Source organism: Ambystoma mexicanum, chromosome 4p, assembly GCF_040938575.1.
Source record: "Ambystoma mexicanum isolate Mex_15411 chromosome 4p, UKY_AmexF1_1, whole genome shotgun sequence".
Taxonomy (NCBI): domain Eukaryota; kingdom Metazoa; phylum Chordata; class Amphibia; order Caudata; family Ambystomatidae; genus Ambystoma; species Ambystoma mexicanum.
In genome coordinates, this window is record NC_090927.1 from 284601564 (window position 1) to 284745742 (window position 144179).

The following is a 144179-nucleotide window of genomic DNA, read 5'->3' on the forward strand; positions in this document are numbered from 1 at the left end:
GCCCAACATCAGGGAAATTCTTTAAAAGAAAATACACATTTTGAAAGTGGATAACTCTAATTTGCTCTATGGGGATTTAATATGAATAGCTGCAATTGTACTGCACTTTCTCAGTTCTTTTCTTGTTCTTGTATTGTATTTTGGATGTATTTTGGATGTCATTAATATATATTGAAACATTGAATGATTTTAAGGGTTTTGTATTACTTACAGGGTAATTCATAGAAAATCGCACAAAAGTGGCGCACGCGACTGGCGCACAGCATGCCCGTGCGAATGTCTGCGCCAGCCGCGTGCACTAAAATCGATTTCCGCGCACAGCGTATTCATGGATTTTCGCATCCAAAACCAGCCGTGGTGCAGCGTGGCGCAGCGACCCTGCAGCAGCGCCAGTTACGCCCCCAAGAACGCCCTCGCGCAAGGAAAAGCCTTCAAAATCCCCAAATAATCGCAAAGGGCTGCGCTAACCCTGGACCAGTTCACAGGGCTGCCAAACAGCAAACGCCAAGCGGGGAACGTGTATAACAGGGGTTCGTGGGAAGTATCACACGCAAATCCAGCAGGGTACGTGTATTTCAGGGGTGCGCGGGAAGTTCCACACGCGATTTCAGCAGGGTATGTGTATTTCAGGGGTGTGCGGGAAGTTCCACACGCGATTGGCCCCGTGCGAGCAGGGTACGTGTATTCCAGGGGTGTGCGGGAAGTTCCACACGCGATTTCAGCAGGGCATGTGTATTTCATGGGTGCGCGGGAAGTTCCACACGCGATTCGCCCCGTGCAAGCAGGGTACGTGTATTCCAGGGGTGCGTGGGAAGTTCCACACGCGATTACAGCAGGGTACGTGTATTTCAGGGGAGCGAGGGAAGTTCCACACGCGATTGGCCCCGTGCGAGCAGGGTACGTGTATTTCAGGGGTGTGCGGGAAGTTCCACACGCAATTTTTCCCGTGCGAGCAGGGTACGTGTATTTCAGGGGTGCGCGGGAAGTTCCACACGCGATTTCAGCAGGGTACGTGTATTTCAGGGGTTCTGGGGAGTACTACACGTGAATTGGCCGTGTGGGTCCTTACAGGTGTTCGCTCTACAACCTCCACGGCCCCTGCAGGCAGCCCACACCACGGGGGACTACCCTGCACCCCTGCTCATGTCCCGCACGCAGCCCATCCACCATGGGCATGCCCCCCAGCCAACCCACATGTCACCTTGCACTACTGATCAACAATGCATGTCTCCCACCACCCCACCCCCCAGCAGTGCAGGGGCAGCCACCACCAGGGCCCCACCCATGTCTACCACCACCCCCAACCCCCGGCAGTGCAGGGGCAGCCTCCACCAGGCCCCCACCCATGTCTACCACCACCCCCACCCCCCAGCTACCAGGGGCAGATTCCACCAGGCCCCCAATCATGTCTACCACCACCCACACTGCCCAGCCACCAGGGGCAGCCTCCACCAGGCCCCCACTCATGTCTCCCACCACCCCCACCCCCCAGCCCCCAGGGCCAGCCTCCACCAGGCCCCCACTCATGTCTCCCACCACCCCCACCCCCCAGCAGTGCAGGGGCAGGGTACGTGCCTCCACCAGGCCCCCACTCATGTCCCCCTGCACCCCCAGCCACCAGGGGCAGCCTCCACCAGGCCCCCACCCATGTCCCCCACCCATGTCTACCACCACCCCCACCCCCCAGCAGTGCAGGGGCAGCCTCCACCAGGTCCCCACCCATGTCTACCACCACCCCCAACCCCCAGCCACCAGGTGCAGCCTCCACCAGGCCCCCACTCATGTCTCCCACCACCCCCACCCCAAAGCAGTGCAGGGGCAGCCTCCCCCAGACCCCCACTCATGTCCCCCTGCACCCCCACCCCCCAGCCACCAGGGGCAGATACCATCAGGCCCCCACTCATGTCTCCCACCACCCCCACCCCCCGGCAGTGCAGGGGCAGCCTCCACCAGGCCCACACCCATGTCTACCACCACCCCCACCCCACAGCCACCAGGGGCAGATACCATCAGGCCCCCACTCATGTCTCCCACCACCCCCACCCCCCAGCAGTGCAGGGGCAGCCTCCACCAGGCCCCCACCCATGTCTACCACCACCCCCACCCCCAGCCACCAGGGGCAGCCTCCACCAGGCCCCCACTCATGTCTCCCACCACCCCCACCCCCCAGCAGTGCAGGGGAAGCCTCCACCAGGCCCCCACCCATGTCTACCACCACCCCCACCCCCCAGCCACCAGGGGCAGCCTCTACCAGGCCCCCACCCATGTCTCCCACCAGCCCCACCCCCCAGCAGTGCAGGTGCAGCCTCCAAAAGGCCCCCACTCATGTCCCCCTGCACCCCCACCCCCCAGCCACCAGGGGCAGCCTCCACCAGGCCCCCACTCATGTCCCCCTGCACCCCCACCCCCAGCAGTGCAGGGGCAGCCTCCACCAGGCCCCCACCCATGTCCCCCTGCACCCCCATCCCCCAGCCACCAGGGGGAGCCTCCACCAGGCCCCCACTCATGTCCCCCTGCACCCCACCCCCCAGCCACCAGGGGCAGCCTCCACCAGGCCCCCACTCATGTCCCCCTGCACCCCCACCCCCCAGCAGTGCAGGGGAAGACTCCACTAGGCCCCCACCCATGTCTACCACCACCCCCACCCCCCAGCCACCAGGGGCAGCCTCCACCAGGCCCCCACCCATGTCTACCACCACCCCCACCCCCCAGCCACCAGGGGCAGATACCATCAGGCCCCCACTCATGTCTCCCACCACCCCCACCCCCCGGCAGTGCAGGGGCAGCCTCCACCAGGCCCCCACCCATGTCTACCACCACCACCACCCCCCAGCCACAAGGGGTAGATACCATCAGGCCCCCACACATGTCTCCCACCACCCCCACCCCCCAGCAGTGCAGGGGCAGCCTCCACCAGGCCCCCACCCATGTCTACCACCACCCCCACCCCCCAGCCACCAGGGGCAGCCTCCACCAGGCCCCCACTCATGTCTCCCACCACCCCCACCCCCCAGCAGTGCAGGGGCAGCCTCCACCAGGCCCCCACCCATGTCTACCACCACCCCCACCCCCCAGCCACCAGGGGCAGCCTCTACCAGGCCCCCACCCATGTCTCCCACCACCCCCACCCCCCAGCAGTGCAGGTGCAGCCTCCAAAAGGCACCCACTCATGTCCCCCTGCACCCCCACCGCCCAGCCACCAGGGGCAGCCTCCACCAGGCCCCCACCCATGTCCCCCTGCACCCCCACCCCCCAGCAGTGCAGGGGCAGCCTCCACCAGGCCCCCACCCATGTCCCCCTGCACCCCCACCCCCCAGCCACCAGGGGCAGCCTCCACCAGGCCCCCACTCATGTCCCCCTGCACCCCACCCCCCAGCCACCAGGGGCAGCCTCCACCAGGCCCCCACTCATGTCCCCCTGCACCCCCACCCCCCAGCAGTGCAGGGGCAGACTCCACCAGGCCCCACCCATGTCTACCACCACCCCCACCCCCCAGCCACCAGGGGCAGCCTCCACCAGGCCCCCACCCATGTCTCTCACCACCCCTACCCCCCAGCAGTGCAGGGGCAGCCTCCACCAGGCCCCCACCCATGTCCACCTGCACCCCCACCCCCCAGCCACCAGGGGCAGCCTCCACCAGGCCCCCACTCATGTCCCCCTGCACCCCCTCCCCCCAGCCACCAGGGGCAGCCTCCACCAGGCCCCCACCCATGTCTACCACCACCCCCACCCCCCAGCAGTGCAGGGGCAGCCTCCACCAGGCCCCCACCCATGTCTACCACCACCCCCCCCAGCCACCAGGGGCAGCCACCACCAGGCCCCCACCCATGTCTCCCACCACCCCCACCCCCCAGCAGTGCAGGGGCAGCCCCCACCAGGCCCCCGCCCATGTCCCCCTGCACCCCACCCCCCAGCAGCAGTGCAGGGGCAGCCTCCACCAGGCCCCCACTCATGTCTACCACCACCCCCACCCGCCAGCCACCAGGGGCAGCCTCCACCAGGCCCCCACTCATGTCTCCCACCACCCCCACCCCCCAGCAGTGCAGGGGCAGCCTCCACCAGGCCCCCACCCATGTCTACCACCACCCCCACCCCCCAGCCACAAGCTGCAGCCTCCACCAGGCCCCCACTCATGTCTCCCACCACCCCCACCCCCCAGCAGTGCAGGGGCAGCCTCCACCAGGCCCCCACCCATGTCTACCACCACCCCCACCCCCCAGCCACCAGGGGCAGCCTCCACCAGGCCCCTGCCCATGTCTACCACCACCCCCACCCCCCAGCAGTGCAGGGGCAGCCTCCACCAGGCCCCCACCCATGTCTACCACCACCCCCACCCCCCAGCCACCAGGGGCAGCCTCCACCAGGCCCCCACTCTGGTCTCCCACCACCCCTACCCCCCAGCAGTGCAGGGGCAGCCTCCACCAGGACCCCATTCATGTCCCCCTGCTCCCCCACCCCCAGCCACCAGGGGCAGCCTCCACCAGGCCCCCACGCATGTCCCCCTGCACCCCCACCCCCCAGCCACCAGGGGCAGCCTCCACCAGGCCCCCACTCATGTCTCCCACCACCCCCACCCCCCAGCAGTGCAGGGGAAGCCTCCACCAGGCCCCCACTCATGTCCCCCTGCACCGCCACCCCTCAGCCACCAGGGCAGCCTCCACCAGGCCCCCACCCATGTCTAACACCACCCCACCCCCCAGCAGTGCAGGGGCAGCCTCCACCAGGCCCCCACCCATGTCTACCACCACCCCCCAGCCACCAGGGGCAGCCTCCACCAGGCCCCCACTCATGTCTCCCACCACCCCCACCCCCCAGCAGTGCAGGGGCAGCCTCCACCAGGCCCCCACTCATGTCTCCCTGCACCCCACCCCCCAGCCACCAGGGGCAGCCTCCACCAGGCCCCCACTCATGTCCCCCTGCACCCCCACCCCCCAGCAGTGCAGGGGCAGACTCCACGAGGCCCCCACCCATGTCTACCACCACCCCCACCCCCCAGCCACCAGGGGCTGCCTCCACCAGGCCCCCACCCATGTCTCTCACCACCCCTACCCCCCAGCAGTGCAGGGGCAGCCTCCACCAGGCCCCCACCCATGTCCACCTGCACCCCCACCCCCCAGCCACCAGGGGGAGCCTCCACCAGGCCCCCACTCATGTCCCCCTGCACCCCCACCCCCCAGCCACCAGGGGCAGCCTCCACCAGGCCCCCACCCATGTCTACCACCACCCCCACCCCCCAGCAGTGCAGGGGCAGCCTCCACCAGGCCCCCACCCATGTCTACCACCACCCCCCCAGCCACCAGGGGCAGCCACCACCAGGCCCCCACCCATGTCCCCCTGCACCCCCACCCCTCAGCAGTGCAGGGGAAGCCTCCACCAGGCCCCCACTCATGTCCCCCTGCACCCCCACCCCTCAGCCACCAGGGCAGCCTCCACCAGGCCCCCACCCATGTCTAACACCACCCCACCCCCCAGCAGTGCAGGGGCAGCCTCCACCAGGCCCCCACCCATGTGTACCACCACCCCCCAGCCACCAGGGGCAGCCTCCACCAGGCCCCCACTCATGTCTCCCACCACCCCCACCCCCCAGCCACCAGGGGCAGCCTCCACCAGGCCCCCACTCTGGTCTCCCACCACCCCTACCCCCCAGCAGTGCAGGGGCAGCCTCCACCAGGACCCCATTCATGTCCCCCTGCTCCCCCACCCCCCAGCCACCAGGGGCAGCCTCCACCAGGCCCCCACGCATGTCCCCCTGCACCCCCACCCCCCAGCCACCAGGGGCAGCCTCCACCAGGCCCCCACTCATGTCTCCCACCACCCCCACCCCCCAGCAGTGCAGGGGAAGCCTCCACCAGGCCCCCACTCATGTCCCCCTGCACCCCCACCCCTCAGCCACCAGGGCAGCCTCCACCAGGCCCCCACCCATGTCTAACACCACCCCACCCCCCAGCAGTGCAGGGGCAGCCTCCACCAGGCCCCCACCCATGTCTACCACCACCCCCCAGCCACCAGGGGCAGCCTCCACCAGGCCCCCACTCATGTCTCCCACCACCCCCACCCCCCAGCAGTGCAGGGGCAGCCTCCACCAGGCCCCCACTCATGTCTCCCTGCACCCCACCCCCCAGCCACCAGGGGCAGCCTCCACCAGGCCCCCACTCATGTCCCCCTGCACCCCCACCCCCCAGCAGTGCAGGGGCAGACTCCACGAGGCCCCCACCCATGTCTACCACCACCCCCACCCCCCAGCCACCAGGGGCTGCCTCCACCAGGCCCCCACCCATGTCTCTCACCACCCCTACCCCCCAGCAGTGCAGGGGCAGCCTCCACCAGGCCCCCACCCATGTCCACCTGCACCCCCACCCCCCAGCCACCAGGGGGAGCCTCCACCAGGCCCCCACTCATGTCCCCCTGCACCCCCACCCCCCAGCCACCAGGGGCAGCCTCCACCAGGCCCCCACCCATGTCTACCACCACCCCCACCCCCCAGCAGTGCAGGGGCAGCCTCCACCAGGCCCCCACCCATGTCTACCACCACCCCCCCAGCCACCAGGGGCAGCCACCACCAGGCCCCCACCCATGTCTCCCACCACCCCCACCCCCCAGCAGTGCAGGGGCAGCCCCCACCAGGCCCCCGCCCATGTCCCCCTGCACCCCCACCCCCCAGCAGTGCAGGGGCAGCCTCCACCAGGCCCCCACTCATGTCTACCACCACCCCCACCCGCCAGCCACCAGGGGCAGCCTCCACCAGGCCCCCACTCATGTCTCCCACCACCCCCACCCCCCAGCAGTGCAGGGGCAGCCTCCACCAGGCCCCCACCCATGTCTACCACCACCCCCACCCCCCAGCCACAAGCTGCAGCCTCCACCAGGCCCCCACTCATGTCTCCCACCACCCCCACCCCCCAGCAGTGCAGGGGCAGCCTCCACCAGGCCCCCACCCATGTCTACCACCACCCCCACCCCCCAGCCACCAGGGGCAGCCTCCACCAGGCCCCTGCCCATGTCTACCACCACCCCCACCCCCCAGCAGTGCAGGGGCAGCCTCCACCAGGCCCCCACCCATGTCTACCACCACCCCCACCCCCCAGCCACCAGGGGCAGCCTCCACCAGGCCCCCACTCATGTCTCCCACCACCCCTACCCCCCAGCAGTGCAGGGGCAGCCTCCACCAGGACCCCATTCATGTCCCCCTGCTCCCCCACCCCCCAGCCACCAGGGGCAGCCTCCACCAGGCCCCCACGCATGTCCCCCTGCACCCCCACCCCCCAGCCACCAGGGGCAGCCTCCACCAGGCCCCCACTCATGTCTCCCACCACCCCCACCCCCCAGCAGTGCAGGGGAAGCCTCCACCAGGCCCCCTCTCATGTCCCCCTGCACCCCCACCCCTCAGCCACCAGGGCAGCCTCCACCAGGCCCCCACCCATGTCTAACACCACCCCCACCCCCCAGCAGTGCAGGGGCAGCCTCCACCAGGCCCCCACCCATGTCTACCACCACCCCCCAGCCACCAGGGGCAGCCTCCACCAGGCCCCCACTCATGTCTCCCACCACCCCACCCCCCAGCAGTGCAGGGGCAGCCTCCACCAGGCCCCCACTCATGTCTCCCACCACCCCCACCCCCCAGCAGTGCAGGGGCAGCCTCCACCAGGCCCCCACTCATATCTACCACCACCCCCACCCCCCAGCCACCAGGGGCAGATTCCACCAGGCCCCCACTCATGTCTCCCACCACCCCCACCCCCCAGCAGTGCAGGGGCAGCCTCCACCAGGCCCCCACTCATGTCTACCACCACCCCCACCCCCCAGCCACCAGGGGCAGCCTCCACCAGGCCCCCACTCATGTCTATCACCACCCCCACCCCCCAGCAGTGCAGGGGCAGCCTCCACCAGGCCCCCACCCATGTCTACCACCACCCCCACCCCCCAGCCACCAGGGGCAGATTCCACCAGGCCCCCACTCATGTCTACCACCACCCCCACCCCCCAGCCACCAGGGGCAGATTCCACCAGGCCCCCACTCATGTCTACCACCACCCTCACCCCCCAACCACCAGGGGCAGCCTCCACCAGGCCCCCACTCATGTCTCCCACCACCCCCACCCTCCAGCAGTGCAGGGGCAGTCTCCACCAGGCCTCCACTCATGTCTACCACCACCCCCACCCCGCAGCCACCAGGGGCAGCCTCCACCAGGCCCCCACTCATGTCTCCCACCACCCCCACCCCCCAGCAGTGCAGGGGCAGCCTCCGCCAGGCCCCCACCCATGTCTACCACCACCCCCACCCCCCAGCCACCAGGGGCAGATTCCACCAGGCCCCCACTCATGTCTACCACCACCCCCACCCCCCAGCAGTGCAGGGGCAGCCTCCACCAGGCCCCCACCCATGTCTACCACCACCCCACCCCCCAGCCACCAGGGGCAGATTCCACCAGGCCCCCACTCATGTCTACCACCACCCCCACCCCCCAGCCACCAGGGGCAGATTCCACCAGGCCCCCACTCGTGTCTACCACCACCCCCACCCCCCAGCCACCAGGGGCAGCCTCCACCAGGCCCCCACTCATGTCTCCCACCACCCCCACCCCCCAGCAGTGCAGGGGCAGCCTCCACCAGGCCCCCACTCATGTCCCCTATTACCCCCACCCCCCAGCAGTGCAGGGGCAGCCTCCAACAGGCCCCCACTCATGTCCCCTATTACCCCCACCCCCCAGCAGTGCAGGGGCAGCCTCCAACAGGCCCCCACTCATGTCCCCTATTACCCCCACCCCCCAGCAGTGCAGGGGCAGCCTCCAACAGGCCCCCACTCATGCCCCCTATTACCCCCAACCCCCAGCAGTGCAGGGGCATCCTCCAACAGGCCCCCACTCATGTTCCCCTGCACCCCCACCCCCCAGCACCGTGGGGCACCTGCCAGCAGGCCCCCACTCATGTCCAACTCATGTTCCCCTGCACCCCCACCCCCCAGCACCGTGGGGCACCTGCCAGCAGGCCCCCACTCATGTCCAACTCATGTTCCCCTGCACCCCCACCCCCCAGCACCGTGGGGCACCTGCCAGCAGGCCCCCACTCATGTCCAACTCATGTACCCCAGCCCACATGTCATCACAATCTAGATCCCCGGTCCCCATGGACAGCCTCCAAATGCAAAACACCCTCCCGAGTATTGCATCCACCCACTCAGAAATGGACATAACATGATAGAACTGCAATTGCAAGTTTGGAAACGAACACATGTCCCTCACATACACCCAATGGGTGTCAGTGAATCTCCAAACCCGTATCATGATATGCATGAAACCAATGAGATGATACTACACATTGAAGTTTGATCTAAAAATATGTATTAAAGAAAACAAGAATTGAATAAAAAATAAACTAACAGAAATGGGAATTTAAAAAAAGTAAAAAGAAGCTTGTCCATGAAAAAATGCTAAGCCAAAAATCAGAATCCAAAGGAATGGTGTCCAAAGTCACAGTCCGGAAAAGAAAATCCAATGTGAAATTATAATAGAAAGCCATTGCTCCATGGGTAAATGGTAAAAAGAAACGAAAATCCAACAGATAACTATGTACAGGTGAACAAGCCGGGGTCCATGATCCCAACAAAAGAAATTAAACCTATCTAACAACACTACCTAATAAAAAATAACTATATGCAAAAATGTGGCCCATTGTCCAAAAGGTCCAAAGAAAAAGCAAAAACAAAGGAAACCTAACACTAACTACATAACTATTTACATGGGCAGCGGGCTAGTCCAACGGCTCACTGGATGTTGTCATGGGCCAGGGCATCATCGAACTCCTGTTCAATGGCTTGGAGGCGGGCATGTTCCCTGGCCCCGAGGTCTCGCAGGGATAAAGCAGTGTCCAGCTCCAACTCCCTGCGAAGACCCTCGAGGCACTCAGCCCGCCTCAGCGCCCTCCGCATGGAGTTCTCCGCCCTGACCATTGTGAGCCGTTCCTCCTCTGCCCGCTGCTGCTCCGCACCTATCCGCTGGCCCAACCGCTCCCACATGGAAGCCACTCCCATTCCAGGGTTCTCCTGCCCTCCGGCCGATGCCTGCACCCCTGATGTTGATGGCCCCGAGCCATGATGCCTCCCACGTCGAGCCTGCCGCTGCCTCCGACGCAACTGCCTGTGCCAGCACGACGGCATCCAGGCTGATGGTATCCACCGACGCCGTCGTGCACGTGCCCGGCCCGATGATGCCGTCACATCCTCCATCTGCTGGGGTCCAGTTGCTGGTGTGGCCACCTCTGCTGGACCTCCGACTCCCGACTGTGGCAGGGATGGAATCCCCACCGAGCCGGCTGCATTGGTCGGGGCAGGTCCACAAGGGGCCCCGGTGGCATCTGGGCCGGAAGACGGCATGGAGAACGACTGGTGCATAGTCTCCACAGAGGAGGAGAGGGTCGCCAGATTGGCCGACACATGTAGGAAACCCCCGACCATGGCCGTTCCCAACTGGGCCACGTCAGCACGGTACTCTCCGTGATGACGTGCATGCTCCTCCCGGGAAGCACGCACCTCATCACAAATTGCACCTGTGCGCAACGCGACACCAATCAGGACCTTCTCCATACGGCCAGGGGTCCCCTCGTACGCAGGTGGAGGGGAGTCAGATGACATGGACATCCCCCCTACCTGCGGACGGGCCTGGGATGGGGCATCCCTGCTGGTGCATGGTGGTGCAGTCACAGTGTCAGGGACAGTGACATGCACAGGCCCCTCCACGGCGACCTGTGCTGCCTCCTGCCCCTGGACTGCAACACTTGCACCAGCAGGGATGCCCCCACCAGGCCCCATGTGCGCCTCAGTAGCGGCCTCCTCCTCCTCTGTGGAAACTACCAACCTGGATGGCTCCACCCTGTCTTCCGCCATTGCAAGCCCCTGTGGGGGCTCACCCACCCCTTCCGCTGCAGCCGTGGGGGCATCCCCGCCGCTTTGCTCCACAGAGCCGTCTCCGCCCTCTTCTTCACGTGGTGTTGTGTAGAGGGAGACATAGAACACAAGCATCAGGGTACTGTACAATGGTCCCCTAGACAGGAAGCAATAGCAGATGAGTGGCACTGTCAAAGATCACTTCCATCATGTCCCTCCACAACGCATGGCTTAGTGTAGGTAAAACACATGCGGTAACAGGCATGGTGCATGTTATGGACATTAGCATACATGTCCAAGTTATTCTTTAAACATACACTGTTGTTTTGGTACTCACATGCATCATGTGCCATGCCTATCACATGCACACACTTCACCCTAGTTTCATCCATCTGGCCTCGTACACCACAGACACAGTGGATACAAGGATGACTAGGCTGCATCAGTGAACCGGAACATTGCCACAGACATGTGTCATGCATCCCAGGCATTCACAAGTCACAGACACGCTGGTCAGACACACAGACATGGGCAGCATATATGTACATGGCATCAGCACCCATCCCTCACCCATGTCCAGGAACAGGGACTGGCATGCTTTCATGTGGCCATTCCGCATAGGGCAGCCCATGTTGCATTTGAACACATGCACCAACTGTGTGGTTCACACATTACTGGTCTCACATGCATGACGTCCCTGCACACACAAATGCATACATGGGCTATGTCACACATACAGGCAGGTATCAGACAACCAGCACACTGCGACATGCCCTGTCTCACACAGCAATGCTTGGCCACTTACCGCTCAACTCCAGACGGGTCTGCCTCTCAAGGATCTGGCTGTGGAGCGCTGGGCCTACGCGTTCCAGGACCCTCATCTGGATGGTACTCATGCGGCCCCGTCGTCACGCGCATGGCCGTAGAGAATGGCGCGTGTAAAAATGAAGAGATACACGTCGGAGTGTCAAAGCGCGTAATTGGTGGAAATGGCCTCATCGCGTATGCGCGTCTGTGACGTGTGTATAAAAGGTACGTGTAGGATGCCATTTCCTTGTACGTGCTTTTCGTGGAGAGCGAGTGGGTGAAATCTGTACTTTTTGTCGGTTCACATGCGATTTACTTCACGGCATTTCCAGTTCGTACTTCCTGTTACCTCTGACAGTTTTTTCTCTGTTCCTCTTTTCCCTGGGCCTGTTTCCTCAAACAGCTCCCCTACTACTGTTGTCCTGTCTCCTCAGACAGCGTACAATTCTTCTTTTGGCGGGGTTTTGCCAACGCGCACACGTGCATATTTTCACGCTTTTGTTCCTGGCAGACGGTGAGTCGCGCACGTATCTAACATCTGTGCTTGCCCCGTGTGTCGCGTACCCCTTCAGAGGTCATTCTAGGCTGCGTGTGACACGCATACGTTCATTCTTGTGTTCCTGGGTGCCACAGCATAGTGCAGGTTTTTTTTTCCACGCACGTGGTCTAGGAGGGGTTGCGTGCACCTTACTTCCCTTTTTTGGCTGCCTGTGCATTGCGTGACCCGTCATCTTTCCCCAGGGGTGACATACAGCCTTGCTAGAGCACTAGGGTACGATTACCATCTGGTATCCAAGCCCTTTGACCCCCAATTGCCCAGGACAATAGTTCACATCAACTCCCATACGCACAATAACATCAGTGCCATGGCTGGGAGGCGAACAAGCCGTAAGGGTGGCAAAGGTGGCCGAGCCCCAAGTGGTGGCCGTGGTGGATCCGGTAGGGGACGTGGCCGTGACTTACAGGGTGCCCCTAGCCCCCCATGTGTGGAGGAGCAGTCAGGGACACCCATGTCCCCCCCCCTGGTTGAGGTTACCGTGGCTGACGCTATCCATGCTCAGCCCTTGTTGGACCAGCCCACTGTGGAACCAGACCTGGCACAGGCTGACTCCATGGCTGACTTCCAGGACAGCAGATCTAGGCCACGTGCGCCGATGAACGTTGGTGTCATCAGGCCACGTGGATCAGGGGCAGCTAGGTCATCTGCTGCCCCGCGTAGGCAGGCTGGGGAGGCTGAAGGGGCAGCTGCGGCTTCATCCACCCCACCTCTCACACACCAAGCCAGGACAGTGTCGGTCCAAGTCCATCATGCTGACATTCCCCCTGACACCATCACACTTGAGATAATGCCTGCACCAACTCCCATACTGAGTGTGCAATCCCACGCTCTTGCCCCTAGTGTCCAGAGCGGCGCAGGACACTCCGGATCCCCACCACCTTCCAAGTGGAAGAGGAAGAGTGCTCGTCCAGTAGAGGCTGATGCCCCAGACACGGCTACACAGTCCGGCCCGTCAAGGAGGCCCAGCTTCAATGAGGCCGAACTGAATGCACTTGTAGAGTATGTGTCCGCACATGACCGCGAAATGGTGATTGTTGCAGGATCCAAGACCACACCTGCACAACGTCAGGCACACTGGCAGACCATTGCGGACATCATAAGTGCCCTTGGAATCGTGAGGCGCACAGCTAATGATTGCTACAAGCGCTGGAATGACCTGAAGCGCAGGGCAAAGAATAAGCTGGCCTCAAGTCATGCCGCAACTCTAGTGACTGGAGGTGGGTCTCCAGCAGACGACATAGAACTCACTCCACATGAGCAGGTTGCTGGGACCTACGTCACGGAGGAACAGATCCAAGGCGTGGGAGTAGTGGCAGATTACGAGGCATTGTCCGGTGAGTGCACATGCATGGGTGTGTCATCCATGTGCATGTTGTGTGTGGGAGGGCTTCTGTTTGGGTGCCAGGGGAGGGTGTGTGTGCCTGAGTGGTTTGGCTCACCCATGTGCCTCTTCCAAAACATTCTTTGCACCAGCATTTGGGTATAGCAGCATCCCTTCGGCCAACATTAGACATCCAGCCCAACACCACGCCAGTTGCCCTTGGAGTGTCATCTTGCCACTACACTGTTGCTTATTTACCTCTGCTTATTCAGGCAGATTGTTTGCATACCACCACTTTTACTCGGGATTTCTCAGTCCTATTGTCACATGTCTGACATGGCTATGGTACAGTGGACTGGCTCAGTTTCGTGGACATGATTAGTTTGGACATGTCCCTGTGCCATAGGACCATTTTTGACTGGCAGCTGCATGTTAAACATTAGAACCATTACAATGAAAATGATCAATCATATGAACAAAGTGGACTGAATGAACAATTGGTGACCTCCTCTCTCTCTTCACTTCATGGCTAGGGTACATGCCATCTGTGTGATGGCATGTGTATTTGACCTGCCAATCACTGGCCAATGTGTGATGGCACTGCTAGGCAGCATGCAGCAAATGTGTTCATCTTCCATCTTGGTGTCATCAATGTGTGGCATCTGCCTCCCCATCACACGCAGTGACGGTGCATGCATGGGAGTCTTTTAGTCATGTGGGACATGTGTCAATCAAGTACTGTTTCTGTAGCCTCTCAGCCCTCATTGTGTGCCATGGTGCTAATGCCTGTTTCCATTTGTTTTCTTTTATGTCAGGGGAAGACGCAACTGATACTGCTGGGGTTGTGGAGATGGTGCAGACCCAGGGGGGTCTGAGGGCCGACCGACCACCAGTGAGGGACGTGGTGTGGTGGTGGGTGAGAACCCACAACTGCTGCAGGTCGTGCTCTCAAGGGGTGTCTCTGGCTGCACCTCCCCCGAGCTGTACTCAGGTGTTGATTCGGATGATGAGACCTACGTGCCGTCGCAGGTGAGTGTTCCTGGGAGGGATTTTGTTCTGTCCGACCCACCTGCACCAGGGTTAGAACCCTCAATGGGGATGTCAGTGTTGGCAGGTACGCCTTTGGTGGTTACGGTTGCAAGGTCACACTCCGCGACATCTGATCCTGTTCCTGGGCTAGCAGATCAGAGGGGGAATGCAGTCCTGCAGCCTCAGGCAGTGCCGGCACAGGAAGGTGCAGTTCGCCTTGCCCCAGACAGGTGTGGTGCCTGCCGACGTGGTGGCTGTACGCCACCTGGCAATACCGCATGGGAGCAATCCATTTACGGTATGGCAACCCAATAGGCAGCATCATCAGAGATGATGGCTCAGGCCATGGATAGGGTGGCCACTTCCATTGTCCCCCCCGAGAGGCTGATGGAGCGACTACAGCAGGCAACTGACTCCATCTGCCAGTCACACAGGGAGGACATGTTGGCGTCCAACAGGGACAGGCGGGCGGCACTGGCGACTCTGCAGGAAGCCATCTCCATAGAGTCCCAGGGCCACAGGGAAGCCCTGAGGCTGGAACTCCTTCACCTCAGGACGACTCTTGTTGAGCTTGAGGCTTCAACAGACCAAAGGACAGAACAGCAGCTGGAGCGTCTCACCCGTACGTTCTCAGCTGAGATGCAGGCAACTAGGGAGGAGGTCCGGGTATCCCGTGAGTTGTTGCATGGGGACCTCCGCACACTCCTCCAGAACAAGACCTACCACACCTGCATGCTTGCAGCCATGGATTAACAGACTAGGGCCTTGCGTGGGCTGCCTCCCATAGTGCCACCACCTCCGGATGCAGCTGCAAAGGGTGAGAATAGCGACAGCAGTGATACTCCCACAATAGGGTAGCCGTGTGGGCCATGAGCCCATGGAGGTGTTTTTTTTTTCGCAAGATCCACACAGGTGGGTTTTGGTGTGCACCCTGTCCTCGGACCTCCTGGGTGGCCTCCCCAACCCCCCGGGTCCATTAATGGCCTTTTTCTTTTTTTTTTAATTTTTATTATTTGGGACAGTGTGTTGCCTTGTGTGGCTCCCGTGGGCATACGCTGCATTGTGGCTGGGCACATGCAGGCTTGTCATGGATTTGGTTCAGATGCTTGGGTTTTTGTCACACACACCCTTCCTGCTTCCCGTTTCCATGGGCTTGCAAAGGGTGTGCCCAAGTGACATTGACGTACATGGTGACATTGGACTCCCATGAGCTGTGTGGGCAGTCTGTAGTCAATACTGTGTATACATTCATAGTGCATATTGTTGTTGTATTGTACACTGCGTGGTGTATTCATATGTGCCTCTGCATCCATCTCATCCTCCATATTTGCAGGTCCATTCCTCATGTCTTCACAATGCGGTCCACCTTGGAACTGGAGTCCATGTTGTAAGCAGTGCACCTACACTCTTGCGTGGCGCCAACACTGTATACTTGCAAGTGTTCGGAGGGCTGTCATCATCAGGTGGTGAGGCTAGCTAATTTCTAAGTCTGTAATGTCATGTTTAAGGTGGGTTGGAGGTTGTGTAGGTGATTGGTATTATTGGTAAGTATTTGGTAATGTGGGCTGTAGGTCCTGCATTACTGTGAGCATTTCATGTGTGGACAGGTTTCCATTAGGCACACTGTAGCTGCTGAAACTTAGGGCATGTTGTGGGGATTCATTTCTTTCCTCTCACATTGCATGACATGCCATGGTGTGTTGTGTGGCCGTGCCGTGGAGGGGGTGGGTGACATGGCACTGTTTTCATGTAGTATTTTGCAAGTGGGCATACATTTATGCAGCATGGAAGTGTATTTTCATGACACTGCATTGGTGGTGTTTGTGTAGGTAGGGATGCACACATTGTGACACTTCCACATCAACAAACTCAGGCTGCTATGGTTCTGACAGTTGACAGTCCCTTTGTTCGTCTTAATTGTCAGGCCGAGTCATCATTGCTAATCAGATGGTATGTGCCAGGCCTGTGTGCACTCCACTGGGGTGTGATTTCTATGTGAAGGAATAAGCCACCAGCTGCATACGGGCTGCCTCACCCCGTGCCCTCTCCCCTCCCATGCGCAGCGGGCGTGCATGTGGTTGGGGATGTGGGGGCACCACCATGTCCACGGCCAGGCCCCGGCGTGTTGCAACATTGTGCAGGACACATGCTGCCACTATGATCCTGCACACTATTGGGGGCGCATATAACAGCTGCCCACCAGACCGGTCAAGGGAGTGAAAGCGTGCCTTGAGCACTCCGAATGTGCGCTCCACTATGCCCCGGGATGCTATATGGGCTGTGTTGTATCTTACCTCTGGAGGCGTGATGGGGTTCCGAATTGGCGTCATCATGTGGGTGCTCAGAGGGTAGGCACTGTCCCCTGGTGAGGAGGTGATGGGTATCATTAGTGGGGTAGTGACATTACTCTGCATCTGACATGCATGCATGTGCAGTGGCATTCATACTCACCAAGCAGCCATGTATCACCATGCCGCCCAGCTTCGAGGTCCCGGCTTAGGGTAGTCATTCGGTAAATGAAGCTGTCGTGGGTGGACCCTGGATAGTTTGCATATACTGAGGTGATGATTCCCTTAGCATTACATACTACCTGCACGTTGATGGAATGCCAGTGCTTGCGGTTCCTATAGATGTGCTCAGATGCCCTGGGGGGACGTAGTGCCACATGGGTGCAGTCAATGGCACCTAGCACTTTTGGAAATTGTGCCACACCGTAGAAATCGAGGGTGGCAGCCTACCTTTCTGCAGGTGTCCTGGGCAGGTATATGTGCCTACGGACTGATGGGCGTGCAGTGATGATGTTCAAGACCTGGTGTAGGCAGCGTGACTGCGTGGCCTGTGACACCCCACCCACTATGGCACTTGTCCGCTGAAATGATCCTGTGGCCAAGAAGTGCAGTACATTGAGGACCTTCTCCAGGGGGCTGAGTGCTTGGGAGCACAGGGTGGGTGATGTGAGGTCATCCTCCCACTCACTGACCAGGTCAAGTATCATGTGTGGGGGAAACCTGTACCTCCCATACACCTGGTCATCAGGCATCCCAAAAAGGCTGGTTCTGGGAGTGAAATTTCGGGCCCTCACTATCCTCCTCCGCCTCCTTTGGTAACCCACGGCCACTGCTGCTAGGAATGGTATATTCATCCTGGCGTATGAGCTTGTTTGTGGTTTTCACACACTTTTATGCTGCGCGGGTCGACGTACGCCTGCTTCATGCTGGCGTACGTGTGTCAGGATTGGACACTTTTTTGGCACGTCGTAGGCGAACGTGTGAATCTTCCCGCCCACACCAGGAATACACGTAGCACGCTCTCACAGGCTCAGTCGCGGGTAAATATTCCCGCCCACCCCTGGAATACATGTGACCCACTCTCACAGGCCCAATCGCGTGTGGAAGTTCACGCGCACCCACAGTAATACACGTACCCAGGCAAATCGCGTGTGGAAGTTCACGCGCACCCACAGTAATACACGTACCCAGGCAAATTGCGTATGGAAGTTCACGCGCACCCCGAAGTACACGTACAATCGCGTGTGGAACTTCACGCGCACCACGAAGTACATGTACCCAGGCAAATTGCACGGCTGGGGGGTGGGGGTGGTGGGAGACATGAGTGGGGGCCTGGTGGAGGCTGCCCCTGGTGGCTGGGGGGTGGGGGTGGTGGTAGACATGGGTGGGGGACTGGTGGAGGCTGCACCTACACTGCTGGGGGGTGGGAGTGCAGGGGGACATGAGTGGGGGCCTGGTGGAGGCTGCCCCTGCACTGCTGGGGGGTGGGGGTGGTGGGAGACATGAGTGGGGGCCTGGTGGAGGCTGCCCCTGGTGGCTGGGGGGTGGGGTGGTGGTAGACATGGTTGGGGGCCTGGTGGAGGCTGCCCCTGCACTGGTGGGGGTGGGGGTGGTGGTAGACATGGGTGGGGGCCTGGTGGAGGCTGCCCCTGGTGGCTGGGGGGTGGGGGTGGTGGTAGACATGGGTGGGGGCCTGGTGGAGGCTGCCCCTGCACTGCTGGGGGGTGGGGGTGATGGTAGACATGGGTGGGGGCCTGGTGGAGGCTGCCCCCGGTGGCTGGGGGGTGGGGGTGCAGGGGGACATGAGTGGGGGCCTGGTGGAGGCTGCCCCTGGTGGCTGGGGGGTGGGGGTGCAGGGGGACATGAGTGGGGGCCTGGTGGAGGCTGCCCCTGCACTGCTGGGGGGTGGGGGTGGTGGGAGACATGAGTGGGGGGCCTGGTGGAGGCTGACCCTGGTGGCTGGGGGGTGGGGGTGGTGGGGGTGGTGGTAGACATGGGTGGGGGGCTGGTGGAGGCTGCCCCTGCACTGCTGGGGGGTGGGGGTGGTGGTAGACATGGGTGGGGGCCTGGTGGAGGCTGCCCCTGGTGGCTGGGGGGTGGGGGTGGTGGTAGACATGGGTGGGGGACTGGTGGAGGCTGCCCCTACACTGCTGGGGGGTGGGAGTGCAGGGGGACATGAGTGGGGGCCTGGTGGAGGCTGCCCCTGCACTGCTAGGGGGTGGGGGTGGTGGGAGACATGAGTGGGGGCCTGGTGGAGGCTGCCCCTGGTGGCTGGGGGGTGGGGGTGGTGGTAGACCTGGGTGGGGGCATGGTGGAGGCTGCCCCTGCACTGCTGGGAGGTGGGGGTGGTGGTAGATATGGGTGGGGGCCTGGTGGAGGCTGGCCCTGCACTGCTGGGGGGTGGGGGTGGTGGTAGACAAGGGTGGGGCCCTGGTGGAGGCTGTCCCTGGTGGCTGGGGGTGGGGGTGGTGGTAGACATGGGTGGGGGCCTGGTGGAGGCTGCCCCTGCACTGCTGGGGGGTGGGGGTGGTGGGAGACATGAGTGGGGGCCTGGTGGAGGCTGCCCCTGGTGGCTGGGGGGTGGGGGTGGTGGTAGACATGGGTGGGGGCCTGGTGGAGGCTGCCCCTGCACTGCTGGGTGGTGGGGGTGGTGGGAGACATGAGTGGGGGCCTGGTGGAGGCTGCCCCTGGTGGCTGGGGGGTGGGGGTGGTGGTAGACATGGGTGGGGGCCTGGTGGAGGCTGCCCCTGCACTGCTGGGGGGTGTGGGTGGTGGTAGACATGGGTGGGAGCCTGGTGGGGGCTGCCCCCGGTGGCTGGGGGTGGGGGTGAAGGGGGACATGAGTGGGGGCCTGGTGGAGGCTGCCCCTGCACTGCTGGTGGGTGGGGGGTGGTGGGAGACATGGGTGGGGGCCTGGTGGAGGCTGCCCCTGGTGGCTGGGGGGTAGGGGTGGTGGTAGACATGGGTGGGGGCCTGGTGGAGGCTGCCCCTGCACTGCTGGGGGGTGGGGGTGGCTTTAGACATGAGTGGGGGCCTGGTGGAGGCTGCCCCTGCACTGCTGGGGGGTGGGGGTGGGGTAGACATGGGTGGGGGCCTGGTAGAGGCTGCCCCTGGTGGCTGGGGGGTGGGGGTGGTGGTAGACATGGGTGGGGGCCTGGTGGAGGCTGCCCCCGGTGGCTGGGAGGTGTGGGTGCAGGGGGACATGAGTGGGGGCCTGGTGGAGGCTGCCCCTGCACTGCTGGGGGGTGGAAGTGGTGGGAGACATGAGTGGGGGCCTGGTGGAGGCTGCCCCTGGTGGCTGGGGGGTGGGGGTGCAGGGGGACATGAGTGGGGGCCTGGTGGAGGCTGCCCCTGGTGGCTGGGGGGTGGGGGTGCAGGGGGACATGAGTGGGGGCCTGGTGGAGTCTGCCCCTGCACTGCTGGGGGGTGGGGGTGGTGGGAGACATGAGTGGGGGCCTGGTGGAGGCTGCCCCTGGTGGCTGGGGGGTGGGTGTGGTGGGAGACATGGGTGGGGGCCTGGTGGAGGCTGCCCCTGCACTGCTGGGGGTGGGGTGGTGGTAGACATGGGTGGGGGCCTGGTAGAGGCTGCCCCTGGTGGCTGGGGGGTGGGGGTGGTGGTAGACATGGGTGGGGGCCTGGTGGAGGCTGCCCCTGCACTGCTGGGGGGGTGGGGGTGGTGGGAGACATGAGTGGGGGCCTGGTGGAGGCTGCCCCTGGTGGCTGGGGGGTGGGGGTGGTGGTAGACATGGGTGGGGGCCTGGCGGAGGCTGCCCCTGCACTGCTGGGGGGTGGGGGTGGTGGGAGACATGTGTGGGGGCCTGGTGGAGGCTGCCCCTGGTGGCTGGGGGTGGGGGTGGTGGTAGTCATGAGTGGGGGCCTGGTGGAGGCTGCCCCTGCACTGCTGGGGGGTGGGGGTGCAGGGGGACATGAGTGGGGGCCTGGTGGAGGCTGCCCCTGGTGGCTGGGGGGTGGGGGTGCAGGGGGACATGGGTGGGGGCCTGGTGGAGGCTGCCCCTGCACTGCTGGGGGGTGGGGGTGCAGGGGGACATGAGTGGGGCCTGGTGGAGGCTGCCCCTGGTGGCTGGGGGGTGGGGGTGCAGGGGGACATGGGTGGGGGCCTGGTGGAGGCTGCCCCTGGTGGCTGGGGGGTGGGGGTGCAGGGGGACATGGGTGGGGGCCTGGTGGAGGCTGCCCCTGCACTGCTGGGGGGTGGGGGTGCAGGGGGACATGAGTGGGGGCCTGGTGGAGGCTGCCCCTGGTGGCTGGGGGGTGGAGGTGCAGGGGGACATGAGTGGGGGCCTGGTGGAGGCTGCACCTGCACTGCTGGGGGGTGGGGGTGGTGGGAGACATGGGTGGGGGCCTGGTGGAGGCTGCCCCTGGTGGCTGGGGGATGGGGGTGGTGGTAGACTTGGGTGGGGGCCTGGTGGAGGCTGCTCCTGCACTGCTGGGGGGTGGGGGTGGTGGGAGACATGGGTGGGGGCCTGGTGGAGGCTGCCCCTGGTGGCTGGGGGGTGGGGGTGGTGGTAGACATGTGTGGGGGCCTGGTGGAGGCTGCCCCTGCACTGCTGGGGGGTGGTGGTGGTGGTAGACATGGGTGGGGGCCTGGTGGAGGCTGCCCCTGCACTGCTGGGGGGTGGGGGTGGTGGTAGACATGGGTGGGGGCCTAGTGGAGGCTGCCCCTGGTGGCTGGGGGGTGGGGGTGGTGGTAGACATGGGTGGGGGCCTGGTGGAGGCCGCCCCTGCACTGCTGGGGGGTGGGGGTAGTGGGAGACATGAGTGGGGGCCTGGTGGAGGCTGCCCCTGGTGGCTGGGGGGTGGGGGTGATGGTAGACATGGGTAGGGGCCTGGTGGAGGCTGCCCCTGCACTGCTGGGGGGTGGGGGTGGTGGGAGACATTAGTGGGGGCCTGGTGGAAGCTGACCCTGGTGGCTGGGGGGTGGGGGTGGTGGTAGACATGGGTGGGGGCCTGGTGGAGGCTGCCCCCGGTGGCTGGGGGGTGGGGGTGCAGGGGGACATGAGTGGGGGCCTGGTGGAGGCTGCCCCTGCACTGCTGGGGGGTGGGGGTGGTGGGAGACATGAGTGGGGGCCTGGTGGAGGCTGCCCCTGGTGGCTGGGGGGTGGGGGTGGTGGTAGACATGGGTGGGGGCCTGGTGGAGGCTGCCCCTGCACTGCTGGGGGGTGGGGGCGGTGGGAGACATGAGTGGGGGCCTGGTGGAGGCTGCCCCTGGTGGCTGGGGGGAGGGGGTGGTGGTAGACATGGGTGGGGGCCTGATGGTATCTGCCCCTGGTGGCTGGGGGTGGGGGTGGTGGGAGACATGAGTGGGGGCCTGGTGGAGGCTGCCCCTGGTGGCTGGGGGGTGGGGGTCGTGGGAGACATGAGTGGGTGCCTGGTGGAGGGTGCCCCTGCACTGCGGGGGGGTGGGGTTAATAGGGGACATGAGTGGGTGCCTGGTGGAGGCTGCCCCTGGTGGATGGGGAGGTGGGGGTGGTGGGAGACATGTGTTGGTGATCAGTGGTGCAAGGTGACATCTGGGTAGGCTGGTGGGCATGGCCATGGTGGATGGGTTGCCTGTGGGACATGAGCAGGGGTGCAGGGTAGTACCCTGTGGTGTGGGCTGGCTGCAGGGGCCGTGGAGGGTGTAGAGGGAACACCTGGGGGGACCCACATGGCCATATCACGTGTAGCATTCCCCTGCAACACCGAAATACACGTACCCAGCCAAATCGCATTTGAAACTTCCCGTGCACCCCTGGAATCCACGTACCCAGCCAAATCGCGTGTTGAACTTCCCACGCACCCCTGAAATCCACGTACCCGGCCAAATCGCGTGTGAACTTCGCGCGCACCATTGAAATCCACGTACCCAGCCAAATCACGTGTTTAACTTCCTGCGCACCCCTGAAATCCACGTACCCGGCCAAATCGCGTGTAGAACTTCCCGCGCACCCCTGAAATCCACTTACCCAGCCAAATCGCGTGTTTAACTTCCCGCGCACCCCTGAAATAAACGTACCCGGCTAAATTGCGTGTGGAACTTCCCGCGCACCCCTGAAATCCACGTACACAGCCAAATCGCGTGTTGGACTTCACGCGCACCCCTGAAATCCACCTACCCGGGCAAATCATGTGTGGAACTTCCCGCGCACCCCTGTAATCCACGTACCCAGCCATATCGCGTGTGGAACTTCCCGCGCACCCCTGGAATCCACGTACCCAGCCAATTTGCGTGTGAAACTTACCCCACACCCGGAAATACACGCACACGTTATTTTTCAGTCAGCGGGTGTCCGTGTTTGTGGGTACCCCTGTGCACGTCATTTGTCCTGGAGGGCCACAGTATTGGACAATCATCATAGCTGTATATAGGTGCTATTTGTTGGCGCACCTTTTGGCACACATTTTTTACAGGTGCAGGGACGCTACCGCCTGCTTTCTTGTGGCGGTCGTGTTTGTGCCTGTGCGCTGGTTTGACCGTGTGCTGTTTTGCCCTATTCGATTCCATGAATACGTGTTGTAGGCGAGCGTGTGGGCGTTCCGTGCACTTGCACCCTGTACTTCCCCCGTGACGCCCACATTTTGTCAAGTTGTTCCCCATTCCGAGTGTTACGCCCCGTGTTCCGCCTACTTTTGTAGCGTGCGCCGCGCTATGTGCGATTTTCGCTGTGGCCTGTGCGATTTTCGCTGTGACCTGGCGCACGCCGTTAGATGGCCTGTGCGCCAACGTGAGCCGCGCAATTTTTTTCGTGCGATTTTCGCAATTGCACTGCGATTTTCGCAATTCCACTGCGATTCGCACGTTTTTGCCCACTTGCGCCGCGCTATTTATTCCATGAATCGGCCTGATAGTATGTTTGATGGACATGAATAGTGTAAAAAGTCATGCAAATTGACTAAAAAGCACTGCAAGTAAAATGCAAATGTATTTATTTAGGTGTTTAGTACAGTGCCAACATGCACAGTAGGAAATGCGGAAGGTAAAGGGGAAAGGGGGGAAGTAGGAGGATGGGAAGACACCACTTTCATTGCGAGCCTGGAGGCAGTCCTATAGGCCCAGGTGCAGAAGGGAGAAGCAGGCAGGGGAGAGGAGTGCTTGGGGTTTCACATTCACCGGTGTATATTTGAACTGAGGCAGAGCCACTCAAGTGCGCCATAGCTCCCAGGGGGTGCTCCTCTGCCTGCTTATACAAGTGGAGGCACTGTGTGAACAAAGTCAGAACTAATAATAAAAGGTGAGCCGGGATGCCAAACACACTCCAGAATTGCTCAACGAGGACGTTCTTAAACCTAACCCCTAAATGGCAGTGCTAAGAAGTGGGTTGCCAGTCGACTGTGGTGGGGCAAGAGAGGATGGAAAAGTGGGTAGAGCAACACCACTTGCATTGTAGGCCTGGGGGGAAAGTCCAATAGATCTAGGCGTGAAAATCAGAAGGGAGAGCCAGGCATGGGAGGAGAGTGTGTCTGGTGCTGCACATTCAGGGCCGGTGCTATCGCTAGGCAAGGTTAGGCACTTTTCTATAATGGGCAAATCTTAGAGCGGCAAAACCTATACTACAGTAGATATCAATTATATTCTCTCTCTCGTCTTCTCTCAGGCTGCTTTCACCCTGTCTGCAGGCTGAATACTCCTGCAGTCGCACAGGCCAGCCAGCCAGGCACCGTGAAGGTGGTTGGGGTCAGGTCAGGTTCACCAGTGGGGGTGGGCATGGCAACGCTCGCCTCACACGTGTCGCACCTGCGCATTGTGGGGTACATTTACCAGCCCAGCAGGAATTCCCTGCATCACAAAACTGCGTTTTAGCAGTTACAAAAATAATGGCTGCGCTGCATCTGCATTCTTAGCAGGACTGCTATGTTTGGGGACAGTACTTGAATTTCTTAACAGAGCTGCTGTTAAGAAAGCATGAACATGTGTTGGCATTTTCTGCAGCGAGCTAAACTACAGAGCAAGAACAGTGTCTGAGCTCTTCCCACAAAGTTTCAACAGTGTGAGAAGATGGCATTGCTGTCATATAGTTCAATCCCTTCTACTCGGTCTTGCGCTATTCAAAACCTCTGCTTCTCCCATGTCCGATTACCGAGTGCTACTGCCAAAAATCTAGCACGTTTTAAAACCTCATTATGAATTTCCTGACTAATGTAGGATAGTCCAAACAGGCTTGGAGCTTTTGGCAAGCCATTTATGTCAGGTAAGCCTCACATGGAACTGCCAGTGCCCTAATCCTATGTGCCTTTCAGTGTCAACAGCCCGTTGGGAAAGGCAGCTTATTGGGTCAATAATCCTGCTGCACAAATTATTGTGTAACCTGTTAGTTCAAATCCTGTTAATAATTGAGGTAAAGAGTCTGCATCAGAGATATGCATTTGAGGTGCAGGTAACATTCAATTGTAACATAGATGACTTAACTTTCGACTTATCAAAAGGACTACTAAATGTTCAGTGATTCAGAACACACATACTTCCTGCTCTACTTGTAATGGCTCATAACTCACAACTCATCAGGGCTGCTATTCCTGTGATTGCTCAGAACACAACTCTTCAGGGCTGCTATGCTTGTAATGGCTCAGAACACTCACCTCATCAGGGCTGCTATACCTGTGATGGCTCAGAACACACAGCTCTTCAGGGCCGCTGTGCTTGTAATGGCTCAGAACACTCACCTCATCAGGGCTGCTATACCTGTGATGGCTCAGAACACACAGCTCTTCAGGGCCGCTGTGCTTGTAGTGGCTCAGAACACACACCTCATCGGGCTGCTATACCTGTGATGGCTCAGAACAGACACATCTCATTTGGGATACTATTGCTCAGAAGAGGACATCCCATAAGGACTGCTATATGTGTAATGGCTTAGAACACAATCCTCATCAGGGCTGCTATACCTGTTGTGTTTCAGAACACACACCTCTTCACGGCTCCTATACCTGCGATGGCTCAGAAGTAGAACACGCACATCCCATGAGGACCACTATACTTTTAATGGCTCAGAACAGACATCTCATTTGGGCTGCTATACTTGTAATTGCCCAGAAGAAGCACATCCCATGGAGACTGCTATTCCTGTTATGGCTCAGAACAGACACACCTCATCAGGGCTGCTATACCTGTGAAGGCACAGAACACACACCTCATCGAGGCTGCTCTGCCTGTAATGGCTCAGGACACACATCTCATATGGGATCTTGAACTTGTAATGGCATACAGTGTGGGTAAAGCATCGTCATTCAAGCAAGTTCTGCATCTGGTCAGACAAACCTCTAACCCTATAATTCCCAGCCTAATGGCCAAAAGAAGGTTTGCACACATCTAAAATGGAGTCCCCAATGGTAACACTATACTAGGTTTTTAAATAGAAAATGCATTTTCAGCTTTTTGGATATTTATTGGTGCTATGTTATAAGACAAACAGAAAAACGGGACAGGAAGAGCAACTCTGAACCTAAGCAACACAGAAGAACAAAGGTGTGGTGGGGGGGTGGGGCACAAAGGGACAGAGAACATAGTAGACAATCCAAAAGAGGAATTCGAGCAACAGGAAGAGAGAGCAATGAGCTACATGATAGGGCAACAAAGAAAGTGAGAAGGGAAACAGACTTAATAGGACAAACACACAATAGGACTGAGGGATAGAAGCAGAGCACACACGACATTTGGAGACATTAAAATAAAACACAGATCAACAGCAGGTTGTGAGAGATGGAAATACAAAAGTAAGACAAGAGAAGGTCAGGCCAATAACATAAGAGACAGTGCAAGAAAGATAATCAAGAGGAGCAGCAACCACAACTGAGAAAATGTAAAAACAGATATAGCCAGAGCAATGCCATGAGAGAGGAAGAGGAGTTATATCAACCGATACAGCAAAATATGGGAGGGAAAAAGCAACAATAGAATGCAGAGATGGGAGAGGCAGAGTGGCAGAGAAACAGACTGCAAAATGTGGCATCGCAACACTTAAGGGTGATAGGTAGAGTGTCAGAAAGTGAGAGACAGGGAAAACAAAGTAGCAAAGGGAATGAGAGATGGAGCAAAAACATTGAGTGGCTGTCAAGCAGGTAGTACCAGGCAGCAACAGTAGGCCCGAGAGGCAGAGATTTATGAATCACCCGATGTAACTAGCTGGCATCTGTAGTAACTCTTAACAGAGTTTGAGCCCAAGTATCGTGACGATGAAGCTGGGTAGTATGCATCTACAAGATTCTTGTGTGGGAAAATGTTTTCCACAGGTGCAATACCTTTAGAACCACTTTGAAATACAGCTGTTTTGTCACTTATTTTTTCAAACACTGTTTTCATTTTACGCACAAATTGGACAGTTGACAGACACATTTTAGGAGGAGGACAATCATTTTTACTCTCTTGAAATTGGATTTACTCTTTAATTCTAAAAATTTGACCTAAAATACTCTCACTCCAAAACCCTATCTGGAGCACTGCCTGCGGGCATTTTCTGGCATTTGCCACCTGCTTTCAGGTGGTTTGGCCACCTATGGTTTGCCTGTATTACCAGCATTTTTTTGCCGGTAATATAGAAAGGTACTGGCTCAGGATGTGCTGTTGTTTCCATTATGCAGTTGTTAACTGTTGTTAATACCGGCAGTTAATACCGGCACTAGTTTCAAGGATCGTCCAGTATTTATGGCGCCGGATTCAACAGCAGCTGGAATTACGGATACATTGGTGCCGGTGTATCCGGCAACTGTGGTCCGGCACACCCTTAGTTGGCCGGTCTGGTAGAAGTGCCAGTATACATTGTTACCGTGTACAGGAGGGCATAGTGACCTCTGACGGCCCATGGGATCAGAGATCACTCTCGAGTACTTGAAGATGAGATAGCTGCACCTTGAGGTGGATGGGGTGCAGCATTCTCTTACTCCAAAACCAATCAATAAGGACAACTCAATGGTTTGGCAAAGGGGAGTCCGTTTAATGACAAGTCCAAAAAACGGGGAAACATGGAGATCAACAATGATGCGAAGCCCGTCTCGCTTCAACTCCCGACAATCTTCATTCAAACAGCAATAGTTATAGTAAAAATTAGTCATCATTGACGTGTAAGACTCATAAGTTTGTCATACAATTCTATTGGTTGGAAAAGGTAACTTAAGCATAGGTGCTATATCTGTTTATGGTAACGGAGTGTGAGGATTGGATAACTCTTATCGGGTGGGCGTCTACGCCCTTCCCTCTACATCACTCATAACGTCACTAAAAGTGCAACGTCTCATTGGTTCTACTATCTATAGGACCTTAGATTATTTGGTCCCACTGTTATCGGGCTGGCTACAACCCTAAGCATAAGTCTCCACTTTAATTTGCAGCATGCAGAATGGTCACCCAGATGCAGTATGCCCCACAATTCACCCTGCCTCCCTTCCATCAATCAGTACTTTAGGGCTATGTGTCAATTAGTTGGCTGAGGTTGGCCTCGAAACTGTAGCTTCTTGTCAGGAAAAGTTATGGTATCTTCTGCTTTTGGGTGACATCAGACGCTGGTACCTCTTCTCGCTCGGCTGGTCACGTGTTAGTACACCGTGAATCTGCTTCTTTTTCCTTCTATTTGTGCCTTTAATTCTCCTTTAGGCCCGCCACCTGCATGGGCCTCCTTATCTCGACCTTCGCGGGGCAGGTTGCTCTGTTCTTAAGTTTTGATTCTCCAAAGTTACTGTCTGCCTCCCTCTCTTGGTTTGACCTCTACTTCCCAGGCACGAGCAGCTTCTTGCTGAGTTTCGATTCAGGCCTCCCGTCTTGCCTTTGGCTGGAACATGAATCCTGGCCTGCTTTGATCCTTAGTAACCTGGGTTAATTCTGCTATTGTATAAAGTGGACTCGCACTTATATAATGTGCTTCGTTGAGGTAGATACATAGTTGGCGCCTGCCGCTCTATTCTTCTACTAAGCATAGCAAGCCGCACTGTTTTCTTAGCTTCTTGCGTTCCAAGCCTATTTACAGGCGTTAGCTAGTTGCTTATTTTCATCCTGCTTTATAGTTACGTTTCCTTATATTTCAACATTGTCTCTTCTTCTATGTCCATTACGTCATTTTCATAACATTTCATCTTTGTGTGTCACCTTTTTGGTTGTCGTTTCTTTCATCTGGGAGTCTGTCCGGGCCCTTGTGTCGTCACCATTTGCCTTCAATTAAGGCCCTTTGGGTCTCTTCTGGGACAGTTTGTAAGTAGTCTTCATTTCGTGTCATTTGCTGGTACAATTGTCTGAATGGATACCTTACTGCTCATGGTTGTCTGGTTATTGGCACTTCAAAAGGTGTGGCTCTTCTGATGGGCACTGAGCAGAGCCCCAGTGCGGCTCTCTGCTGGTTTATTTGCTCATCATACGTCACATATCTTGGTGTGTACGCTCCTGGTACTTCAAAATGGGTGACTGGAGTGCAGGCCATATCTGGGACCTTCTCTACACTCAGCACTTTTACTGTGTACCGGCCAACTTGTAATGAGGCCCATTGCCTTTTTGGCAATTGGAGTGAATTTCCCAAAAAATCACCAAAATACTTATTTTATTTTGAAAAGCTTTTACACTGTCCAAATCACTGCCCTTGTGGATTCAGAGCAGCAAAGCTTGTCTGAGGGTCTCCAGACCATAGTCGGAAGTGGAAAAGGGGTTCAAGTAAAGGGGTAAGAGAAAGAGAGTAAGGATAACATAAACAGGGATTCAAGCAGAAGCAAGGCAGCATGAAGGGAAGTATGATGTTTGTGATAGTTTGGGTGCATGTTGATCCAGCCAGTATGTGTCCTGCGTTCCATGTGCAGAAAAACTAGAGGTTAAATTCGAAGATGCATGCCCTAGGTGAGGAAGAGTACATTATCGGGCATATAGTCCAGTAGACCCATGTGTAGACAGTGGCAAAGTACATTCTGGAACATGTGGTGCTTAGGGTGGTACTGAGTGAATTCCACTGTACATGTAGGAACCTGTAGTGCTGTGGGGACTTCCATACTGAGGGAGGCAGAGGGTAATTACGGATATAAAGTCATGTAAGTCCACAGTATTGAGTGGGAAAGTATGCATTATGGTATGTTCTGTGGGTGTATGGGCATTGCATCCCAAAAGCTACCATGTGATGGAAGTATGCAGGCATTTGATGTTCTCCATAACCTTTAATTCTGCATCCAGCATATGAGTTATATTTGAACTTATTATGATATACCTAGCTCATTGAAGGAACCTGGGAATGTATTGCCTGCAGTGACAGCATCTGGCATGTGCTTTCAGAACTTGGATTTTGAATATGTTAGCAATAACAGGCTGGGCATAGCATTTGGTGGAAATATCTGGGCATGTAAGGCTAAACGTGCCATTCAATACAGCCAGACCAATTCTCTTTTCCAATTCTTCTTGCCTCTCCCATTACAAGAGGAGAAATTGGGCATGCATTGCTGGAATTTTCAAAGGGTTGCTTGGGACCCAGAAGCACGCTAAAACCAAAGGTTGAAGTTCAATCTTTCATTCAGGGACATGTTTACAAGTTAGACCAACTTAAAAAAATGTGTCTAGATGGTTTGTTTCTTTGGTTTTAAATTGTGCCTCTTCATCTCTGAGAGGTACGAAAATGTGCTCCCTAGTCACCCTGCTACTCTCAGGCTTTCCCAGCCTCTTCTCAATTTCAAGTGGATTCCCTCACCGCTTTTCAGGTCCATGGTTGTTGTGGACTCTAGGGTTTCTCAAATGCATCTGCAGGTGACTGGCTAGCTCTGGGCTTTCCCGGGCCCGTACCCCAAGAATAACTTTATCATGCAGTCCTGCTAGCAGATGAGCCAGCAGGAGTAGCACACAAGGAGAGGTGGAGGGGTAGCCCTTTCAGCCTTTCCTGTCCAGGGCCACTCCTGGTTGATCCCATCCCAGCCTTCTGATCTTACCCTTTAGTTCCTGTCTCACGTTGTTCCTCCTCACACCTTTCAATCCTTCCTAGGGATGATCTGGATTGCTAGAACCTCCCTGCTCTGCTCTTAACCTGTCTTTCGTCACATCCTGATGTTATCACCTACTTTATTCCATCACTTTCGCCTCCTGTTATCATCCCTCCTCCTTTCATCATTTTACTGCATCCCCCTATCAGCCACCTTTGTCCATCTAGTGTTATCAACACCTCTGGCCTCCCACCTTCCCTTCTTGATGTTTCCACCTCCTCCTACTCTCCTGTTGTTTCGTCCTCCTCCTTCCCTTGTGATGCTGCCCACCCTCCTTCATGTCATACCAGTGCCCCCATTCCACAACTGACAACCCCCCCTGGTGTCGCCGACTCTTTTTGTTATCTGGTTATTTCCACCTCCTCCTGTTCTCCACTGCTGCCACTTCTCTCAAACCCCCTCCTTCTGTTCAGACTCGGTCTACTCCAACTAGGTCCAATCTCCAACCACCTCCAATCTCAAGCATCCTGCTCCTCCTACCCATGTTGAGTAACTGGGCTTTATATATGACTTTGTACCAGCCCCCTTGGTTGGACTCTCCATCAATGTCTTCACCACTGTTCTATAAATATGACTAGGCTGGGGTTGACCCTCTTCTCCCAGTTCACCTGTACGTACTTTCAGCTGAAGGAGCCAGACTAAGACTTTATCTGGTTAAGTGGCCATCTTGGGATTTAGTTCACTCTTCTTGTTACTGCGCTGCACTTCTTTGGAAGTATCAAGGCTTCCTGCCTCCTACCATGCAAATTCACAGCTAAAAAAGCTATTCATAAACCTATTAGTACCTCTGAATGTGTATAGCATGTGTGTTTGAGGTTGATTCCTGATTTTGCAATATCGGTGAGTGAACACTCTACTGGACAACAATGGACAGGTAGGCTTGTATGGTTGTATCACTGCCCATGCTTCTCTCCTGATAACCCTCTCTAGCCTCGGAATCCAGGGCTCTGCTGTCACCTGGATTGACACCTACCTTTCTGACTGCTTCTTCCCTATTACTTGGAACAAAGGAACTTCTGAACCTACACCTCTCCCAGTAGTAGTTTGGCAAGTGTCGGTCCAGAGGAACTTGCAGGATGCTTACCACAAAAGTTGAAGTAAGCGTCAGGGGGCGGTCAGTGCTTAGCATTATTCAGGCTTCTGCTTCTCACCACAGATAACTTCGCTTAGCCCATACAGGTTGTTTAGGGCGGAGTCCTTTAGTCACTTCTTGAAAGATATCTCCAGCCCGATGGAAGGGCCCTTTGAACTGGATCAGTTCCAATGAAATTCAACAGTGGGATGGTACACCAATACATATGCAGCACAATTCCAGCAAGGGATTGGTGTATTTCAAAACCTTTTTCCAGGCAGCCAATCACAGCCAATCTAACAAAGCAATTCCTCTCTTTTCCATGTGGCGAAATTCCATGCTGGGTGATGGAATTGCGATGGCCTTGGGGGCAGGGCACCACCCTGATGGTACACATGGGATCCTCATAGCTCCCAGCCCATCACCACATGCCACCTGAAGGTTTGAACCATTCACAGACACCTTAGCTACCTCCAATCATCGGGTTGGTCCATCCTGAGACGATAGAAAAGCAGGAGGATGCGCCCCCAAAAGATAACTTTCCCAGATCTCATGAGATTGGGTTCAAAGGGGTCAAGCTACCTAGAAGAAGTTGCATGTCTTTCTCAATAGGTAGCCCCAGCAAAATGTGTTGCTCTCCCACAGCGACAAAACCCAGCCCATTTGTTCCCCTCACCAGCCCATTAACATGAAAGCACCTTATGCAAGTCATGGAGGATTTACTGTTCATTGAATCCAAGTTGATCTCAATCTTGACTAAGTGAATTTTCTAGGAGTAATGCAGCTAATTTAATGCATAACAAATTTTCTATTTATACCGTCACCTACAACAATGGTAGCAAACAACAGATAAGTGATTTCCCCTTGGGCTTGGAACACTGATATGGAGGATGTGTGCCAAAAGAGGCATTTAACAGCAATCAATAATTCCACACACCTGCATGAACCCATAACTGACAGTGATCGCGAGAGCCTGCGCAAGAAAAGCAATCCCTGGCATACCCACCACAAAGAGTGGGGAGTTTCAGAACTTGCAGTGTCTTCAACTGCAGCTCTGATGAATGTGAAGCCAAGATGGTGGCCCACATAGAAGTTAGCAGGGCCCACATAGTTGGGTATCGATCTGCCTGCTAAACGGCAACAAATGCAGAATTTGTAGTCCCCTGTCAGGTGAGCCAATCAGAGGACTCAATCCAAGCACATGCCCAGCTAAAGTGGTTCAAGCAACTGGGAGAACAGTGGGTGATTCTGCTAGTATATAAACAGGATTGTGAAATTAGAGTGTGTGTGAGTTAGGGGTTTGCAGCATGAGGTGAAGAACAGTACACCTCAGAGCGGCGAGGATGAAAGCTTCAAAGAAGCGTAAAAGCAGGTGCAAAGGAGCATAAGGTATGAAGCGGGGAGAACATCACATACAGAGATAGGAGTGGATTTGAAGGAGTTCAAGAGGCGCAATAAGGGAGAGGAGGTGAAAACATCAGAATGCGAGAGCAGAGCAGAAGGAGGGGTGGCGGAACAGCACAACGAGGAGGTGGAGAGGCGTCAAAAAGAAAGTCGAGAAGCAGCAAAGAGGAAAGGCGAAAAAGTGGAACACCAACAGGGAGGAAAAGACAAGAGCAGGAAAGAGACAATAGGAGAAGGAGTAGATTAGAGCATGACAAAACGTCAAAGGGGAGAGAGAAACAGAATGGGAAGAGGGAGGTGAAAGCAGAGTGGAGGAAAGGGTCATTAATGAAGAAGAGGAGATGGTCAACGAGAGAGAGAGACCACAAAAGAGAGCAATTTTCATGACCCAGAGTCCTGAAGAGAGTTCTAGCTCAGTGGAAGAATAGTACACATGGAGGTCACCAACAGCTCATGAAGGGGGTTAAGCCAGATAACCGCAGGGCCCAACTCAATGTAGCAATAAGTCTTAAAGTGTCTGATTCCAGGACTATGCTTCGATGAACCATAGCAGGTGGTGGCACCAGTTCTGCCTCAAAAAAGTGAAACATCCTGAAAACATCTACAAAAGCCAAGCAAACAGAGAAGTGCAGGGCACTTAAACCCCCCAAAAACAATGGGTAACGTTTTACCTGCCTATCAGGACTATTTTTTAAAATGCCTACCGTACAGACGGCATTCAGAAAATGCTCCTTTCATACGTTTAGCCAACGAGTGGAGTGAAAACTAGATTAAACTATTTATCTGACAGTAAATTCTAGACTGGTAATAACTTGAAGTGCTGTAATATAACTGTTTCCAGGCTGCAATTTTGCAACCAGGTATACAAGTCCTTGGAAAACCATTGTGAGTAAACACGAAAAACTGCTTTTCATTTTTTCAGCGACACATTTTCCCAAAAAAGAAAATAGGAAATTTGTCTTAACATTATTTCTGTGCATACTGCAGACAATTCGTTTGAAGGCAAGATTCTTTGGGCTGCCAGGCATGTACCATTCACTTCTAGCAGGTATGTCAAACAAAAACAGTATGTCAATGTAAGTTAGCATAACATGGCTGCACTTTTAAAATAACCCCATTATGCCGAAGCAGGGTTTGGGGCTTAGTAGTCAACTAACGAAGATCTATAAATAATACACTTTCCCTGCATAGGGGTGTCAATTGACAACTGTATTGTTTAAGGGTGAAGAAGTAAGGCTCGGACACAATGGTAGCATGTTTTTGGGTATACACTTTTATTTATTAATAAAAGAGTGGAAACATTTCTCTCTCTCCCTAAACCTAAGAGGGGTTTCCCTACCTCAAAGAAAACGAGTGAAATTGTCAGAAGGTCCAAAACTAAAAAGTCTGTCATTGTTGTGTCTCAAACCTACCTCTGTCCCCAACACTAGTAATCTAAAGTAACTGTGCAAGGATGATCTCTTCCCAAAATAAGGGCTCTTTGTCTTTTCAACCAACAGAAAAGTTCCCAGTCTCTCTAGTAGTAAAGTGATGAAAAATAATGTTTCAAAATATACGATTCCAATGCAATGTTTAGGCTCCTTTCCCCTAGACCTCTTGTCTTATGCTCATTCCTTTTTGGGCTCCTGTGCCCTGTTTCTTTTAGATAAAATGTCACTGTGCAATTCACAAGGTAATCCGTCTTGTGTTTTCTGTTTCTTTATCCTAGCCACTTGGTACAGTTCGCTATCAAGCGTAGGATTCCTTCTGTCCATTTCAGGGTTCTTTACCCTCTTGCTTTCAACCTCATGTGGGTGCAAGTACCAGATTAGCAATTGTGTGTTCATATCTGCTTGGTTCACTCTCCTGCTTTTCTTTACTAGTATTCAGGGTCTCAGACCCTCTTATTCTCGTCCTCTTGTTTGGGTGTGGGTCCCAGACTTCCATTGTACATGCTTGGTTCACTCTCCTGCCAAGTGTACAAGTCACTCGGGGCCCTAGATCCTCTGCTATTTGTTCTCTTATTTGGGTGCAGATCCCAGACTCGCACTGCTTCCTTGAATACTGTCACAGCTCCAAGGTGCAGGAGTGCACGAACCAACCAACCACCCCACTGTAGTCTTGGCGCCTGCACGTTTAGGCTTACACAGACCTCCTCAACCGCAGCAGGGAAGGAGGGTTAGAGAATCACTGGTTGGATAGGTACGGGTGTTGAGGGTAACTGGGAAGAGGGTTAGGAAGGGATAGTAGATGGGTTGGGGAAAATAGGGTAAGTTTAAAAACAATGCAACATCATCCTACACCATACCCATGCCCCCACATGCATACATTCCCCAAAATGTTACAACAAGCACAAATCACTGGTCTGCACCAGTAAGGGCACTTAACTCTGGTTGTGAGTGCTGGCTGTTGGAGTGTTCTTGTTGACTCCTGCCTGTGTGCTCTCAGGTCCGGAAAACAGGAGCAGTTCAAATGCTGCAAAGAGAGCTTACATTAGTTTGCAGGGGTTATGCCACACGTGGCTCACACGAGTTTCATGCAGCGATCTCTGGTCAATAGCCTGGGAAGGGCGTTCATGCAACGTGGGAGCAGTGTGTGGCTTTTGGTATGCAAGCGTAGGTCTCTGGGGGGCCTGAGTGGCTACAAACAGCGCAGCTTCATGGCCGCGTGTGGCTTTGAACATACAGGTGTTATGAGCTGACCGCACATGGCTTGGTGCATGCGGGACGCACGTGGCTAATTTTGCATACAGTGCAATGCTTGGGGTGTCCGACAGCTAGTACACTGTCCAAGCAGTGAGCTGCTGTCTACTGGGGTTTTGCCGATGCGTGGTTAATTTCAGGGAGGGTTTGTAGCAAGCGTCTATCTGCGCGCAGCTCTTAGCTTTCTAGGAGACAGGGGGCTTTTCTGATCAGGGAATGCCCCCTGCCCGTGTTCTCCAGGTGCTCCTCTCCCCCTCTAGGCCTGCAGTACGTATGTGTAGTGAGCGATGGGCTGGAATGAAGATTCCTTGGGGCGTGGCCCCTCACAGAGATCCCTGTGGCTGAAGCTCTTCGGGATGCGACTTGCCAGGTCAGATTCTCAAGCACAAGCCCTGTGCGCTTTTCTTTGCACATGCGAGCGAATGTACCACTCCCAACGTGGCCTGCAAAATGTAGTTCCTTGCCCTGGGGCTGCTGGGAAATGTAGTCCGGAGTGCTTTTCTCCTGCAGTGAGGGCAGAGAAGCCTTTTATATGGCTTAAATATTTTCCTTTGCCTTTGCTTTGTGTTTCTTTTGTCTGCAGCTTTTAAATATGCTCCTTGAGGTCACTCCCACACCCACACCACATGCACTCACACCCTTAGCCCTGACACATACACTTGCGTCACTCTCCTGTACAAGTCTACAAGTCACTTAGGGTCCCAAACACTCTTGTTCCAGCTTTATATTGCTTCCCCGGACTTCCTCTACCTCCTGACACCCTGCATACCTATTTCCTTCCTTCTGACAGGTTTCCACAGTTCCCAGGCAGCTGCGTCACTCTGCGAGGCTCCGGCAGCATGCATACCCACGACACCTCCCTGCTGCATGTACTCTTTCTCCTGCACTTCGTCAGCGCTTGGGATGCCTCGAGGATTCTCTCCCTTTCCTCTCTGTACGGCTCCTCTTACTGCTCGTGATAGCTTCTTTCCTGCATGGCTCCCGCTGTTTCTCCTATGAGGAAAGCTCTCTCTCGTCGGCCCCAAAGCTGATTCATTTTCAGAACTCCTGCGTAGGATAGTTGTACTTCATCTGGCCAATCACCTGTGGTAAGAAGCTAGACCGCTCATTCTGCTTCTCTACGGTGATCCTCTGCCTTGCAGTGATCTTCTTCTTCACAGTACTAGTTTCCACATTATGTGTTAAACACTTTGTATCTTGTGGTCTCTCAGCCTTGTGATGTTTGTTGGTTTCTCAGATTTGCCAACAAAATATGCTAACCCTATCTAGAGAAGGGGAAGGAGAATTTAGGGTTGAGTGTATTGAGGGGTGTCATACTGTGTTCTCTGATAATGGTCGTCCCCAATCCCATAGAGGGATTCCTTCCTCATGTGATCCGTTCTCGGCGCACCCCCCACAAGAGGACTATTGTACTCTGGATGCACCGCCCTGGCCCCATGAGAAAGGTCTCCCCCTAGAGGAGAAAGGACGACATCTTCAGATTTGTCACATATGTTAGTATGTTATCCCAAAGCTAGTATGCATTTTAAAGGACAGTTACATTAAAGCTGTTTCACCCCTTTGTGTGCACATTTCTTCTATACCCCAACAACCTTTGACAAGCCAAATCACTAATGCACAGAAGAAACTATAGATAGATGGCTTAAATATGATGTTAGTGAAACAGCTATTCTACCTGTAAGCCAATATGCATAGAAACCACTAACATCACATTTGTTAGGCACAGAGCTCTTTATCTAAGCGAGGCTGTTTAACAGACCCAAGTTTCATACAAAACTTGAGCTCCTGAAATTGTGAAAAACACAATTGGTTTCTCTGGCATTTAGAGCTACATCACATTGGCACTTTTCTCTGATTTGTTCATCAGTGGCCAGTATGGATATGCGGTCTGGCCAACCACAGCCTATACTAGCAAAGCTTTAACTAAGATAAAAGGCCCTAGATTGCACAACACCACCAGTACCTACACATTCTCCTTAATAGCCTATGCACGCTGCTCCAGATCCACCCTGCCCTCATCAAAGATCTCCTCCCCTGTCCATCTGCAGCTATTTAGTCAACCTGCACATAAGTCTGGGATACTTTGCCGGATCCCCACTTTAGTAACTATAAATATGTTTTCCGCTCCTTACATAGGGTAACTTGATCTCTCTATTATTAAATGTAATCCACATCACTGCTATTTCCTCACTCTCTTGTTTCTCCAAGCAAGTCCCATTATAGTCTGCCTCTGCCAAACTCTGTGTAATTCTTTAGCTCTGCTCTCTATAAGGAAGAGAACCTCAGGATGTATGCCCATATAGCAGAATATGCTGTTACTAGGGATTCATAAAGGTCCCCTTTACATGCCCTGGTGGTATGTATCTGGAGTCAACACTGATGTACTGGACTGTATGAAGAATGTCATATAGGCCTGTGGGGTCAGTGGGGCCAATGATCCTGTCAGGAAGAGGTCGGATATCTACATCCCTTCCCCATGTCCTACCTGCCTCAGACTGTTGAGCCGATGTATGAGTGCCATTTCACTGCTAACAGGCACGGGTTTCCATACCTGTAGGCCATACTCCTTTCCTGTCTGTACATGTGTATGCGTGGGGTTGATGAGGTGACTAGTTTTAGTGGGGTTGGAGGGGCGGTCATACACATCATTCCATGGTAGCACAAACAGAAACGTGTTACGTACACATTTGTGATGCAGCTTTTACTTTGTGAACTGTTCAGCAGCAAACAGTAGGTATATGTGTAGAACTATGTGAACATTTGACAATGACACAGTCATGGCTGGATGCTCTGCCAGGCATGACGTCACGAGTAACGAGGAGAGGCACGGCTGCCCTCTACTTTTGGCCAATGAGAATGTCAAGGTTACAAACGGAGAACAAACATGAAACCACAGCTGGAGTGGAAGATGAAAGGAATGCGGTAGACAGGCATTTCCGCTGCCAAAGTGAACACATCGATTTTGTGGATGTTAAGCCGGAGGAAAGTAATTGAGTACTTTATGCTAGGAGGGAAGCCCAGCATATGAAATGACGTAAATGCACCTAAAACAGATGTACAGCTGTGAACTTCAAACACTGCGGATTTCATCTGTAAGGCGGAGTCCAAAGCAACAAAACGCCCTGAAAGACGGAATCAATGCCGTTTTTTAAGTGCCATTTGCAGTCCAGTTTATGCCCGGTGTGCTGTCGAAATGTTGATACCTCTTGATGTGCTCCCTGGTAATGCCACGTACGTTTTATTGTTCTCTTTAAGGTACTATATTCACCTACAGACATTGTCAAATATGAGTTAAAACAATTTAAAATACTGCTTGAAAATAAGAGGAAAGGGAAATGAGTATTCCCTTCTGTATCAAGATATTTGTCTCATTTGCAAGCAGAGAAATTATGTGGCTAATAGTCTCGTTTTGTTGATAAACTTCATCAATAGAGATGGCAGTAGCTATGCCCAGCTCCAGCGAGGGGGCGAGGGGTGGCAGAGGGGCCAGGCCCCCCAAAGAAACTGCTCCGGCCTCCCCTAGAAAGGAGGCCTCTGGTCTGACCAAGAGTTGTTGCTTGTTTACCATACCGTTTTCTTTTAGTTCTGTTAATGAACGTGAACGAAAAGAAAACGGCACATGCACACAGCGTGCGTGCACGGTGGTCAAGTATGGGGTTAAGGCATGCAGGCGTTCTATTATTAGATGCGGCCGCTTTAGAGGAGCAGGAAGTCACAGCGCAGGCATGCAGAGCATCACATACATACAGCAAGGTCTGCTGGTGCTGGGTCAGCACACAGGCTGCCATCCGCTGCCTTGACCCACGCCTGTGCATTGATTGAGCAGTGACATTCTCATTTCTGCACTTGCCCTCACAATGCGCAGTGGTGGGCCAAGCGGCAGTGGCCAAGCCTAAACACCCTTCCCTTGCTGGCACAATATCGTACTGCATGCCGTCACGGGCCATCTGCAGTGCGCCTACAATTTACGTTGGAATTTGGTAGTCGAGGTTGGACCCGGAGACGGAGTAGGAGTTGCAGGTAGGTGGAGGAGGCAGAGGCCAGTCGGCCCTAGCCCCGGGGTGGACACACTGCAAATAACCAGAAACTAGCAGACAGGGCAGAGGACTGACAGGTACATCAGAGAGAATGACTGCCTGCCCGTGTCCTTCTCACTGAAGCCGGTAGACTCTACCAGCTTCAGTGAGAACGATGCACAGACTGGCTTGGCAGGGACCAAGGTAGGAAAGCCTGATGCTCTCAATACCGGGCCCTGTAGCTCTGCTGCCCTTCTGTGCTTTTGTATTTGCAGCAGGAGGCAGGCAGAGAGAGGCACGGTAGTGGCTGATAGTTTGTTCATTGTTGCTTTCTTGGCTGTGCAGGGTTAGAAAGTGAAAGGTGCAGAGGGAGAGGTGCCTTGCTTCTTTGGGGGAGATACACCACATGTCAGAATGAGGTGCAGGGAGAGATATATTGCATGAGGGAGATAGCAATGTGTGGTGGGGTTGGGAGTGAGGAAGAAAAATGGGTGGAGGCAACGCGGTAGAGCGTGGTGCATTTGACTGTAGGGTGCATGGGACGGTTGTAGTCACAGAGGGAGAAGTGCACTGAGAATGAGCAGTTTAAGTGATAGTGAGGTTCAGAGAGCGTGGTCTATGAGAAATATAGCTAGCAGGCACTGGAGACAGGGTTTGCACAAGCGAGCTCAGCTGTTTGGGAGACAGCTGTGCACTGTAGAAGTGAGAGTGCGGTGGTATATAGGGAGCACCCGGTGTTGGTTGCCTAGGGGAAGAGAGGAATATGCAGTCGGTGAAAGTGCTAGTGTGAGAGGGGTACAGAGACAGGGAGTGGGGCAGGTGAAAGAGGAGGGCAGGTAGAGAGAGGTGAGGGATGGAAGGGGAGGCTGCAAGGAGAAGAATGAAGGGGGAGAGAGAAGCAGTGTGTGAGAAATGTGAAGGGAGGGCCTTATTGGGGTGAGAAGCACATGGGAGACGAACAAAGCAAGAAAGAGGTGTACGGTACGTATAAAGAGGGGTGCAGTGGGAATGATTGGTGCATGAGAGAGTAGCAGTGGCAGAGGGAGAACATGGGGATGTGCATACCAAAACCATATTGTAATCGGCATAATCCTTGCAAAGCATGTGTCACCATACTGACATGTTTTCTAGTATATATGACGTTTTCTAGTATATATGTGTAACTTTACAAACTAGAGGCATGTGATAACATGAGAAGATATGAGCCAGTGCCATGCATAACATGATGGCAGGACCTGAGATTTCAGGCTGCACTTGTCATATTATGGCAGCGCCTAGGCATGTGAAGCTGTACTTTGCATAACATGGTTACACCGCACTCATGTGGCCTTATCTGACATTAGAAGGCAGAGCCTATGTACAGGAAGGCGTACTTAGTGACACTGATTAATCCCTTGCTCACTGAGTGAGCCATGGAGGCCTCCATCTTGTTGCATGGGGTTTGAAGAAATCCCATACTGCATCCGACTGTATGTATGGTAGTGACTCATGCCCCAGGCTGATTATGTCAGCAGAGGTTGATTGACCCACTACTGGCACAGTTGGCAGCAGAGTCACCGCCCACAGCCCGAGCTCAGGAGCTGGCACCGTCTGCAACACTGGGAGTAGGATGTAGGCACTGTCTGCAACACTGGGGGGCGATGGCTGCCTCTCCTTTAGTTTCTTTTTTGCCTGGAAGCTATTTCCCTAAACTCTTCATACACTTAGCAACTGCAGCTTGTCTCGCCCTGCCCCACCCTACTCATCCCCACATGCACCCATGTTTGTGTCCACTTCCTGTTGCCTTACCAGCTCCTCTACACTGCTCTTCCTTCTTCCTACCCCTACTATCCCTGTGTTGTCTGGACTCTTGATCACCCTGTCATGTCATCCCTCTTGCCCCTTGCCTGTGCCATTTTCTCTCATTATTTGTGTAGATGGAGGGGGGGGGGGGGTGCATGCATATCCAGGGGTGGGGCTGGGGTCCCGGGGTCACACTAGCATCAGATGCGATGCACAATCAATGTCGGAGAAGAGGCATAAGGCCCTAAGATACGAGGGACGCAGAGGGGCATCCCTTCTATTATAGGAACACACTTGAGTGTGCCCCGAGCCCACTCCTGCCCTCAGCGCTCCTGCATTGTGGGGCATCAGGGCTGTCGCAGCCTATCTTCAAAGAGTCCGCCAAGAGAATGGGCAGGAAGGAGGCATGAGGGGGAGAGATGTGCGAGTACAAGGATGAGCCAGGCAATGGCGAGTACAAGGATGAGGAGGCAGAACGAGGGAGGGGCCACCATGAAGAGAAAGATGAATGGGGGCAGGAAGATAACAGAAGTAACAAGCAGCAATAGAGGGGTGGGGTAGAGTAGAGTGAATAGGCACTGAGGATGCGAAGGATGGAAGGAGCGGCACAGGCAGACAGAGAAAGCAGAAGGGATAGGTAGGACATGAGGTTTAGAGCTGAATTAAATGAATATGAAGGAAGAGAATGGGCAGTCAAAAAGCAGAAGGAACGGTCAGAAAGACAGGGACAGCGGGGAAGGGACAAGTAGGAAGCAACAGATGGTGCAGGAAAGGCAGGATGAAGGGGGCAGGGAGGGGCAGAACAGAGTAATCAGGCTGCAAGAGAAGGATGAAGGAGGCAGGAAGAAAGCAGAAGAGAGGCAGAGAACAGGGAGAGAACCAGACTAGTGTACTACTGGGTCGGGACATTTCATATGCCATGGATGCACAAAACATGCGTGCATCTACGTCCCTCGTACTCAGAGATGGCACGCGCCCAAACTCCTTTTTTTTCAGTGATCTCATGTAGTCACAAGCCCTATGTATTCACGGTTCCGATGTGCAGCCGTTTTTAGTTCCACATCCCCACACTGCCTACCCACGATGCCAAGTGCTAGAGCTATGTGATAAAATTCCCCATGCACTCAGAGATCCCATATACCAAGGCGCTCATCTACTTGCAGCTGGACTGGTCCCTTGAGGTTGCAGGTGTTGTACTTTCCGAGAGGGATGGTTCAGTGGACTTCAATACTGTCAGTTGGTGTGGGTCCTGTCATCAGTGGCACGATAGGTGCTTTTCCTCTTCTGGAAAATTGCATCTGTCTAAAAAAGAAATGTATTGTAGTGAACCCGAGGGGAGAAGATTATCTGAACTCCACAACAGTAACCAACAAGAAAGTGACAGGAAGTGCCCTAAAAGAAGGTCAGCGGGAGACAGGAGATCAAAACCAAAAGGACAAGAAGAAGAGACTAGGAAATGCGCAGCAAGAGGGCATCAAAATCATAAGTGTGAGCGTTGGATTACAAACGGATTGACGAACACAAGAGAGGAACCCCAAGGAGAATGGGGGTATCACGAACCAGAAGGAAATAATGAAACATGATGGTGTGAATTGTGCATGGACCGCAGATGGCCGAGAAATCCCTTTAGCGCCAATCTTCATGACAAATAAATGGCAAGTGAGATCCCAGGGAAGCGATACCACTGTTACAGCGAACCAAACAGGAAGGGAGAAGCTGAAAATCACACCTATTTTATTTTAAATGCCCTATAAAGAGATTGGGACAAGAGGAAGTGAGATTGGGCCAGGGGAAGCATTGTATGGTAGACACGAATTCGAATGGAGCAGGAAAATCAACAAATGTTGGAGGAACAATTGCGCTGCCTTCCATTGCAAGGAAGGAGTCAGGTCATGGTAGAACAAGAAAAGAGAAAGGAGGAAGAAAAATCCATCTTTGCAATGCCAAAAATCTTTCTCTCCACAAATTCAAACCACAAGAAAGTGAAATCACTCTGTAGAAGCGTAATTCTGTCAAGCTTAAAACAAGTACCAAACCTCTATCTGTTTGGCTCAACAGACATTGAATATGTACGATTTCCGGACAGCAAGAACCTTCATATGGTGGAGGTTCGCCTAACAACGTGAGAGGGCCAAGATGCTATACTGAGATCAACAAAAGAGCTAAAGGGGCTACGGTTGCTGGTTACTAGCTCACTCCCATTGGAAAATGAATGCCAAAAGCAATTAACATCATGGAGTAGCTCATGCAGGAGGATGCTGGGTGTGGGGGGAAATCTTAAACATCTCTGAGAAGGGTGGAGAACAGTGGAGAGAGTCCCCAAGGGAGGACCCTTTCACTTTTGCCTGAAATTCAGACTCCGGTCCTTCGGAACCTAGAGGTGGGCCCACAGTCCCTTTAGACAGGTGGAGTTAAATGTGATATGCTGGAACACGCGGGGTCAGAATAAATTCAACTCGAGAAAAATTAGGGAGTACCTCTTTTGTAAAGGAGACATTCTGATGGTGTAAGGAACGTAGCTGGTTAATCCAATTGCTATCGAAGGTTATACGTTTGTCTCCCAACCAGCACTGAAAAAGCCAAAGGAAGACTAGCAGGTGGCTTGCTGACAGCATTTAAAAACTCCACAATTAGAGATTCCACAGGTCTCTACAATAGAAAAATGGAATTGAAGTGTGCAATGCATCCGTAAAAAAACAGAGGTCTACAATTGAGTTGATAATTATAAATCTATATTGGAACCCCGCCTGGTCCAGCTTTAGGGTTTTTTCGAATGACCTGGCTGAGATCTTGGAGGGGATCAAGACAGATTTTGGAGGGATTCATATAATTATGGGGGGGGGATTTGAATTCTCAATGTACTCCACTGGCAAAGAGAGGGACCATTCAAAGATTGTGTAGAATATCAGAGAAAGGCAAGTCCTGGGTGGAGTTTGTGGAGGGTTGGGGCATGAAAGTTACAAACGGATCTCTGCCAGTGGATTCCCCAGCAAATCCAACCCATCACCAGGGATCCTCTGCCTCGATCATTGATTTCCTCTTTCTGTCAGAGGCCCTGTTTAAATATAATGTATCTCTGAACATCGAGCGGGAAGGGGGGAGTGACCACTCCCGGCTAGAATTGTCTTTCACTGATATTGTGTCCAGCATACAGGACAAACAGATGCAGCCTCCACCTACCAAAATATAAGGTGGAGTGAGAGCCTCTCAATAGCCATCTCTCAGAGGTGCCAGAGAACATCCTTCAGGACAATTGTAGACCCAATATCATTGTCAAATTCATCTGGTCTATATGTCCACCAAAGTGGGGATGTAGGGGGAAAACAGGTTCACCGCCATTCCTTTGATGAGGAAACTTTGCAAAGGAAAAAACAACTAAATCAGAAGCTGAGAAAACTGAAGAGGGGTAACATAAGTGGGGCTGAACTGAAAAGAGAGTCTAGAGCCCTCTTTCAGAATTACAAGCACAGATCGGTGGGAAGATCAATTTGCCTCCAACAAGATGGTGGACAGATGCTGAAGCTTCTGGGCAATAAGGATTCTAGGGGCTTCTGGTCTGTCATTAATCAGATGGAGCATAAATCAGGTAGTATGCTCTGTAACTTGGTGTTGGGAAAAAGGTGGACAGATTATCTGTCCGCGTCCTTTGAAAAACCTGAAGGGAGCACATTTTTCCCTGTGAGAGACTCTGAGTGTAGTCTCTCTTTCGATGAGTAGACTTTGGTGGACTTGAGCAGCTCATCCTCTAGGGCTGACGGACCAAACGGGTTAACCTATCAGGTTTTAAGATGTTATCACTATTTATGGGCAAAAGTCCTTTGTTGGCTGTTCAGAGAGATTCTAGAGAGTCAAACATGTCCACCCTCTTGTAAATCGGCAATTATTATTCCACTGCTCAAGGGGGGAGACCGGGCGATGCCAGTGAATTACCAACTGATCGCCCTCCTGGACATCGAGGGTAAACTTTTCATGAGAGTCCTTTTGGGTGAATTAGAAATCTGGGTGAAGAAAGCAAGGATCCTATAGAAGTAGCAGACAGGGTTCAGAAAGGGTCTCTCAACGGCTCCAAATGGAGTGGCATTAAACATCATGAGCAAAAACTCATGGAAAAAAGGGGGGATGGCACTCTTTGGGGCATGGGTGGACTTTTCAAAAGCGTTCGACCGGGTGGACAGAAACCTCTTTTGGACAAAGTTAAGGACATGGAGTATCCCAAAGGGGTTGCTGTCATTGCTGGTCGAGCTCCATAGGAACACCACAGTTAGAGTCCGCCTGGACGATGAGGGGTCCTTGTCGGTGTCCATTAATGTTAAAAGAGGGGTCCGGCAGGGTTGCCTAGGAGCACCCTTGTTCTTTAACCTATATCTAGCGGACGCAGGGGATTATTTGATATCATCAGCATTGGCTAGTCCGATGATTAATGGCTCGAAGGTGCATTGGCTAGCCTATGCCGATGATGTGGTCCTTTTGGATTGTACAGAGGTAGGGTTACAGCGGCTTCTAAACAAACTTGACTGCTATGCAAGAGAAAATGGTCGCGCCCTGAATCCTGTTAAATCTAGGATAATGGTCTTTAGGCATCGGCAAAAATAGGTCAACTATTCCAACTGGGAGATCAGAGGGAAGCGCATATCAAGGGTGGACGACCTAGTTTATCTGGGGTATAAAATATATGCCTCTCCAGCCAACTGTAAGGTGGTGCAAGATGTATTAATCAAGATCATGCAACTCATCCCCCAGATGAAGAAAGTTCTAGCAAAATATTGCACATTTTCGATCCTACCCTTAATCAAATTTTATCAAGCTAAGGTGATACCAGTATTGCTGTATGGGCTGGAAGCAATGGCACATCTGTGGTATGCAGACTGGCAAAGATGGGAGGGTCTCATGTGGAAGAAGGCACTTGGACTTCCTGCTAGCCTATCAGTCTCCTGTATCAATTTGAATTGCGCTTGCGGTCATTAAAGGTCCAGGCGGATTGGAAGTTAACATCTCTCTACCGGTTGATTATGACGGCCCAGGAAGGTTCAGTCTACGCGGACATCAGGGCCCACATGAAGAATAACAGATCCAGAATGCTATCAAATCTGGATACCTGGGTTGCGGAGGGATTAATTAAAGCAGACACGGACACCCAAACACTAATCCAGAATCCAGTGAAAGCTGAAAAGGCCATGGACAAAATGGACTGGATTTTCACAATAGAGAATGTGCGATCCAAGACTTATTAGGGTATATCACAAAATACCTTGTGAAGTTTCTGGATTGGAAAATAAGGAAAATGCTCCTCAGATTGCAGTTAAATATCGCTCAAACTGGGGAGGTGCTCTCAAAAAGAGGAATGAGGCAACTAACTAAACACTGCTGCAATGGGTGTAAAACTCCTGAGGAACAAACACTCAAGCATCTGTTAATGGATTGTGAGGGGACATGGCAGTTAAGGTCCATGTTATTTGCTATATTTGGAGTGAATTCAGAGGGTCATGTGCCGGACACGTTCTGGGATTGGTTAATCTCAGGGCAGAATCAGTCCCTCACAATCGCAGCAGTACAGGTGCTGGAGAGATTTAATATAGTATTCTGAAGGAGTCAAACCTCTGATAAGACTGAAAAGACACTTTCCGGTACTCCTCCAGGTGCTCGGAGAAATCTGTCCAGAGCCGACACCTTACCCTCTCTGGCCTGCTATTTTCCACCTTCCTTAATTTTCTCTCCCCTTATCTATTTTATGTTTAATTAGATGTTAGATTCAAGATATGAGTGTTGCTTTCTTATGAATGTTTATGTTTATTATTTACGTTTATTATAAATTGGAAAAATTGCCTTTGTAAAATGTTAAAGTCTTGTGGATATGTAAAAGGTTACATTTTAACCAAATACAATAATAAAAAAAGAAAAAAAAGAAATGTATTGTTTGTATCCCCATTGTGTTTCTCATTGAATCACTCAGAGGCCTGTGCGAGGAGTGTAGGAAGGAAGCCTTGTGCTTTGATTTTCTTTTTCATGTCTTACTACGCCTTTAAATACTTTGTTGTGCTTTTTATGCATTGTCAGCCTGTTTCATGCATTACTCTATCAAACTGTGCCATGCTTGAATGCTGCGTTAAGACTTGCATACGTTGTTATGCCATATTGGTACCTGTTATCAATGGTCGACGGGGGGGCTAGCATTTGGGAGCGGTGCTCCTCTACTTTTTTTTCTATGTTTTACTGTTCCTATACTTTAGGCAGTGCTTGCCATAAAAGGACAGGTCCTGTGGCCTGCAGACATTTCTAATCAGGTCACTCTGGAGTCCATCTTATTGTGCTTATTTCATAACTAATCATCTTTTTTGTTTTGTTTTGTATTCCAGTTTTTTACTGTAGCTCGAGCCGAGCATCATGGACAAATTCGTCATTAGAAAAGGTTCTGTAGAAGCCACCCACAGTACATCACAGTTTCCATCAAGTTCTCTGTCCGTACCACCATCGTTTTGTGCAAAAGAGATTAAACGACCTGATCAGCTAAGCACTACTGACCAAGCACAGCATCAATCGTGTGCTAACACAGACAATATTAATGATTTGAATAGGGAAAAACCATCCCAGCCTTTACTGCAGTCCTATCCAAAAAGTTAATTTGGTACCCGTAAAAGAGCATTCAGTTCAGAATGGTACAAAACCCGAAAATGGCTGGAGTATTCTGTAAGCAAGGATGCTTGCTTTTTTTTTCCTTGTTGTGTGTTTATCACTGGGCACAATGACAAGGACATTACGACCCTGCTGGTCCGGAAAGAACGGTGGTGGTAAATCCGCCACTACCGTTCTTTCCGGACCGGCTGATTGAGTCCTGCAGGCGGGAGGTGTCACTCTCGCCAGGTCTGACCTGGCGGGTTTAACACCACCCGACTGCAGGCGGACTTGGAAACACCGCCTCTGTCATAGACGGAGCCGGTGTTTCCATGGTCCCCATCCCCATGGAGTCCTCGGGACTCCATGGGAATGGGGATTTACCAATTTCCGCCTCCGGAATTACCGGGTCACCGGGGTTGTAATGCCCCGGTGATTCCGGCAATCACGGAGGCGGAATGGTAATACGAGTCCGGCGGTAACCTGCCGGAATTTCCACCACAGGTACCGCTGGATTTGTAATGAGGTCCATTGTCTTTACTTTAACTGGTTTTCGCAATTGGAAACATGCCTTGGAATCTGGCAAAGGTTTTGCAAAACATGTTTTAAGCCAAACTCACACCTATGCTGCTCTTGCTTTTGCAGAAAGTGCAAAAAGAATACAAAAAGGAGACACAATTTCCTTTTTATTAGATACAAAAGTAATTGAAAACAATAGGCATTACTTAAAGAGCATTGGAGAAGTGATTCAGTTTCTTGTTGTTAATGAACTTCCTCTTGGTGGTAACACAGAAAATGTGCTGGATTGCTCGGGTGGCTTACTTGTTTTAGCTGTTTCAATACGGTTTGAAAAAAGATTAAAAAGCTGGCTGATATTGCTCAATTCGTTCCCAAAAAGGCCATATATACCTCAAAAGATATTCAAAATTAAGTGATAGATACTTTAAAAAGCATGGTTCTCTCTAAAATTGAGCAACGGTATGACAACTGTGATTCAAAGAGTTTTTGTATCAAAAGTGATGGTACTCGTGACAAATGCAACATTGAAAATGTGTACATTTTGTAAGTAAAGCCAAGCCAGAAGAACATTTTATCGGCCTTTTACAGTTAGAACAGTTGGATTCAGAACACATTGCCACCTGATATTAACAGATATTAAGCCACCTGACAAAATGTAATTTTGGACCAGAGCACATTATAGCTCAGTGCTATGATGGAGCGTCAGTGATGAGTGGCTGTAATGGGGGAGTTCAGACTGTCATACAAAGGCGGTTAAATTGAAGTATACCCTATATTCACTGCTATAATCATCAGCTCCATCTTGTTGTTATACATGCAATTCAGAGTGAACCAAGTGCAAAACGTTTCTTTGATTTATGTAATCTTTTGCATACTTTCTTTCATTGCCATTACGTAAGCCAACGATATAATGGACCAGTTCTTAAGAGAATGCTTGAAATTAGATGGACTAGCTATTATGAGGTAACCAAATGTGTAGTTGAAAACATAGATAACATTTCTGATCTATCAGAAATATATAATGATGACAGTGCTGCATCTGAATTGCGTGCCGAGTCATGTGGCATATTGTCTCACACAAGAAGAGAAAATGTATATATTGTTGGTTCATTTTTATTACACTTGCTGTTAATCCTGAAACCAGCCAACTCTGCATTCTAAACAGCACAAACATATCTTTCATTTGTGTAGAGATTGTGCAATCTACACTCGAGGCTCTAAAAAGCATGCACGCTGATCCAATGTTTTATGGCAAATATTGCTCTCCTTCTACCGCTGAAAATATTTCAGGTGATGTCATGCAATTAGACAATGGACCAAAAAGATGACGAACCCTAAATTGCAGATTTGCAGATTCTGTGGTATGTACCACAGCTGGACAATCTGAAAATTACAATGATTCTTCAATTACAGAACAACAAATACTAAGGAAACCACTGCTGCACATGCTTGTCAAAGCAATTGCTGAAATGGAAACTAGATTCTCCCAGAAAAACACTATGCTAATAGATGCCATTGCTGCTCTGGTTCCCTCATCACAGCATTTTCTGGATGTCAGTGTATGTTCATCTCTTTTAGACCTAAAACAGGCAAGCAAATCCACTTTGGAGGCAGAACTGGTAGTGGCAAAACCATTGTCCTGACGCTTTTCCAGGACTGCATGAAATATATGTCTCTGCACTGGTCATAGGCATTTCAACTGAGTCCTGTGAGAACTCATTTTCTACTATGTCCCGTGTAGTCACAGCCTTTCGGTGCTCAATGCTTCATGATCTCAAAGAAAATCTTACCATTTTGGCACACAAGAAAGAACGGACGGAAAATCTTTGCAAGGATGACTTTGTAAGGGAGTTTTCAAAAATAAAGAGAAAATCACCCCTTTAAATCAGTTGCCAAAGGACTATTCTCATTTGTCAAGAATACAGCTTTTGGAGGCAGAACTGGTAGTGGCAAAACCATTGTCCTGACGCTTTTCCAGGACTGCAAGAAATATATGTCTCTGCACTGGTCATAGGCATTTCAACTGCGTCCTGTGAGAACTCATTTTCTACTATGTCCCGTGTAGTCACAGCCTTTCGGTGCTCAATGCTTCATGATCTCAAAGAAAATCTGACCATTTTGGCACACGAGAAAGAACGGACGGAAAATCTTTGCAAGGATGACTTTGTAAGGGAGTTTTCAAAAATAAAGAGAAAATCATCCCTTTAAATCAGTTGCCAAAGGACTATTCTCATTTGTCAAGAATACAGCTTTTTTGCATGGATGTCTTTGTAAGGGAGTTTTAAAAGTTAAAGAGAAAATTACTCCTTTAGTTTAAACCATTTGTCAAAGGACAATTCTCATTTGTCGAGAATACAGCTTTTTGGAGACATGATATGATATGATATGATAAGGCATTTGTAACGCGCCTATACACAAGTGTTTCAAGGCGCGACGAGGCAGGGGGGGGAACAAGGGGAGACAGACAACGATCTTACTAGGCCAGGTGTCATTCAGATCGCACGAGTGCAAGGGTAGAGGGGAAGGGAAAAGTGCATGGGGGAAAGGGAGAGGGGAAAGTGCAGTACAGGGTTATTAGCATACAGCATACAGGATAAATAACAAGGGCCAGCTGGTGGCAAGTGCGAGGTAAGTGCAGACAAGTGCTGGGAAGGGGGGCTGTATGGATACAGCCACAGTCCCGTAGTGCAGGGGTTGCCGTGGAGGCAGTGCAGGAGAGAGTGGCTGGGCCGAGAACGGTGAATGGCCCATTTGCAGATTCAGTGCAGTTTCAGTAATATTAGCAGGGGAGAGGGGGAGAGAAAGCGGAGGCAAAGAGGAAGGTTTTGAGGTGCTTCCGGAACCGGAGGTGGTTCTCCTCAAGTTTCAGGGAGGTAGGAAGGCTGTTCCAGAGGGAGGCCCCTGCAGTGGAAACAGATCTGCCCCCAACTCGTTGTTTGGCGAAGCGGCTGACCCTGAGGGAGTTGGAGGCGGATCTGTGAAGAGCTCGAGAAGGAAGATATTTAGGAAGAGAGAGTTGAAGGTATTTTGGCCCAAGGCCCCAGACGGCCTTGTGGACAATACAGAGGGTTTTGAACTTGATCCTCGCAGTCACTGGGAGCCAGTGTAGTGATTTCAGTCCTGGAGAGATACGGTCCCTGGGCTTGAGGCCAAGGACAAGTCTTGCAGTCCTGTTCTGGATGAGTTGCAAAGGGCGGAGAGTAGAGGCGGGCAGATTAAGATAGAGGCTGTTACAGTAGTCCAGCTTAGAGAGAACCAGGGCTCTAGAGACAGTGAGCTTCTGGGGGAAGGAGAGGAAAGGAAGGATACCTCTGAGGAGGTGTAGCTGGTAGTGTGACTTCTTAGATACGTCGGATATGTGAGGAGAGAAGGAGAGTGTGGAGTCGAAGATGACCCCAAGGTTTTTTGCCTTGCATGTAGGAGCAGGAAGAGGGCCCAGAGAGGCCGGCCAGAGAGCAGCAGGGAAGGAGGGAGTGGGAGTGCCGATGAGTAGTATCTCAGTCTTACTGGCATTAAGGCAGAGGTCGTTGGCGGCACACCATTCCTGGATAGCAGAAAGACAGTCAGAGATGAGGGAAGGAGAAGAGGAGGCCGAGGGTAGCCTGAAAATGAGTTGGGTATCATCCGCATAGCACTGAAAGTAGGGGCAGAGAGCGGCGATGTGGTGGGCGAGAGGTGCCAGATACTGGTTGAACAGCCAGGGAGAGAGGTTAGATCCCTGGGGGACACCACAGGTAGAGAAGAAGATGTCAGAGAGGAAAGACCCCAGTTGGACCTGGGAGGGTCGATTTGAGAGGAAAGAGGTCAGCCACGTCAGAGCCTGACCAGTGATACCGAGGTTATCACGGAGACGGTTGAGCAGGATGGTGTGGTTGACAGTATCAAAGGCAGAAGAGAGATCAAGCAAAATGAGAACACATGGAATGTTAGAGTCAAGGTTCGAGAGCAGGTCCTCACGGATGTTCAGGAGAGCAGTTTCCGTGCTTCTAGCAGCTCTGAAGCCAGACTGATGGTCATGAAGACAACCAACACATTCAGCATGGAGGTTAAGCTGGGAGATGGCCAGTTTCTCCAGGAGCTTGCCCAGGAAGGGAGTGATAGAGATTGGGCGATAGTTAGCTGGGCAGGAAGGGTCGGAAGAGGGTTTCTTAAGAAGGGGGTGCACAAGGGAGTGTTTGAGAGGGGATGGGAAGACTCCAGAGGCGAAGGAGTGATTGCAGAAGTCAACAAGGGCAGGAGCCAAGGAGTCAATGTGGTCCTTGATAGTTTTGGAGGAACAGGGGTGGACCTGCTTTGACGAGACTTTCATAGATCGGACTTGTCTTGAAACCTCGTCAGCAGAAAAAAGGGGAAAGGAAGAGAAGGAGAGAGGAGGGGTGGCTGCAGAAGAGCCAGAGGAAGGGCAGGGAATAGAGGGGGGGGGGGTTATAGGAGGAGAGTGAGGACAGGATGTCCTGAGTTTTTGAAATGAAGTGAGAGGCCAGTGCCGTGCAGAGGGCCTGGGAGGGGACAGGAGAGGTAGAGACTGCAGCAGGGTTGGCCAGTTCCTTGCAGATTTTAAAGAGTTCGGCCGAATTGTTAGATGCCGTAGAGATGCGGGCTTGGATAAGGGCTCTCTTCTTGGTGAGAACGGAGAGCCGGTATTGCCTTTGGAGCAGGCGACAGGCCAGTTTGTCAGAGGATGAACATGAAGCACGCCATTTCCTCTCTGCCACCCTGCACTTGCGTTTAAGGGTGACGAGATCCGAGTCATACCAGGAGTTACATTTGGCTTTGGGCTTCAGGCGGATTCTCATGACAGGGGCAAGGATATCAAGAGTATCAGATATAGCAGAGTGGAGAGTGGAGAGGGCTGTGTCAGGGTGGGAGTCAGCCGAAGGGGGAGGAGGGGGCAAGAAGGTGGCAGCGAAAGCCTCAACTGACACGCGCTTCATGGGTCGGATGACCGAGAAGGAAGGTGGCAGTGATGGGGGTGGCTTTGCCTGTGGGGTAGGGAGGGTGAGGTGGGAGGAGAGGAGAAAGTGATCACTCCAGGAGAGAGGAGTGGAGAGAGGGACAGAGAGGGGAAGGTCGGAGGAGATCAGGGCATCAAGAGTGTGCCCTGCAGAATGAGTCGGCCCAGACGGGAGAATAGAGAGTGAGAGAGAGTCGCAGAGGTTGCGAAAGAGTCCAGAAGGGGGACAGGAGGCATCCAGGTGGATGTTGAAGTCTCCAAGAAAGAGGAGTTGAGTGGTTGAGGACAGGAGTGAGGAGGAGAGGTCCGCCCACTCGGAGAGGAAGGAGGAAATTTGACCAGGTGGCCGATAGATAGTAGCCAGGGTAAGGGAATGGCTAGGAGAGAGAGAGAGTCGGCAGACAAGACATTCAAAAGAGGAGTAGGTCTGCATGGGAGTAACAGTGGCAGGAATCCACTCAGGGAAGATAAGGGCCACACCTCCCCCCGCACGGTTGGGCCTGGGCACAGAGAGGATCTTGTAACCGTCGGGTAGGAGTGTGTCAAAGCTGGTGACAGAGCTGGCCGTGAACCATGTCTCAGTGAGACCGAGTACGTCAAGGTCAAGTTCCTCAAGAAGGCGGCAGATATCAGAGGAATGTTTGACGGCAGAGCGAGAGTTAAGAGTGGCAATGTGGAGAAGTTTGCCATCTTTGAAGGATTTCCGGGGAGGGGTACAGATCATAGGTACGCCCTGCGGAGGTGAAGAAGGAGCACGAGAGGGGGTGTGGAGGGAGGGAAGAGGCAAGTTAGTCGAGGACAGAGGAGGGGGCACAGCAGGAGAGGAAAGGAAGTTGATGAGGCATGGGAAGCGTCTATCGAAGAGGTGAAGGTTGGCCTGAGGGCCTTGGACCAAGACGGTCCCATTAGCATAGACATTAATGATGGCCTTAGAGGAGTGGAAGGAAGCCAAGAGGACATCCCAACGGGTGCCACCATTAATGGGAGAAGAGGAGAAAGGAGAGAGCACAGAGACCATATGAAGGGTCCATAGGTCAGGAGAAGGCACGAAAAAGAGGATGTCAGTGAGAGTTTCCTTGGAGGAGGCACTAGTGTAGGTGTCAGCGATAGGGAGGCCTGGGTTGGAGACCAGGATGTCCTTTTTAAATTTTTTCCTACCAGATTTAGTGAGGAGAGCAGGATAGTCAATGGAGAAGCAGTTAGAAAAGATTGGTGAGATAGAGAGCACCATAGAATAGGAGGGAGTGGGTGGGGGAAGACAGGACAAGCGCAAGCGGACAGGAAGAGAGCGGCAGGCGTTAGTTTACCACAAATTCAGAACATAGTAAGCGTCTTGCTCCTTTTTTCCACTATTGTTTTTTTTCAAAGTATTTTTGTTTCCGGGGAATACACCTTAAGTCCAACCTTATTGATCATAAATATTTATGCAGTTTGAATTCTACAAATGAAAAAAAATGGAAAGAACACAGATAGGCTGCTTGGTTAAAAAGGCAAGGGCAAAACCAACGGTTTGCGCTTTTGGTTAGGTATGTGATAGGCATTTGGTAGGCACTGATATTACAGTGGTACTAAATGATGTGATTACCTAGACATTTGATAGCACTGCTTGGCAATTTTCAATGTAATACCAATACATACGCCACCTGGCTTTGTCAATGCTTGTTTTTAACAGGTCTTCAGTGCAAGGAACAGATAATAATCAAGTGGCTAATAGCACACTTTGTTAAGACATGTTTATTACACCATTAGCCATTTACTTTTGCAATAAACTCTCAGCAGACTGCTTATAAATAACTGCCAGCCAAAAGGGTGATATTTCAGATTGATAGAGTGAGCTCAAAGAGATCTCAGGGGGATGTGTTTTGGGTGGCTGGGGGCAGGTAGTGGGTGTGGCCCTGGTCAGTCCATGGGTGGGTAAATAACCAAACAGCTACAAGCTATGTGTCCTTTCTCACTTGCCAATTCCCACTTAGCTGTACTCGAATACAATAGTTTCTGATTAAAGGCGTCACTGAAGCGCCACCTAATAGCCCAAACTAAAAATACAATGGGCCTCATTACAGGTCGGGCGGTCCGGAATTAACAGTGGCGGTAAACCCGCCGCCACTGTTAATTCCAGACCGCCCGATCCCGAGTCCTGCAGGCGGTAGGTGATGTTCCCGCCATGTCAGACCTGGCGGGTTTAACACTGCCCGCCTGCAGTCGGACATGGAAACACCGGCACCATCACGAGATGGTGCCGGTGTTTCCACTTCCCCATTCCCATTGAGTCCTAAGGGACTCAATGGGAATGGGGATTTACCGAATTACGCCTCCGGAATTCCTGGGACACCAGGGTCGTAATGCCCTGGTATTTCCGGGAGTCACGGAGGCGGAATGGTAATTCGAGTCCGGCAGTAACCAGGCGGTTTTACCCCCTGGTTACCGCCAGACTCGTAATGAGGCCCAATGGTTAAAATGTGCAGGTATGGACTTTGAAGAGCCCTTAATTTTTACACAAACCACATGCAGAGTGCCAACCTAACAACAATGCTTGATGCCTGCCCTAATTGAAGATGACAAGAATGGGACTTTCAGAATGTCTCTTCTATACTTGGGTGTCAGGCAGCCTACCCTGCCTGAAAAGGTGTCACGACAAGAATAATGCCTTCGTTCCTCTTCGCTCTAAGGGTACCACTAATAATGAGTCCTACCTAATCAGAATGTATCCTTTGTAATTGGGCGGGTTTAGCAGCTTGCCCTGCCTGCCAGGGACCAGGGCAAGATGGTGAGTATGGGCAGCGTTTCAGTGCTTTCTGTCGTACGTACTTACTGGAGGGTTTCTGACCGAACAAGTGCAGAAGACTGCCTGGCCAGAGGATGTCATGGCTGGGACTGTTTATAAAGTACTGATCCTCATTAGCTCATGCAGTTTGGGTAACTGTCCATATTGTCTGTATGGAAACAGAATCTAACCTGTGTATAGTTTGTGCCAGAGGCTTGGAAGGTTATATAATGTAGCTCTGGGGTGGGTTAGGCTACTCTCACACCAACTGGAAATTGGGCCCCCCCAATAACACCTCTGGCCCACCTAGATGATACATTCTGGAGTCAGGCCTGGCAGTAGCAGAATATTAGACATTTACAGCAATTTTGTGTGGCTTTTCCACGCATCAGAAGGATCATCACCAAACCTTCTGTGTATTTCTCAGCAGTGTGGGAAGTGACTGCTGTCCCATAACAATTTCCAGTCCTCAAGCAGAATGCTACACCTCTACATTCAACTTGGATAACAGGGTCATGGCCAGTGCATCCTAGCACCATGTGAACGCCAGTCTCAACTATGGACACAAATGCCTCCGAAATATGTATGTGGAGCTCAGGTTATATCCAGTTGGCACGTATCAGCCAAATCATCTTATCCAAACAGCCCGCATCACCTACCAAACCTAGACCCCACACTCTCATAGTTCCTCAACACCACGAGCACCCGGTACCTTGCCTGGTCCCAGCCCGGCTACACAGATTATGTTCCAGTTTACAAAGCCCCCACTCCCAGTCCGAGACCAAATTCTTGACTACCTGCATCCCCCAGAGGAGCACCTGACACCCTCCATCCCCTAGAGGAGCACCTGGCACCCTTCCTAGGCTCGGCCCATCTTCACAGACTCTGCTCCAGACTGCAGAGCCCCCCTCACCTACAAGAGACCAAACACAACTGCTCTGAGAATTCCAAACCCCTGCACACCCCCTCCTCCCCCCGCAACTACCACATACCCCTCACCCCCAACACCCCCTACCCCCACTTCACCGAAATCCCTTGCTTGTGCACTGGTCAATGGTTGCTCAATCTGCGACCACACTTCTGACATCCACGATCTCCTACTAGCTAACAACCTGGACATATTATCTATATCAGAAACTTGGCTACATGAAGCAGCATGACCCCACTGATCACTGGCTCTACCCACTGTGTACTCCATCCTAGGTGCGGACCAACAAGACGGCCAAGGAGGAGGAGTCACAATTAGCTCATCTCCAAATCCACCCTCCCCATCAGAGCCTTCCCCTCCAGAATCTCCCAGGCTATGAACTCCTACTGGCCAAGATTGAATCCTCCCCCCCAAACTACCATCAATAAACTACTCCTTTACCGCCAACCCTCTCACACTGGCACACCTGACACCGACATTCCCCTACTCATCACCCCGCTCCTCAAGCCTAATACCAGGGGCATTGCTAGGGGGGGACTAAGGGGGCTATAGCCCCTGATCTTTTGGTTGTAGCCCCCGATAGAATCTCAGGAGCTACAGCGAAAAGAGTAGCTAGCCCCCAGTCCCAACAGTTCCAACATCAGCATAGCCCCAGGTCTTTTCCAGACCTAGCAACTCCCCTGCCTAATACCAAAAAGATACTTCAAAGATTTCAATTTAGGCTTCAAAAGGCCACCGCCCTCACAGCAACCCTCAAAGAGATGAACTTCACCCAATTGTTCCTATCTTCTACCCATGTAAAAGCAAGAATCGTTGATTGGATACTCTGCTGCAACACACTCCTCCAAGTTACATCCATTGACCCCCTTCCCTGGCCAGATCACTCACTAATCTACTTCACCGTAGCTACCTCCACCAAAACCACACCTACAATTGGAGTCTCCCCCCATATCACAGCCAGAGACACCCGCAAACTCACAGCGGAGCAACTAGCCCCTTCTATTCTAGCCTCCCTCAAATCAGCATCCGACAACGCCACCCCTGAAGGCATCCTAGCGACCTACAACACTGCACTGCTCACTGCACTCAACGAACATGCTCCTCTCAAAACTATCTCCTGCAAAAAAAGAAACCCCCAGAACTGGTACACTGACGAACTAGCCTCCCTCCACAAACAAAAACACACCCTTGAACATCTTTGGAGCAAAACACCCACCTCTATCAACAAAGCTGCTTTCCATCGCTCAGCCTGCACCTACAAAACAGCCATCATTGCCACCAAAGCCAATATCTACAACACTAGAATCACTGAAGCAAGCTCCAATGTTAAAGAGCTTTTCAAAATCCTTGCAGCGCTTCAGACCCCGCCCCCCCCGACCAACAGTTTCCCTATAAACAAAATATGGTGTTCGCTCATCCAATCCGCTCTTGTCACCAAAACTCTGAATCTTAGGGATAAAGCCATTCTCAAAAAGACCCACCTACCACCCGCACCGCTAATCCTCTGTGAAAGCACCACCCCTACCGCCACCAACTCTCCTCAGTTCCATTTCTCCGCCGTCACTCCATCCGAAGTCCTCACCACCATCCAGCACCTGAAAGCCTCTAACTGCTCTGGAGACATATGCCCACCTCACATTGTTAAAATGTGTGCAGAACCCTTGACTCTGACCATAGCCAGCTTTATTAACGCGTCATTCAAATTCAATTCCTAATTCCATCAAAGAAGCTTGGGTCACGCTACTTCTGAAGAAACCCACCCTAGATCCCACCATCCCCACTAACTACTGCCCAATCACTACAGTACCCTATCTCCTCAAAAGTCTGGACCGCACTGCCTACTCGCAATTCCAAATATACCTTGACAACCGTAACCTACTAGGCACCCGCCAATCAGGCTTCAGACCCAGACACAGCACTGAATGCGCCCTCCTGGATCTAAAGATCCAGCTTGACCACATCAGAGACAACGGGGAGCTTGCCATCCTTCTCTTATTGGATCTCTCAGCAGCCTTTGATTTGGTGGATCATTTTATCCTATGATAACACCTCACCGCAACCTTCAACCTCTCCCCCGGAGCAACCTTATGGATCAAATCCTTCCTATCTGGCCGATCCACTAGGGACTTTATGGGCACTGAAGCAGCTGACCCTATCCCCGTCTCCTACGTCATCTCCCAAGGCGCTTGCCTCTCCCTCTCCCTGTACAACATGTACACCAACCCCCTTTTTGACCACTTGGATAGCCTCAACATACAGTACACCAACTTCACTGATGATACGCAGGTCCTTCTCAAAATCAATGGGAACCATGAGTTAGACTCTACCAAAATGAACCGTATCTTCAGCATCATCCAGGCATGCATGGCCACCCACCATCTTTGCCTGAATTACGATAAAACAGAGCTCCTTATCGTTGGCTCTCGCACTGCCTCAAACACCTCAGCTTTCACTTCCTTCTGCATTGATGGGAACATTATCCCAATATCCGCCCACGTCAAAACGCTAGGAGCTTATCTCGACATAGAGCCAAACATGCAGAAATATGTCAAGGCAATCTCCTCCTCTGCTGCTTATTCCACTAAACTTATCAACATCTCCAGAAAATGTCTCACCCCTAGTAACTGCCTCCCCCTGGCTAGGGCCATCATAGGTAGTAAATTGGATTACTGCGAAGCCATTCTAGCAGGAACCTCAACCAAAAACATTAACAAACTCCCTCTGTTACAAAATAACACACTCAGAGTAGTCTGGGGCCTGAAACGCTCAGATCATATCCCACAAATCAGGCGGGAGGTAAACTGGCTCCCCATCAAAGCACGTATCGAGTTGAAACTCCTTACCATCACCTACCACTATCTGCACACCACAGCCCCCCTTACCTCACTAACCACATCTCAAAGAAACACACCACTCAGAATCTCCATTCCTCCTCCTCATCGGCCTTGTTCACCCCCCAAATTCGCCAGAAAGAGAGCTTGGGTGTCCAGCTTTACCACCTTTGCACCCGCCCCCTGGAATGCCCTCCCCCAGCATATCTAAGATGAACCGTCCTACTCGCTCTTCCGAAAGAAAGTAAAAACAACCCTGTTCAACAAATATGTGTAACTCATGCCAGAACTGTAACGTGCCTGTTTGAAATGCCTACTTTGTAGTGTTTTCTTAGCGCTGTGAATCCTCCGGGTCTTGGGCGCTACTTATAAATGCAATAAATTAATAAAAAAATAATTTAATCAACGCAGCAGCAAAACCTTCTTGCATTTTCTAACTAACCTTACCCACCCTGCTCTCTTTCAGACCCACGAGAGCGCCTTGAGGCCATGAAAATGGCAGCGGTGTAGTACAAATCCTACTAATATAACACGAAGAAATTCAGAAATGCTGCATTTCTATAATGACTGCACCACCATAGCAGCAGCGGGTAAAGTCATAATCAGCGGGAACATCTACAAATACTGCATGCAGCAACAGGATTTACTGCCTGAAGTATTCCTACAGGATGGCCCTATTGTCTCTGATGCTATACCTTCGAGGTTTCATCTACCTTTTCCTGATTTGCACTGCGGTATTGGGAATAAATTGAACTGAAAGGAGACAACGATTCACTAGTAAGGCAACCACAGTGGCTTAACCGAGAAAAACGCTCCTTGTCACCCCAGCTGGATCTTTTATTGATGGCAGGCATTTATTAACAATTAATAAAAGCATAACATGATATTGCTGCAGGTCTTCAAAGGGACGGTCCTGGGAGTGCATACTGATTTTACATTTACTCTACATCGCTACCATTTCTGATTCCTGTTTGTTGGAAAGGAGGTGTCTTTGTTTGCTCAGGGGCCTGTGAGGATTTCCCGTGCCTGGCTCTCAAACGGTTGGTGGCCATTAGGATTTGCTGCCACACCTGCAAATGCGATGTTGGGCACGTGGGCAGTGTGAGGAGGATCCCCCTGCACACCTCAACTGAATGCCAGGGGCTCATCACATTGGTCCACCAGATGCTCCTGACCCCTTTCAGGAATTTCCAAACATGAGAAGGTCAACTCTTATGGAACCCTGTGGTTCTATTGCTCCCACAATTGACAACTTGAAGCTGTCTCGGGACCCCCACCTACATCAGGTGAGACATTTCTGAACCAAATTCTATTAGACGCCGGCCTTACCTCGCTTCTCTGTTTCCAGCGAGATGTGAAGAGGCAAGGCCGACCCCTGTCAGTAGTCGCCTTGCCCTCTAATTTAGAGATCAATCAGGGGTGCAACGATACTGGCATAAATTCAACACAGAGGTTTGTGGGATTTGCCTAATTTTACCACAACTTCGTTTAGGGATTTTCTGAAAAGACTACCTATCACATGATGCATGGAGAAACAGCAAACACTTAATTGGGCTAGGAACACTGAAAACGTGTTCCATGGACAGAAGAAGGCATTAAATGAGACACCCACCTTGCGTCTCCAAAACCTTGAACTACAATTCATATCAGAAGCTCATGCTTGTAATGTGGCAACAAAGGTCATACTTTCACAAGGAAACAAGACCCGAGACTGATCAACTCCCTAGTACCCATTTTTTTAATCAAGAGTTCCCTGTAGCAGAAAGAAGGAACAAGTTACTTACCTGTAACTGTTGTTCTCCAGCATGGGTCTGGCATGGATTCACATGCTCATGAATATTCCCCGTCGTCAGGCTGGGAATCCTCGGTAAAGAAAAAACCAGTATCAGTTTCGTTTCTGATCTGTCTTTCGTAGTAACAACCAATCACTGGTCTCTGCGTCATACTGACCACAGCCAATGACTGCCCTCTACCTAAGCACCGCCTCTGACAGCCATCTTCAGATTTGGAAGCACGTGAAGTGGCAGTATGACCAAGTGAAGAGCCGCAGAGGGGTAGGCAGGAGGGTTCGCATGTGAATCCATGCCAGGCCCATGCTGGAGAACAACAGTTACAAGTAAGTAACTTGTTCCTTCTCCAGCATGGGGTCTGGCATGGATTCACATGCTCATGAATAAAGAATACATAGCAGTACACACATGCACAACCACGGGAGGTGGCAAAGGCTCAACATTAAGCATTGCATCAAACTCAACATTAAGCATCTTACCTCCTCACCAGGCTCACCTCAGGCGAACACGTTGCGCAGCACTGCTTGGCCGACCCTGGACTCCTCCCTGGAATCCCGATCGACGCAGTAGAACTTCGTGAAGGTGTGCGTCGACCTCCACGTAGCAGCCCTGCATATGTCCAGCAGGGGCACACCAGAAAGGAACGCCGTGGTAGCTGCGATCGCTCTGGTGGAATGGGCTCTCGGACGGCCGGGCAGCGGTCGGTTTGCCAACCGATGACAGTCCATGATACAGCCGGAGAGCCATCTGGAAATGGAAGCCTTCGAGAGAGCCTTCCCCTGATTGACAGGTCCAAAGTTCACAAAGAGTTGTGACGTCTTCCGAAAACACTTCGTGCGGTCCACGTAGAACTTCAGCGCTCTAGCCACATCCAGCGAGTGCAAAGTCCTCTCAGCCGGCGACGAAGGCGACGGGAAGAATACAGGCAACACCAAGGGTTCGTTGAGATGGAAGTCCGACGGTACCTTGGGCATGAAGGAGGGGTGCGTCCTGAGCACCACCCTCGTGTCGTGAAAAGTCAAGTACGGGGCCTTGCAGGAAAGGGCCTGGATCTCTCCCACCCGTCGTGCGGAGGTGATGGCCACAAGAAACTCTGTCTTCCACGACAGAAACTTCAACGGGGCCGAGTGCAGAGGCTCGAACGGAGGTCCCATGAGCTTGGTCAGCACCACGTTGAGCTCCCACGCCGGGGCCGGAGCCTTCACCGGCGGGAACGATCTGAACAGTCCCTTCATGAACTCTTTCACCAGACGATGAGACCACAAGGACGTCCGTCCCGTGGTCCTGGTGTATCGGGAGATCGCAGCCAGATGAATCTTGATGGACGCGTGTGCCAGTCCAGCTTTGGCCAGCGTCAGCAGGTACGGCAGAACTTGGGGAGCCGTAATCCGTAGAGGGTTAATCTTCTGTGCGTGGCACCAGACAGAGAACCTCTTCCATTTGTGTCCGTAGCATTTAAGAGTCGAGGACGCCCTGGCCTTTGCAAGAACCTCTCTGCAGTCGGCCGGTATGTCGTATCCTCCAAACTCTAGCGCTGCAGGAGCCAGGCCTGCAAGTTCAGCGATTTCGGGTCCTGGTGGAGGATGGCGCCTCCTTCCCTGGAGAGCAGATCTGCGTCCACCGGCAGCTTGATTGGCAGGGACGCTGACAAATCCAGAAGGTCCGGGAACCATATCTGCCTCGGCCACGCAGGTGCGACGAGGATCATCCTGCACCGTGACCTCTTGAGCTGGTTGACGAGCCGGATTAGCAGTGGCAAAGGAGGGAACGCGTAGAGGAACAGGCCCTCCCAGGGGAACGAGAAAGCATCGCCCATGCTCCTCGCCTGGGGAAACCTGCTGGCGAACCTCCGGCACTTGGAGTTCGTCGCCGTCGCGAACAGGTCGATCTGGGGAGTGCCCCACCGTCGGAAGAGGCGATCCACTAGATCCTGCCGTAGTTCCCACTCGTGGCACGAGCGCAGCTCCCTGCTGAGTGAGTCGGCGATGGTGTTTTTTATCCCTGCCAGATGAAACGGCACCAGAAACATCCCTCGGGCGACTGCCCAATGCCACAGGTCCTGCGCCTCCTTGGACAGTGCTGGGGACCTGGTTCCGCCCTGTTTTCTGATGTAAAACATGGTGGTGGTGTTGTCGGTGAAGATCCTCACCACCTTGCCCTTGAGGGACGGAAGGAAGGACCTGAGGGCCCAAAACACTGCACGGAGCTCCAGGACGTTGATATGTAAAGATTTCTCCGTCGGGAGCCAAAGGCCCCTTGCGTGTAGATTTTCGGTGTGCGCTCCCCACCCTTCCAGGGAGGCATCCGTGGTCACTGTCTCCTGGTGGGCTGGGGTCTGGAAGTCCATGCCCGCCGTCAGATGCGCGCGGGTGTCCCACCACCGGATCGCTCGTCGGAAACTCTCGTCGAGTGTGATCCTTTCCTCGAAGCTGCCCGTCGTTTGGATCCAGCGCGCGTCCAGGAACTCCTGCAACGGGCGCATCCGGAGCCTGCACATGGGAATGAGGTAGATGCAGGAAGACATCATTCCGAGGAGGGACTTGATGGACCTCACCTTGGCCGCGTCGGCCACCAACATCCGTTGCACCTTGCCCAGGATGGTCCTGGTCCTCTCCTCCGACGGGGAGGCCAGAAGGGACACTGTGTTGAGCCTCGCTCCCAGAAACAGAGCGTCTTGCGCGGGTACCAGGTGGGATTTGGCGTAGTTCACAGAGAATCCCAGGTCCGTGAGAAGTTGGACGGTCCTTGCCGTGTGAACCACGGCGAGCTCCCTCGTCTTGGCTCGGATGAGCCAGTCGTCCAGGTAGGGGTAGACGTGGATCCCCTCGCGGCGCAGCTGCGCCGCCACCGGTGCGAGGCACTTGGTGAACACCCTGGGTGCCGACCGTAGACCGAAGGGGAGGGCTTTGAACTGGTAATGACGCCCTTGGACCACAAACCTGAGGAATTTTCGGTGCCCCTTTAGGATGGGAATATGGAAGTAGGCATCCTCCAAATCCAACGACGACAGGAAGTCTCCTTCCTCCAGCTGACCCAGGACGTGCTGGAGGGTGACCATCCGAAACTTTTGCGCCTTGATGAACTTGTTCAGACGTCGCAGGTCCAGGATGGGGCGCCATCCCCCCGTCTTCTTCTTCACGAGGAAGTATCTCGAGTACACTCCGGAGCCCCGAAGCCTCTTTGGGACGAGTTCGATGGCGCCCTTCCTGAGCATCGCCTTTACCTCCAGGAGAAGTTGAGGGACGTGAAGTTCTTTCCTGGCCACGGGGGCGACGCGTGGACACCTTCTTTGAAACTCGAGCGCGTGGCCCCGGGCCAAGGCGTCCAGCACCCAACGGTCGGTGGAGATGGACTCCCACACGCTGACGAAGCTCGCCAGCCGGCCTCCCACCGGGGTGCTTCGGTGGGGGCCCGACCCCACGGTCGGTTCAATCCTGCTTGGACGAGGCTTTGCCGCCTCGACCTCCTTGGCGACGACGGCGGAGTCCGCCAGACTTGCCTCGTCCTCTGTAGGCCTCCTGAGACGACGAGCGGGCCGCTTGACGGTAGGTGGAGAAACCGCCGCCGGAACCTTTGGAGGCGCCCTTGCCTCCGCTGCTCCGAAAGGGCGTCCGTCGTTGCTGCAGAACTCCCAGGGCCCGGGCCGTCTCAGTGTCCGCTTTAATGGCCTGAAGGGAATCGTCCACTGTTTTGCCAAACAGGTTGTTCCCATCGAAGGGCATGTCCAGGACTCTGGTCTGAACGTCTTGACGGAAGTCCGTAGCCTTGAGCCATCCACGCCGCCTAAGGCAAACGCCGTTGCCCAACTGGCGGAACCCAGTGTCGGCTATGTCCGTCGCAACGGTAATGGCGTGGTCCGAAGCCACCTCACCTTCCTGCAGGATCTCCAGGGCCTCTGTCCTCTTGTCGTCCGGCAGGAAGTCCAGCAGGGGAGCCAGTTTGTACCAGAGCTCCCTGTCGTAGCGGGCCACGATAGCCAAGGCGTTGGCCGCTTTAATCGTCGTCGCTGCCGACGAGATGACTCTGCGTCCCATAGCGTCCAATTTCTTTCCCTCACCGTCCGGTGGGGAAGTCGATGTGGAGGCCGCACCCCACCCCCGCTTTCTTCCTGGCCACCGCGGAGACGACGGAGTCCGGGGTAGGCTGCGCCCAGAGGCACAGGGGGGCCGTGTCCGGGACCCGGTACTTCTTCTCGTACCGGTCTCTTCTAGCTGGTGTCGTGGAAGGGTTCTTGAGGAGGGTGAGGCCCTCATCCCAAATGTCGTCCAATAGAGGCACTGAGAGGACCGTCTTCCTCTTGGCCTCGCGCCGCTGAAAAAGGAAACCTTCCTTCTTCTTCTCCTCAGGGCAGAGTTGAAAAAGCTCGGATGCCCTGGAGATCATGGAGTGGAACGATCCAATCTCGTCGGGCGGAGAAGCCCTGGTGGGAGGCGACGACGGTACATCCTCGTCGTATACCTCGTCGTCCGTACCCGTCGCTGCCGTGTCAGTCCCTGTATCATCCCCTCGGGTGGACGGGGAGGAGGGCTGGAAGGGGCGCGACGGCTGAAAAGGAGGAGGAGGGTGGATCCTTCTTTTCTTGGTAGGGGGAACACCAGAAGGTCCCGGTTCTGGGTCCCCCGACGGGAGAGGTTCCGTCGGCAACGGTAGTCTCGTCCTTATCTCTGAGCATAAGGACTGTATAGCCAACAAAATGGCCGCCGAGTTGTCTCGCGGCGCTGGCAGAGGGGAATCCGATGGGCGATCAGGGACCCCGTCGGTACCCTCGACGATGTCGTCGTCACCTGCGTCGGGATCCATCCCGACGGGTCGGTCTTCTTCCACGCCGAGGCCGTGGCTTAAGACTTCGACCAGCTCCCCCTCCGAGGTTGAGGCCGAATCTACAACGACGCCCTGCCCCCCCTTTTTCTTCCCCACGGGGGATTTCACGGGGGTCCTATCGATGGGCACAAAAGATGACTCCCTCCGAGGTGGCAGGGAGACTCTGAGCCCCGAGGTCGCCACCACTGGTGTAGCCTGCACAGGCTGAGCCAGGGCCGCCGCGACAGTTTCGATAGAGGGCTTGGCCGGATGGATTAAGGCTTTCACCACCTTAGGTGCGCTCACCGCCTTATCCTTGAGGGGGGGGACACCGCCTCGCTCCCCCTCCGATGGGGCCTTCGAGCTCGACCGGGGCCTCTCCAGGAGCTTCGCCGGGTGCTCGGCCTTCCTCTTACCCGACCCAGAGCGTTGGCTCGTGGTTGATGGTGCCGGGGAGGGTGCGCCCTGCCTGGCGACCGTAGAGCCCAACCGTTCGGCGCTCCCGGTGCCAGCGGACTCGCGGTGCTTGGCCTTATGTTGGACCCCCGTCGCCGGGGCGTCCTCAAAGGACTTAGAAGACCGCTCAGATTTCTTCTTCTTCTTCTCGCCGGACGGGCTCTTCCCTTCTAGCCAGTTGGCGAGACGTTGATGGCGGTCCTTCATGGTCCGCTCCGACATGTTGCCGCAAAACGCACAGTCCTTCTCCACGTGCGTCATGTAGGCAGTAGAGACAAAAGGAGTGTTCGTCCTCCTTGAAGACGTTCTGCAGCTGGCATCCAGGGCAGACCCTGAACAGCTTTCCGGGCGTCGAGCTTCCCTTCTCCTGGGCCATGACCGGGCCTGAGAAACTTCTGGAGTCCTCCAAAAGCGTAGCTCGACGAATCTTCACCCTTGAGGGGCGCAGACGAATCCGACACGGGTCCCCGTTGATCGGATAGTGAGTCGGTGGAGCTTGAGGCTCTTTTGACCGAAAAAACGAAGTTTTTGAGAAAAAAACGTGAAAAAATAGCACTAACGCTCGAGAGCAATAGCACGAGGATCCCAACACATGAACGTGCGGTAAAAATCTGAAGATGGCTGCCAGAGGCGGTGCTTAGGTAGAGGGCAGTCATTGGCTGTGGTCAGTATGACGCAGAGACCAGTGATTGGTTGTTACTACGAAAGACAGATCAGAAACGAAACTGATACTGGTTTTTTCTTTACCGAGGATTCCCAGCCTGACGACGGGGAATATTCATGAGCATGTGAATCCATGCCAGACCCCATGCTGGAGAAATGGAATGACTTAGAATAGGAACTGGTGGTGATCAAAGAAATCCTTAGAGGAATGGAGTAAATTACTGGAAGGAACCTCCTGACTTATTCTAGATAACATAACATACAATCAGCACCAGAGGGGCATCTTGGCGCTATCGACAGATAACAGATGTTTATTGTTACCCAACTTATTGGTATTCATTTCATCAACCTCAGAAGGATGAAGTGCTGAGTGGACCTGTCGGGATTTGAAACTGAGACCATGAGGTCAAACACAGGCCCCTGTAGTGAATGCACTACTCACAAATGTGTTATCATGGATACGCACAGATCATAATAATCTTAAACACCAGAAGACCCTTCACTGCGGGAACTAGAGACCGACTGCGTGGCTCTCGTTTTTCCCACTTTCACCTCACAAATCATATAAAGGCACCACAGACCAATGCCTGCCATGGCAGATGTTTTCAGCACAGCAATTTCTATGAACAGTGAGCACCACCGAAATCCTGGAAGGAATCGAAGAACCCTACACCCAGACCAGCTGTGATCCAGAAAGACAGGATATCTGTGGTATGCAAAGGCTGCAAGGTGTTTGGTTTGAAGACCAGCATTTATTGGAATCGGCCCTAGAAGATCAAAGACACCTTTTGAAATAAAGTCACGAAATCTTGGCAACAGGACATAGAGGAATGAGGAAGAAACTTCACAATTGCAGAAATATTTATGGTTAGGGGACACAGTAAAACCATAAATTGACAAGTCTCTGGTATGTGGTAGGGTTCCTTTGAACCGTTAATAGGATAAGACGTGGTAGCACAAAAACAACGGTTTTATAGGAAAATATGTTTAATTCATCAGAGTTTCTAAAGCAAAGAACTGGGGGTTACAGATCCTCGAACTCAAGTGCAAGGGATGACAAGAGAGTGGCAAATCCATTTGGGTTGGTACATAGCTGTCCAGAACTGAGGATTAGATTCTGTAGCTGTGTGGTGGTGATACGACCTGGATTGGGTCAACTGTTCATATTCCGTTTCCTGTGTGGATATTTTAATTATTCCCGTGGGTCACAGAGAGTCAGAAATATTTGAGGTCCAACAATTGGAAATGCACAGACTAAAAAAGGCCAAGGGGCCAAGTGGTGAGGGGAAGCTCTTCTAAAAATTGCACACTCTGTCCATCTGGGTGTGCGCAGGAACGGTTGTTATCTCACAATATCTTTTTCCTTTAAGTGGAGATATTTGATGAAGGTCATGAGAGCCCGCATGACCTGTGGGGTCGACCGGTTTCAATGGCACTCATTATTAAGGCCATTTTCATCAGGACCGTCATTCCATAGGGGGGTTAATCCGAAAGTTTCAGAGTGTCTGAAACAGAGACAAGCTCCTCCTGAGGGACCACCTGTTTGAGTGACCATCTCGACCCCCCCAGGCTTCCCCTTTGGGTCCTGGTACCCTGGCCCCCCTGCTAGACCAAGTAATGATCCTGACCCCTTTGGGCTCCCCTCTCTCCTTTTCTTCCTTTTCCCCTCTCCTCCTTCCCCCCCTCAACCCCCTCCTCCTCTTTCTCTATATGGGCATATCCCCTTTTTTGGTGCGCCCGGTCTCCGAGTGCACAGCACAGCTTCTGTAACCATCAGCTGTTCTCACGTGTTTTCCGCACCTCTCTAGAGGCGCTTGGGCACGTCACACCTGTGCGGGCCTACACCGCTTATCACAAGACGTTGCCAAGACGCCCGCCGACATCATTCAGACGCTAGGCGGGCGCGCGCTGCATCCCTGTTTTTATAGGCGATTGGCCTTACTTCGGGATCGGGCTCATTTCGAGCGGTTCCACTGAACAAAGCAGACGCCTCCACCGGAGACGCTGATCAGGTACTGCTCACGCCGCCCCTGTCCTACATAGCAGCTTGCATACTTTTTAAGCCTGATAGTGACAGATTTACTTAACTCTTTTTTCCAGAGTGACCAGCCAGCCTGTGACAGACCTCCTTCAGCACACGCACTGTGCAAAGAGGTACCCACGGCTCCTTGTCTTTTCCTTTGCACATGAGCCACCCAGCACGCTCCCATTAGTGATTGGGTCCCTCCACCCCACCCCACCCCCCCTCTCCCCCCCTCTCTCCCTCCCACCCATTGATGAGGCATTATAGAGACCGGTGATCAAACACCAGTATTTTTTCTGTAATGTTCACCTCCATTGTATTGGGACTAGATTTATACCGATCCTCTTACTCCTTGGGTAAGGTTTAGTTCACTCTGCCCCCCTTTTATTTAAGGCCAGATTTGTTCAGCCCTTGCCCCCCATTGTATTTCTCACTGGTCTTTCCCCCTGTTTTGTCTTTCCCCCCCTCCTTCTGTACCCCTACAGGAGGAGCTTGTCTCTGTTTCAGACACTCTGAAACTTTCAGATTAACCCCCCTATGGAATGACGGTCCTGATGAAGATGGCCTTAATAATGAGTGCCATTGAAACCGGTCGACCCCACAGGTCATGAGGGCTCTCATGACCTTCATCAAATATCTCCACTTAAAGGAAAAAGATATTGTGAGATAACAACCGTTCTTGCGCACACCCAGATGGAAAGAGTGTGCAATTTTTAGAAGAGCTTCCCCTCACCACTTGGCCCCTTGGCCTTTTTTAGTCTGTGCATTTCCAATTGTTGGACCTCAAGTATTTCTGGCTCTCTGTGACCCACGGGAATAATTAAAATATCCACACAGGAAGCGGAATATGAACAGTTGACCTAATCCAGGTCGTATCACCACCACACAGCTACAGAATCTAATCCTCAGTTCTGGACAGCTATGTACCAACCCAAATGGATTTGCCACTCTCTTGTCACCCCTTGAACTTGAGTTCGAGGATCTGTAACCCCCAGTTCTTTGCTTTAGAAACTCTGATGAATTAAACATAGTGGAAATGGCCTACATCCCTTTGAGATGTGGGAAGTACGACATGAGCCACTTTCAGGTTTACTCTGTTTATTCACAGAAACTGAGCATGAGATTTCCTCTCTCCTTTTCCTCTTTCACTCCAACCCAGTCCTTTTAACTTCTCTCAGCTTCCTTCAGCTTGTCCCTTACTTCCATTCTTCAGTTACAGCTTCCCCTGGTCTTTCGCTTAGAGCTTGCTTGGTGGTAGGCAGTAAGGGTCTTGGATCCTGGCCTTCAATACGCCCTACTGTACCCTTTAGGTTCCTCCTCCAGCATGTCTCTTTCCTGCAAGCAGAAAAGGATAATCATCTCTCCTCTCATAGTTCCCACGGTCCTTTAAATTCCCCTCCCTTGACATGAATTGGCCGAGATATTTCCCATCTGACCGAGCCACCCTCTCTCATGGTGTCATTCAATCCCTGTTTCAGGTGGTGAGACGTGAGTGTCGAAGGAAGCCCTGCCCCTCTGTTTCTGCCATGCTCCTCTAACCCAGAACATCTCCCTGGCGTTCTCGTAGGCTGCTGCCCCGACCCGGGACTCTCCTGTGGCCGTCACAGCGCCCAACAGTGCCTGCTGAACTTGGCTAACAGAGTCCTGCGGCCATCCCGGGGCAGCCCCATGCTTCATGACATCACTGGGAGCCTCCCGGCACCAAGGACTGTGCGCCGGCCTCCTGCCCAGATCTCCCCATGGCATCCCTCCCATCATCTTGGGTTGCTACTGCCGTCCTGTGTCGCCCCACCACAATCCCTTATTAAATCTGCAGAGATACCACCAAACAGAATTACCATTACTGCCACTTGTTCCAGCGGTATTACCACCAGTTTACAATGGTGGTACTGGTGGTGTTAGTCCCCATTAATTTGAAGTCCATAGGACTCCATGGGGCATTTCGGCGGAATTACTGCGGCAGTAATTCTGCCTGCAGTAACTCTACCGAAATCGGGCAGAAAGTTGATGGATTTACCGCCAGCTCATAGTTGGAGGTGAATCCTCCAACTTTCCACCAAAATCATAGTTGGGCAGTGGGGTAATGCGGCAGTATACGGTAATATTGCCGAATTTAACCCGCACAGCCCTACCGTAATGTCAAATAACTTTGGTAAGAAAGAGAGGAAAGTGTATGAAAGACACCCTACCCTTTAAACTCAAAGGCAATACTATATTCTTTACAGAAAATATACAATGCTAAAAGACTGGGGAGGATTCCAAGATGGCGGCCAGATGGTGAGGGCGTGCAAGTAGTCGGCTCTGTCCCTGAAGAGGCCCAAACAATGAAGCAGGGCTTGGGAAGCAGTTTCCGCCGCTTCCACAGCAACTAAAAGCACTTTCACAGACATCCGAAAAAAGAAATGTTGGGAATCGCGGCACCAATCATCGAGCGAGGAAGTAACACACGACGGGTGCATGGAGACCCATAAACTGACCTCAGATATAGGAAGCAGTGGAACAGTGGCAGACAGCTCGGAGGGCAGACAAAAAGAAAAGAAAAGGCACAACCCACTGTGGAGCACTAAAACAGGCACACGGCTCATACCACTGTGCTACACGGGATGGCTCAGCAGGCCAAACAGGTCCCTGTCAGCACTAAACTACTCTTGCAGAAACAACGCAGCCCTCTCGGGCCAGACGAACCCCCCCCCCCCCCCGGGGCACCAAAGGGTCAATGAGGCCATCCGCATGCCCCAGCAGAACTGTGGGACCAGACAACCACTTGGCAGGTGAGCAACACGGGGGAAATCTAACACGGCAGCAGCCCCTGCCGAGAACCATGTTATAGGTGCACCACTCAATTGGGGAAGGGAGCGGCTGGCCCTGCTCAGAATCCGGAGCCCCCCAGAGAGGCAACAGACCCCAAGGCAACCTGAGAAAACCAACTGGGGCCATCTCAATCGACGTTCAGCCACGCGCAACTCCAAGGGCACAGCCAGCTACAGCAGCTGCCCGGAACAGAAAATATTCACGGCAAGTCCATGTGGACCCCGCTCAAGGTCCCACCCACCTCTCTCTCCATTAAGGGACTACAAACATCCCCCCGGCACCTTGGATTAGAAAGAGGTGCCGGGCAAGCAGCAAAGGGAGTGGGACCCTAATGGAGGAACTGGATCCTCCCAAGACCCATAGCTCCAGCACCCACAGCACCTCTCCGGAGCCCCGCGGAACCCCTGAAGTCTCCACGAGGGCTTGAGAATATCCCCTAAACAACACCCGTAGGGGCGACATCAAGTCAACAGGCGGCCCAGGAAGTAGGCTCACAGTGAGAACAACTCCATGCGCAGGTGATGCAGAGAGGGCCAAAAGGCCACCAACTAACCCACCTGTGTAGACCGCAAAGGCCCAAGCCCGGGGTGAGACAGTGCGCAAAAGCAGCTCGAGATACCCATAACAACGGACATACCCGATGCCGAGAACTAAAGGGAAAAACATACGCAGCAAAACAACCCAAGCTATTACGGGTTGAGAAAGCCCCATCCAACGCTGCTGGGCTAAAGAATCGAACCTCTGAGATCAACAAGGCAAAACACAGAAGCTCCCGAACAACCCCGAAAATGACCCCGGCACCCCCCCCCCCCAAAATGGCTGCCTCGAAAGCCGACATCTAGGCCTACTTTCTCGAATTTCAGGAGAAACTCACTGCAACTTTTCAAACACAATTTACTTCATTCATGGGGGTTATGAAACAATCCATCATGGATATAAAAAGAGACTTCACAGCCCTCGAGGAGAGGACAGAAACCACGAAAGGGCTCTACAAGAAGTAGCAGAGGATACCTGTAAAATGGACGTGGCCCTGGAAGGCCTAGCTAGGGTAACACAAAACATGGAACTACAATGCAGAAACCTAGAAAACCGGTCTTGCAGGTCAAATATATGCCTCTGGAACCTGCCTGAGGCGATAAGTGACGTTGGTCTGGAAACACACATTTTCTCGGACTACCTGGGGATGGAAGGCCCAGGGGAAATCCTAATTGACAGGATCCACAGGACAGGCCCAAGATGACAAGAACCAGTTGTGTTAGCGTGGGACAAAATGGTCGCCTTAGCAAGGTACCCCCAAAAAGAGGTCATCCTCCACGCAGCTCGACCAGCGGAACCAATTACCTTCAATGGAGCAGAAATTCACCTATACCAAGACCTGGCACAGTCGACCCTTCAGAAAAGAAAGGAAAAGAAATGGGGGCGGTGGTGAAATAACTCCATAGGGGGCGGTGGTGAGGTAACTTCTGGCCAAACAAATCAAATATAAATGAACATTCCACTTTGGGCTTCCCTTCCAGTGGCAAAGCTGTCAACACCGGATCACAACAAGGGAGGAAGGGGCACACGTGCTACGCATGGAGGAAGATGAGGACGGCAGGGCATCACGGACCGCTCTGCGAATACCCCACCACCCTAAACCATGGGAATGGACACCAGTAAGGAGAAGCCGCAGGAGACCACAGCTAAAGGGGGCCCACAGCATCTGGACCCTCAAAAAGACAAGGATGCCACTAGAAGGAAAATGACATCGGGAACCGATAGCATCAACACATAAACAAGACACCGAAGCTGCGCCTCAGGGGACGGAGGCAGCATAAGGCTGAAAGAACTTGGAATCATCATAGAGGTATTAGCACACCCCACAAGAAGGTCCTGGCAGGACTTGAGAGCACAAACCCCAGGCATTCAACCTGGGAGACAAATAGGTACTGTGACTTGCACCAGGGCAAAGGGGGGGGGGGGGACAGGCACAAGGGCAAGGTGGGGGGCAAGTTGGGAAAGACCCGGGAGCCCAAGTTGGGGCAGGGCTTCCACCTCTGGTTGGTTTAGTTGGGGGTTGTTGTTAACTTTTCCCAGGGCACCACTCCTAAAACACACGAGAAACATCACATAGAATGGTCAAAATCCTCACACATAACATAAGGGGGCTGAGCAACCCAGTGAAAAGGAATACATTGGAAAGGTTGCTAGATCATCACACACCAGACATAGTACACTCCAAGAAACACACATCAAGCATGCAGACAGACCCCGAATGAAGTTGAGGCGATACCCGCAGATATTCCAGGGCGAACGCCCAGAGCAAAGTAGCGGGGGTCCTAATCGCTACGAAGCAAGGACTGGCAGTGCAAACAATGGCCACAAAGGCAGACAAAGAAGACAGATACCTATTCATCACTCTCTGAATAGACAAAACGATTCTGACAATAGCGACAATATATGCCCCTAACTCCGGGCAAGACGGCTTCCTTAGGACGGTCTTAACAGAATTAGAAACCTTTAGTTAAGGGGAGATCCTGGTGATGGGAGACTTTAACTTAGCCTGAGACCCAAAGAAAGACAGGACCACAAAACATACACACAACCACACCCCACCGTCAATAGCCTTAAAGTCAAAAATGGAACACCACGCTCTCCATATTGTATGGACATCATTGAAGGGCTCAGAGGCAGGCTTTACATTCTACTCCCACGTACACCTCTACTTCTCCCGCATAGACTACATTTGGTCCTCAACCACGCTCCTGGGCAAGATCACACAGATAGACCTTCACAACATTGCACTCTCAGACCATGCCCCCATAACCATGACACTCAATCTCCACCAGCAAAAGCGTGGATTATGGACCTGGGGCGTCCCAAAGGAAGTACTCACAGATTCAGTAATGAGAAGGAAAGATCAAAGAATATTTTGATAACGGAGAAGCTGGGGTCCCAGAAGCAGTAGTTTTGGACGCCGTTAAGGCCACGCTCAGGGGGGAACAGATAGCCTTGCGGGCGCGTCGGCACAAGCAACTGAGATCATTGGAGACAGAGCTGGAAGATGACTTTCTGGACATCATGGGTAAAATGATCCAAGATCCCAGTAGAAAGTTGCGAAGGGAATACCAGAACACAAAAGGCAAGCTACATCTCCATCAGACTAGGCAGGCAGAAAGGAATATTTAAAGGTTAAAACAGAGATACTACGTACATGCCAACAAGGCAGCTAGGCTGCTAGCCAGACAATTAAAACAGAAAGCAGTATCCCAAATAATCCAGGGGATTGCTAATCCACAAGGTACTAAGGTGAGCACCACCCCCGAAATAACGGACCAATTTGTAAATGTTTACTCCACTCTTTATAAATCGGACAAACCCGGTGACACACAGGAAAATGCATACCTTAGCTAACTCACACTTCGCAAATTAGTTTTAAAGTGAGTGAGTAGAACCGACTACTAGTGCGCTCTAGTTCTGGCAGATAGGTAGGTGAGCTGCACAGCTGGAACCTTGAGGTTCTACTCCCAACCCCAAAGAAGTGTATGAGATATTGGTAGGTTGGTCCTAGTTGTTCGCGCTAGCCTTAAGGTTGTAAATGAATTAACCATATGCTAAATCAACACAAGAAAAGATGTATTCTTCAGTGCTTGATGAAACACTTCAGCCAACACGTGTTTCGACTCTTAGGTTTGTCAAGGCAAAACTGGCTTCTTGGATTGGCCCTAATGGTTTCTTGGAATATTCCAGTTGCTACACTGCTTAAATGCCGATAGGTAACGGTCCTGTTTGTGGAACCGTCAGTCCTGTGCACTTTGGCAGATTAGTAGTATAACTTGCCAATAATGGCTGGCTCTATAATAATGTCCTATTGGATGCGGGTTACTAGGAGAGAACAGTCCCACACATATTTCTCATGTTGGGCCGCCCTTGAAATATGCACATATCAGAAATCACAAAGCTGGTAAAGACCACCTGGGACTACTTAGCAAAATACAGGCAGATCACCACTGTCCCTTCCCCACCTATATACGGGAATCCCCAATTCACCCCGGGTCTGGAAAAGGGAGCCTTTAGATGCTGGAAGGAGCCAGGCTGCACTAAACTTAGAGACATGTTTCAGGACACAGACATTAAACCATTTACCCAATGCAAGGCAGAATTGAGGCTAACGGAGAAGGATAGGATGTCCTACTTGCAACTACAACATTAGCTAATGAATCCACACATACACAAGGTGACAACCCGCCCGCCCTCTTTACTTTACTTTATTGCATTTATATAGCGCACCATTGAACCAGGGGTGCAAGGGAGCATAACAGTACATACAACAAAAACAAAGATTACTGTAATCAACATATGAATACTATGTCAAAAGGCACCCCTAGAAAAAAAGGCGTGTACCGGGATGCACTTCAAGTTATCAAGTTACACACAGAAGAACTTCTAGGGAGATATTTGCATTTTCTTAAAAAGGCCGGTATGGAGCTGCATCCACAACCCACTAAGACGCAGTCACTGTCTGTTGTGTACACCAGTCATCCAAGCTCAGTCTACGCATGATCTTCAAAACCGACAGTCTGACTACGCCAGGACCTGTCCTCTGTCGAAATCAAGCAAGGACCTTAAAGCGTAATGCTTGTCTTGACTCTATAGTTTCAGCCTTCAGAATGTTGGTAATGACCAAGTTACTGTTATCCATAATGAAGTCCTGGAGACTATTGGCCTGAGTTATTGGCATTTGTGATTTCCTTAGATGTAGACTTCGCACAGCTACCCTTTTAAAGTTGACATTCACTGTAAGAGGTGTAACTGCTTTGTCATCAGCAGGAGTAGTCGAAAATGCGGGGGGGATTTTATTGTCTTAACCCTTTCATTTCAATGTTGGAAGTTTTCACCCTCTCCTTGACTGCCGATGTTAACCCCTTGGAATCCAGAGACTCCTCAATAAACTGGGCAATTTGTGTGACTTGGTCTCTCAGTTCCCTTTTTATGCTGACTTGACAAGATTTATCCAGCTTCAACACTTGTCGCCAAACAGCAAAAGTGCTATACCCATTAGTCTGTGAAACAGTATTCGAACTAGATTGACGTAGATCAGCTACCCAGTTGTTCAGTGAGTCAACCAGTAAGCCCAGGTCCAATGGGCTGGAACATAGTAACAGCTCATTAGCAATACTGGCCATAAGGATAGGCCATTGCGAGGAAGGGACACGCACTGACTGTGTGGACATAGCTGCCAGCGAGGTTCCATTTGCTGGCCTAAAAGTATCGGATTCAACCTTATTATCTGCGGGTAGCGGGCCCCGCACACCAATCTTCAATGATGGGCTACTCCCAGCCCCACCCTTCTCGGCTAGCCTTTGAGAAATCTCTTGCCACCGAACCTGGAGATAGACACCTCATCTCCAATCTATACAAAATAGGACTAGAAGCATTGCAAAACATAGACCTAAATTAGAAAACCAAATGGGCAGACACTCAGGGGTGGGAGGGAACCAATTCCTGAATTGGAATGGGAACTGTGGAGAGACATCCCCAAACTTACCGAGCCATCCAAATACAGTAGTTCTGGTACAAGACAATGACCTAATGGCACTACATCCCAGCGCGCCTGCAACAAATAAATCCCTCAACAACCCTGCAATGCTGGAGAGACTGCAGCAGAACGGGGGACTGGTTTCACATCTGGTGTGGTTGCCCAAAACGGGGAAGCTTTGGGAAAACTATTTACCACATGTGTGAGATATTTGGAGAACAGGGGCCTAGAACCCCAAAAGAAAGTTTATTTTCTATTGGTGGGCAACACACCTACTCATGGGGGCGAAACACAAAAGAAAAGGGTATGTCAGTCTGTCAAAAGCAGCCCTGTTGGTAATAGAGCAGAAATGGACAGCCAAGGACCCCCCAACAGAACAGCACTGGCTAGCCAAGGTATGGAACTTTGTCTTCCTGGAGTGGCTCACACACTCCCTCCAAGGGAATCAAGCCAAATTTACTACGGAATGGAAGGTATTTTTTTTTAAATTTTTATTGTAATATTTAGTTTATACAAACTTTTATCACATTTGTTACAACATTAAACATCACAGCACAAAGGAAAATAAAAAAAGAAGGAACAGAAACACAGTCATTTCGTTTCATTCCATTGTTGTCTGCCTTTTTATCTTAAGCGGATGAATTAATCACAATGCGGTTTTTAGAATGTAATCAAGATAGTCAATTATTGCACAAGTTAACTTTTGGTTGGTTCCGGTCAATATCAAACACCACCAGTTTTCCATGTTTCCACTAATTGGGGCAAATTTGCTCAGAAAACGAGTCCTTGGGATTTTTACATCGGGACATTCGATAACTGCCTTGCGCGCCAAATTTCATAATTCTCGTTTTTGTAACATTGACTTGGAGTTCGTTCCTTTCAAGGTAGGACTGGAGAGCATTTAATAGTCTTTGCATCCCAATTGGAGTTGAGTCTTTCAGCACCAGATCATCGGCATAAGTGACCCAGCTCATTTGTTCACCGTTGATTTTTGGTGGGAATGCATTTGCCTCACCAAGGTATTTTGGCAAGTCAGCAATGAATAGCTTAAAGAGCAGGGCCGCAAGGGGACAGCCCTGTTTAACTCTTTTTTCAGTCTTTATTTCATTGGTGATACGAACTCGAATTCTGGTATTTTGATGAAGGGAAGTTATCGGTTGCAATAGTTCTGGAGGACACGACCAAGACTGCAGCTTTTCCCATAAGAGGCATCTATTTATACTATCAAACGCCTGTCGAAGATCAACAAAGGTGAGGTAAAGTTGTTTTTTCTTTTGTATAGCCTCAAGCTTGTTTAACAGGGTTAGATTTAGCTCAACGCCTACTCCTTTCGTAAAGCCATTTTGGCGAAAGTCTGTGAACCCTGCATTGGATGCCCATAATGCTAGCTTTTTTTGGAGGAAGGTCGTAAGAATCTTACCTACAATGTCCAGTAGGGCAATCGGGCGATAGTTTGAAGGATCATCCCGATTGCCCTTGTTGTGGATAGGGACCACAATAGCCAAAGACCAGGAAACAGGTATTTTCCTTGCATTTGCAATTCTCTCAAAGAGCATCGCTATAAATTGCGACCATGATTTTTTATTTGCTTTTAGAATGGAATGTGTCAATCCATCTGGACCTGCAGCTCTGGAGTTGTTTAATTTTTGAATTGCGTCTGGGGGTTTGTCAAATACAGCAGAAAAATGTTCCTCCCATGCGCTGGAAGTAATGTTGTTTATTAGCATACTACTCTGATTTAATGAGCCTTTGTTTAGAATCGACCAGATCTGTTTAGACTTATGTTTTAGAATTAAGCGTTGAATCTCTTCACCTCGTTCCTGGTCTCGAATTGTGGAGAAAGACTTTAGCCAATTCCTATATGTTTGCCTCCTTTTCTTTATGGCCAATGCTGTATTCTCATTCTGAACTTTTTTTAAATGGCGGTTATCTTGGTGGAGTGTTCTTTTTGCTTCTTTCACCAATATGCTAAATACATGCTTGTTTGCACAGACAGTGATTTTATTTCCACATGATTTCAACTTGAATTGTGAAAGTAATGGTGCATAGTCTATCTCCGAATTCAGGAGGCTATCGGTCGGAAACAGGAGCTCTTTTAGCACATTAATTTGTTTATTATTTATCCTTAGTCTATTTGCTCCTTGATTGATTTGAATTTGTTAGAGACATGGGGCCTCATTACGACTTTGGAGGTAGCCATGGCGCTATTGGCGCCATGGCTGCCTCCAAAATCGGGACGGTTTCCCTGAATGGGGAATTACCGGGCCATTCTGAGTTTGGAGGGCCCGGTAATTCCTCCTACTGGGAACCCGGGCCCGGACCTTCCCCATTCCCATTTGAGCCCCTATAGGTCGAATACGACCGGCCCGTTGTTAGGTCCCTGGTCCCCTCGCGGGACCCGCTATCAGACGTCCACATCGGGTCCCGCGAGGGGACCTCGTAATATTGCGGAATGGTGTTAATAGGTCCACCTCCATTAGCGGCACCCGTTAACCCATTCCGCAATACTTATAATGAGGCCTATGATCTCACTATATAGCCTCCAATGTCAGTTTTAAGACATCATGATCGCTTTTAGAGGTTTTCTGAATTGATAAATCATCAATTTTACAAAGAAGGTTGTTAGAAGACCAAAAATAGTCTATCGTCGTAGAAAAGTTGTTTCGGTGCCATGTTGGTCTAGCAGGAATGTCTCCTCTGACATTTCCATTTAACATGGTACAATCTCTTCTTTTTTATTCAGCTAACCACTTTCGCCCTCTACCTGATGTCTGAGAGTTTATTGGGGGAGAGCAGCTCGTAGCAAAGGCTTTGTTTTCTAGGATAGTTATTAGACCAGAATATGGTCTCCCTTTGAGATTTTTACCGGCACGATTAAGTAAGATTACGTAGCCATCTCTGGACGGGGTTTCCCATAGCCTCGTTTCTTGTAGACATATCCCGAAGTTATTGGCAAGTGTAAATGGTAATTCATTAAATAGATGAGAGAAACCTCTAGTGTTCCAAGAGAAGAGCGAGGAGCTAGCTTCTCCAGAGGTACTCGCCAGCTACTGAGTGTTTAGTTGTCTTGTTGAATTAGTCTCAGAGCCGAGTCTTTGCGAAGGGCCTTGTCGTAGTGGAAACTTTGAAGAACGTGCTGCATTTTCTCTTGAGGAGGGTGATGATCGTATTACATATCTGGGGTTAGGGAGGCCATCTTCAAGATATTCATTTGTTACAACTTTGCTTCCTATGTCATCTTCTGTTAGTAATTCAAAACCAAAGAACTCGCTGCCAACAAAGTTTTCATAATTATATGTGATTTTGGGCCTCATTACACGGTAGGCTGTAAGGGTTTACCGTTACCGGTATTTTACCGGTACCGGTAAATCCTTACCGCCTTACTACGAGGTCCCTTTGCGGGTTGGGGAATTTAACGCCTGCTTTTTGCAGGCGTTAAAAACCAACCCGCAAAGGGACCAGTGGAGCTAATTACGGTACCGCAATTTGCGGTACCGTAATTAGCGCCTTCCCCATTCCCATAGGGCCCTATGGGGCAAAAATGGGAATGGGGAAGGGCAATGGTGGAAGGGGGAATTACCGCCCACCAACCTTGGAATGGGGCGGTAATTCCCCTTTCCACCAAGGCGGTGCCGGTATTTTACCGGCATGAACCATGGCGCTAATAGCGCCATGGTTCTCCGCCTACCGTGTAATGAGGCCCTTTATGTGTCAAATCACCAAATCCGAACGAGTTTCAGTAACATATTCAACGATCAGAATATCTTCAGATGAAATTGTTCGCAGAGAGGGAATGCAGTGAAACAATTTCATTACATTTCCTCGATTTAAGTTGACTTCATTCTTGATGGACAGTATATTTTCCAGTTGGAGTTTCCATCTTTTGGCTGCAGAGTTAGTTGAGTTTGTTGACTGAATCCAATTGTCGGTTCACGTTGGGTTTTTTTAAGCTGCGCAGTGGTCAGTTTGGGATTTAAGTTACACATTTTCACATGAATCTGATCAGACATCAGTTTGGACGTTTTGTTCTGTGATTGCTGATTTTTCGTTTGGGTGGCGTGATTCTGTTTTTGAGAGGCCCACGTAACAGTTCGATTGCCTATTACAGAATTGGCAGTTTGAGCCAATTCAACTGTTGGAATTGGCGCCGTCGCAGGAGAAGGGGAGACAGAACTTCCAGAAGCAATTGAAGAATCCCCGGCTTACCTCCCCTCAATAGAGTATGTTGATAGATCAGCCAGATCTAATGAAGCAGGTTTTGGGAGGACATTTTCAACTACATCTTCCACACGTGGTCATTTATTTGGGTCGGACGGACCCCCACCTTCATTTGTTTTGTCTGTCCTTTTATGGCTGTCAGAATTGTGCTTACGCGTAAAAAGACCAGTTTTTGGAGGGGTCGTCAAATTTCTTATGAGGTGTAGTGACCTTTTGGTCCATTGACTGCGTTTATTGTCTTCTTCAGCGCAACTTTAGACTGCTTTTTTGTAATGCTTTGGCTGCACCAGTAAAGATTCCAAATGAAGCAGTCTTTTGCGTCGGTGGCGACACTTTCGGCATCTGTTCAACTCCCATTGTGTTTAATTCTACAGAGGTGGTCGTTGGAATCACAATGGTATCACATGCGATACGGTCTTGATCAGACTCCGTTAGGGCCTTTGAATGCTCTGTATTTTTTGCGGACTCAGTTGGTTACATCGCATCTTGACTCGAGATCAGGGGTATGGCATCCTGCACTTGATAATTCGAAAGTACCACACTTTAATGGCAGGTGCAATCAGCTGGCAAGCTCTTCCAGCCTGGAGTGAACAGTGACAGTTTTTTTTTCCACGGGAGGTGGATGATAATTGGGGCGGCGTGATATTGTAACGCATCCACTTAGTGCACTCTAAAACGGCCTCCAATAAATCTGTTTTGTCGGCTAACTCATTTCTTGTTATGTCACTCAGTCGAGTTTGCCAGCTTGCAGATATTTCCACCTCTTTTTCTAAGCGTCGCTGGAGAAAAGAGTTAGTTGTCTCCAGATTCTGAATTTTGGAGAACATGTTGCCAAGCAGGGCGCTTTGTTCTTTTAGTGACTCATTCAATGACTCATATAATTTGGTGAAAGGTATGAGTGCAACAGAGGTAGTGGATAGAACATTATTATGTATCTGTATACTAGCAGCTATCGAGAGATTTTTTTTCAGACCACTTCCTTTTTCGAGGTCGGCCTGGCTCACAGGTTCCACATTGTTTGTTTTATTTGTGTCCGGTGAGCAGAAAGTTAGCCTATGGGCTTCTTGGTGTTCAACATAATTTGCAATGCCCGGGGAAGTTTGATTTTTCGAGCCAGCTTTGCAGGTATCAAACACAGGCCCTTTATTTTTAAGATTATTGTTTGTAGTGCCCACTCGAATGGTAGAACAGTCAATTGCCCGTGAGTTAGACAGAAAACGGGATTGGGACCCACTTGTCTTGTTAGAGTTTGACATCAGCGACAGCGGTGCCATGGGGTTAGCAAAGCTCTCATTCAATTTTTCCTTTATGGCCGCAAAGTCGGATTTCAAGCGCTCGGTTAGACGAGCTTCACGGGCAGCGTAGTCATAGTTATTTCCATTAAAGTGAGCTGTTGTATCAGAGAGCGCTGTTTCGGATGTTCGCCCAGCTTCCAAACTATTAGTGGAGTTTGGTGCACGTTTACCCCGTTTGCCAGAAAGTTGGACACCGCATGTACAGATGTGTCCTTCACTTGCAACATGGCTGTTAGCTTTTTGGAAGCTTTGCATGTTACAGAGCTTTCCGCCAACTCTGGCTTTTTTGCGTTTGTTATTGTTGCTGCGCAGCCAGTCGCATTAGGTGGCTGTGTTCCCTGATCACATGTGGCAAACAGAGAGACCTAATTTTGTTGATAAAGCGGCAACTGTTTTTTTTTTTTGCCGAAGGGCTACTGGCAGCCGCATTAGCACTGGCAGCATAAACAATGCTTGGAAGCCCCAAGTGACCATTAAACGTTGCAGCATTTTCACGATAAGCTTCACTTACTTCCCTTATAGATCGTACAGAGGAATTTTCGGGTGTGTGTAAAACCCGGAACGCGCCGGAACGGGCTGGAACGGTACCCTAACCTATAAAATGGCAGCAAAAATCACCTGAAAATGATGCAAACACACATGAAGAACATTTTGAAATGAGAAAGGTGCACCAATATGCTGTCATTAACCCATTACTGCCCAAAATCTACATTTTATCACGAAAAAGTACCCGCAACGGGCCGGAACGCTATCCTAATATATAAAACGGCAGCGAAACTCACCTGAAAATGATGCAAGCACACATGAAGAACATTTTGAAATGAGAAAGGTGGACGAATATGCTGTCATTAACCCATTACTGCCCAAAATCTACATTTTATCACGAAAAAGTACGCGGAACGAGCCGGAACGCTACCCTAAAATATAAAATAGCAGCGAAACTCACCTGAAAATGATGCAAACACACATGGAGAACATTTTGAAATGAGAAAGGTGCACCAATATGCTGTCATTAACCCATTACTGCCCAAAATCTACATTTTATCACAAAAATGTACCCGGAACGGGCCGGAACGCTACCCTAAAATATAAAATGGCAGTGAAACTCACCTGAAAATGATGCAAACACACATGAAGAACATTTTGAAATGAGAAAGGTGCACCAATATGCTGTCATTAACCCAATACTGCCCAAAATCTACATTTTATCACGAAAAGGTACCCGGAACGGGCCGGAACGCTGCCCTAAAATATAAAATGGCAGCGAAACTCACCTGAAAATGATGCAAACACACATGAAGAACATTGTGAAATGAGAAAGGTGGACGAATATGCTGTCATTAACCCATTACTGCCCAAAATCTACATTTTATCACGAAAAAGTACCCGGAACGGGCCGGAACGCTACCCTAAAATATAAAATGGCAGCGAAACTCACCTGAAAATGATGCAAACACACATGAAGAACATTTTGAAATGAGAAAGGTGCACCAATATGCTGTCATTAACCCATTACTGCCCAAAATCTACATTTTATCACGAAAAAGTACCCGGAACGGGCCGGAACGCTACCCTAATATATAAAACGGCAGCGAAACTCACCTGAAAAGGATGCAAGCACACATGAAGAACATTTTGAAATGAGAAAGGTGCACCAATATGCTGTCATTAACCCAATACTGCCCAAAATCTACATTTTATCACGAAAAAGTACCCGGAACGGGCCGGAACGCTGCCCTAAAATATAAAATTGCAGCGAAACTCACCTGAAAATGATGCAAACACACATGAAGAACATTTTGAAATGAGAAAGGTGGACGAATATGCTGTCATTAACCCATTACTGCCCAAAATCTACATTTTATCACGAAAAAGTACCCGGAACGGGCCGGAACGCTACCCTAAAATATAAAATGGCAGCGAAACTCACCTGAAAATGATGCAAACACACATGAAGAACATTTTGAAATGAGAAAGGTGCACCAATATGCTGTCATTAACCCATTACTGCCCAAAATCTACATTTTATCACGAAAAAGTACCCGCAACGGGCCGGAACGCTATCCTAATATATAAAACGGCAGCGAAACTCACCTGAAAATGATGCAAGCACACATGAAGAACATTTTGAAATGAGAAAGGTGGACGAATATGCTGTCATTAACCCATTACTGCCCAAAATCTACATTTTATCACGAAAAAGTACGCGGAACGAGCCGGAACGCTACCCTAAAATATAAAATAGCAGCGAAACTCACCTGAAAATGATGCAAACACACATGGAGAACATTTTGAAATGAGAAAGGTGCACTAATATGCTGTCATTAACCCATTACTGCCCAAAATCTACATTTTATCACAAAAATGTACCCGGAACGGGCCGGAACGCTACCCTAAAATATAAAATGGCAGTGAAACTCACCTGAAAATGATGCAAACACACATGAAGAACATTTTGAAATGAGAAAGGTGAACCAATATGCTGTCATTAACCCAATACTGCCCAAAATCTACATTTTATCACGAAAAGGTACCCGGAACGGGCCGGAACGCTGCCCTAAAATATAAAATGTCAGCGAAACTCACCTGAAAATGATGCAAACACACATGAAGAACATTGTGAAATGAGAAAGGTGGACGAATATGCTGTCATTAACCCATTACTGCCCAAAATCTACATTTTATCACGAAAAAGTACCCGGAACGGGCCGGAACGCTACCCTAAAATATAAAATGGCAGCGAAACTCACCTGAAAATGATGCAAACACACATGAAGAACATTTTGAAATGAGAAAGGTGCACCAATATGCTGTCATTAACCCATTACTGCCCAAAATCTACATTTTATCACGAAAAAGTACCCGGAACGGGCCGGAACGCTACCCTAATATATAAAACGGCAGCGAAACTCACCTGAAAAGGATGCAAGCACACATGAAGAACATTTTGAAATGAGAAAGGTGCACCAATATGCTGTCATTAACCCAATACTGCCCAAAATCTACATTTTATCACGAAAAAGTACCCGGAACGGGCCGGAACGCTGCCCTAAAATATAAAATTGCAGCGAAACTCACCTGAAAATGATGCAAACACACATGAAGAACATTTTGAAATGAGAAAGGTGGACGAATATGCTGTCATTAACCCATTACTGCCCAAAATCTACATTTTATCACGAAAAAGTACCCGGAACGGGCCGGAACGCTACCCTAAAATATAAAATGGCAGCGAAACTCACCTGAAAATGATGCAAACACACATGAAGAACATTTTGAAATGAGAAAGGTGCACCAATATGCTGTCATTAACCCATTACTGCCCAAAATCTACATTTTATCACGAAAAAGTACCCGGAATGGGCCGGAACGCTACCCTAATATATAAAACGGCAGCGAAACTCACCTGAAAAGGATACAAGCACACATGAAGAACATTTTGAAATGAGAAAGGTGCACCAATATGCTGTCATTAACCCAATACTGCCCAAAATCTACATTTTATCACGAAAAAGTACCCGGAACGGGCTGGAACGCTGCCCTAAAATATAAAATGGCAGCGAAACTCACCTGAAAATGATGCAAACACACATGAAGAACATTTTGAAATGAGAAAGGTGGACGAATATGCTGTCATTAACCCATTACTGCCCAAAATCTACATTTTATCATGAAAAAGTACCCGGAACGGGCAGGAACGCTACCCTAAAATATAAAATGGCAGCGAAACTCACCTGAAAATGATGCAAACACACATGAAGAACATTTTGAAATGAGAAAGGTGCACCAATATGCTGTCATTAACCCATTACTGCCCAAAATCTACATTTTATCACGAAAAAGTACACAGAACGGGCCGGAACGCTACCCTAATATATAAAACGGCAGCGAAACTCACCTGAAAAGGATGCAAGCACACATGAAGAACATTTTGAAATGAGAAAGGTGCACCAATATGCTGTCATTAACCCAATACTGCCCAAAATCTACATTTTATCACGAAAAAGTACCCGGAACGGGCCGGAACGCTGCCCTAAAATATAAAATGGCAGCGAAACTCACCTGAAAATGATGCAAACACACATGAAGAACATTTTGAAATGAGAAAGGTGGACGAATATGCTGTCATTAACCCATTACTGCCCAAAATCTACATTTTATCACGAAAAAGTACCCGGAACGGGCCGGAACGCTACCCTAAAATATAAAATGGCAGCGAAACTCACCTGAAAATGATGCAAACACACATGAAGAACATTTTGAAATGAGAAAGGTGCACCAATATGCTGTCATTAACCCATTACTGCCCAAAATTTACATTTTATCACAAAAAAGTACCCGGAACGGGCCGGAACGCTACCCTAATATATAAAACGGCAGCGAAACTCACCTGAAAAGGATGCAAGCACACATGAAGAACATTTTGAAATGAGAAAGGTGCACCAATATGCTGTCATTAACCCAATACTGCCCAAAATCTACATTTTATCACGAAAAAGTACCCGGAACGGGCCGGAACGCTGCCCTAAAATATAAAATGGCAGCGAAACTCACCTGAAAATGATGCAAACACACATGAAGAACATTTTGAAATGAGAAAGGTGGACGAATATGCTGTCATTAACCCATTACTGCCCAAAATCTACATTTTATCACGAAAAAGTACCCGGAACGGGCCGGAACGCTACCCTAAAATATAAAACGGCAGCGAAACTCACCTGAAAATGATGCAAACACACATGAAGAACATTTTGAAATGAGAAAGGTGCACCAATATGCTGTCATTAACCCATTACTGCCCAAAATCTACATTTTATCACGAAAAAGTACCCGGAACGGGCCGGAACGCTACCCTAATATACAAAACGGCAGCGAAACTCACCTGAAAAGGATGCAAGCACACATGAAGAACATTTTGAAATGAGAAAGGTGCACCAATATGCTGTCATTAACCCAATACTGCCCAAAATCTACATTTTATCACAAAAAAGTACCCGGAACGGGCCGGAACGCTACCCTAATATACAAAACCGCAGCGAAACTCACCTGAAAATGATGCAAACACACATGAAGAACATTTTGAAATGAGAAAGGTGGACGAATATGCTGTCATTAACCCATTACTGCCCAAAATCTACATTTTATCACGAAAAAGTACCCGGAACGGGCCGGAACGCTACCCTAAAATATAAAATGGCAGCGAAACTCACCTGAAAATGATGCAAACACACATGAAGAACATTTTGAAATGAGAAAGGTGCACCAATATGCTGTCATTAACCCATTACTGCCCAAAATCTACATTTTATCACGAAAAAGTACCCGGAACGGGCCGGAAGGCTACCCTAATATATAAAACGGCAGCGAAACTCACCTGAAAAGGATACAAGCACACATGAAGAACATTTTGAAATGAGAAAGGTGCACCAATATGCTGTCATTAACCCAATACTGCCCAAAATCTACATTTTATCACGAAAAAGTACCCGGAACGGGCTGGAACGCTGCCCTAAAATATAAAATGGCAGCGAAACTCACCTGAAAATGATGCAAACACACATGAAGAACATTTTGAAATGAGAAAGGTGGACGAATATGCTGTCATTAACCCATTACTGCCCAAAATCTACATTTTATCACGAAAAAGTACCCGGAACGGGCCGGAACGCTACCCTAAAATATAAAATGGCAGCGAAACTCACCTGAAAATGATGCAAACACACATGAAGAACATTTTGAAATGAGAAAGGTGCACCAATATGCTGTCATTAACCCATTACTGCCCAAAATCTACATTTTATCACGAAAAAGTACCCAGAACGGGCCGGAACGCTACCCTAATATATAAAACGGCAGCGAAACTCACCTGAAAAGGATGCAAGCACACATGAAGAACATTTTGAAATGAGAAAGGTGCACCAATATGCTGTCATTAACCCAATACTGCCCAAAATCTACATTTTATCACGAAAAAGTACCCGGAACGGGCCGGAACGCTGCCCTAAAATATAAAATGGCAGCGAAACTCACCTGAAAATGATGCAAACACACATGAAGAACATTTTGAAATGAGAAAGGTGGACGAATATGCTTTCATTAACCCATTACTGCCCAAAATCTACATTTTATCACGAAAAAGTACCCGGAACGGGCCGGAACGCTACCCTAAAATATAAAATGGCAGCGAAACTCACCTGAAAATGATGCAAACACACATGAAGAACATTTTGAAATGAGAAAGGTGCACCAATATGCTGTCATTAACCCATTACTGCCCAAAATCTACATTTTATCACAAAAAAGTACCCGGAACGGGCCGGAACGCTACCCTAATATATAAAACGGCAGCGAAACTCACCTGAAAAGGATGCAAGCACACATGAAGAACATTTTGAAATGAGAAAGGTGCACCAATATGCTGTCATTAACCCAATACTGCCCAAAATCTACATTTTATCACGAAAAAGTACCCGGAACGGGCCGGAACGCTGCCCTAAAATATAAAATGGCAGCGAAACTCACCTGAAAATGATGCAAACACACATGAAGAATATTTTGAAATGAGAAAGGTGGACGAATATGCTGTCATTAACCCATTACTGCCCAAAATCTACATTTTATCACGAAAAAGTACCCGGAACGGGCCGGAACGCTACCCTAAAATATAAAACGGCAGCGAAACTCACCTGAAAATGATGCAAACACACATGAAGAACATTTTGAAATGAGAAAGGTGCACCAATATGCTGTCATTAACCCATTACTGCCCAAAATCTACATTTTATCACGAAAAAGTACCCGGAACGGGCCGGAACACTACCCTAATATACAAAACGGCAGCGAAACTCACCTGAAAAGGATGCAAGCACACATGAAGAACATTTTGAAATGAGAAAGGTGCACCAATATGCTGTCATTAACCCAATACTGCCCAAAATCTACATTTTATCACGAAAAAGTACCCGGAACGGGCCGGAACGCTACCCTAAAATATAAAATAGCAGCAAAACTCACCTGAAAATGATGCAAACACACATGGAGAACATTTTGAAATGAGAAAGGTGCACCAATATGCTGTCATTAACCCATTACTGCCCAAAATCTACATTTTATCACGAAAAAGTACCCGGAACGGGCCGGAACGCTACCCTAAAATATAAAATGGCAGCAAAACTCACCTGAAAATGATGCAAACACACATGAAGAACATTTTGAAATGAGAAAGGTGCACCAATATGCTGTCATTAACCATTACTGCCCAAAATCTACATTTTATCACGAAAAAGTACCCGCAACGGGCCGGAACGCTACCCTAATATATAAAATGGCAGCGAAACTCACCTGAAAATGATGCAAACACACATGGAGAATATTTTGAAATGAGAAAGGTGCACCAATATGCTGTCATTAGCCCATTACTCACAAACATGGTCTATAGTGATTTGTCTGCCAGTACCTGGATATATGGAGTAGAACTTGTCAGTTAAAGGTATGAGGGTATGCTGTATGGTAGAAGAGCGCAGTCTTATCACAGAAGCATTAGCCGATGGCTGTTCAGGCAAGGCTGCCCTGGAGTTCTTCAGGATGAGGGACACGTGATTCGCTCATGGCCCAATCCAGGAGTTGCAGGCGGACCAGGGTGTGCAGGGGTGAAGGTCAGGGAGGGACTGGGAAAGGACCAAACAAGCAAAAAAACACTAAGACGAAATGTAAGTGGAGGGATGGGTGACAGTAAGAGGAAACACAAGAGCAGGGGAACTCACCAGCAGTGTCTGGTAGGGCTGCGCAAGTGGAATCAAGTGGGTGAGGGGAGCACATGCAAAGGAGAAGACTCTCCGCTCTTCGCTACCTGTTGGGACAAGTGACTCGCTCAGTATAACTTGGCTAGTGCTGTGGATATGCTTATGTTTATATACATTCCACTGCACAAGTGGAAGGCACAGGCAGAGGAGTGCAACTTTGTGTGACAAGTTTGTAAGATGGGGCATTGGGTATGACTGCAATGAATACCCAAATTCAGCAATGGCACTAAGTACAATTCACCAGTGTCACTTACCACCCTCAGTGTAATAAATCAGCAAAGGCGAGAGACATTAGTACTTGTATGTTAGCATAGATTTTATAACATTTAACCAAATGTAAATACATGAAATAACATTGTAAATGAGATACTATAACATGGTTTCAAGCTACCAATAAGACATGTATGGATGAGCTCTCTTTCACAATATATGCCATCCCTTTCTTCAAACTCTTGACCAAGCCACCTGAGAGCCTTGGGAGATCATCTCACTTGTAGGATGTCAGTAAAACCTGCCTTCTATTCCTGTTAATCTAGCACACGAGACAAGCAGATTGTGTTGCCTGAACCAGCTGCATCTGGCAAATGTTGTGCTAACAAGTCACATAAAACTTAACATAAAATGTCTTTCAAAGGTTGTCCATAAACTTTGATGCAGTGTGAGTGTCATATTTTATTGGTCTTTTGGAAGACATCTGTGTGTATTTGAAGAGATTTATTCTGTTTTTTCAAATACATAGTGCTTCCCTAAATGCACTTCGGACATTTGTACAGACCACTAGGGAAATGAGCTAAGTCAAGGCAAGACAAATGATACCAGTCCTGGCATAGTCCCTGGCAGAGTATCATTTTTGATTTTGTTGGTTTTTTACAGAGTTTACCCATGAAACAGAGGAACCAAGTTGCTGTGTAATAGTCATCTAATGCTGTAGATAAGAATTCAACAGTGGATGTTGCCTCTTTTGGAGGATTCCTTGAAAAAGGTGTATTAAAATCTTTCTTAATATTCTGCTTAATCTCTTTTTTTGCTCTGCAATATTTTTGTTTCTTCAACTGTAATTTTGGGAGAAAGGATTTTCCACTAATTAATTCCATAGCTATCCACTGCCGCACAGCAGTCATGTCTGCAGGGAATGTTACAAGTGACCCACTACACAATGTATGTGCAAATAAGCAGAGAAATAGTCCACAACTGGATGAATCATGCTGAGCTGGTACATCATGAGGAGCATGGATTGTCCACTTAGACCAGTCAATTGTGGCTGCCACCTGCATGTCCATGAATGTTTGTAGTATGTTTATGTACTTTGTGTAGAGGGTTTTATTGGAGTCTAAATATAGAATAATCTTCCACTTCATGAACACCAGCATAAGTACCCAGTGAGTATGTTGCACATTTGTGGGGATGATCCAGATGTCCTTTGCCATAATATCTGATTTGATGCCAAACTCGTGAACACTTGAAGAGTATCCACGTAAGTCAATGGAATGAATTATGAATGGACTGAAAACACTCACACGTACATCACATTCAGTGACATGTTTTAGAGAAGCTCTAGTAAGCAAGAAGCCTTCAATGACTGTGTCAACCAGCCAGTTATCACCTAAGAGAGATTTCATGTCTTCAACATTGATGTAAATATTTTGAACTAGGACACTCTGCATGCGTGGATAATCTGGTATTAAGTCCCATGGAAGGGGCACCGTTTTATTTGTTTGTTTAGGTGAGCTTGACCGCTGCGGTACACCCAGATCATACTCGTCTACCAGAAAAGAGGTAAAATGTTCTTTCTTGGGAACATTCTCATATGGGTTCAATTGTTTAGTATGTTTATTTTTTGCTTTAATGTCTTCCTGAGTGTCATCAAATTTAGTTTCACTCATCAGAATAGAATCCATTGTGGCTACAGTCTGCAGCTCATCTTTCTGTCTAATTCTTTTCCTTCCAGATTTGCCTTTTCTGACATTCATCCTGAGCTTTTTCAGAGAATACACTATTCTTTTCTTACTTGAACTCTTACCAATTGACTTCTGTGCAGCCAGAATGTGGTAGCATGTTCGTGAACTGTTGCAAGAGCATGTTTCAACTGGGAATAACTTTACCACATACTTTTTGTCTCGTAATCCGGTAACTATGAAACATCCAGACTGTGCCTGAAGAAATACTCGGTTTTGCTTAACTATCAAGTCTGCTAGGCCTTCCATTGCATTTGATTTGCGCTCATCACCTTTTGATATTGTTACAGGTTCTTCATCATAGTGACCCTTCTTTATAAAGTCCACTATCTTTTCCACAGGTATGTAATCAAATGGGAATTCAATATTACCAGAATTAAGTTTTTTGCCAGCATGCCTGTTTGACAGGTGATAATTCCCCATACCACACTGTCCTCTCAACACTTCCTTTAGATAAAATGTTTGCAAAAAGTAGATTGCCAATACCATTTCATCCATGTGAACCTCTTTGTGCTTAGTCAGTCTTTTCATCACTGCATTCATGCTTTCTGACACATTAGTCGTAACTCCACTGGTTTTCCTATAAATGCCAACTGTTTCCAAGACCCATCTGCCTGCCTTTGTCAAGATGTCTTTGCTCAGTTTTTCCTCAAAATATTTCACAAAAGAAGCACTCCATGTGGCCCTTAGTTTTTCCAACAATGTTAGAAAGTCTTCTTCAGTTTTGCAGTCTAAGAGCTGTAGAATATTATTGGTGTACACTTTTCTGTCTGCTTTTCCTCCTTCATGACCTGAAACCCAGAATTCCACGTCTTTCAGTATGTGGTTCCAACAAACCACATGCTTGCATCTTGGAATAATATTCTCTACAGATTTCACAATAGCAGCTTCTCTGTCTGTTACTATAGTAATGGAACTCTGGTTAATTTGAGGCATACGCTTTGCTACAAAAGAAAAAAATGTTTCATGGACAATCGTTGTGCGTTTATCATGAATCAGTACAAAGGCAGGGATTGCAGGATTTTCCTCAAACAATGAACATTGAAATATTAGTGGAGAGAGGTAAAAATCACCTAATTGAAATGTTGTGTCATATGAAATTAGGGTTCTTGAATTCAACTTCATCACTTCCTCAAAAATATTGATAATGTCTGGAAGAGCCAAAGTTACAATAAGTTCGGGAACCAGAGAGTAATGGCATACAAACCCTTCCAGTGCATAGTGAAGCTCGAAGATGTTATATAAATCATCATGACTGATACTAGATTTCTGTTTCCCATACTTAAGTTTATTTTTTATTTGCTCTGTATTTTTCGGCACTGTAACTCTCATGTGGGTAGGGGAAGCATCGCATTCTGCAATTATTTTCTGGTAAATTGAAGTTGGACCTAAATCTTTATTTTCAGCAATTTCTATCAGCACAGATGGCATTGTGCGAACATGAGCTCTTAAGGGGTATTTTCTCATATTTCCATGAGGCATGCATGGCTCAGGTGTTTTGTCTTCACCTAGATAATGGACAATCACTTTTTCAACACTTCCATCAAGAACTTCATAGCCATATCTGTAAAATGTAACTTCCTCTCTACCAATTAATCTTTGGAAGTAGGCCTTCCACACCAGAGGACTGGCCCTTGGCAGAGCATGCCTTCCTTTCTGAATCCATTTATACTGATCACATCTCCAATCATCTTTTCTATGCTTTTGTCCTTCATAACTGTATAGGAACACCTGACCATTTTCTGGATTAGTTGCTGGAAGTGTGGAAATATTGCCTTTTAGGTGATGCCTTAAAATGTTGAATACTTCTTGTGGTGAAAGTGGCGTTTGTTTGTTCATATAAACTATGCTGCACATTCTGGAGGATAAAGTAAAAATATGAATTAAATTAAAAATGAACACTGTTTCCCTCACACCCTAAGATCATTACAAATACGCAGGCAGTGGGTTTGTTACTCAAGAAGGGACACAGTGATAAGGGATGATGTCGGGACATAGTGATAAAGGAAGCATGTCTGGACTTAGTGGCCTATTCTGATGGAGGTGTAATTATGCTAGAGGTGTAATTCATGGGTGAATTCCCCATTCGGAATGTACACCTGTTTTTTACACCTGTTTCCTATCTTTATAATGGGCCTATTCTGCTAGAGGTGTAATATCCCCATGGGGTTGTTCCACCTCTAGCAGAATAGGTCCCATTATAAAGATAGAAAACTGGTGTAAAAAGCAAATGTACATTCCGAATCAGGAATTCACTCATGAATTACAACCCAGGCAGAATATAGCCCTAAGGGCCATGGATGTGTTACACCTCTAGCAGAATTGGGCCCTAAATTCCACACTATATCATAAAATGCTGATAACCAGTAACCTGTGTGTATCAATGGGGTAAACACCATGGGCCTCATTACGACCTAGGCGGAGGACCATGGTGCTATTAGCACCATGGTCCATGCCGGTGTCCGCCATGGCGGAATGGGAAATTACCACCCCATTCCGAGGTTGGTGGGGCGGTAATTCCCCATGCTGCCATGGCCCTTCCCCATTCCCATTTTTGACCCATAGGGCTCAATGGGAATGGGGAAGGCGCTAATTACAGTACCGCAAATTGCGGTACCGTAATTAGCACCAAGGTCCCTTTGCGGGTGCCTACTTTAACGGCTGGAAAAACCAGCCGTTAAGGTCGGGTCCCGCAAAGGGACCTCGTAATTAGGCGCTAAGTGTTTAACGGCGCCGCAGCCTTTTACGGCGCCGTTAAACACTTAGCGCCAGGGTCGTAATGAGGCCCAATATCTTCATCAGCCTCACTAGAAGCCCTTCACACTGATTCCTCTAACTTTCCCTACTCTTACTGATTATCCTAAAAGGATGGCAGAATGGGTAGCAGGATGGCAGGATGGGAGGTCTTATGATCAGTAAAGACACGCCATCCACCTCTCTCCCCAATTACTTAATCTCATTTTCTTTTGAGTATGTTTGTATTCAGCTCCTTGCTCCACCTCCTCTTGCATAATTCTCATCTATTGACCTCTTTGAGTCTTCAATCTCTCTTTTCCAATGACTTAGACCTCTTAATCAAATCTCTGACACTGAACACCTGTCAATTCAACCTGCCGTAAACATGACTACAGCCACTGTCTTCACCTTGACTCCTCATACTCTGACCATTTTCTGGTCACCCTCCACAATCAGTCGGCCCAATTTTTCTGAAACTCACTGGACTAAATAACTCCTCATCTGAATAAAGTCAGGCCCTTCCTTTAGGTGCTCTTTCCATCTGTTACCAACTCCAGTGAGAAGGCCTTCCCAGATTTTAACCTAGCACTAGTGCTCTCGTTGAGTACCATTATCCCTCTTGCCTGTGCATTGAACCTTGGATTTCCCCAACCATCCAGCATCTCAGAACCTATTGTGAGGGGTAAGAAATGTGAGGCCGACAACTTTGTAAAGAGTTTTCAACTTTAGCATTTTATTAAATAAAAAGGTAGGATAAACGCCACTCTATCCCTACCCTGACAAGGATTTTCCTGCCTAGAATAAACTAAAGAAAATACTCTTACAAAAGGATATCTGTCCCTCACACTTGTATACTCAATAAATCAATAAGGAAATGTATGGCAGTTTAATCCAACAATTATATATAACATAAAACCACATCACAATGTGGCCACTGCCTCTTCTCATAACCTGGGTTAATTCTCCTTCCCCAGGTTTGAGCAAGGATTTGCTCCACAGTTCAAAATAAATCAGGAAATTCTGTTTTGCCACAAAGTTCCAACACAGTTCTTTCGGATTCAAAACTTGATCATAAAAAGTTCAGTTGTATCAACAATGTACGAAAAGAAGTGATAGGTTCCAACTTCTCCTGAGTAAGAACAGGATTTAAATTCATCTCCTTCAAGTAAACAAACATTGGGCCTCATTCCGAGTATGGCGGTAAGGGATAGCGGCCACCGGTAACGAGACCGGTGGCGGTAATCCCTTACCGCCATACTCCGAGTTGCCTCTGCGCACTCGCCCTTAACGCCTGCTTTGAGCAGGTGTTAAAGTCGAGGGCGCAAAGGGGCCTCCAAGCCAATAACGGTGACCGTAATAAACAGTCACCGTTATTTGCATCTTCCCCATTCCCATTGAGCCCTATGGGAGCTCATTTGGGAATGGGGAAGAGCCTTGGTGAATGGGGAATTACCGCCCCGCCAACCTTGGAATGGGGCGGTGATTCCGCCATCCACCAAGGCGCTGCCGTTCCGGGTACGGCGTCAACCAAGGCGTTAATAGCGCCATTGGTTAGCGCCGTACTCGGAATGAGGCCCACTGTCTTTGTCAGGATGATATGCCATTGTGTCGGGAGGATAGCTCTGGGGCAACGTGCTCGCCTTGGTAGCAAGACGACGCGGAGCAACACAGGTTCGATGCCCGGGTCCGCGCTTAGAAATCTCTGGGTATTAAGCATGTTATAAATAAACAATTACAATTGTGGGTGACTTTAATCTTAAGGTCAATGAGGTGGAGAACTTTAAGATTCAAAGCTTTCTGTCCTCTATGAAAGAACTCTCCCTCCCCCAGCAGGTTCATGAACAGACCCATTCCTTAGGTAACACCTTGGACCTGATTTTCTCAGCAGATGCTGAGATCACTCTTTTTGTGGCCTTTCAAATCCTGTGGTCTGATCATTTCTTTGTTCCCTTCCCCTGGGGCATTAAGGGCCCGCCATCTGCTCCACCAGCCAAATTAGTCCAGCGGCGTGGATGGCGCTCAGTATCTAAATCTGATATGACCTCTTTGATACTTGCCCGACTTTCAGGGCTGTCCCCTGTGGACATAAATTCTTTAACTAGTACTCTGACCGCAGTTGCAGGCAGCCTTGCTCAGCTCAAGACATCTAGGCTATCTTCACGCCCCTCTCAGCAGTGGTTCATGGACAAGCTGCGTGCCCTTCGCCTACAATGCAGGCAGATGGAGCAAAAGTGGAGGCACTCTTATACCCCCAGGAAAAAGTTTGCCTTGTCTCTGGTCACCTCCCAGTATCACCTAGCCATTTCATGTGCCAAACGTGTCTACGTTGCATCTATTATTGAAACTTCTGTGAATCACCCCAGGGAGTTGTTCAAAGTGGTTTGTGATCTCTCTACTAGCTTACCGGTTCCTCTTCCCTCCTCTCAGGCCCTCTGTAATTCCTTGTCCACATGTTTTATGGATGAAATCATTTCTATTCAATCGAATATTGCTGTTACTCACCTTCCTTCTGAGGCTGATATTTACATGATATGATATTTTATTTGTATTGCGCCAATACACAATTGTTTCAGAGCGCAACGAGGCAAGGGAGGGGAAACAAGGGAGGACAGAACAACGATCTTACTAGGCCCAGTGACATTAAGAACGTGCGAGTGCAGGGGAGAGGGAAGGGGGAAGTGCGAGGGGCAGGGGAAGAGTGGAAAGTGCTGAACACGTGATAGAACAACAGGTAGTGTGCCCAGTAGGTGGTAAGTGCGAAAATAAGGTGTAAACAACGGGTGTATTATAAGTGCTCGAAGGGGACTGTAGGGTAGCAGATACAGACCCAAGTGCAAGGGTTGTCAGTAGGCAGTGCGGGTGTGTGGCTGGGAGGGCAGGGATCTGGGCCCGATATCAGAGGGTAACCAGGTGCCCGGTGCCAAAGCAGACAGTTTAGCAGGGGAGAGGAAGAGCGAAGGCAGAAGCAAAGAGGAAGGTCTTGAGGTGCTTCCGGAACCGGAGATGGTTCTCCTCAAGTTTCAGAGAGGCAGGGAGGCTGTTCCAGATGTATGCCCCAGCAGAGGAAAGGGATCTACCCCCAACTTGTTGCTTGGAGAAGCGACTGATCCTGAGGGAGTTGGAGGTGAAGGAGCGAAGAGCTCAAGTAGGAAGGTATTTACAGAGGGAGAGTTCAAGGTATTGCGGAACCAGGCACCAGAAAGCCTTGTGGACAATGCAAAGGGTCTTGAATTTAATCCTTGCAGACGCTGGGAGCCAATGAAGGGATTTCAGGGCTAGAGAGATACGATCGCAGGGCTTGAGGCCAAGGACAAGTCTCACAGTCCTGTTCTGGATGAGCTGCAGAGGGCGGAGAGTGGTTGCAGGCAGATTGACAAAGAGGCTGTTGCAATAGTCCAGCCTAGAGAGAACCAGAGCTCTGGAAACAGTGAGCTAATGGGGGAAGGAGAGGCAAAGAAGAATACCTCTGAGGAGGTGCAGTTGGTAGTTAGACTTTTTTTGAGACGTCAGAGATGTGTGGAGAAAAGGAAAGCGTGGAGTCGAAGATGACCCAGAGATTCTTAGCCTCGCAAGTGGGAGCAGGGAGAGGGCCAAGGGAGGCCGGCCAGAGAGTGACAGGAAAGGAAGGTGCAGGTGTGCCGATGAGGAGGATCTCTGTCTTACTGGCATTAAGGAAGAGGTTGTTGGCGGCGCACCACACCTGGATTGCAGACACACAGTCAGAGATGAGAGAGGGAGAAGAGGTGGCAGAGGGGAGCCTGAAAACAAGTTGGTTGTCATCCACATAGCACTGAAAGTTTCAGCAGAGAGCAGAAATGCAGTGGGCTAGCGGTGCCAGGTATTGGTTGAAAAGCCAAGGAGAGAGGTTAGACCCCTGGGGAACGCCACAGGTAGAAAGTGAGATAGAGGAAAGGAAGGACCCAAGTTGGACCTAGGAGGGTCGGTTGGAGAGAAAGGGTGTCAGCCAGGCCAGGGCCTGATCAGTGATACCAAGCTTATCACGGAGGCGATTGAGCAGGATGACATGGTTGACCATGTGAAAGGCAGAAGAAAGATCGAATAGGATGAAGACAGATGGGATATTAGAATGAAGGGTGGAGAGCAGGTCTTCACGGATGTTCAGGAGAGCACTTTCCATGCTTCTGGCAGCTCTGAAGCCAGACTGATGGTCATGGAGACAACCAACAGAATCGGAGTGAAGATTAAGCTGGGAGATGGCCAGCTTTTCCAGGAGTTTGCCCAGGAAAGGAGTGATAGAGATCGGGTGATAGTTAGCCGGGTAATAGGGGTCGGCTATGGGTTTCTTGAGAAGAGGGTGCACAAGAGAGTGCTTCAGAGGGGAGGGGAAGGCTACAGAGGCGAAGGAGTGGTTGCAGAAGTCGGCCAGAGCAGGAGCAAGGGTGTCGATGTGGTCCTTGATGGTTTTGGATGAACAGGAAATAACCTGTTTTGACGATACTTTCATAGATTGGACTTTCTGGAAATCTCTTCAAGGGAGAACAGAGGAAAAAATGAGAAAGAAGGAGGAGAGGCGGCTGCAGGGGGGCCAAAGGTAGCAGAGAGAGAAGCGGGAGGAGGAGGAGAGGACGAGAGGGTGGACAGGATGTCCTGGGTTTTGAGATGAAATGAAAGGCAAAGGCCATGCAGATGGCCTCGGAGGCGACAGGAGAGGTAAAGACTGCAGCATGGTTGGCCTGCTCCTTGCAGATTTTAAAGGGTACGGCCAAGTTGTTAGATGCCACAAAAATGCAGGCTTGGATGTGGGCTCCCTTCTTAGTGCGGACAAGGAGCTGGTATTGCCTTTGTAGCAGGCGCAGGCCAGTTTGTCAGAGGATGCACAAGAAGCCCGCCATTTCCTCTCAGCCACCCTACACTTGCGTTTAAGGGTAACTAGGTCAGAGTCATACCAATTGTTGCACTTGGTTTTGGGCTTCAAGCGGATGTTCATGACAGGGGCAAGAACATCAAGAGTATCAGAGATAGAAGAGTAGAGCATGGAAAGGGCTGTGTCAGGATGTGAGTCAGCCAGAGGAGGAGGAGGGGGAGAGAAAGTGGAAGTGGAAGCCTCAACTGGCACGCTTCATGGGTCGGATGACCGAGAAGGTACATGGCAGTGTTGGAGTTGGCTTGGCCTGATGGGTAGAGAGGGAGAGATGGGAGGAAATGAGAGAGTGATCACTCCAGGAGAGAGGAGTGGTCAGAGGGATAGAGAGGGGGAGGTCTGAAGAGATCAGAGCATCCAGAGTGGGCCCAGCAGAGTGAGTTGGGCCAGAGGGGAGGATAGAAAGAGAGAGAGAGTCACAGAGGTCGCGAAAGCATCCAGATGGATGTTGAAATCTCCAAGAACGAGGAGTTGAGTAGTTGAGGCCAGGAGGGAGGAAGTGAGGTCCGCCCACTCAGAGAGGAAGGAGGTGATTTGACCAGGTGGCTGATAGATAGTAGCCATGGTAAGTGAGTGGCAAGGAGAGAGAGAAAGCCTCAGACAAGGCATTTGAAAGAGGAGTAGGCCTGCATAGGAATGACAGAGGCAGGAATCCACTCTGGGAAGATCAAGGCTACACCCCCTCCAGAACGGTTGGATCTGGGCACGGAGAGGATCTTACAGTCATCGGGAGGAGAGTGTCAAAGCTTGTGACAATTGACAATGTGACAATTGTGACAAACCTGTGGTGCTCCATGTCGTCTTGCTTGTAAGGCGAGCACGTTGCCCCTGAGCTATCCTCCCGAAATCTTGAGCAATGGTTGTTATATTGGTATTGCCGGGTTTTTAAATACTCTTTTGCTTGGTATTGTTTGTATGCTTTTGTTTGGACTAAAGCTTCACCACAGGGATTTTGGCCCTTCCACCAACTCACATGCTTGCTTGCACAGTCACTTTGGTTTAATAAGTAAAACATTTGTTGGTTTTGTACGGTTCAGTATCCAGAATTGTAATCACTGCTTCTCTCACTCACACGCGAGTGAAACTGCCTGCCGTGGATAGTGTCAGAGCGATCCGGAGTCACTTGCAAGCTGTGAACTCACAAGGAAAGTCGCTCAATCTAGCTCCGCTTGGTGTTCGCAGGTCTTCTGTCATTCTGGCTCCTCGCGGTCAGGCAAACAGCCTCGTCTGGTCCACCTCCGCTCACGCCACTCGAAATTGGAGCTTCCTCCACTCGGCAGAGGCTCAGGTGCAACCCAGCCACCTAAAGCCTTTAACGAGGGTACACTTCCCTTGCTACTTCCTCTTCCTGCTGCGCAACCTCTGCACAACAAGCCTTCAATGGGCAAGCGTCCCGTTCTTACGCTTCCCACTGCGCAACCTCTGCAACAGGAATAGCTTGAGGCAAAGACCCTCACAGGACTTGACACCGCTCTTGGCTGCACAATGGTCCCGGCGTCTTCTCTCGTGCCAGCTTCACTTTCCTCTGCATCCTGCACTGCTTTCTCCTCTCCTGCTGCTCCTGCTGTTCATGTTCTCCCTCTTCCTGCACCTGAGGGGGCTTTTTATGCCTCTCAGTCTCCCTCAGGTGTAGGTCGTTTACACTAATTAGCTGATTGCTCCCACAGCAATATTCCTCTGCATCCCTTTTCCTCGTCCCAGTACTGAAGAATTATGGGACTTGAAGTCACTGCCAACCAAGTTAGTTTTCCTAACTTCTTCTACCTTACAATAAGCCATTCCAAGATTGGGGGTTCAGAGAAAATTAAACAAGGGAGTTTCTCCTTCCTCCTGGCCTGTTCCCACCCCATGTGATCCTCCCGCAGAACACCACCCCCAGGGTTGGGATCAGGAAGCATCTGCCTTCCCCTGGCCACACGAGAAGGGTCCCAGGTCAAGATTCTGGGGGGAATCACTACTGATTCATCATACTATATGGACATCCATCGCTGCTGTAAAATCCTTTCCCAGGTTCTTTTTGTCGCCTACAAGGAATCACTCCCCATACTCTGTTACATCCTGCACTCTGTCACATCACACTGCTACACCAACCTCATCTCTTCTCTCCATTTTTACCGTCACAAACTATCCAGGACCATCCGTTTTTACCCTTCTTCCTCCGACCTCTCTTCATTCTTTCGTCTCTCACTGCAATAGGCTTAAAAATCTGTGATCTCACTAGCCTCCTTTCCCTCCCACCCCTCAGTACCTTCTCTCCACTATCCCCCATTCACTCAGATTTTTTCTACACTTCCCATCCTCTGCTCTGCCAACCCTTCCTGTGCGCCCACAGACCCCTTCATACCCCAGACCTGGAGCCCCAATCAATGCCTGCGGGCCTTCGCCACCATATTTAAATAAATAAATAAACTTTAAATACATAAAATCCCCTCAACCGTCCTACCAATGAAATGCTAGAAAAACATCACAACTGAAAACACGTCACCATTCACACCGTTGACCAAACAGCAGGAATTCACACAAGGGACCGGCCTCAAACCCCACGGAACGACTGCTGACTACCCATCTCAACCAAACAAAACCACTTTATCACCTAACCAAACCAACACTGAGGCTGCTCGACAGACAAGCAACACTACACCACCGCAAATAGATGGCGCATGAAAATGCACCACCAGTGCCCCAACAAGGAGCACCACAACCACAAGAACAACACATAGGTTGAGACCACCACATTCAAGGTGTGGGAGCGACACCCCCACAAAGGGTACTGGGGTCCCCCCAACACACAATGGCAAAGCACACTTGACCAAATGGCAAAAAAACATGTGAGTGCGGGGTCCACCTCCACAGAAACAAACTAATGAGGTAAACTACACTCAACAACATTTCTCCAGCCACAACCATGAACGCAAATGGCACGGGCACATAATACCTCCCCAAAGTACTGTGGTGTACCATGTGCTGGCAGCTAGCAGCCCAGGTGGCTGGCACTACCCTGCCACACAAAACACAAACAAAACTGTCCAATCCCACAAGGTGGTTTGCCAGGCCACCCAGTGAGCACAACACACACCACATACACAAGTTACCCCCAGTAAGTCCATGCCCTATTCTCACGTCCATATTCTGACAGACCTGTGGAGGCAAAAGTTAAATCAACATGCAAGAACAAACCAAATTTCAACTTCCTTCAACTAACAGAGGACATGTCTTTACCAAAATACACCAGACACGTCCCAGATCCACCACAATCCACAACGTACCAATGGACAACTTACACCCAAACAGGCTTCACTTCATATAACACTGTTGATCAATATTCACGGTTCAGCATGGACAGCTCCCTGAAAAATGACAAAGCCCTGATCTAGCTTGTGGAAAACTGCCATATATTGACTTCTTGAATCACCCAGGTCAGCACCACAACCAAGGCAAAAACCCCAGAGCTCTTCCCAGCGAACAGTCAATTCCTGCTTCCCAGAGACGCAGTCAGGATACAGCATAGTTCCATCCACACCATACCCGGAGCAGCTGTCAAGCTGGTACCTGTGACCCCGACCCCAACACACGTTGGGCCCAACCTCCATCACTGCCAACTTGACTGTTTCAGGTACCAGCTGTTCACTGAGCTGACTGTGCCCACATGGGTCTCCAAACACAGCACCCAGCTGTTCACTTTGCTGACAGCACACACACGGCTCTCCTGAAACAACTCCCAGCTCCGGCTCGTATAGCATTCCATGCTGGGCGCCGCACTAGATGTTACCTGCCGCTTTTTCTTTTCAGCAGCATTACCATCAGGACACATCTCCTCCTCTGAGACTCAGTTCAAACCCTTAGAGGCGTGCAGTGGCAAACCGTTGTACAGTGTGTGATGCTGTCCATCCCCTTCAATGGCACATCATTCGACATCCTCAGCCATTAGCCACGTCACAACATCCTCTCTGATTGGCCGCTGAAGCCTCAATGCCATCATTCAAGCCCCAGCCTCCAAACTGCAAGGAGCTCTCAAACACTCTCTCAACATTCCAGAGGCAGGCATTCTACAAGCATTCCACAGCACCCAGGCTCACAACACAGGAACAGGGGAGAAAGCAAGACATAACACATTACACAGAGAAAACAATGAAACAGCTTTCTTCATGATGCACATCTAGGTTTCTCCTAGGAAGAGATGATGTGTCTGATTTTTAAGGGCCCCTTCTTAGGGATTCAAGCTTCCTTGTTTGCATGAAATGTGTTTATAAGCTGCTGAGCCACCTTGAAGACCTTTTATGATCCTTGCTGTGTCACATACGAGGCTGGGCCCTGTCCACTTGAAGACCTCTTTCCAACCAAGTAGTGAAAAGGCAGGGTGGTCCTACATTTGTCAAAGTTGCTGCAGCAGAGCTTTTCTATAAGAAATGATCTGGTCAGCATGAAGCAATCCATTGTTGCACTCTTATGCTCAAGGCTTGCAGAGAGAAAAAAAAACATAAATCTGACCTGTATCTAAACTCAAGGTGATCAGCACAGACAAGATGAAGCTGCAACATTTAAGTGAAGAAGAAACATGTGAAATGTTACCACTTCCTGAAACAAGGATATGGAAGTGATAAAGGAAAACCTGACTATGAACACAACTAAACAGTTACTGCTCCCTCTAGTGTCCAGTAAGGTGTAGTCACCCTCCAGTAATATTTTGAAATATATAATTTCCCTTCATGTCAATCAAATCAAAAGTGTTACAATTCTACCTTTATGTGACTAGAGTATATTTAGGTAGATGAGGATTTTCTAGTACAATATAGATGTCATCACAAAGCCCCTCTTTGAGTTTACTTATTAGCTGCCTTTTTACTGAATTTTGGGCAGTAATGGGTTAATGAAAGCACATTGTTCAACCTTCCCCATTTCCAAAATGTTCTTCACGTGTGTTTGCATAATTTTCAGGTGAGTTTTGCTGCCGTTTTATATATTAGGGTACCGTTCCGGCCCGTTCCGGGTACTTTTTCATGTGAAAATGTAGATTTTGGGCTGTAATGGGTTAATGACAGCATATTGGTGCACCGTTCTCATTTCAAAATGTTCTTCATGTGTGTTTGCATAATTTTCAGGTGATTTTTGCTGCCTTTTTATATGTTAGGGTACCGTTCCGGCCCGTTCTGGGTACTTTTTCGTGTGAAAATGTAGATTTTGGGCAGTAATGGGTTAATGACAGCACATTGTTCATCCTTTGCCATTTCAAAATGTTCTTCATGTGTGTTTGCATCATTTTCAGGTGAGTTTTGCTGCCGTTTTATATATTAGGGTACCGTTCCGGCCCGTTCCGGGTACTTTTTCATGTGAAAATGTAGATTTTGGGCTGTAATCGGTTAAACACAGCATATTTGTGCACCTTTCTCATTTCAAAATGTTCTTCATGTGTGTTTGCATAATTTTCAGGTGATTTTTGCTGCCTTTTTATATGTTAGGGTACCGTTCCGGCCCGTTCCGGGTTTTTTTTCGTGTGAAAATATAGATTTTGGGCAGTAATGGGTTAATGACAGCACATTGTTCATCCTTTGCCATTTTAAAATGTTCTTCATGTGTGTTTGCATCATTTTCATGTGAGTTTTGCTGCCGTTTTATATATTAGGGTACCGTTCCGGCCCGTTCCGGGTACTTTTTCGTGTGAAAATGTAGATTTTGGGCAGTAATGTGTTAATGACAGCATATTGGTGCACCTTTCTCATTTCAAAATGTACTTCATGTGTGTTTACATAATTTTCAGGTGATTTTTGCTGCCATTTTATATGTTAGGGTACCGTTCCGGCCCGTTCCGGGTTTTTTTTCGTGTGAAAATATAGATTTTGGGCAGTAATGGGTTAATGACAGCACATTGTTCATCCTTTGCCATTTTAAAATGTTCTTCATGTGTGTTTGCATCATTTTCATGTGAGTTTTGCTGCCGTTTTATATATTAGGGTACCGTTCCGGGCCGTTCCGGGTACTTTTTCGTCTGAAAATTTAGATTTTGGGCAGTAATGGGCTAATGACAGCACATTGTTCAACCTACCCCATTTCCAAAATGTTCTTCATGTGTGTTTGCATCATTTTCAGGTGAGTTTTGCTGCCATTTTATATATTAGGGTACCGTTCCGGCCCGTTCCGGGTACTTTTTCATGTGAAAATGTAGATTTTGGGCAGTAATGGGTTAATATTGGTGCACCTTTCTCATTTCAAATTTGTTCTTCATGTGTGTTTGCATTATTTTTAGGTGATTTTTGCTGCCTTTTTATATGTTAGGGTACCGTTCCGGCCCGTTCTGGGTACTTTTTAGTGTGAAAATGTAGATTTTGGGCAGTAATGGGTTAATGACAGCCTATTGGTGCACCTTTGTCATTTCAAAATGTTCTTCATGTGTGTTTGCATCATTTTCAGGTGATTTTGGCTGCCTTTTTCTATGTTAGGGTACCGTTCCGGCCCGTTCCGGGTACTTTTTCGTGATAAAATGTAGATTTTGGGCAGTAATGGGTTAATGACAACACATTGGTGCACCTTTCTCATTTCAAAATGTTCTTCATGTGTGTTTGCATAATTTTCAGGTGATTTTTGCTGCCTTTTTATATGTTAGGGTACCGTTCCGGCCCGTTCCGGGTACTTTTTCGTGTGAAAATGTAGATTTTGGGCAGTAATGGGTTAATGACAGCACATTGTTCATCCTTTGCCATTTCCAAAATGTTCTTCATGTGTGTTTGCATCATTTTCAGGTGCTTTTTGCTGCCATTTTATATGTTAGGGTACCGTTCCGGCCCGTTCCAGGTACTTTTTCGTGATAAAATGTAGATTTTGGGCAGTAATGGGTTAATGACAACATATTGGTGCACCTTTCTCATTTCAAAATGTTCTTCATATGTGTTTCCATCATTTTGAGGTGATTTTGGCTGCCTTTTTATATGTTAGGGTACCGTTCCGGCCCGTTCCGGGTACTTTTTCGTGATAAAATGTAGATTTTGGGCAGTAATGGGTTAATGACAACATATTGGTGCACCTTTCTCATTTAAAAATGTTCTTCACGTGTGTTTGCATAATTTTCAGGTGATTTTAGCTGCCTTTTTATATGTTAGGGTACCGTTCCGGCCCGTTCCGGGTACTTTTTCGTGTGAAAATGTAGATTTTGGGCAGTAATGGGTTAATGACAGCATATTGGTGCACCTTTCTCATTTCAAAATGTACTTCATGTGTGTTTGCATAATTTTCAGGTGATTTTTGCTGCCATTTTATATGTTAGGGTACCGTTCCGGCCCGTTCCGGGTACTTTTTCGTGATAAAATGTAAATTTTGGGCAATAATGGGTTAATGACAGCATATTGGTGCACCTTTCTCCTTTCAACATGTTCTTCATGTGTGTTTGCATCATTTTCAGGTGAGTTTTGCTGCCGTTTTATATATTAGGGTAGCGTTCCGGCCCGTTCCGGGTTTTTTTTCGTGTGAAAATATAGATTTTGGGCAGTAATGGGTTAATGACAGCACATTGGTCATCCTTTGCCATTTCAAAATGTTCTTCATGTGTGTTTGCATCATTTTCATGTGAGTTTCGCTGCCGTTTTATATATTAGGATACCGTTCCGGGCCGTTCCGGGTACTTTTTCGTCTGAAAATTTAGATTTTGGGCAGTAATGGGTTAATGACAGCACATTGTTCAACCTATCCCATTTCCAAAATGTTCTTCATGTGTGTTTGCATCATTTTCAGGTGAGTTTTGCTGCCATTTTATATATTAGGGTACCGTTCCGGCCCGTTCCGGGTACTTTTTCATGTGAAAATGTAGATTTTGGGCAGTAATGGGTTAATATTGGTGCACCTTTCTCATTTCAAAATGTTCTTCATGTGTGTTTGCATTATTTTCAGGTGATTTGTGCTGCCTTTTTATATGTTAGGGTACCGTTCCGTCCCGTTCTGGGTACTTTTTCGTGTGAAAATGTAGATTTTGGGCAGTAATGGGTTAATGACAGCATATTGGTGCACCTTTCTCATTTCAAAATGTTCTTCATGTGTGTTTGCATCATTTTCAGGTGATTTTGGCTGCCTTTTTCTATGTTAGGGTACCGTTCCGGCCCGTTCCGGGTACTTTTTCGTGATAAAATGTAGATTTTGGGCAGTAATGGGTTAATGACAACATATTGGTGCACCTTTCTCATTTCAAAATGTTCTTCATGTGTGTTTGCATAATTTTCAGGTGATTTTTGCTGCCATTTTATATGTTAGGGTACCGTTCCGGCCCGTTCCGGGTACTTTTTCGTGATAAAATGTAAATTTTGGGCAGTAATGGGTTAATGACAACATATTGGTGCACCTTTCTCATTTAAAAATGTTCTTCATGTGTGTTTGCATAATTTTCAGGTGATTTTAGCTGCCTTTTTATATGTTAGGGTACCGTTCCGGCCCATTCCGGGTACTTTTTCGTGTGAAAATGTAGATTTTGGGCAGTAATGGGTTAATGACAGCATATTGGTGCACCTTTCTCATTTCAAAATGTACTTCATGTGTGTTTGCATAATTTTCAGGTGATTTTTGCTGCCATTTTATATGTTAGGGTACCGTTCCGGCCCGTTCCGGGTACTTTTTCGTGATAAAATGTAAATTTTGGGCAATAATGGGTTAATGACAGCATATTGGTGCACCTTTCTCATTTCAACATGTTCTTCATGTGTGTTTGCATCATTTTCAGGTGAGTTTTGCTGCCGTTTTATATATTAGGGTAGCGTTCCGGCCCGTTCCGGGTACTTTTTCGTGTTAAAATGTAGATTTTGGGCAGTAATGGGTTAATGACAGGACATTGTTCATCCTTTGCCATTTCAAAATGTTCTTCATGTCTGTTTGCATCATTTTCAGGTGCTTTTTGCTGCCATTTTATATGTTAGGGTACCGTTCCGGCCCGTTCCGGGTTTTTTTTCGTCTGAAAATTTAGATTTTGGGCAGTAATGGGTTAATATTGGTGCACCTTTCTCATTTCAAAATGTTCTTCATGTGTGTTTGCATTATTTTCAGGTGATTTTTGCTGCCTTTTTATATGTTAGGGTACCGTTCCGGCCCGTTCCGGGTACTTTTTCGTGTGAAAATGTAGATTTTGGGCAGTAATGGGTTAATGACAACATATTGGTGCACCTTTCTCATTTCAAAATGTTCTTCATGTGTGTTTGCATAATTTTCAGGTTATTTTTGCTGCCTTTTTATATGTTAGGGTACCGTTCCGGCCCGTTCCGGGTACTTTTTCGTGATAAAATGTAGATTTTGGGCAGTAATGGGTTAATGACAACATATTGGTGCACCTTTCTCATTTACAAATGTTCTTCATGTGTGTTTGCATAATTTTCAGGTGATTTTTGCTGCCTTTTTATATGTTAGGTACCGTTCCGGCCCGTTCCGGGTACTTTTTCGTGTGAAAATGTAGATTTTGGGCAGTAATGGGTTAATGACAGGACATTGTTCATCCTTTGCCATTTCAAAATGTTCTTCATGTCTGTTTGCATCATTTTCAGGTGCTTTTTGCTGCCATTTTATATGTTAGGGTACCGTTCCGGCCCGTTCCGGGTTTTTTTTCGTCTGAAAATTTAGATTTTGGGCAGTAATGGGTTAATGACAGCACATTGTTCAACCTATCCCATTTCCAAAATGTTCTTCATGTGTGTTTGCATCATTTTCAGGTGAGTTTTGCTGCCATTTTATATATTAGGGTACCGTTCCGGCCCGTTCCGGGTACTTTTTCATGTGAAAATGTAGATTTTGGGCAGTAATGGGTTAATATTGGTGCACCTTTCTCATTTCAAAATGTTCTTCATGTGTGTTTGCATTATTTTCAGGTGATTTTTGCTGCCTTTTTATATGTTAGGGTACCGTTCCGGCCCGTTCCGGGTACTTTTTCGTGTGAAAATGTAGATTTTGGGCAGTAATGGGTTAATGACAACATATTGGTGCACCTTTCTCATTTCAAAATGTTCTTCATGTGTGTTTGCATAATTTTCAGGTTATTTTTGCTGCCTTTTTATATGTTAGGGTACCGTTCCGGCCCGTTCCGGGTACTTTTTCGTGATAAAATGTAGATTTTGGGCAGTAATGGGTTAATGACAACATATTGGTGCACCTTTCTCATTTACAAATGTTCTTCATGTGTGTTTGCATAATTTTCAGGTGATTTTTGCTGCCTTTTTATATGTTAGGTACCGTTCCGGCCCGTTCCGGGTACTTTTTCGTGTGAAAATGTAGATTTTGGGCAGTAATGTGTTAATGACAGCACACTGTTCATCCTTTGCCATTTCAAAATGTTCTTCATGTGTGTTTGCATTATTTTCAGGTGCTTTTTGCTGCCATTTTATATGTTAGGGTACCGTTCCGGCCCGTTCCGGGTACTTTTTCGTGTGAAAATGTAGATTTTGGGCAGTAATGTGTTAATGACAGCATATTGGTGCACCTTTCTCATTTCAAAATGTACTTCATGTGTGTTTGCATAATTTTCAGGTGATTTTTGCTGCCATTTTATATGTTAGGGTACCGTTCCGGCCCGTTCCGGGTTTTTTTTCGTGTGAAAATATAGATTTTGGGCAGTAATGGGTTAATGACAGCACATTGTTCATCCTTTGCCATTTTAAAATGTTCTTCATGTGTGTTTGCATCATTTTCATGTGAGTTTTGCTGCCGTTTTATATATTAGGGTACCGTTCCGGGCCGTTCCGGGTACTTTTTCGTCTGAAAATTTAGATTTTGGGCAGTAATGGGCTAATGACAGCACATTGTTCAACCTACCCCATTTCCAAAATGTTCTTCATGTGTGTTTGCATCATTTTCAGGTGAGTTTTGCTGCCATTTTATATATTAGGGTACCGTTCCGGCCCGTTCCGGGTACTTTTTCATGTGAAAATGTAGATTTTGGGCAGTAATGGGTTAATATTGGTGCACCTTTCTCATTTCAAATTTGTTCTTCATGTGTGTTTGCATTATTTTTAGGTGATTTTTGCTGCCTTTTTATATGTTAGGGTACCGTTCCGGCCCGTTCTGGGTACTTTTTAGTGTGAAAATGTAGATTTTGGGCAGTAATGGGTTAATGACAGCCTATTGGTGCACCTTTGTCATTTCAAAATGTTCTTCATGTGTGTTTGCATCATTTTCAGGTGATTTTGGCTGCCTTTTTCTATGTTAGGGTACCGTTCCGGCCCGTTCCGGGTACTTTTTCGTGATAAAATGTAGATTTTGGGCAGTAATGGGTTAATGACAACACATTGGTGCACCTTTCTCATTTCAAAATGTTCTTCATGTGTGTTTGCATAATTTTCAGGTGATTTTTGCTGCCTTTTTATATGTTAGGGTACCGTTCCGGCCCGTTCCGGGTACTTTTTCGTGTGAAAATGTAGATTTTGGGCAGTAATGGGTTAATGACAGCACATTGTTCATCCTTTGCCATTTCCAAAATGTTCTTCATGTGTGTTTGCATCATTTTCAGGTGCTTTTTGCTGCCATTTTATATGTTAGGGTACCGTTCCGGCCCGTTCCAGGTACTTTTTCGTGATAAAATGTAGATTTTGGGCAGTAATGGGTTAATGACAACATATTGGTGCACCTTTCTCATTTCAAAATGTTCTTCATATGTGTTTCCATCATTTTGAGGTGATTTTGGCTGCCTTTTTATATGTTAGGGTACCGTTCCGGCCCGTTCCGGGTACTTTTTCGTGATAAAATGTAGATTTTGGGCAGCAATGGGTTAATGACAACATATTGGTGCACCTTTCTCATTTAAAAATGTTCTTCACGTGTGTTTGCATAATTTTCAGGTGATTTTAGCTGCCTTTTTATATGTTAGGGTACCGTTCCGGCCCGTTCCGGGTACTTTTTCGTGTGAAAATGTAGATTTTGGGCAGTAATGGGTTAATGACAGCATATTGGTGCACCTTTCTCATTTCAAAATGTACTTCATGTGTGTTTGCATAATTTTCAGGTGATTTTTGCTGCCATTTTATATGTTAGGGTACCGTTCCGGCCCGTTCCGGGTACTTTTTCGTGATAAAATGTAAATTTTGGGCAATAATGGGTTAATGACAGCATATTGGTGCACCTTTCTCCTTTCAACATGTTCTTCATGTGTGTTTGCATCATTTTCAGGTGAGTTTTGCTGCCGTTTTATATATTAGGGTAGCGTTCCGGCCCGTTCCGGGTTTTTTTTCGTGTGAAAATATAGATTTTGGGCAGTAATGGGTTAATGACAGCACATTGGTCATCCTTTGCCATTTCAAAATGTTCTTCATGTGTGTTTGCATCATTTTCATGTGAGTTTCGCTGCCGTTTTATATATTAGGATACCGTTCCGGGCCGTTCCGGGTACTTTTTCGTCTGAAAATTTAGATTTTGGGCAGTAATGGGTTAATGACAGCACATTGTTCAACCTATCCCATTTCCAAAATGTTCTTCATGTGTGTTTGCATCATTTTCAGGTGAGTTTTGCTGCCATTTTATATATTAGGGTACCGTTCCGGCCCGTTCCGGGTACTTTTTCATGTGAAAATGTAGATTTTGGGCAGTAATGGGTTAATATTGGTGCACCTTTCTCATTTCAAAATGTTCTTCATGTGTGTTTGCATTATTTTCAGGTGATTTGTGCTGCCTTTTTATATGTTAGGGTACCGTTCCGTCCCGTTCTGGGTACTTTTTCGTGTGAAAATGTAGATTTTGGGCAGTAATGGGTTAATGACAGCATATTGGTGCACCTTTCTCATTTCAAAATGTTCTTCATGTGTGTTTGCATCATTTTCAGGTGATTTTGGCTGCCTTTTTCTATGTTAGGGTACCGTTCCGGCCCGTTCCGGGTACTTTTTCGTGATAAAATGTAGATTTTGGGCAGTAATGGGTTAATGACAACATATTGGTGCACCTTTCTCATTTCAAAATGTTCTTCATGTGTGTTTGCATAATTTTCAGGTGATTTTTGCTGCCATTTTATATGTTAGGGTACCGTTCCGGCCCGTTCCGGGTACTTTTTCGTGATAAAATGTAAATTTTGGGCAGTAATGGGTTAATGACAACATATTGGTGCACCTTTCTCATTTAAAAATGTTCTTCATGTGTGTTTGCATAATTTTCAGGTGATTTTAGCTGCCTTTTTATATGTTAGGGTACCGTTCCGGCCCATTCCGGGTACTTTTTCGTGTGAAAATGTAGATTTTGGGCAGTAATGGGTTAATGACAGCATATTGGTGCACCTTTCTCATTTCAAAATGTACTTCATGTGTGTTTGCATAATTTTCAGGTGATTTTTGCTGCCATTTTATATGTTAGGGTACCGTTCCGGCCCGTTCCGGGTACTTTTTCGTGATAAAATGTAAATTTTGGGCAATAATGGGTTAATGACAGCATATTGGTGCACCTTTCTCATTTCAACATGTTCTTCATGTGTGTTTGCATCATTTTCAGGTGAGTTTTGCTGCCGTTTTATATATTAGGGTAGCGTTCCGGCCCGTTCCGGGTACTTTTTCGTGTTAAAATGTAGATTTTGGGCAGTAATGGGTTAATGACAGGACATTGTTCATCCTTTGCCATTTCAAAATGTTCTTCATGTCTGTTTGCATCATTTTCAGGTGCTTTTTGCTGCCATTTTATATGTTAGGGTACCGTTCCGGCCCGTTCCGGGTTTTTTTTCGTCTGAAAATTTAGATTTTGGGCAGTAATGGGTTAATGACAGCACATTGTTCAACCTATCCCATTTCCAAAATGTTCTTCATGTGTGTTTGCATCATTTTCAGGTGAGTTTTGCTGCCATTTTATATATTAGGGTACCGTTCCGGCCCGTTCCGGGTACTTTTTCATGTGAAAATGTAGATTTTGGGCAGTAATGGGTTAATATTGGTGCACCTTTCTCATTTCAAAATGTTCTTCATGTGTGTTTGCATTATTTTCAGGTGATTTTTGCTGCCTTTTTATATGTTAGGGTACCGTTCCGGCCCGTTCCGGGTACTTTTTCGTGTGAAAATGTAGATTTTGGGCAGTAATGGGTTAATGACAACATATTGGTGCACCTTTCTCATTTCAAAATGTTCTTCATGTGTGTTTGCATAATTTTCAGGTTATTTTTGCTGCCTTTTTATATGTTAGGGTACCGTTCCGGCCCGTTCCGGGTACTTTTTCGTGATAAAATGTAGATTTTGGGCAGTAATGGGTTAATGACAACATATTGGTGCACCTTTCTCATTTACAAATGTTCTTCATGTGTGTTTGCATAATTTTCAGGTGATTTTTGCTGCCTTTTTATATGTTAGGTACCGTTCCGGCCCGTTCCGGGTACTTTTTCGTGTGAAAATGTAGATTTTGGGCAGTAATGTGTTAATGACAGCACACTGTTCATCCTTTGCCATTTCAAAATGTTCTTCATGTGTGTTTGCATTATTTTCAGGTGCTTTTTGCTGCCATTTTATATGTTAGGGTACCGTTCCGGCCCGTTCCGGGTACTTTTTCGTGTGAAAATGTAGATTTTGGGCAGTAATGGGTTAATGACAGCACATTGTTCATCCTTTGCCATTTTAAAATGTTCTTCATGTGTGTTTGCATCATTTTCATGTGAGTTTTGCTGCCGTTTTATATATTAGGGTACCGTTCCGGCCCGTTCCGGGTACTTTTTCGTGTGAAAATGTAGATTTTGGGCAGTAATGTGTTAATGACAGCATATTGGTGCACCTTTCTCATTTCAAAATGTACTTCATGTGTGTTTGCATAATTTTCAGGTGATTTTTGCTGCCATTTTATATGTTAGGGTACCGTTCCGGCCCGTTCCGGGTACTTTTTCGTGATAAAATGTAGATTTTGGGCAGTAATGGGTTAATGACAACATATTGGTGCACCTTTCTCATTTCAAAATGTTCTTCATGTGTGTTTGCATAATTTTCAGGTGATTTTTGCTGCCATTTTATATGTTAGGGTACCGTTCCGGCCCGTTCCGGGTACTTTTTCGTGATAAAATGTAAATTTTGGGCAGTAATGGGTTAATGACAACATATTGGTGCACCTTTCTCATTTAAAAATGTTCTTCATGTGTGTTTGCATAATTTTCAGGTGATTTTAGCTGCCTTTTTATATGTTAGGGTACCGTTCCGGCCCATTCCGGGTACTTTTTCGTGTGAAAATGTAGATTTTGGGCAGTAATGGGTTAATGACAGCATATTGGTGCACCTTTCTCATTTCAAAATGTACTTCATGTGTGTTTGCATAATTTTCAGGTGATTTTTGCTGCCATTTTATATGTTAGGGTACCGTTCCGGCCCGTTCCGGGTACTTTTTCGTGATAAAATGTAAATTTTGGGCAATAATGGGTTAATGACAGCATATTGGTGCACCTTTCTCATTTCAACATGTTCTTCATGTGTGTTTGCATCATTTTCAGGTGAGTTTTGCTGCCGTTTTATATATTAGGGTAGCGTTCCGGCCCGTTCCGGGTACTTTTTCGTGTTAAAATGTAGATTTTGGGCAGTAATGGGTTAATGACAGGACATTGTTCATCCTTTGCCATTTCAAAATGTTCTTCATGTCTGTTTGCATCATTTTCAGGTGCTTTTTGCTGCCATTTTATATGTTAGGGTACCGTTCCGGCCCGTTCCGGGTTTTTTTTCGTGTGAAAATATAGATTTCGGGCAGTAATGGGTTAATGACAGCACATTGGTCATCCTTTGCCATTTCAAAATGTTCTTCATGTGTGTTTGCATCATTTTCATGTGAGTTTCGCTGCCGTTTTATATATTAGGATACCGTTCCGGGCCGTTCCGGGTACTTTTTCGTCTGAAAATTTAGATTTTGGGCAGTAATGGGTTAATGACAGCACATTGTTCAACCTATCCCATTTCCAAAATGTTCTTCATGTGTGTTTGCATCATTTTCAGGTGAGTTTTGCTGCCATTTTATATATTAGGGTACCGTTCCGGCCCGTTCCGGGTACTTTTTCATGTGAAAATGTAGATTTTGGGCAGTAATGGGTTAATATTGGTGCACCTTTCTCATTTCAAAATGTTCTTCATGTGTGTTTGCATTATTTTCAGGTGATTTTTGCTGCCTTTTTATATGTTAGGGTACCGTTCCGGCCCGTTCCGGGTACTTTTTCGTGTGAAAATGTAGATTTTGGGCAGTAATGGGTTAATGACAACATATTGGTGCACCTTTCTCATTTCAAAATGTTCTTCATGTGTGTTTGCATAATTTTCAGGTTATTTTTGCTGCCTTTTTATATGTTAGGGTACCGTTCCGGCCCGTTCCGGGTACTTTTTCGTGATAAAATGTAGATTTTGGGCAGTAATGGGTTAATGACAACATATTGGTGCACCTTTCTCATTTACAAATGTTCTTCATGTGTGTTTGCATAATTTTCAGGTGATTTTTGCTGCCTTTTTATATGTTAGGTACCGTTCCGGCCCGTTCCGGGTACTTTTTCGTGTGAAAATGTAGATTTTGGGCAGTAATGGGTTAATGACAGCACACTGTTCATCCTTTGCCATTTCAAAATGTTCTTCATGTGTGTTTGCATTATTTTCAGGTGCTTTTTGCTGCCATTTTATATGTTAGGGTACCGTTCCGGCCCGTTCCGGGTACTTTTTCGTGTGAAAATGTAGATTTTGGGCAGTAATGTGTTAATGACAGCATATTGGTGCACCTTTCTCATTTCAAAATGTACTTCATGTGTGTTTGCATAATTTTCAGGTGATTTTTGCTGCCATTTTATATGTTAGGGTACCGTTCCGGCCCGTTCCGGGTTTTTTTTCGTGTGAAAATATAGATTTTGGGCAGTAATGGGTTAATGACAGCACATTGTTCATCCTTTGCCATTTTAAAATGTTCTTCATGTGTGTTTGCATCATTTTCATGTGAGTTTTGCTGCCGTTTTATATATTAGGGTACCGTTCCGGGCCGTTCCGGGTACTTTTTCGTCTGAAAATTTAGATTTTGGGCAGTAATGGGCTAATGACAGCACATTGTTCAACCTACCCCATTTCCAAAATGTTCTTCATGTGTGTTTGCATCATTTTCAGGTGAGTTTTGCTGCCATTTTATATATTAGGGTACCGTTCCGGCCCGTTCCGGGTACTTTTTCATGTGAAAATGTAGATTTTGGGCAGTAATGGGTTAATATTGGTGCACCTTTCTCATTTCAAATTTGTTCTTCATGTGTGTTTGCATTATTTTTAGGTGATTTTTGCTGCCTTTTTATACGTTAGGGTACCATTCCGGCCCGTTCTGGGTACTTTTTAGTGTGAAAATGTAGATTTTGGGCAGTAATGGGTTAATGACAGCCTATTGGTGCACCTTTGTCATTTCAAAATGTTCTTCATGTGTGTTTGCATCATTTTCAGGTGATTTTGGCTGCCTTTTTCTATGTTAGGGTACCGTTCCGGCCCGTTCCGGGTACTTTTTCGTGATAAAATGTAGATTTTGGGCAGTAATGGGTTAATGACAACACATTGGTGCACCTTTCTCATTTCAAAATGTTCTTCATGTGTGTTTGCATAATTTTCAGGTGATTTTTGCTGCCTTTTTATATGTTAGGGTACCGTTCCGGCCCGTTCCGGGTACTTTTTCGTGTGAAAATGTAGATTTTGGGCAGTAATGGGTTAATGACAGCACATTGTTCATCCTTTGCCATTTCCAAAATGTTCTTCATGTGTGTTTGCATCATTTTCAGGTGCTTTTTGCTGCCATTTTATATGTTAGGGTACCGTTCCGGCCCGTTCCAGGTACTTTTTCGTGATAAAATGTAGATTTTGGGCAGTAATGGGTTAATGACAACATATTGGTGCACCTTTCTCATTTCAAAATGTTCTTCATATGTGTTTCCATCATTTTGAGGTGATTTTGGCTGCCTTTTTATATGTTAGGGTACCGTTCCAGCCCGTTCCGGGTACTTTTTCGTGATAAAATGTAGATTTTGGGCAGTAATGGGTTAATGACAACATATTGGTGCACCTTTCTCATTTAAAAATGTTCTTCACGTGTGTTTGCATAATTTTCAGGTGATTTTAGCTGCCTTTTTATATGTTAGGGTACCGTTCCGGCCCGTTCCGGGTACTTTTTCGTGTGAAAATGTAGATTTTGGGCAGTAATGGGTTAATGACAGCATATTGGTGCACCTTTCTCATTTCAAAATGTACTTCATGTGTGTTTGCATAATTTTCAGGTGATTTTTGCTGCCATTTTATATGTTAGGGTACCGTTCCGGCCCGTTCCGGGTACTTTTTCGTGATAAAATGTAAATTTTGGGCAATAATGGGTTAATGACAGCATATTGGTGCACCTTTCTCATTTCAACATGTTCTTCATGTGTGTTTGCATCATTTTCAGGTGAGTTTTGCTGCCGTTTTATATATTAGGGTAGCGTTCCGGCCCGTTCCGGGTTTTTTTTCGTGTGAAAATATAGATTTTGGGCAGTAATGGGTTAATGACAGCACATTGGTCATCCTTTGCCATTTCAAAATGTTCTTCATGTGTGTTTGCATCATTTTCATGTGAGTTTCGCTGCCGTTTTATATATTAGGATACCGTTCCGGGCCGTTCCGGGTACTTTTTCGTCTGAAAATTTAGATTTTGGGCAGTAATGGGTTAATGACAGCACATTGTTCAACCTATCCCATTTCCAAAATGTTCTTCATGTGTGTTTGCATCATTTTCAGGTGAGTTTTGCTGCCATTTTATATATTAGGGTACCGTTCCGGCCCGTTCCGGGTACTTTTTCATGTGAAAATGTAGATTTTGGGCAGTAATGGGTTAATATTGGTGCACCTTTCTCATTTCAAAATGTTCTTCATGTGTGTTTGCATTATTTTCAGGTGATTTGTGCTGCCTTTTTATATGTTAGGGTACCGTTCCGTCCCGTTCTGGGTACTTTTTCGTGTGAAAATGTAGATTTTGGGCAGTAATGGGTTAATGACAGCATATTGGTGCACCTTTCTCATTTCAAAATGTTCTTCATGTGTGTTTGCATCATTTTCAGGTGATTTTGGCTGCCTTTTTCTATGTTAGGGTACCGTTCCGGCCCGTTCCGGGTACTTTTTCGTGATAAAATGTAGATTTTGGGCAGTAATGGGTTAATGACAACATATTGGTGCACCTTTCTCATTTCAAAATGTTCTTCATGTGTGTTTGCATAATTTTCAGGTGATTTTTGCTGCCATTTTATATGTTAGGGTACCGTTCCGGCCCGTTCCGGGTACTTTTTCGTGATAAAATGTAAATTTTGGGCAGTAATGGGTTAATGACAACATATTGGTGCACCTTTCTCATTTAAAAATGTTCTTCATGTGTGTTTGCATAATTTTCAGGTGATTTTAGCTGCCTTTTTATATGTTAGGGTACCGTTCCGGCCCATTCCGGGTACTTTTTCGTGTGAAAATGTAGATTTTGGGCAGTAATGGGTTAATGACAGCATATTGGTGCACCTTTCTCATTTCAAAATGTACTTCATGTGTGTTTGCATAATTTTCAGGTGATTTTTGCTGCCATTTTATATGTTAGGGTACCGTTCCGGCCCGTTCCGGGTACTTTTTCGTGATAAAATGTAAATTTTGGGCAATAATGGGTTAATGACAGCATATTGGTGCACCTTTCTCATTTCAACATGTTCTTCATGTGTGTTTGCATCATTTTCAGGTGAGTTTTGCTGCCGTTTTATATATTAGGGTAGCGTTCCGGCCCGTTCCGGGTACTTTTTCGTGTTAAAATGTAGATTTTGGGCAGTAATGGGTTAATGACAGGACATTGTTCATCCTTTGCCATTTCAAAATGTTCTTCATGTCTGTTTGCATCATTTTCAGGTGCTTTTTGCTGCCATTTTATATGTTAGGGTACCGTTCCGGCCCGTTCCGGGTTTTTTTTCGTGTGAAAATATAGATTTCGGGCAGTAATGGGTTAATGACAGCACATTGGTCATCCTTTGCCATTTCAAAATGTTCTTCATGTGTGTTTGCATCATTTTCATGTGAGTTTCGCTGCCGTTTTATATATTAGGATACCGTTACGGGCCGTTCCGGGTACTTTTTCGTCTGAAAATTTAGATTTTGGGCAGTAATGGGTTAATGACAGCACATTGTTCAACCTATCCCATTTCCAAAATGTTCTTCATGTGTGTTTGCATCATTTTCAGGTGAGTTTTGCTGCCATTTTATATATTAGGGTACCGTTCCGGCCCGTTCCGGGTACTTTTTCATGTGAAAATGTAGATTTTGGGCAGTAATGGGTTAATATTGGTGCACCTTTCTCATTTCAAAATGTTCTTCATGTGTGTTTGCATTATTTTCAGGTGATTTTTGCTGCCTTTTTATATGTTAGGGTACCGTTCCGTCCCGTTCTGGGTACTTTTTCGTGTGAAAATGTAGATTTTGGGCAGTAATGGGTTAATGACAGCATATTGGTGCACCTTTCTCATTTCAAAATGTTCTTCATGTGTGTTTGCATCATTTTCAGGTGATTTTGGCTGCCTTTTTCTATGTTAGGGTACCGTTCCGGCCCGTTCCGGGTACTTTTTCGTGATAAAATGTAGATTTTGGGCAGTAATGGGTTAATGACAACATATTGGTGCACCTTTCTCATTTCAAAATGTTCTTCATGTGTGTTTGCATAATTTTCAGGTTATTTTTGCTGCCTTTTTATATGTTAGGGTACCGTTCCGGCCCGTTCCGGGTACTTTTTCGTGATAAAATGTAGATTTTGGGCAGTAATGGGTTAATGACAACATATTGGTGCACCTTTCTCATTTACAAATGTTCTTCATGTGTGTTTGCATAATTTTCAGGTGATTTTTGCTGCCTTTTTATATGTTAGGTACCGTTCCGGCCCGTTCCGGGTACTTTTTCGTGTGAAAATGTAGATTTTGGGCAGTAATGGGTTAATGACAGCACACTGTTCATCCTTTGCCATTTCAAAATGTTCTTCATGTGTGTTTGCATTATTTTCAGGTGCTTTTTGCTGCCATTTTATATGTTAGGGTACCGTTCCGGCCCGTTCCGGGTTTTTTTTCGTGTGAAAATATAGATTTTGGGCAGTAATGGGTTAATGACAGCACATTGTCCAACCTATCCCATTTCCAAAATGTTCTTCATGTGTGTTTGCATCATTTTCAGGTGAGTTTTGCTGCCATTTTATATATTAGGGTACCGTTCCGGCCCGTTCCGGCCTGTTCCGGGTTTTACACCGTTCCGGAATTTTCAGCTGGACTTTTTTCCGTGTCACAGACGTCCAAGATTCGAACTTCTAGCAGCTCAGAATCAGTAATTTAAAATAAAGACGGGAGTTGGGCAGAGTCAATTTTGACTTCTGACGGACAGTTAGCATTTCCTTTAATGCGGCGCAGTGTTTCATGAGCTTCAGAGTCAACAAATAAGAGAGGCGATTTGAAATAAGTTTTCATATTTTCGGTGTTTAAACTCGCCACCGCAAGTGGGCTAAGGAAGGTACTGAAGACGCCATTTCAAATGGCGTCACGGAAGACAACAAGCCGCTCACTTTTACTGGTTCAGTGAATGCAATTACCTTGACTTGAAGATCACAAGTCAGGGTCGTGTTTCCCCTCCGCCGTTGTAGTAAAGATTTACTGCGAGTCAGGGGACCCGTGGCAGATTCCATCAGAGTCGAGTTGCCGCTTGCACGTCCTGGAGCGGACTGAAGCAGACTGGACTCAACTCGGGACTCCACGCCAGGAATCTCTATTTAAGGGGAGGACTTCCCACTTAAAGCGCCAGTACAGATCCAGGCAAATCCAGGCAAAATGAAGGAAAAATTAAGAAAAAAAGAGCAAACTTAGCAGTTCAACGTGGCTGCAGCTCCTCACAGGTAAGCACAAGAGAGCCAAGCAGGAAGCAGACTGGACTCAACTCAGGACTCCGATAATACTAGACTTTCTGCACGATGACTACAAGGAACCCTATTGTCCCTACAAACTGCGAATTCTGGGGATAAAGTGATGAGACAAGAAGGGAACATGAGCCTTGGGAACATTAAGGGGTGTGGGAGGGTGGACACAGGGAGTTTCACAATATTTTTTATGTTTGATTTCAAATGCTGTAACAAAACCTAATAAAGAAATGTAAAAAGAAAAACAAGACGGAGGAGGGGCAGATCGCTCAGTGAGTGAGAAGGGTATCTAACACTAATGTTGAACTGGGCCACACTAACCCTGATCTGGCACTACCCTTCTGGCATGGATTACCAGTAGCAAGCAGTGACCTGCACCCGTGGGAAGAGGACATGTGTCAAAGATGCAGCTTGGTGCTCCACCCCTGAGACTATAATGTCAGAAAAGAAGCAGCTGGGTGCTTGTTACTCACCACGTTGGAAGGGAGGATGCGACCGCCCAAGATGTGTAGTGGAATACGAAGCAGTAATCAGTCTCCAGAATCCTAGAACCCCTGATCTCTAAGGATCAGGCTTCCTCGTAGTGAGGGGCTCTTCTTTACAATGTACTACTCTGCTGTTTAGGTAAAAACAGTCAGAGCCGTCTATCGCTTAAAAGAGCGGGACTGAAAGCACTGATCAACTAATGCGGAGCAGGACCAGAGGTTGAGAACTGCCGCAAAGTTGAAGTTCTGATCGGCTGTGCTGAGAAGTTCAAGCAGAACAGGAATCAGAGGCTCGACCCCACTTGAAAGGATGACAAGTGCTGCGGGGCTGGAAGCGGAGGCTCGGCCCCACCTGCAGAGATGACAAGTGCCGCGGGATTAGAGGCTCGGATCAACCATGCGAAGGACTTCCGCACCCAAGCACGGAACACCGTAACAAACAAAATCCAAGAAGGGAAATCCACGTAACAATCCAATAAGCAGAAAAGAGTTCTGGTAACCGGGGTTTCAAGAGATAAGCCGCGGAGAGTGATCCGGGGAAGAACGAGGTTAGTAAAAGGCCACACACTGTAACGAATCAAATAGCAGCAATGAGAATCTCGCGGCCGCGGGATTTAAGTTGCAAGGGGTCGTGGCTTCCATATACGAGGAGCACGTCCGAACCTTGTCAGCTGACAAGAACGTGTGCGTGGCTGCCCCAGTCTCCATGGCAACCTGTAACGATGCCATAGCGAATGCCCTGAACTTGTAGTACCCAATAAAGAATGGGAATGCAACGGAGTACAGAGAACCCCCTGCTGCCGTAGTGTAACAGTGCTGCATCCCTGGGAATGTGAGATTGATGACAAGAAGAAGCTGGGTGATATATTCCCGATGCTGTGAGAAAACCTGCGGGAAACCAGTATCCATACAATAGGAAATATCCTGACACTTCATTGCTTGATGGGTTTTAACCCATTATGACACTGCTGAGCTAGAACAGCCACTGTGGGGGAATCCTTATTTTGTTGTAGGGAAATCACTAAACAGTATAGGTGTTTTTCCCTAGCACCTCCTGTTTGTAAATCTAACCTTAAGTCACATGGTTTGTGAACCTGCCATCAAAGACATAGGTGGCTCTCGATTGCTTTTGACCAATTGTGACTAAAGAAGAAAAAACATAACACTGGCCGCTGTGTCTGAAATGAATTGCCACACGTTCTAGCAAGATTCTTTATTGCAGGCAGCTCAAAAGATCCATCGTCAGCCATTACGGAAGCAAATGACCCTCTTTTGTGAGAGCAACTAATCATATTTTTCAATGTGTGGGCTTTAGCAACTAGTACAAGTCTGCGCTGTGCGCTGTGAGTAAGCTGTTGGCTGCTCATGCCCTCCTCTGGTTCCCTAGCCCGAGCCACTGCATGCTCCGCCCCTCTTCCTGATTCCCAAACTGCAAACAATTAACTCAAACTGCCTGTGTTTCCCTGAGTGATTCAGCCGGTCAGCCAGCTACTGCTTGTGGTGAAGTCTCTTTAAGAAACTGGACGAGTGTGACGTCAACCGTATGACCAATAAATGGGGCATCATGCAAAGCAAGTTATTGGTGCATGAAAGGAGCCCGGTGCGTATACAAGTGTCTCTGTGTAGTTCTCTTGTTCCTCTGATTCCCATGCTACAAAGGCCCTGCAACCTCCATAACAATGGTGACGAGGAAGTCGCTTAATGTGTGAACATTTCCACACTTGTCTACACTTCAAGAGACCCTGCAGCATTGATCGGGCACACCGGCATCACTGCACATAGACAAGGCACACACACGACAGTGGGCAGCATGCTCATTCCGTCATACATAGGGCACTGTGGTGCACCGTGTCTCGCAGTGAGTGCTGGTGGTGGGAGAAAAAGTTCCAGATGAAAGCGGGCACAGGCTGGACCAGCCCACTTCCCTCACAGAGGTTGCAGCTTTGTGTAAGCATGCTTGTGCGTGGGAGAAGAAAAAATATAACAGATACTTTTTTTTTAATTATTATTATTTTTTTTTTGCCGACTCCTAACCACTAGACCACCAGGGAAACAGATACTTTTTTTGATCATCAAAAGGAGTGGAATAAAGCATCTTTGATGTTTCATGGATCCCGTTTTACACACACACACAGTCCCCAGGAGAATTAGTGTTGCGACACGCCCGGAAGTGCCCCACCCCTGAGTTGTGGCTCCCTTGTGGAGTGCTCATGCTATCCTTGTGGACAAAGACTACGTCTCAGTACTGTAATTTAGTGAAAAATAATAATGTGAGTAAAGTACCACAGGATAGCTGATGATGCAGGAGTCGCCCCAGTGCCTCCCCAACCACCCAGACCACATGGGCCGCTAGCCCCTTTGATGGAGTTTGATGTCTTTGTTGCCCCATCCAGCCTGGGCCACGATGGACTTTGTGGATAAAGAGATTAGAAATGTACTTTGATGCTTCAAGAGAAATCAACGATCATGCCATGAAGTCGACACTGCTATACTCTGCTGAGCTGGCGGTGCACAAAATCTTTAAGGCATTGCATACTGCAGATAACTCATACGTAGCTGACAAGGCTGTGCTGGTGGAATATGTTACCCCAATGGTGAATCTTGATTACGAACGGTTTGTGATGTGTTAAGCAAAACAAAAGGAGGATGAGTCATTGGACGCATTTCATGGCAGACTGAGACACTTGCCCACCTCATGTGCATGGAACAATGTAGAAGAAGGTGTTAGCCAGCAGTTAATATAGGGTTACTCGTAAAGCAAAATGAGAAGGCAGATTTTTAGACAGCCTGGTATGCCCTTGGTCTGCATCCTTTAGATGGGGATGAGAGAGCATCCAAGATGGATGCTGCTATGAAAACAATCAAACTTGGGCAGGTGTGTGCCATTGGCAGGCAACAATAATTCAGGCCAATCAGGAAGTCCATGTGACCTAGGAAAGAGAAGGGGCTCGAAGTCCAGCCATCGTGCTCGCAATGTGGATATGATTTGCCACATTCTATGGAATGTCTAGCGAAAGGATCAACGTGTGGAAGATGTGGTATTGCTAATCATTTTGCACGAGTATTCCATGCTCCCGTGCCAGCTACACCATCTCGAGGCCCAGATAGGCCGCATTCAGCTGCCCCAAAAAAATAATTCAAAGTGGTGCAAGTTTACCCTGTGGTGGAGCAGACGGCACATCTAGCGGAAGATGATGAAGAGGAAGAAGTATTCTTTATAGCGAGTGTGCCAGAAATTAACAAGAAGAGAAAATGCCAGCACAGTATATGTTAATGGGACCGAAGTCCCGGTAAAGAGACTGGCATTTTTTGTGTCTGTGTTCCAGGAAGGGGGCATCTCGGCTGATCCAGTCAAAGTGCAGGACATCCAAGAAACCAGACCCCCTGAAAATGTCTAAGGTCTGAAGCTTTCTAGGGATGGTGACTTATTGTGGGCGGTTTATTAAAGATCTTGCCACGCTCTAGGAGCCATTGAGGAGCCTAATGAAAAAGGACACTCTGTGGAAATGGACCCCTCTTGAGCAGTCATCATTCGAAAGGATCAAGGCGGCCCTCACGGATGACAGCACAATGGCATTCTTCGACCATGGCACATCCTCGGCAGTGGTTGTGGATGCAAGTTTTGGCTGGGGGTTGTGCTCACTCAGTCTGACAAGAGTGGAAGTGTGATGCCGGTTGCAATTGCAAGTAGGTCCTTGTCTGCAGTGAAACAGATCGAACAATAGAGGCACCGGCGGTGCTGTGGGGCTGTAGGCACTTTCACTTATATATCTGTAATGGTAATCACTGTTCATAAACCGTTGGTTTCCGATCATGGCTGCCGCCTCGTCAAAACCACTGTTGAGGATTGGCACTGCTAGAGTATAATGTAAGTCTGATCTATTGTCCAGACAATGACAATGCTGCAGACTATTTGTCAAGACACCAACCCCCTCGAGAGTTGACCGCAGACCAGGGTACGCTGGAGTCAGAGGATTTTATACATCTGCTCACTGAGGCAGCAAAGCCAAATTTCATGTCTGTGGAGGAGCTAAAAGAAATCTCTGAGAAGGATGATTGCTTTAGAATTCTACATGAGGCTGTCACTAAAGGTGAGTGGAAATGGGTTTTAGCGAGTTTGGAAAAGAGAACGAGCAGTGCCCGCACAACACTAAAACAGCACTGGAGGGTGAGGAGTGAGTTCACATTCATGGATGATGGACTGGTACTGAGGGGATAGAAGATGGTCACCCCCTCTAATTTGATCCCAAGGTGAATTGATTTGGCCCACCATGGACACCAGGGGTCTGCCAGGACAAAGTCTCTGTTACGCATGACACTGTGGTTTCTGGGGCTGGAAGAGGGTGTCGATGACTATGTAAAGAGCTGTATCTGGTGCCAAGCCTCTTCCCCAACGCAAAGAGAGCCAAGGATTGAGTCAATGCCCCAGAGCTGTAAACCGTGGGAAATAGTGCATATGGATTTTGGGTCCGCCAGCAGAGACACACACTTCCTGGTAGCAATAGATCAATGGTCGAGGTATGCAGAGGTCGAGTTCATACCCTCTCTGGCTCTATCGGATGTGTAACTGGTGTTGGAACAAATATTTGGCTCTCATGGCCTGCCAAAAGAGGTGTGCTCGGTCAATGAGCCTCCGTTCCAAAGTGAAGATTTTGCTGCGTTCCTACAAGGGTGTGGAATTTGTCAAAGGAAAATAGCACCAGTGTGGCCAAGTGTAAATGCAGAGGCCGAGCGATTCAGTGAACAAAGTTTTCCGAATTGCCCATGGCTAAGGACTATGCGTATATCCCCCCGGCAGAGGCCTTGTTCAACAGATGTCCCTGTGGTCTAATGCCAGACATGGAGCAATGGATTCCAGGAGAGATTGACAATCGGAAGATGGCAAAGGATCGGAGAGTGAGAAATGAGAGTGAAAACATCAGGAGAGGCCTGCATGGCTATGATATGATATTATATGAAACATAGAGCCCTGGGTGACATGGTACTGGTGAGATGCCGTCATCCTGAAAGCAAGTTGTCCCTAACATAGGATCCTCAGCCGCTTCAAGTCGTGGCTGTCAAAAGGGTCGATGATCACAACATTGGAGGGGCCTGACACTGTCACCAGAAACTTGTGTTTTTTACAAAAAGATGAATGCATGGGATTCAATGCCAGGGATGGATATCGCTCACCCTGCAGAGGCTGAGGGAAAAGAGGAATTTGACCCCGAAACCTCTGGGGAGAGGAGATGACTGGTATCCGGAGAAGCCTGGCAATCCGGAGCAGGCCGCAGACCTTGGCCCAGACCAGACCCAAGGGAGGAGGTACCCAGACAGGGAATCTAGAAGACAGCCAGTTTGGTTAAAGGACTATGTGGTAGATATGTTAAGATAGACATGGGCTTATTATGTGTCCAAATGTTGGGGCCAATGTTTGATATGGTCAAAAGTTAATGGTTGATGTTTCCAACTGTATGGAAAAGGAGGAGTGGGGTGAAGTCCCTTTAAGAAATGGGGCGAGTGTGACGTCAGCCCATATGACCAATACATGGGGCATCACGGAAAGCACGCTATTAGTGCACGAGTGGAGCCCAGAGCATATACAAGTGTCTACGTGTGGTTCGATGGTTCCCCTGATTGCCTGTGATACTGATGCTTTGCAGCCTCCATAACACTGCTCTTCCTTTTCCCAGGAAAAGAGAAGCCCCACTTGTATCCCTGTATTTCATTTAATTTACCTTCAAGTACATTAACCCTTAGCACCGGAGATGCTGGTATGGCCCACTTCTGGCCTTATTGCCATAACATAATTCAATTCTTCTGCAGTCACTATCATACCAACCCTCCCGAGCCAGTACTCTCCTGCCAACTGCCTTTGCAGGACATGTAACATGTGGTCGGATTGATAACATTTTACACAACCGTCGAGTCTGCACAATCTTGTTTACATATGCTTTCAATATGTGCTAAGGCTGTGCGATATAACCTGGCCATAACTGCAAGATCCTGTAACTTATCCCACTTGATATTTTTCCTGGCATGCCTGGCTTGCATTATTGCAGTTGCAGGGTCTTTGCACTGCAAATAGTTTAGTCTGGTTGATTGAAGGCTAAGGCTCAAGGGTTTTCCCAACTTGAACCCCAATCTCTTGCCTGAGTCAAAATATAATCAATACGCGAAGTGCAATTAACGCCACTGAAGGTCATTTTGGCTGGCTGATTGCCAGAGAGCCTGCCGTTACAGGCTCGGAGATTAAGATCATACAATAATCGGGCTGTCTCTGGGGATACCGGATGTGCACTTTTTGGGGGCTCTGCAATGAGTGTGGGTATGTCCCAGGCTTCATCCTGATCTTCCCATATACCTTGTAAATCGCTAAGTGGTTCAATGTGTACATTAAAATCCTCAGCGACAACACTATGTACATTAACCTGTTCTTGACATTCCCTATCCTTAATTAACTGATGGATTTTCCCAATTGTCAAAGGGTAAGAGCAGTTATTCAGCCTGTTATAAACATTAAACAAATAGTACATGTGTTCCCCAGCATGAGCAGTCAACACAACCCTGTGTCATGTTCAACAATATTCCAATTCAACAATACATCTACCCATATAAGTAAACCACCAAATGGACGCCCTGTGGGGCCCTTATTAGCTGGAATATTAAAACAATCAAAATCTTGTCATTCGATCTTTTCCTGGGCCCATGTTTCTTGGAAAATCAATATATTAAATCCCCTGACGAAATTACACCAATCAGGCTCTGCCAGGAATTTAATAATCCCAGCAATGTTCCAAGAAAGTAGTTTGCATCTCGAGCTTTCCAGCAGGATTGGGTTTTTGCCATTGAAAGGCAGTCAGTCCACCCCTTCTAGAGGTTCATGGCTGCCCCCGCTACTACCCGGGAGTCCCAGAGTGAGGGTATCCAAACTATTGGGACGGGCATCAAGATCAAATCTAGGGGCTACAAAATTCTTCCCTTCGCTATTAGGGGGTGCTTGTGGCATAACATTTTTAACTCCAGCCGAGGGGTCCGGAGGGACTGCAAGTGTAATCGCAGAACCGGCTGGTGGGTAAGTGCGATAGTCAATCGCCAATAAACCCTCAGCCAGGAATTTGGTGGATAAATAGATTTGTATGCAGTCATCCAGGCTACCCGGCATTTCCCTTCTTACACATCGTACTATGCCATCTCTAATAATTGACATGCACCCTTTAACTGATCATATCCAGTGCATGCATTTGTCTGTTAGAGATTCATGGGGTTCATACCCCCTTGGTGGTAGTCTAGGGGTGTTATACATTATTATAGAAGCTTCATCCCTACATATGTTCCCTAATGCTATAGGGGCGGGGGAATAAGGCACTGCCCCTATGAATTCTGATGCTAGTGGCGAGGCGGGAGGGAGGCTGGCGAGGACAATGACTTGGTATGCTCATTATTAACAGTTACCAGTGGGCCTATCCAGTCTGCCCTCTGGGCACCACTCTGGGACGATTGACCATTGGAGGTAAAATCAGCATGTGCAGACGTATCCACACTCGGCTTATCAGACTTAGGGACCGTTAGGTCAATAGTCTCAAGTGGGCCTGATGTATGGCCGTATGATGTATTTCCTACTATGGATTTTAAGATTGTTGGGATGTTTGAGCAGAACTGATCCAACTTAGAGACCAGTTTTAACGAAACGTCATTGAGCGCTCCAATCTCAGTGCTTACACTTTGGAGCAAGGCATCATTTCAGGTAGTGCTATTTTTGATATATATGACCACCGAGTTTTGAACCCTCTTACTCCCCTGGCACCTCTTATTGATCTTCTTAGCATTGCTGGGTAACTTGTTTAAGGATCTATTGGCAGGCATCACCTCAATGTTTCCTTTTTTCCTTTTTTTCCTCTTTGTTGATGTGTAAGGTTGGCAACAGCCTCCCCTGCTAATTACGGTGGCAGAATTATCCATAGACTCAGGGTATATTGTCATCTAGTGGCCAGGTTACCATCTCAGTGTGTCCTGAGGTGCTATTAGTTGTCTTATATTGTCATCTATTGCCATCCCTTCCCCCCTCTTCACCTCGCCAGGCAAAACCTTGTCCTCCAAAGTTATTAAGTCAGCAACATCATATGTGCAAGGGAACGTAAGGCGACCAGCGGGGTTACCGATACTAGGGGGATATGTAATTCAACGATATTAACAGCAGCTTCAGCCTTAGCACCTGGTTCAGAGGCAAGTAGTTAGTAATCCCCCCCTTCACCTGCCCAAAATGCTTCTTGACCTCAAAAACGTTCAAATGATCATCAGACAATGTAACACTGTAACTTTAAAGACCCTGGGGCGTTAGATTTTGTTACTATAGGGTCAAGCTGAATCCCCCGATCCCCACTACTGGCCCCACCATTCAAAGCAATTCAAAGCAGGGCCTTTAGGGGCTCTCGACTAGTCTAGAGGGGACATTCCCATCCAGATCATTCAATAAATCCGTTATTTCAGTGATGAGAATATCAACATCTTCAATAGGTTTGAATATTTTGAAACATTTCTTTTTCCCTACCCTATGCGATATAGAACTGTTAGTCTTGCTTTTAGACATAGCACCTGATCAACAAATATAAAAATAGTATTAATGACAACTTACATTTCGATACTACAATATCGATAATAAGGAGCGTTAAGGAGCGTTTGCGGGAAGAAAAGCTGTATGGTAGGTGGCTGTGTGATGAATAGATGCACTAATGCTTAAACATTCTTACATGAATGTTTGGATGAATTGCACAGTCGTTATAACTGCCGTCACTATCAAAATCATTAATCTCGCTGACCTACAAATTGACTCGTTTAAAAGTCCAAAATTCCACGAACGAGCGATTTAATGCTGGCACAATTTCTGACAATATAAGTATAGCCGATCTTTACACAGACTATACACCCAGACCCTTCTCAGATGGTCAGGATGCGCAAGGGCTTACAAATGGGGGATGGCTGATTCATTGAGCAATTATAACCATAGTAGAACCACAGATGAACCTTCCACCTGTGAGACTGTAATGGCCCAGAATACTCAAGACGTTACCAGACTTAAAGATTTCTACCTATTATGTATCCCGAACAATGCTCATAGTGACTAAACTGCATCCACATGCATTCACACTGAAACTGTTGGTTGTCTCCATGACCATCAGTCTGGCTTCAGAGCAGCCAGAGGCACAGAAACTGCTCTCCTGAATACCCTTGATGATCTGCTCACTAATCTTGACTCTAGCCTTCCTTCTGTCCTAATTCTCCTTATTCTTTCCTTTGCTTTTGACGTGGTCAATCATAACATCCTGATCAATCATCTCAGTGAGAACCTGGGCATTACGTATCAGGCCCTTGCATGGTTGACCTCCTTCCCTCTCAGGTCCAACTTGGGTCCTTTCTCTCTGCCACCTCTCCCTCCACATGTGGCATTCCCCAGGGCTCTATCCTCTCACCCTGGTTTTTCAACCCCTACTTGGCCCCTTTGGCCCACCTGATCTCTACTTTCTCCTCTAACCTTCAGTGATATGCGGATGACACTCAGCGTTCCATCAGGCTCCCCTCAGCCTTCTCTCCTCTCTCGCCCATTCCTGACTGTCTATCCGTGATTCAGGATTGGTGTGCCTCCAAGATCTCTACCTTAATGCCAGTAAAACGGAGATCCTTCTCATTGGGACCCTGCCCCTGCTTTCCCTCTCTCACTCTGGTCGCTCACCTTGGGCCCTCTTCCTTCGCCTTCCTGTGGGGCAAAAAACCTTGGCGTCATCTTCGACTCCACTCTCTTTCTCTCAACACATCTCAGTCGTCGCCAAGAAGTCTCACTAGCAGCTGCACCTCCTCAAAGGGACTCATCCCTTTCTCTCTTTCCCTTAGAAGCTCACTGTCTCCAGAGCCATGGTTCTCTCTAGGCTAGACTACTGCAACAGCCTCTTTCTCAATCTGCCTTCCTCTACGCTCCACCCTCTACAACTAATCCAAAACAGGAGTGCAAGACTTATCCTTGGCCTCAAGCCCAGGGACCGTATCACTCCAGCCCTGAAATCTCTCCACTGGCTCCCGGTGGCTGCAAGGATCAAGTTCAAGACCCTTTGCATTGTCCACAAGGCTTTCTGTGGCCAGGCCACACACTACATCCAATGCTCTCTTCCAAAATACCTTCCTTCTCAAGCCCTTTGCTCAGATACCTCCAACTCTCTACGGGTTAGCCGCTTCTCCAGACACATAGTGGGGGGTAGATCTCTCTCCTCTGCAGGTGCCTCACTCTGGAATGGCCTCCCTGCCCTCTCAAACTTGAGCTGGACCACCTGAAGGTCCGGAAGCAGCTCCAAACCTTCCTCTTCTCCTCTGCTTTCTCTCTCTCCCCCTCCCCTGCTGACCTACCTGGCCTACCTGTCTGCTGTACCCACTGGTTGCTTGGCTACCCTCAGAGTCTCACTGGGTACCACGCTCTTTCTTGATCATTCGCCCTTGCACTGCCTCCGGGCCTACCACTCACTTAGGGGCTGTAACTTTAACCCTACAGTCCCTTGTTCTCTTGCACTACCCAGAGCCGCGCTGCCCTGGCTGCACTTACTCAGAGCATTTCTGCCCTGTTCACCCCTCCCCATCTCCTCTCCATTGCACTTCCACCCTCCCTTTCCCCTTGCACATCTCATTCTCACACTTGCACCATCTGAATGACACAAGGCCTAGTAAGATTGTTTGTCTTGTCCTCCCTCTGTCTTACCTCTTTTGTCTTGTCACGCCTAGAAACACTTGTGTACAAGCGCGTTATAACTTACTTATCATATCATTTCATATCATTTAAGACGTTTCTGAAGAGAGGGACAGGAACCAAGATCCAGGGGGAGAGAGTTCCAAAGTTTGGGACCTAAAGGTTGAAAACAGCGAAACCGCAAGGATCCACAAGGAGGGCAGGGAACAGATAGTAGAAATTCAAAGGCAGAATGGAGGTCACGTGAGGAATGATACAAGGAACAGAGATGGGGGCGCTAGAGCATGAACGCTGTTGAAAACAAGACTTAGAAACTGAAATTCACGAAATGTCAAAATAGAGTAGTTAGGAAGAACAACAGAACATTTAAAAATATTTTTTTATTGTGTAGATAGTCCAATTAAACTTTTACACATAGTACAAAAAGAAAAGAAAAAAACATCTTTTAAAATAAGGCATTCCGTTAGTAGATTCCTTATAACACATAATACATGGTATATGATACAAAAATACCACCAACTTGAAATTAACAAATAAAAACTGCAATAATAAATAAGGGCACACAACAGAAAAAGAGGGTACAGATAAATAGATCATCACACCTGCTTTCACAGCCCAGTACTAGAGGTTTGCCACAAGTTTCACATCATATTCAAAGCGCAGTAGATACTTTCTAGCACATTTCCACACCTGTGTTATTGCAATTGTAAGACCACAGCTATAGCCCGAGACACCTCTAAGCCAAAATATTTCACTAGTAATATCATCAAGATCTTCCAAATATTTACTCAGATAGTGTTCATAGTATGTCCTCATAGTTGGACAAGAGGTGAGGACATGCCTAGCTGACTCAATAGATTGTGTGTCATTGCAAATTCTACAGGTCTGCTTTTCCATAGAGAGACCAAGCCAAGCTACCCTTACCTCCAGGACCTCCATTCTATTTAGTAGAAGGTTCTTAAATATCCTCTGTGTTACCAGAGAAGGTAGGAGCCTAATATAGGCTTGGGGCTCTTTGTAGGCAAAATACACCCTAGAGAAAGTGCTTAGTGACCTCTTTCCAGATACTTTTTCTTGACTAGCCACCCAATCAAATTTGTCAGCACTATTCTTTAGAGCTTTTAAGACAGCACCTTCACTGTATTCCCATTGGGGTAGCCATCCTATCTTGATAAAGAAATTGTCATTTTTTATTTTAAATATTTTGCAATGTATCACATTTATTTTCCTCTATAGCATATGAACAGTAATGAGTTAGGTTTGGCGAACGTGAACTTTATATATAGTTTGCCTCTGTTTATTTCAATAAGCGTAGACATCCCCAGCTCTAGTCTTATGACTTCAATCGGGGTATAATTGGTCAGCCCCAAGATTCTTTTCCAAACAAGTCCCTCAAGGCGATCAGCCCAATTACCCCATTCCTCACATGATGTTTCCAAAGCATATAAGAATGCTGCGGATAACTTCTGCTTGTAAATATTCATGAAAAGATAGGTACGGACGCCATAGTAGATAGTGCTTTAGCTCTCTTGTTTTGTTGCACTATTTAATTTCTCTTTTTTTCAGATGTAAGATCATACTCCAAATATCTATAGCAGGTTATCCTTTTAATGGCTCCCAGAGGACTGTCAATACAGGTCCTACTAGTGTGTTTCCGACCTACTGCCATAAACTGAGCCTTTTATAGATTTATTTTTAGGCCATTTAGTTCAGCATATGAGCACTACAGAGAGATTCCTAGAAAGGTATTGTCCATAATTATTAGGTGATCTCCGTAACCAATGCACCCCACTTTACTATTTCCTATTTTGGGGAATGCGTTATGCTTTTCTATAAATATGCTGCCGAAATCTGCTAGGAACAAGTTAATGTTAGGACTCACTGCACATTGCTGCCTTACAGGGAATGGTGGGGCCATCGGACCAACTTAGCTGATGAATTCTTCCCACAATTGTAACCCTCTACTTAGTGAATTCACAAGCAGAGGGATCTGTTAGTTGGAAGATTGGACACACACCCTCGAACACACCGGCTGTGGAGACAAAGAAACCAGTTAGCAATACTGCTTGGTACTCCCGGATTTATTCCCAAAACCACAGACCAAATCAAACCCACCTTACTGCAGGCAGAACGAAACCCAGGTAACAGGCAGTGGTGTGGTTCTGACAGGTATGGTATCCCCAATTTTCTCCTCTGTGAAGGAGCGTACCTGTAATCACAAAACACACTAAGAGATGTTGGGAGACTAAGGTGTAGTACAATAAGGAATGAGGAACAAGGCTTACCAGATTCTCTCAGATGGTTTAGTTCTGTCTTGAATCCAACAGGGCACTAGAAGACTATCCCGACGGCACGAGGATGCCTAGATATAGCCTTTGATGATAGAATGTCCTGAAGTCCATATGCAGCACAAGACCTGTCCCGACGGCACACAGACACATAGAAAACAAGCACACTAAACACCAAGCATCTCTAGTTCGTGTGCTTGGTTCCTGGCCATGTGTAACAGGTACGGCCTGGGTGCGTGAAGAATCCAAGACTGAATGGAGCAACAGGTGATGCAGAGTACAGCGGAGAAAGGCTGATGAAAAGACCAGAGGTTTAGTGAAATAGCGAGGATCCGATCCACAAGACAAGGAAGTCCAAGAGGAAAAACCTGTCCGGTAACGAGCAGGCAACAAACAAGTGCGATTCGCGATCCAAAGAATATCCGTTTAGCAGGCAGGGTCGGCAAAAGCTAGCAGGTACTGAGGAAAAATGGTCAGACAGAATGCGAAATCCGAGGACAAGGCGAGGGTCAGGTAGACAGGAAACACAAGGCTAACAGTAACACAGGTATCCAGAAACAAATTCAATTAGAAGCACCGAACAGCCCCCAAAGGCAGTCTTATGTACCATGCGTCATGTGAGCGGGTGTCACGCATCTTTTCCCAACGTGGTGCCGTGCACGGAAAAGCTTCCCTAATCGCCATGGCAACCGCCATGGAGCGAGGAACGGTGACCTTTGCCCACACAGAGATGAATATGGCAGCCTCCCACAAACTCGGGAGCAGAGTACCCAGTGTTTGCATGGGTCTCTACATGCGGAAGCAGGCTCAGAAGACTTATCAGGGGCCAGAGAAGTTCAGGGGCACCGATGCCGATTCCCGGATGTCTGGATACGCCGATTCCTGACAGTTAAACAGGATAGGCGCAAGAGCACACCCCTGTCTAACTCCCTTTTTTGATTGGTATCTGTTTGGACAATTTACCTAAATGGATCATTCTAACACTGGCAGTGTTATTTTGATAAATCATTTTACAAGCATGTTGAAGGTGATCAAGCATGCCCATTTTCTCCAGTTTAGCCCAAAGTTTGGATCTATCTACCGTGTCAAATGCAGACGGTAAATCTACAAAGAGTAGGTATAAAGGTAGATCATCTTTACGTTTGGCTTCTTCTAGAAGCCTATTTATAACAAAGATATTAGTATTAGTTGATAATCCTTTTCTGAATCCAGTCTGAAAACTGCTGATGACGTTATCGCTGGCTATCCAAAGGTTAATTTCCTTCAATATTGAGGTGCTACATATTTTACTAGTTACATCAGTCAGAACTAGTAGGCAGTATTTTTCTGTTAACAATCTAGACCCTTTCTTAAAGACAGGGATAATATGCGACATCCTCCAAGATTTCGGTATGATACCCATATTTATTATCTTTTTGTAGAGTGTCATGAGGATATCTGACCATATGGGTTATCTTTAAAAATTAAGTTACAAAGACCGTCAGGCCCAGGAGCCCTAGAGGAATTCAACCTCTTAAATATGGCTACTAGGTCATCACGGTCTATGTTTAACTCCAATAGAGATTTTCTTTACAGGGGTATGCCATCACCAGAAAAAGGATTCCTGAGACAGATTTCCCAGTTTGTCTCATCAATATTGCAGAGTAGCTCATCCTGCCCACCACAGATAACCATTTTATATTTGGACCATCATTTTCTTGAATCACAATCCAACAGGATCCTGACCATATTTTGCCATACTACATTGCTCTCATATATGCGATATCCTTTGATTCAGTTCCTGTAATCGTCTTTTATTTAACGCTTTCTAGCAATGGCTTCATCTATATGGATGTTCATTCGGCCAATAGATTTAGTTTTATGACGCATCTTTTTCATTTCCATGCCTATGACTTTATCATATGGTCTCTCAGGTTTGGATCCGTTTCATAGATGAAGTTTTACCCATAGTCATAAAACCATGCATACAAGTAGAAAACCAGAGTACAATCTCATCTGCCAGCTCCATAGCCCTATGTTCGCCTCTTATTCCTCTGCTCCACTTTCTAACTTTGTCCAAATTTCTATCTGACCATCCTAATCTATTTCCTCTTTGAGTCACCTTTAGTGTACCAATCTTATCCCAATACAACATCTTGTTAATAGGGGGAGCATATCTAAAAACCAATAACGCATGATAGCTAAATTCATTAAAACAGATTTGCAGATCCGGTACCAGAGGGTATATCATTTCACTAACATAAAAGTAGTCCAAGGTGGATAAACATGGACCATTACTCCACATGGAGCCAGCTGGAATGTCAATGTTTACTGTCCCATTAACAATCCTTAATTCAAGATCTTCAAAAAAGGTTTTCCACCTCATGGTTTTATGACAGCGTTTACGTAATGCACTGTTGTTTAAATTGGTTATTTCACCATCAGAGAGACCATAAGCACTAAGGTTGCCCCCTACTATAAGGTTAACATTGCTATCTTCAGCATATTTACTAATATCCGGTTCAAAGATGTTTAACTGGATCCCCAATGTGAAATCGTCACCTGGAGGATCGTAAACATTAATTAATAATATTTTCTGATCCTTTCTCATTTGTATTTCAACCTGTAGTATTTTATGGTCAATAACACCTATAGGATATTCTTCAGAATGGATATCTTTTGCTACTAGAATAGCCAGGCCTCCATAGGTTCTACCTTTATTACCCCTGTTAGCATGTCAAAAATAAGAGGTGTATACATCAAATTGAGCCAAGCCCAGAAGCCATGTTTCCTGCAGGAATATAATTTCAGCTTTGTTAATTAGCCTAATAGACCCTTCTCGATTAAAAAGGTGGTTATGTCCACTGGTATTCCAGGACAGAGGACATAAACACAGTCGGATAGCACAGCGAGTAGAACACTCACTTTGACATCTGTGCAGAGCCTGCTGACACAGGTTCGAATCCCGGCAGCGCCAAACTCAGCCTTTCATGCTTCTGAGGTCAATAAATGAGCACCACACACCGTGGGTAATAATAAGCAGCCCTCAGATGCCTGAGGGTTCGTAGCACTATATAAATGCTAAATTATTATTATAATTTTAACATTAGCTCAATTATTAGTGGTTATTGGGGGTAAAAAGGAGCACAGCCACTCCCAGTGCGATTTCACATTGGCATCACTTATGGCAACAGAATTAGTTCTTCATGCTGTGCCCCATTTCTAGGCTTCTTCCTATCCCACTTATCTATATTCGATTTTCTTTCATTCAAAACATAATCAGTACAATTACAATCTAATTCATATCTGTGTTTTTTTTTTTTAACCCTGGAGCGTTATCCCTGATTAAGCAGACCACATCTTCAGATACACAATGAACCGTACTAACAAAGTTGTGACACTTTTCTACAAATTTGAAGTCACTGCTTTTGATGATCCTCAGTGGCAAAAAATGATTAAGAATCTCCAGCAAACAGCTTCTATTTATGTTTGTTTTCTTCCCCTCAGTCAGACTCAGGATGGTAAACGTTTTAAATGGTAATTGACTTTTCTTTTCTGCTAAATATTTTTCCTTTTCATTCGACAGAAGAGGTTTCTTAGTGGGGGGAAGCTCAACAAATGGTCGTTTCACTTCCCGGACTTTCTCATTGACATTAGATTCAGTGGATGTTACACTGCTTTCCAATGTAGAGTTAGTACAATCCATAGAACTTACATATGTTTCTTCTTCGATGACTTGTCGAACCAGGGTGGCTTTAGCTTTATGGACCGTGGAGCCAATTAGCCGATGTGTTGGATTACTAGATTTAAGTGCAATTCTTTTCGCTCTACGTGCCGCTTTCTTTCTGACTCGTTTAGATGAGCGTTGCCCATTAGGCATTTGTTCCAGAACCACCTTATCCTTTACACCATCTCCTATCAGAGGGTTAATCCTAGAGTTAGCCTTTAACTTGAGTTTCCATCTCCTTTCTCTTTTAGTTAATTGACAATCCTCGTCTTCGTCATCATTGCTGCCAAGCAATACCCCCACTTTAGTAGATTCCAAATGTTCAGGGTTATTAACCCTTTGGCCATCATTTGACAGTGCTTCAATAGTAGGACCCTGTATTTCGGAACTTGCACACACTGCTTTGGTATCGATCCGGTTCAATTTTACTAAATTTTACAGCAAATAGTATAGCGTTTTTCTGGACTTGGCATAAAATGTTGTGTGACAGTTTCAGCAAGATTTTTAATGCAATGCTTGTAGCTACGTTGTGTGCCTTTAGATCTTTGAGTTTCTCACTATTAATACTTTCTGGAAACTCATTTTCACCCAAGGTTATAATATGGTCTTGACAATGAGTGGCCATATTAGGAGTCCTGTTAGGCAGGGTGAGCAGGACAACGGCGCCGATGATGCAATATTGTGGTTCGAACAGGTATCATTTACATCACACCCCGATGTGACATGTTCCCTATTATTAGAAGTATTCACCTTGGAAACCATAGCCTGCTCGAGATTTGTTATTTGGCCCTCCAGGCTATAGCATAGGTTTAATAGGAGTTATTATTATCGAACTCCGCATGAAGTACATGCGGCTTCATTAGTAGAAGCAGCATTGAACTGTGGCTCCTCATGAATTTCAATTGCAACACTCAGTTAAGAAATACGTAATTTTTATTATTAGCCCTAGGTGTTAGGGTTTCCGACCTGTTTCTTCTGTACTCACTGGCGTAACAGGGGCCCCCGCAGTCCCTGTGGTGCGCTGGGCTCCGCTAGCACATGTCCTTGGAGGGGGCCCCACTTGGGGGGAAAAAAATGAAAAATAATATTTTTTCCCAACTTTTCTTTTTTTAAAATGTTTCTTTTCGAAACTCTGCATTCATAAAGAAATTATTTCTGTAACAGATATAATTTCTTTATGAAGGCAGAGTGGCTACAAAACAAAACTTTCTTTTTGAATTCCGAGGGCTTGCACCACCCCATGACGTGGAAGACACCACGCTGGAGGCCTCCATGTCATGGGGTCGGGGAAGCCGTATGACTTCAAAAAGAAATCGTTTATTTTTGAAGTCACTCTGTCTTCCTAAAGACATTGGGCCTCATTACGACCCAGGCACTAATGGGTTAACGGCGCCGTAAAAGGCTGCAGCGCCGTTAACATATTAGCGCCTAATTATGAGGTCCCTTTGCGGGACCCGACCTTAACGGCTGGTTTTACCAGCCGTTAAAGTAGGGTGCCGCAAAGGGACCTTGGTGCTAAGTACGGTGCCGCAATTTGCGGCACCGTACTTAGCGCCTTCCCCATTCCCATTGAGCACTATGGGGAAAAATGGGAAAGGGGAAGGGCCCATGGTGAATGGGGAATTACCGCCCTGCCAACCTTGGAATGGGGCGGTAATTCCGCCATTCACCATGGCGGAACCCGGCCTGGACCATGGTGCAAATAGCACCATTGTTTAGCGCCGGGGTCGTAATGAGGCCCATTATTTCCATTATGGTTCGGTCCTTAACGGAAATAATTTCTTTACAAAGTCAGAGGGACTTCAAAAAGAACCAATTTCTTTTTGAAGTAATAGGACTCCCCTCAACGCCATGACGTGTGTGAGTGTATGGTGAAAGGGTGTACACTTAAATGTGTAGGTGTCTGCCTGTGTGAGTGTATGGTGAAAAGGTGTACACAAATGTATGGGTGGCTGGGTGTGCGTGTATGTGCGTGTACGGTGAAAGGGTGCACACTTAAATGTATGATTGGCTGCCTGGGTGTGCCTGCATGGTGAAAGGGTACACACTCAAATGTATAGGTGGCTGCCTGTGTGAGTGTGTGGTGAAAGGGTTCACACTTAAATGTACGGGTGGCTGCTTGGGTGTGCATGCATGGTGAAAGGGTGCACACTTAAATGTATGGGTGGCTGCCTGGGTGTGTCTGTATTGTGAAAAAGTGCACACTTAAATGTATGGATGGCTGGGTGTGTGTATATGGTGAATGATGTGTGTGCTTGTGTTCAGGGGGGCAACAAAACCTACATTTCGGGGGGCTAATCCTTCAAATGTTGGGAGAGGCGCTAACTTCACGGGTGGTGGGGGAGGGGCAAACTTATTTGTGTGGGGGCATCTAACTTCTTTACGCATTTTAATGAGACTATTCTAGTGCAGCTTCAATGTTACAAGCAGTTAACACTCGCCTTTAAGTCTGAAAGCACCCATTTATGGACTGATGTGAGAATGAGTGGTCTCCTGTTCCCTCTCTACCATTCCAATCTCTCCCCTGGCATGCAAGTATTAAACCCACATCAAGATTTCAATTGCCTAAAAAATGTGGCATTTGAATGCATGTACTAACAGTGAAATGCTTTGCATTAGTAATTGCTGGGCCCTGGTTAACAGCGAAACCCAGGTGCCGTTTAACATCTGTGTCCTGTTCTGTCCGGCAACTGCCCTGAAGGTCAGCCAGGTTGAGTCAACATAGCTAAAAATGTCATTGGGGGAGTGCTGAAGCCCAGTCAACTCAATGGTGGTACCTCCAAAATCAGCTCCTTGGACCACTACTTGTGTTTAATGCCTTTATTACTTATTGATAATCGTCATTACTTCTAAATGTATTCTTCCTCATCCCTGTACTTATGTATGAGCCAGTACTTGTGTATGAGGCACTATGCCTCATACACAAGTACTGGGATGAGGTAGAGGTACATGGAGGTAATGCCTGACTTAGCTACCTGTAATCTGCATTACTCCTAGTCCCACTCTTCCTCATCCCAGTACTTACCTATGAGGCAAGGAGACTCATATGTAAACTCTGGGACAAGGAAGAGGGACGTGAAGGTAATTCTGGGCCAAGGAGCTGATTTTGGCGGTTGGGGTAGGGGGTGGGAGGGAGATGGGCTGTGTGGGAGGGAGGATTGTGCAATAAATCATAATGGTTGTCAATGTCCAGGCTAAGCAGGCATGGTATGTGGTATTAGTGGCTAGAGAGGCATTTTGCTGCAGCCAGTCTAGTCATTCCTCAGTTTGATATGACTTTTCTTTAACTGCGCATTTCTGATAAAGCAGTACTGCTAAGTGTAATTAACTGCCTAGACTGGCATTTGGATGCTGCCAGTCTAGTCGTTTCTTACTGCGGCATTGTATATTTATTGGGGATCTGTGATAAAAATGCTATGAAATGATATCATATAAGTCATTTATAACACACTTGTACACAAGTGTTTCTAGGCGCAACAAGACAAGGGAGGGAAGATAGAGGGAGCACAAGACAAACAATCTTTCTAGGCCTTCTGTCATTCAGATCGTACAAGTGCGAGAACGAGAAATGCAAGGGGAAAGGGATGGGGAAGTGCAAGGAAGAGGGGTGGGGGAAAACAGGGCAGTAATGCTCTGAGTGAGTATAGCTAGGGCAGCGCAGCTCTTGGTAGTGCAAGGAGAACAAGGGACTGTAGTGTTACAGTTACAGCCCCCAAGTGCGTGGTAGGCCCGGAGGCAGTGCAAGGGTGACTGATCAAGAAAGAGCCTGGTACCCAGTGAGACTCTGAGGGTAGCCAAGCAACCAGTCAGTACAGCAGACAGGTAGGTCAGGTAGGTCAGCAGGGGAGG